This window comes from Bradysia coprophila (assembly GCF_014529535.1).
Source record: "Bradysia coprophila strain Holo2 chromosome X unlocalized genomic scaffold, BU_Bcop_v1 contig_35, whole genome shotgun sequence".
Classification (NCBI taxonomy): domain Eukaryota; kingdom Metazoa; phylum Arthropoda; class Insecta; order Diptera; family Sciaridae; genus Bradysia; species Bradysia coprophila.
In genome coordinates this window covers 2,383,187-2,500,639 of record NW_023503325.1, presented here as the reverse complement: position 1 = coordinate 2,500,639, position 117,453 = coordinate 2,383,187, and the positions used below count along the sequence as shown (strand labels likewise).

At 33.8% G+C, this 117,453-nt stretch overlaps 2 protein-coding genes across 3 annotated transcripts; one reads left to right on the top strand and one right to left on the bottom strand.

Annotated features, from left to right (window-relative positions):
- The first annotated feature begins 9,537 nt into the window (after positions 1–9,537).
- LOC119069470 (transmembrane protein fend-like) lies at positions 9,538–66,907 on the top strand. 2 transcript variants are annotated; one of them, XM_037173524.1, is made up of 5 exons: positions 9,538–10,288; positions 43,561–43,608; positions 62,374–62,640; positions 63,589–63,934; positions 63,995–66,907. In XM_037173524.1, the coding sequence occupies exons 1-5, from the start codon at positions 10,157–10,159 to the stop codon at positions 64,036–64,038; spliced, it is 837 nt and encodes a 278-aa protein (XP_037029419.1). In that variant the 5' UTR covers positions 9,538–10,156; the 3' UTR covers positions 64,039–66,907. The 2 variants fall into 2 exon arrangements, with proteins under 2 accessions (XP_037029419.1, XP_037029418.1); XM_037173523.1 differs by lacking the exon at positions 9,538–10,288 and adding an exon at positions 37,518–38,166.
- Positions 33,017–34,445, bottom strand: LOC119069469 (serine beta-lactamase-like protein LACTB, mitochondrial). The gene is made up of 2 exons (XM_037173522.1): positions 34,220–34,445; positions 33,017–34,150 (listed from the first exon to the last, which is right to left on the bottom strand). The coding sequence occupies exons 1-2, from the start codon at positions 34,383–34,385 to the stop codon at positions 33,120–33,122; spliced, it is 1,197 nt and encodes a 398-aa protein (XP_037029417.1). The 5' UTR covers positions 34,386–34,445; the 3' UTR covers positions 33,017–33,119.
- Positions 66,908–117,453: the final 50,546 nt, after the last annotated feature.

Genomic DNA, 117,453 nt, shown 5'->3' with positions numbered 1-117,453 from the left:
CATCAACGCACTTCAAGCATGAGTGGTACTATAAATAGAGTACTGAAACATGACAGTGCGTCACACGACTGTAAGACACTGTGAAAAACTATTTCATCAACGCAGTTCAAGCAAAAATCATCATAGTCGACAGCTGCCAAGTAGAATACTATTTTGTATGAAATGGTTTTTTACAGTGTTTTAGAGTTGTGTGACACATTGTCAAGTTTCAGTATCCTATTTAGAGTACCACCTATGCTTGAAGTGCGCTGATGGCGACTAAAATAATTGCATTATTTTGACGCCTGTTGAAAAATGTCATACAAAATGGTACTCTATTTGGCTGGGCTCTTGAACCGAACATTCCAATGTGCTGGTTCTATCCTAAAAAAAAGCCTTCTAATCTTATTGGGGGTCGATAAATGATCAAAAACAGCGGACGGGATTTATTTTGTGTGTATAACGACCCTAACGACCGAAAGAGCATCATTTTCTTGTACAATATGACATGTATGAGAGATTGAAAATATGTTTGACGATAACGTGCACACCGAATATACGACATAGATATGGCGATGTTGATAAAGATGATCCATAAATCAATAAACTGAATGTTTAGTTTTGCATCATGCTACATATTATTCGACCACTTTATTTCAAGTTTACATTGTCTTCCAATGCTCATTTGGCCATATTGACTCTCAAAGTGAAAACAAATTTAATTTAAAAAAAAACCAATTAATTAAAAAGTGTGTGATCGACTAATAGTAAATTTTTCTTCTTCATTATTTTGCTTGTCTCTTCAACCCGTTCAAATTACACAAACGAAATTTTCTTCTCAGCATTTCACATCTTTTGTGCACCATCATCGTTATCGTTCATATTATTACATGAGTTTCGTGCTTCTGCATAATAATATCAGCTTTGCAACGGTTATTTGTTATTTCGTATCTTATCGGAATGGTGAGTACATGAAATTTAATATGCACATCGGAATTGAAATATCTTCGATGTTTATTATTACATTATTACACTAACAAACTAGGCCACACCTTTTGGGCGGGTCAGGTCCCTTGTCTGCCAATTGTTTTCAATATATTTTTAATCAATTTCATTTTATTTTCCGTTGTTGTTTAACACCACACATCACAAATAACTGATATAACAACCTTCGCTTGAGTACAAATTCTTTGGAAAAGTACTTTTTCTGTTCTCTATTTTCTTGTAAATTTGCGGCCACATTTTTAATCAACAATAAATCATAAATAGACAAGGCCTCGTGTGAATTACAGCCCTCGCTACGCTCTGCCCGCAAACTTTCCACTCGTATAAGTTGTCTATTATTCAGATAGTCTTATTGTTAACGCTAATCAAAAGTAAAAGATGCGAATGTGGAACGATTAAAGGACTCTTTCACTTTGGTACAATATAAAATAGTACGATAGACGTTCTGCCCTTACACTTATGTATAAAAAAGAAGCCCCCCGGTACTTACTACATTCACAAAACCTTTAATCATGGATAAAACAGCACGACTCGTGCGAATTACGGCCCTCGCTTCGCTCCTGGCCGCAAACTTCACACTCGTGGGAGTTTTAAAGTTTTCTGTTTGATTGTTTTTTAGTGTCGTTCCATACATTTGAATAACAATTCAGAAATTGGTTTTTATAAAATTTTATAAATATTTTATGTCATGGCGTGAAATATGCTACTTTTGCCCATGATAGCCAACTATCACCGTGATAGCTGACTATCATGCGTGTGATACATGGATATAACTAACCGACAAAATCAAATTCCATCAAAGTAATCTTTTTCGGTTGATTGAAGAGTGGAAAATACTGTTTTTCTGGAATAACTTCCACATCCATAATCCCACATAGCCCATCTTCGAACTTAACCTCAGGAATTCAATTCTGCGTCGATTAATAATATAAAATTAGTAATTGGTTGGTAATTACTCAAGTTATAGTGTTTACAAGCAAAATATTGGGACAAACAATTCCATTTTTCATAACATGTCATACAACCTTTCATACAAAAATTTTAGTGTATTTTCCGGCATACGACCCTGACTTACAGTCAAGGGAACAAGCTAAATCAATGCCGTCGAATGTGCAATAAAATGGGCATCAATCGTCGAACTGTTCGCATTATTAGAAATCCTCCATAACATTGTAATTACCAACGTAATCATAATAAATTGTATTTTGCCGAATCTGTTATTTATCGACTTCCTATTGAAGATATCTATGCTGTACAGACCAGATGTACTCCGGGAAAAAATTGTGATACGGCGCCCCTTTTAGGGATGATCAGAATAATGATTTTTTGTATATTGTTTTGACAAGAATATAAGTAAATTATGCTTAACACACACGAGACATTGAAAATATGACGATAATGTCGTAACTTTCGAATGAAGATAGAAATTCTTTTATCCAAATGTTAGAAGTTTCAATTTATGGTGAATAATAACAGCAGTTTTATAAAAGTGAGACTTTATTCAACGAGAGATTTAAACCGAAAGAACACTAAATTTAGTTATTACCAAGTGCTTACGTGAGTGTACTAACTCGATTAGAACTTATGTGAATGCTACGATTACATGTTTCAACTTACAGACTTCTTCTCATTGACATAAATTCTACCACTCATAATTTAATTTAAAGAAACGCAGTACGCAAAAGTAATTCGTCTATCGTGATACGAGATATCAAATTATTTCACGTGTAAAGTATAACGTTATACTTTACGAGCGAGGGAAAAGGTTTTCACTAGTGAGGGAATAGCCACTTTACCTCACTAGTAAAGTAAAATCGATTAACCTTTAACAAGTATATATATGACCAGTATTATTATCGGGTCTATTACTTCCATCGATCAAAGTATTTTTAGTCGGTTGATTTTTTGAAGTCTTGTACTTCAATTTTTTAACATTTATTTTACCATATTTAAGGACCACATTACCCAGAGCTGGTCAATATTTTTGTCTTCACTATTGATAACAGATGAATAGCCGTAACTTATTCTTCTTCTTCTTTTTCAGCCATTGTATATCCACTGCTGGATGTAGGCCTCCACTTCCTCCTTCTATTTTGAACGGTCTGCTGCCACTTGCTGCCAATTTGCTCCTACTACTCTCTTGATGTTATTCGTCCAACGTTCTAGTGGTCTTCCCATAGGTCGGGTTGTTGGTGGTCTCCAGTTCATCATCGATTTTGTCCAACGTTCATCCGTCATTCTTGCAATATGACCTGCCCAGTTCCATTTTCCATGACATCGACGATTCTTGTCTGTTGTCGGATCCATTCGTTCAGTCATTTTGTCTCTGAGCGAAATTCCCGACATACTTCGGTCCATGGCTCTTTGCTTGTTTTCTGATGCTTTCGTTAATGTCAATGTTTCCGTTCCATATGTTAGGACTGGGAGAACCTACGAATCAAACACTTTCCGTTTCAAGCTATTATTCATCTTGCTCTTGAAGATAAGCCTGAGGTTACCCAACCTAGACAAATTGCTGCCCAACCTAGACAAATTCTTCGCTTCACTTCGGCAGTTTGATTGTCCAATCCCAATTTCAGCCTGTGACCAAGGTATACGTAACTATCGACTATTTCAATCACTGTGTCTCCAATTTTAATTTCTCTGTCGTCGTCGATGTTCGTCATGACCTTCGTTCACGTTAGGCTCATCTTTAAACCCACTTTGCTCGATTCTTCGTTCAACTGCAGTAGCATTGTTTGTGCTTGAGCCAGATCGACTGCTGTAAGGACAATGTCGTCTGCAAAACGGAGGTGACTCAAGTACTTGCCATTCACGTTCATTCCCATCTTACTTCAATCCGATCTCTCCTTTCTCCTTGTCTTACACCTCGACCGATTTTGAAATTCTCACCAAGTCTTACATACGACGTAGCATTTTCGTACACATATCGAATTGTATTAGAGTACCTCGAGTCCACTCGGCATTCGTTCAATGAGTTCAATAGCTGTATGTGACAGGTCAACTCAAGTTTTCTTGTTCTTCCTTCTCAAACTCTGTTTCAAATATTCTTCTAATTCGTCTTATTCTTCTTCTTCTGAATTCTACTTCTTCCTTTTGTCGACTGAAATTTGGTTGCCTTTTAGATTTAGGTCTTCTTCTGTCTATCATCTCCTTCTGCTTATCGTCATCGTCTTCTTCTTCAATTTCATTCTCTTTTATTTTCTGTCCTTCTCTCTTCCAGTCTTTTCTTTTCTTTCGCCATTAAACTTTGCCAGGGTCAATTATTTCGGAATATTTCTGTTAATTCAAATTTGCCTGGGTCATTACCATAATTTTTATCCGATTATTTATTTTCTTTTTTTCTCTTTTCTTCAATTGTAAAATCGCAATCCAATCTTTGGTTCATTTTTCATTCTTGTCGTCAACGTTCTTTCGTTCTTTTGCTTCACATTCCAAATTATAATCCATTTTCAGTCCGCTTTCGTTTTATTTGCCTGACACAGTTCCAACACACAAATAATAAATTCAATCAATCCTTAAATAATCGACTTGTATTCTCCACTGCCCTATTCCCGATCTGGGCCCATAACCTGTTAGAAGTTCCAATTTATGGTGAGGAATAACATTAGTTTTATAAAAGTGAGAATTTATTCAACGACAGATTCAAACCGAATGAACACTAAATTTAGTTATTCACAAGTGCTTACGTGATCGTACTAACTCGATTAGTAGAACTTATGTGAATTACATGTTTCAACACCAAAAACGCGATTTCTGCTACTGTCAATGAAAACTAGGGCCAAATTGTGTTTTCAATGTCTCGTGTGTATAAAGTATTATTATGAAATGTCAACTGTCGTGTACACAAAGGCAAAACGGATGACTGTCAATTCAGACTTAGGTTCACACTTTCAACAGTTTGAAGAGTTCACGCCGTAAATTATCCTAAGAATTTAAATGTGAATTCTGAATTGTGAACAAACTAGTATTTTATCGCATAAAGAACAGTCCTATAAGATTTGGGGCGAAAGCCGTTAAAGCGAGGGGGTCACATGCGGCTATTCATCTATTATCGATAATGACGACAAAAATTATGACAAGCTCTGGGTAATACAGTCCCTTATATTGCAAAATGTATGTTTAAAAAAATGTAGTACAAGATTTTAAATCAACAGATTAAAAATACTTGATAGATGGAAGTAATAGATCCGATAATAATACTGTTTAACAGGTTAAGTAGACCTTTAAAAAAACTTAATAAAAAAGACGAAGGTGAACCGAAGGAAAGATTTCGATTTTTTTAAATTCCTGCAAATTTGAAAATCCTATGATAGCCGGGCAATCAACGTTATACTTAAAAAAAAAGGAAAAGGCGAATGATTGTGCCATAGCGGATCATTTTAAAGTCTCAATTTTTAACATTTATTATATGACATCACCGTTATTTTGTCAAACTCTCAGTTGCAAATATTTAAATGTTTGGCGCAATTATGGCGTGAATTACCGTTTTAGCGACATTTTATATTAAAGGAAAGTCCAGGTCGTTAAATTAGATACATCTTGTAACAGGGAAAATCCGAAGAAATCGATTAATGAGCGCACGCTTCACATTTTGTAAAAGGATAAAATCCAGGACAAGTCGTATAAGCTTAAAATTTATATTTAATAGTTAAGCAAGAGATAAACCCTCGTTACAGCATCTTTTAGTAAACAATAGGAGCTTTGCTTAAGCAATTCGCGGCATCCATAAAAATATGCCCGCATTTCAGCGTTGTCAAACAAAGCTTTCTTTATGAATGTACTGAGTGGCTAAAGACTATAAACATTTAATTTTACATGCTTCAGTTGTGACCTTGTTCTGCAATGAATTATTATCTGCCGATCACCACAATCAGGAACTACAACCATCTTTTACACCTACCGCCGTCAACGAAACATGGTATATGACGCACAAGTCTCGGTGCAGTCTGTGCCGACATTTTTCAATCGTGCTCTGGTCTGATTATAAGCTTTTGAGAATAAGGGGCAAAAAATAACTTACAATTCTTCTTACAATGCTTCTTTCTTATATTCTATCGTAAAAATAATAGAGTTGGAAAACTGCATATTTTTCATACGAAAGCTATACAATAACATCAAATTGAAATCCTTAAATTGCTCAGAACAGATAGATCCCTGTGAGTTATTCTTTTCTATTTCTTTTTTTTCGTATTATATATAGCGTTCATAATAAATACTTCGTCAGATCTTTTGATAAAGAAAATAATATCCTTTTGTCTTTAGGATTCGTATTATTGTCATAGATTTGATTCTGAGTTCGTCTTCTTCTTCTTCTTCTTCCAGATACTTTATTTTTTATAAATATGCTACAACATAGATTGTTTTCTTTGTTGCTGTTTCGTCTTACAATTTTATATTTTCATAATTTTTTTTTTGTGCTCATCTCATCTTGAGGATAGTATTTCATTGTACTGATTTTGCATAAAGAGACGAAACGAATTTTCCACAGCGTACATAAGAATAAAATGTGGTATTTATGAAAATGTCATATTTTTTTGTTAGTCTAGTGCCGAGTTTTACATTTGTAACAAATGAGAAAACTTATTATTTTGTACAATCAAAGGCGAAGATATTAATGCAAATGTGCATTGCAATAAAAAAAAAGAAGAAAATCCTGTGTGATTGGAGGGAAATATTTTTTTCCATCCAGGAAGTACGATTTCAAAGCAGACTTCCTGTGAATTTCTACAGGAGGCACAGCATCTCATTTGGTGTAATTGGCGTATTTAAAATGAATGTGATGTTATCTGAAAATATAGGAGTTTCTGGAAGGTTTTTTTTGATCGATTTAAAATGTTCTTAGATTTACGCGAAGAAGAAAATTGAAAAAAAAAATCGGATGAACGTGGGTTGCCATTGGTATGAAACAGGTAGAGGTCATGTGTTGTTTTAATAGGTCTAGCAAATTTGAACGGAATTCGACATTTTTTGCTTAATTCAAGCCATTAGTGCGCCAAAAATTTAAATGTTCACCACTGATAGTTAGACGAAAAAACGCAGGCGTCATACAATAAATGTCAAAAACTAAGCGTTAAGGCAAGTACCTACCCAGTTCCTGAAAAATCGTTGAAAAAATCATTCGGTCCACTGACTAAAAAATGTTTGAAAAATGTGTGGAATTACGGAAAGTTACCACTTTATATTCTAATGGCTAGTGACTTTGGTGAAATATAATTACCAACAGCGCAGTATTGGTATATCATTAAAATATGAATTGGTAACTGTGGACTGCAAGGGCCCTCTCAATAGAACCAAGGCTGTAAACTTTGGAGAGGTCACGCAGATACAGATACTTGGGTTACACACCACACTTGATGATAACATGGCGGATTTCATACAAAAATTCACCTACTGTGAACACAATCATCGCCGTGATGATGTGTTGATTTTCTTATGTATGTAAACTCATCAGACGTATATTAGATATATCTAATTAAATGGCGGTCTGCGTGACCTCCCCAAAGTTTACAGTCTTGAATAGAACAAACTGACAAATTAAAATGAAAAATCATATATTTAAATGTGAGTGTGACAGCTCCGTGTACAGACAGTAAAAAGGGACTACTATTGTCAAAAGTAAAGGAACTCATAACGTCAAAAGTCAAAACAAAGCTGACGTTTTCGTGTCAGTGGTGTGTGTTTTCAAACATTTTTCAGCCAGTGGACCGTATGCTATTTTTCAGTCATTTTTCAACCATTTTTCAGGAACTGTTAACTCATCTTTAAAATGACCCGATATCCAGTATGTTACGGCGTGAATTGGATAGATATTGACAATACCAATCCGTAAAAACCAGGTAAAGGTGGTTTCTGCCCATATCTCGAGTAAACAGACTTATTTTTATAAAATTTGAAGTCCAAATTAGTTAAAAAAGCAAATGCCATTTACACACAGGAGCGAATAGCCCAAACAGCGGTAGCGGGTTCTATTCTCACCCGACATACGTTTAACTGTGTTGTATGCTACTTATCCTGTAATAACCCAGGTGCAAATAACATCTACTGTGTTGTTGGGCTATTTTGATAAGCACGTCACTTTCGGAAGCGATGACTAGCATTGACTGTGTTGTACAGCCATTTGCACCCGGTGCGAATAGCATCGATTAAGCAACACAATAGCTGTTCGCTCCCGGGTGTGATTAGCATCGGCTAAAAAGACAATGCACAAACAGGTGGTCAACGTGTTGCTACGGAGTACTTCATCGAAAACACATACATATTGCAAGCATTTCGGTAGAATCTTGAGATAATATTGCGATTTGAACGATATGCAAGCATTCCGGTACAATCTTGAGATTTTCTCTGCTAACACCGCAGATGAAAATAATATTCACAAATTCACCATATACTTAACATATCTTATCTCCTACTGAAGTAAATTCTTGAGATTTCAAGAAAATCTTGAGATAATCTGAATGTTATTTGCTTGATTTGTATACTATTCACAGTGTAGGGACATTATTTTTAACATGCAAGCAACGCATTTCAAGCATGAACGTTACTCTAAATAAGGTACTGAAACTTGACAGTGTGTCATATAACTGTAAAACACTGTAAAAAGCCATTTCATACAAAATAGTACTATACTTGGCACTTGAAGTGTGTTGATCTTTCTTTTTTTTATTTTCCAAAAAAACATGAAACTATAATGCGGATCCTGTTTACTCACTAAATAAATGCTCAACGTTCAAGTGAGTTTCGTTTTTTTATACTGTACAGAAGCTATTACCGCTACCAACATCACATGCGTGCGTAAACACCCTTCAAACGAAATTTCATCAAAATTATAAGTCAAAAAGGAAAAAAATCACGCATTATACATGTCCAAAATGATTTGCCTAAACGCATAAAAATTATGTATCAGTTAAGCAATCGCTCCCTTTTCCAATCATTCGTCTTCTTTTTTTTTATTTTCCTTACACACACACAAAAAAAAACCGTAAATGCGTCTAAAGTACCCGTCAATATTATTTTTTTTCCAGACTCGGATGTTTTTCAAACATGATTGAAGTGTTTTTTTTCTATATCAATCAACTTCATTTCATTATGATTTTCTGGAAATCTGTAAAGAAAACATCTAAACGTGTATATAGGAACATTTCTGAAACCCACATAATGCGTTACTTGCATGCTTTGATATATTTTGTTTTTTAAATGTTATTATTACGGTCGGTGATGCGATTTGCAATTTTAAATTTAAAAAAAAAAATCTGAAAAACGCATCATACCTTCACAAATATGAATTTATAAAGCAAAATATTAAAAAGCAAGTCTCGATTGTTGAGAATACAAAATATAAATAACATGAATGCGAGAATAGTCAGAAAAGTCGAGAGAGAATTGCTCAAATCTCTACACATCGGAAACCATTGAACCGTTTCTCTCAGCAACATTTTTTTTTCTCTCCTCCAACACAAATGCTCTGGTATGTGTGCTGAGCAATTTTAAAAGAGCAAAAAAAGCACTCCGGACCGGATTCATTTTCTTGACATTAGCATTAAGTAAAGTTATTTCAATTTTAGTGTCTAATTGAACGTCGGTCGTGGTGGTTGATACGAGTGAGTCGATATTAAATATCTTGATAAAACAGCATCCGAAGATACGAGTTATTAAAGTGAAATAAATAAATTTTGAAAGAAAAAAATCGGCAATTTTGTCGAACAATTTAGAAAGAAGAAAAGGAACTTTTGCTATGAATTGATTGATGATAAACGAATTTTTTTACGGAAAGCTGATTCTAAACCCAGAATCTTAATCTCTGTGCAACATAAATCGTCTAGTGTCACACTTATTATTATTCGTTTGTGATTTTAGAGATTTTTTTTGTGACAATTAACCGGCTGGTAGCAATTCCGTTAATTGAATTGATATTGTGTTCGGGATACACTTATTTCAATAATTAATTTATTATAAAAACAAAATATCAACACTGTTCACGAGGCATATATATATACCGATATATATATATATATATATAACTATTCAACACACTAATAAAAAAGTGTTAGATTCCATCATTCAAACTGTTTTGTTTGCTCGATTTGTTTACTAGCAGCAAACAAAGATAAAGTTTATTTATTATCCTTGTTGTTTATTGAATTTTGTGTGAAATAATATAAATTATACAAAAATGTGTTGGAAAGTAGCGGTCACAGTTCTGTCCCTGTTTGGATTAAGTGGAGCCAGAAGTAGTGGACTTTATTCAGAAGAATCGCCGTCGTCAATACGATTGGAACAGTGTCATGATGGATGCATAAAAAAGGTAAATACTAACTACTATATCTGTCGTCATTACGAATAGATTTAAAATTGTTTACAATTCGTTGGTTAATCGTATCAAGTTGCACTGATGCCAATAAATTGTGATTATTAGTTTGACCGAGGCGATATGACAATAGATTCTCTCCACTCGTAATTATTTGACTGAATCATAAGAGAATCAGCGAATTATTTTTGGTTCAGATTCAAAAGACACTTTAGTTTTTGATGTCCTGGTCAGATGTTTTTCTTCTCATTTAAAAATTTTTTACGAACAAGGACGGTCAAAAAATCTATTTTTTTTTTTTTGAAAGCGAAACCAATTCTGCCTTCAGGACGTCTTCACAAAATAAAATTTGTATTCAATTTACGAATCGGCATCGCCGTATTGTGAGAGTTATTTGAAACGATATCACAATGACAAAATCGCATTGTGGAAGTTTAACGTCTTTCAAAGTGTTTGTTTTTGAACTACATCCGTCCTTTGTGCGAATCTGACCGTTTGCGAATTAATTTTCAACAAAATCAAACAGATTCCTCAAACTGAACCAAGTGGGTTCGTAGATCGATCAAAGACAGCGATTTTCTGTTATTCGGAGTGATAATTCTAATGTCTAGCGCTGAACAGAATCATTATATTGTATCTAATTTAATTGTAACAATTAAATGGATCAGTTAATACGTTAATAGTAAAGTTGAATCAGAGTTCCAAATGCCATTCATTCGTTAAAACAATTTCTCTTGCTTTTTGATTGGTTTCGAATTGGCTCATTTTCCGAGACATCCGAAAGCTAAAATTGTTAAATTATCATTTTGCAAGTACTAACCGCTCTCCAATAACATTCTATTAAAATTCAAAATCTAAAAATTATTTTGAAAAATTTGGAAAAACTTGTCATTTTATTCTAGACTGCGAATACGTTTCGGAAACGGATAATCTATTCATTTAAAAGATGCATGGGCGTCAATTTACGCTTACCCACCGCGACATAAAATATCGATTCACCAGTTCTTGGAATACTGTCCATAATTTTAATGTTTAAAGTTTGATTGTCGTACTATAAAAACGCCGCACTTAACGACGATAATATACCGAGGTGCATATAGAACGGAATATTTTATTTCATTTGTTCAATGGGAGGCATATTATCTTGCAGATTGACAATATAGGAGTCATTTCAACCGTTTTCCATATCCGTGCACTGTGTGCACTATTTTATTTTTAATTTGCTGCTATTATAGGACAACTAACAACATAATTGGTTGTCCATTATAATTGTCAGTTGTCATTCCCCTTAAAAATGCACGAAACGAAACTTTTTAATTTTGTGTTTTATCGAAAGCATCGATCGAAATTCTGAATCGTAAATTATTTTCATGTCGAATACAAAAACCATGTTAATTGAAACAAAAACAGAAAACCAAATAAAAATTGTCTTTTATGAAATAAATAAAAAATAACAAAAAAACCCGAAACTTACCAAAGTTTTGTTTTTCAAAATTTTTTTATTGATCGTAAAAAACTCTAATTTACAAAAATTACGATTATTTTCTCGACCACATGTTGTTTATTTATTATCATTATTTATCATCGGATTTTTTGTGTGTGTGTTATATTTTCGTACTACACACACACTCGATGTATAATATCTCTAATAACGAGTCCAAAAACATTTTTTTTTACACGCTGACGATAAAGTGCTCTTTACATCACTATTTGTGACTGTGAAAAAGTCCTTACCAGACGCTAGCATGTAATAGTACATTGCTTACCAATGGGGCAAATGATGGAAATGGAACTTCTTGTCTTGAGGTAACATTTCCATCATTTATCCCATTGCCAAGTAAGGCATTTTATTCAAAAACTTGGGATAGATTTTTGGTTCTGTGAAGTTACCTTTACGTTTTCGAATAAAATATGATGCGTACCTGCGAGAAAATTTGCTTTTACTCTGGTGATTATATCTCTCGCCTTCGGCTTTGGATACAAATTTCCCACTCCTGAGTACGCAAATTTTCCCGCAGGTACGTAACATACTATTAAATATCTTGAATGCATGCATATTATACGATTAATTTCTTCTTCGGTCCAATAGCCACACAAATATGCCAGGTCTGTTCTTCGGTCCGGATCAGAGCTCTCCATCATTATAATCGAAATAATTTTGGTTCGACAAAATGCTCTATCTTAAATTTAAAAAAAAATTGTTCCACACACTCGCTACTTGAACACGTCGAAAATCGCACTCCCCACTTGAAAGAGTTGCTCAAAGCTCATGGAAATGTCAGAATATATGGAGAACGGTTGACGGTGTCTTATGTTATTTTTTGTGTGAGCATTCGGATTCAAAGATTCAGTCGAAGAGCTTTGGGATAGTTCGTCACACATATTGGAAAGTTGGTTTGGTGTTACGGAATTAACGCTACATTATCAATCGAATATCCCATAGCTTTTGTTTATTATTTTTTCCGTCAGTATTTTCGTTTAAATTTGAACTGCAATGTGTCCTGTACTTCACACAGAACTGATTCCACTAAACATGACGACTAAATCATGAATTTTTAATTTGTTTTTTTCATTTTTGTTTTAGTTAGTTAATTGGTTTTAGTGTTGCGCTTCAAATATTGATTGATTAAACTTTTCAAACAATTAAATCCAATGTGAAGTGAGAGAGAGAGAGAGATACCAGCCCGGCTGAAACTATCGTAAATAATTTATCTTTTTTTTTGTTTGTTTTATATTCGGGAATTAAAAATGGTTTCGGCAATGAATTGCTTGACATTCATTTTGTGCATAAAATGTGTTGTTGGAATAACAAGCGGCTATTCAGATATACAGGCAAAACATGCACAAGAACTTCGCCTTGAACGGTGTCGTGAAGGATGCTTACAAAAGGTATAATATTGTACAAACAGAAAATGTTTCCACATAAAAAAAACAAAGAAAAGTCTAAAAGCATACTTTATGCGCTGTTGAACTTCTGTTAAGGATTCATTAAACGTTTTGTTTGATATTTAATAAATTGTGAAATTGTTGCAATTTTCTTTTTTACCCATCGCTGGGAAAAAAAAGAAGAAATTTTTCATTTTCGTTATTTTCTTCGTCTTTTTTCCATTTACAATTTGTTGCCGAAAAAAGGAAATTAATTTTTGTTGTGGGATAAATTTGTTGTTAGAATTTTTCTTTTGAAATCGAAAATTGGTCGGTGACCCAGAAGACCTGCTGCGATGTTATATATACAACACACACAATTTTTTTCCCCTTATCCTCAATTTCTATAAGTTTTCAGACTTTGTAGTAAATTTGTACGTTTTGTTCCGTTTGGTATTTGGATAATTTCGTTTTTCCAGTATAAATAAACATTTTGTTGAAGAGATTGGGTATGCGAAGAAGAAGCGACCCGACGGCACATATTATATATTGCTGGGTGTGTGTTTTTCTTCATTTATTTTGGCATTTCTTCATTGTCATCAAGAATACACACAATTTATGTTTTGTGTAGTCGTTAATGTGTGGTCGTTAGGATTTTAGAAAACATTTTTTTTAAATTTCTACCAAATTCAATGTATCTCATTTTGCTGCAGTCTTTATGGGTTTTATTTTTGCAATTTTTTGATATATTTTACAGAAATGATTTGATGATGCGAAAGGACTGATTTTTGGAAGATTTTCAGATTTCCCACTCGTAATGAAAGAATACTGTTATGTTGTGCATGACGATGGTGTATACAAAGTCCTCGTTCATTTCCATTTTTTTTTTCCTTTTAAAGAAACTGAGAAACTTCTTCATGTCACACGATTCATTTTCAATTTGAATTTGATTCAATTCGACCGAAAATTTCAATTGAAGTTTTTGAACTTAACTGGAATTCTATTGTCGAAAGCAACGACTGCAATCACACCTGACAAAATCCAAAGTTCCAAACAATTGCGTAATTACGTACAGCTTTTTCACGATTTTCGAGACAGAACGCTGTTCTAAGCATAACGTTGTTCTACAAGTATGTCTCTAAAAGTCGCAGACATTTTTTTTTAAATTAATTTTGTCATGATAATAGCCCCCACATTACACCGCATTCCGTCAGCCTCCCAAAACGTGACTGAGGCCGTTTGTAACCAAAAATCCACCTATCAAATTCGGATCCTTTCGTCTGGGATGGATATACACATGGTTTGAAAGGTCTTTGCCAGTAGACCTCAAAAGAGGCCTCGGTTAGTCTGGAGTATACCTGGATTTGCTTACAATCATGCTTTGCATCGATTAAAAATAAATTTTTCGGGTGCTTTTGCCTAATTTATTTTACTCGCTAAACCCCCTGCTTTAATACTCATGTCAATGAAGTCATGACTCCTTTTCTAGGAGTGCAGTGAGTAAATGAACTTTACTTAAAAACGTGGGCAATGGGACAAATGATGGAAAGGGCACTTCCTGTCTGTTTATTGACCTTGATCGGTAGAGCTGACACAAGAATTGTCATTTACATCACTTCTATCCCGTTGCTAAGTAATGTCCTCTCAATAATCGACGTTACAATTTATTGTTGGTTCAATATTAAAATTCCTTGCAACATGAGTATTAAACTGAATTTTGAAGAGCCACCAGCTAGTTCTAAGAACTTCAGATGAAATGAAAAATATGGGATATCTGCTGCACTCTTATCAGATTCAATTTTGAGAAAGAAAATATTTTACAAAAAAGCATCATTTTAATGGCATGTCATGGTCTTGCTAATCTTTTTCTTTTATTTACTCTGATAAAATTGATGGCATACAATGTGGTAGTGTAATGATGCAAAAATCAATCGTGAGTGTGGTCCTTGCCTCATAAAAATTCGGGTCTTCTTTACAAACACCCCATGACATCAAAAATTTAATTTCGAGAATAAGTCTCGTCTCTCACAATGACGCACTGCATACGGTGAAAATGGTTAATGCATTTTGCATACATGCAAAAGGAGAATGAAGCTGAATCAATATTACGTTAGAATGAGTTTTTGTGTGCCGCCCATTCCCGGGCTGCGTAAACTATTTACCAAACAATTTAGCACGGAAAAGTTACCAGCATTCATTCCGCAACGATAAATTTAAATCAATTCGATAAAATGTAGATTTAAAACATATCATTGCAGTGAAATGTTGACACAAATGCATGCCATTAATGGCAATTTCTCACATAATAAGTGACAAATATCCGTCGTGTGAAAATGTAAATTGTTTGAAAACGTTTTATATTATCCAGCATATAAAATGCCAAGTGAAAATGAACGGATAATATCCTTGTAAAATGTGAACCGACAATTTAAACTATTTGAATAATCGACGATTTTAAAGGGTTATATTTCAACACTCCAATCGAATCAAATCACATTTAAATTTTGTTGAAAGATAAATAAATTGTAACCAAACCTGATCCTTATCTTTATTACATTCGTTTGGATCGTTGATTTTTTTTCTCTGTTTGTTTTTATTAAAATCAAAATAAAAAAAACTTTTCTATTTTTTTTTCAAATCTTATATTTCAAAATGGATAGTCGGATGGAATAACCAGCTTTCTCAGAAAAAATAACGATGAACCCTTTATGTGCGCGCATCAAAGAGTTACGTCAAGAAGTTAGAAATGTAAAGCACATTTCACGAACAGATCTTCTCAAAGAATACAAACATTTTATCTCAGTTTTAGAATTTTAATTAAATTAATCTTTTATAATGAGGTTAACAGACGAATATAATAAGCTTCACCACGTCATTTGCACTGTTAAACAAGCTGTTCTTAGTCGTGTACAGTGGACCAAATATTTATTATCATCATTCCAGTTATTTTTGTCATGTAAAAGTTGTATTTTACTATGAAGAGGTCATTCACAAATTACGCAAGACGGGCTATTTTACCCTTGACGTTGCATATCCAAATAACCGTAGAATGGAGAAAGTTTTATGAGTAATTAAATGCAGAAACGGGACGTGTTGAATTAGCGAATTATAAGCAAAATGAAATTTCATTGATTTAGCTCCATTTCGAATAGATCTACGATATTTTTGGTATTAAACTATCAGAAAAAAATAATTGAAATTTCATTTTTCTTATAATTCGCTTATGTGACACGTTCCGTTTCTTCAAGTAAAATTCATTGTTTACATTCTTCGTCGGGCTTGCGCTTCTTGATACTATGACCGGAACATTTAGATAATCGTATCGTTCAAATTTTGAGTTTCAAGGTCGCTGTAAGCAAATTAAAACTGAATTCAGTCCGTTGTAAAGACACGCATATCACGAATATAACTTTAGCTGTACGAACGCGAAAGAGACCTAATTCAAATGTTTCTTTTGTTGTTCTCCTGTCAACTTTGTAACAGTATAACAAAAGACAAACTTAAATTAGGTCTCTTTTGCATCGCTACGTGTAGCTATGTATAAGTAATACATCCGGTGAAATTTGAGCATTTACTGCATTTGCGGTCAGAACGACAAAAATGTAAAAAAGAAGAGGTTTTTCTGTATGCATTTCAACCACGTTACTTTGTTAAGTCCGGCAATCAATCGATACAATCGAAATATTGAATTGGTTATAGGTAGTCTTCATCCCTAATTTTCAAATATTTTTTTTTTTTTTTTGTTCAAAATCTTTGAAAACTTGTTTTTAGATATTGTTACGAGATGAAGGGAGAGAAAACCATTTTTTTTTTTGGTTGAAACACAAATGATCCATAATTTCTATAAACGTATCCTAATACAAAGAAAATAATTGTTTGACTAGACAAGAGGACAAAAAAACATAAAAATAAATAGTTTTGTGTGAACTGTTTTTATCGTTGTGTGAAAAGCCGAGTGAGGAAATATTTTCTTTTACAAAAAGAACATATCCCAAAACTCAACCGAAAATAAGATCTAAACAACCTCATATATTTCAATAACAACAACAGCAACAACAACGAAAAGATAGAAAAAGAAAAGATATTTCATGTTCGAAAAGTAGATAAAAATTTCTTTAAGAGTATTACCATAAATTTTGTTTCGAATAAAAAAAAAACGAACCAAACCAACACCTGAAGACATATAATTCTAGTGGTTGGTTGAATGAATTTGAAGAGTGTTTTGTCTGAGGAAATGTTTATTTGTTGAAACTTATTGACTGTAGTACAGACAAATATTGATACAAACATGAATATTTATGTATACAGTCGGACGAGAATTTCACGTTTACCACGTTATTAAATTAAACGACGGACACAACCACCCAATGTATTTACACGGGATGGACGTGTGTACAGTACTGGTATATGACTGTTATACAAATTACCATTAATGTTTGGGTATGAATACTAAACACTAATCCGCCCATTTTTACTCAACTTGTCCGGTAGGGTTGCTCAAATTTCATACAATATTTCACACAGTCGTACCGTCATAGTGAAAATTCATTTTGCCAGAGTTATGAATGAATGGAGTCTTTTAGAGTCTCAAAACTTTATTGACGTTTTTATCATTAGGCCGGCGAATTTTATACTTTTCTTTCTCGGTTCAAAAGGTAATGAGCTCCAGTACAACAAAGTTTTAGTTTCAACGTAAGTCAACTTTAAATTAATTAAGTGCAACATTTATGTAACAAACGAAGACTGGGTCAGTGACGTCTTATTTTCGTGCTCTTGATCAACATTTTATTGCCCACCCTATGCGAAAGTTGACCATTACACATCAGTTTGTCCCATTCGGAAATGAGGTTTTATATGAAGAATATTGTCGGTTCATTTTATGTCGCAAAATGTTTTCTTGGATTTTTCGAAAATTTGACAGATTACTGAAATATTAGAGATAGAGAACTTTTAAGAAACAAATAGGCCTCACTCCACGCTGCACCTTTCGAAAAGACACGAACGAGGTTACGAGGTTATCACAAAACTGGTGCTTTCTGTAATGAATTACTTTCGAAGCATCCAATGTAATCTACTATTACCGATAAGGTATTTTGCTAACGAAAACATTTGCGAAATGGCAAAATGAGAGAAACTTTCGGTTTGTTCAGATGTCAGCTTCACATTTTCCGATTTCCTTCAGGATGGATGATCAAACGTTTATTATTGTACATCGAAATTGGAAATTTCAAATTAATACCTGACAATACACACAAAGCCATTCTTAGATCTATACATTATTGCTCAGTTTGCCTCTCCGATACGACGACGGCACTGGACAAACACTGTCCAGTCTAAACACAGCTCGGGACATAGAAGTTTATCCTGAAAGTTATATGCAGAGAAATGTATAGGTATAGAAAGCAACACATTTTCTCCATACAAAATCTACTGATGTGAACATTCTCACATGCCTTTACATGCTCTTCATATTTCATCCTAGAGTTCACCCATTTCCTTTGTTCGATTTTACCTTAATTGATATTTAAATGAAGCTGTAACCTTTTACAATAAAACATAGAGCACACATGTTTGTTGTTTATATAAAACTCGTAATTTTATGCACGTTCAAAAAATAAAAGAAAGAAAAGTTCAAATAAAACAGCGATAAACAATACGTTCAAAGTACAACAACAACAAAAAATACAACAAAAAAAGCCTACTAATATGTTGAACGATCAGACTCCACATTAATAAATTCGATTAAACCGTTTCGATATGTAGAAATGCTTTATCGGCAATTCTTCATGGAAATTTTACAAAGCCATACACAGAGTGCATCCATTGTGAAGTCTTAATCTAAATATTATGGTTCGGTTTTTTACATCATATTGCACTGAGATTTTATATTATATAAAATTTCTCGTGTATCCAAAAATGGTTATATTATCGTGTATATGTTACAATATTACACATGTTCATATCAAAATGTGTGGATAAGGAAGGAAATTGTTTTAAGATTGCAGACGATAAACTCTAAACTAGAAGTTTAATTCGTTTTATATATATATATATATATCTGCCTATTTTAGGTATATAAATTATACATTTATTCGACGCGTGTTGCATCCGAACAAAACAATTTTCAATAGCTTGCAAATGGTATATTCTTCTTCTGTAAAAAATCTGTATTTATATGCGTTTCAAAGACACGTAAGTGCGATTAGGTTATACTTTGATTGAACAAGATTATGCACTTTGATGGAACAACAAAAAAAAACATGAAATTCTGCAGTGGTCTGGATGTGTCATCACGATTTTTTCGTCTCCCTTTCCCCTCTCATTCCGAAAAAGTATTGACTTGAATGGCCTGTTTCACCGGTAGTAGTCCGTAGTGATAGTGCATTACGTATTGGTTTTGAAGCCTTTCGCATTAAGTGTAACCTTCGACCAGCTCGAGCCGAAGGAGAGTGATGCAACCACACAATGACAAGTGTGTAGTCTATTTTATTACGTAAGCGAAAACGAGACAACAACATGGACGTTAAGTGTAATTTTTGAATTATTCTTCTAGCTTGGTTATTTGTGTACCTGTTTTGGACGATTGATTTTAGGCAATTTCGCGGATTGTAGGCCGAACGAAGTGAGGCTTACAAGCGAAAGTGCCTTAAATCAATCGTCCCAAACAGATGCACATGTAAGTTTTCATGCAGAGGGCCGGAAACCCGAGAAAATTCGAAAAATTGCCCTCATTTTCGGCCCCGAAGTATGAAATAGTACATTGAATGACAAGGGGCGAAAGTAAAAAAATTCAACCGTGTGCGAGAGTTGGAGCCCGCGCCGAAGGCAAGGGCTCTAATCGCACAGGTTGAATTTTTTTACTTTTGCCCCGAGTCGTTCATACTATTTTTTTTGATACCAACATTGAAAATTGATACGTATCGCAAACATCGCAACAAAATGTTGAAATAAAAAGGCATTTAGCCAGAAAATGCGGGGGTCCAGGGGGCGGCAGCCCCCTGGTATATGAAAAATTTAATAATTTAGCCATCACAACAATAACTCACACAAAAATTAAGATATAACTAACAAATCATTCAGTAACAAAAAGTATGAACTTTGTATGCTAATTTCAATAAGAACACTGGCGCACAGTGTTTTACAATTTTGATCAAAGTATTCTGCATAATATGAGCGGATTTTGTTGACAACTCGACTCATTTCTCTCATTTTCTGTGACGTCAGTTACTTTCGCTGTTCGTTCAGTTGCGTTCGCTCTTCGTTAAGTACTTTCTCCCCGTGGGATGCATTTTTTTACTTTCGCCCCTCATATGCGGGGCGAAAGTATCATTTTTCAATGTTGGTATCAAAAAAAAGTAATTTTAACATCTGAGCACCGCGCGTATGTGATGTTGTGTTACAAGTATTGTAATGTTGATTTACTATGCTGGTGCATGTAATAAGGCTATTACATGTATAGGCAATAGCCTTTACATCACTCGCATAGTAAAACGTCGTACTACACACGGAAAATAAAGTGATATCTCGTATCACGATGAGTAAATGTACCTCGGGCTAAAGCCCTCGGTTACTTTTACTCATCTGGATACGAGATATCACTTTACTTCCCTTGCATAGTAATGTACTATTGTTCAGCACTGGGTCGTGTGCTGAAAAAATCTCATTACAATACGTGTAACACATCATGTTTTGTGCCAACCGAGAATTGAAATAGACAAGAGCACAAAAAATCATAATTTTGATTGTAAACAATCACTCTTCAAATTTGATCGATCACATTGCTTTGCATTTTCTCAAACGAATGCTGTAACAACTCATACAAATAACATATCAATACTGCTTTGAGTGTTGTAATATCACATCAAACGGGTGCTGAAATAAGTCACTTTACAACACTAAAATGAGTGCTGAAAAGAGTCGTATTTCAATTCTCGGTGGCACAAAATATTTTGTGCCACCGAGAATTGAAATACGACTCTTTTCAGCACTCATTTTAGTGTTGTAAAGTGACTTATTTCAGCACCCGTTTGATGTGATATTACAACACTCAAAGCAGTGTTGATATGGAATTTGTATGAGTTGTTACAGCATTCGTTTGAGAAAATGCAAAGCAATGTGATCGATCAAATTTGAAGAGTGATTGTTTACAATGAAAATTATGATTTTTTGTGCTCTTGTCTATTTCAATTCTCGGTTGGCACAAAGCATGATGTGTTACACGTATTGTAATGAGATTTTTTCAGCACACGACCCAATTTTCCTTACTCGCTCCGCTCGTAAGGAAAACTTGGGTCTAGTGCTGAAAAAATCAACATTACAATACTTGTAACACAACATACTATTGCCTAACTAGTGTTCAAATATTGTGTTTCATTAACATATGCTAAAGGGGTTTTTAAGCAAATTCGATTCCAGCACTCGTCTTCGTCTCGAGCTGGAAACCTCAGATTCCCTAAAAAGCATTAGCGTTAGGAAAATATATCGAGCCGGAGGCGAGGCGAGGAAAACGTCATACTACACTCGGGAAATAATTTGATGTTTCGTATCACGATGGGTAAAAGTACCTCTGTGTACTAAAGCTGTCACTAATTCTGTCACCGTTGCGAATACCTTGATCGAATACCTGGTACTTCAATCGGTAGATCATTGGACTCGGGCATCGGGCTACGAAAATGAGGAATTTTAATGATAGTTCCAGAGTTTTCCAACCAAGACAAATACGCTAATGACAATTGTTTTGGCTAATCTTATAATAACAATGGATCTAGATATGTCTTAAAAGGAGATACTACTAACGTAACCGTCCGAACCGTGCAGCAAACAACTATATTCAAACTATTTGCGTTTTAGGAGCAAGAGTAAAATGAAATTTGTATCCGATTTATAGTTACTGCGGTGTTTATGTTTGTTTTCTGCTGTTTGCTTATATTAATTCCGCTGATTTGTGAATAAACATTTAATCGTGAACAGAAAGGCTTCTTCAAAATATATAAAATTTTTTAAATTAATAAACACAGCTGCTGGCGGGAGATTATCCGAACCACCAAAATCTATTCAAATCGAAATTGATAAAAAGAAATAAATAGAAAAAAAAGCAACGAAATCGAAAGCATTGTTTTGTTATGGTTGAATGATGATACGTGTTTGTTGTGCACATATAGATGGAACGGCTACATGCATATAAATTTACAATAACAAAATAAAAAATCATGCGAAAAGGATGATGCAGACTTTTATTATTAAATAAAACGGAAAAGAAAATCAATAAAATGATTTATAAAATGGATATCCAACTTTTTTCGCATTCAGATTCGTTATAAATTTCCGATATGACTTTTTATTATATCATTTGCATAGGGTATACAAGACAATATATGTTGTCGCTCTGGCTGGATATATACTGACATTCATTAGGATTTTCGGTATTATGGTTAGATGTTTCCTTAAATTTTTCCATTTTTACGATTGATTCGTTCATCAGTCATAGAGAGGAAGAGACATAAGACATACATTATCATATAGTTTTCAGTCTTTATTGATTTTTTATCGAGTTTATCCTCGAAATTTGAAGACACTGATATTTTCCTCTACGTTTTTACATCACTAGTACTACCAACAGCAATACCGTCTAAATTACCACAAAATTTCTTTATCAAATTGATGAAGATCTCTACCCAATTTTTCTCAATTTTTTTTTAAGGATTAAGAGCGATTGATTGTGAACACCATTCTCCAGATACTTTCAATATTTTCGGATATCAGCCACATCATTAATCGAGGATTAGAAAAGTTTAAAAGACCTTCGTGAATAAGTTTCATCCAAGCAAAGATTTGTGTATTCTGCTTCCAGTAAAGATAACAAAAACTACCGATCGAACCTAAAAAACAAACAACAACAACACAACTAGTATTTCATGGAAAACTAATTCCAGATAAGCGAACACGCACACACACCTTCATATATGACCTACCCTTTACTAATCTCCTATATAGAACACACACAAAAAAAAAAAACAGAGTCTAGAAAACAACAAATTCCTTAAAACGTAATCTTCTACTCACATTCATGCACGCATATATTTCTCCACAAAACCGACTCTCGTATTCAGAAAAATATTCTTCTACGTTCTTTTAACATTGAGTGTATAATATCGGTCCGACACGTTGTATTTTCTGTGCCCTTTTATTTTATTTATTTTCGAAAGTATTATCCCTTATTAATATTACTTACATATGATTCCGATCCATGCGTCCGTGTATGCTTTATCTCTTTTTCTTGGTTGGATTTCTTCCCTGAGAAGAAAAAGAGATTTATTTTCCATCTCTGTTATACACCGACCTAAATGCTCTACGGATATATTTCCAATGTCCATGTAAGAGATTTGAAATATTATTTTTTTTACTACTTCCAACACCGAGATGTATTGCAGCAGATTAGTTCTAGTTGTTTTCTTCTAAATTTTGTTTTTTGTTCGTTTATTTATAGCTCAACATGATTTTCTCTATAAAAAATCATTGTTTTTCGGGTTAATCTTAACCCGCATTCAATTTTAAACGAAATCTCTATTTGGAACATATGCAACAGAATGAGTGGATTTATTAGAAATGAGACTAATTCAACAATAACAAAAAGAAAAATTGACCCCTACAACTATTCGAAAATTTTAAAACACTCGGACACAATCGTATCCTATTCGTTTCAATACCCGCAACCCGCATACACTAAACACGTATCGCCAATTGATGAAAGTCAGCTGGTGCCAATACAGGCCACGTATTTCTCGTATTCGTTTGATGTACAGTTCAAGTCAGAGAATTGATAAACAAGTGGCGTTGATACTCCTGTTAATCTGCTAATCTGGTTAAAGTCAGCTGTTTTATCAGCTGGTCCACTAATACAAATACACCGCTTATATGTGGTTATCCGTTTTCATCACTACCACTCGTATGCGTGTGACTATTACACCCGTAGTTTAAGCACAGTTTCTGGATGAGTGGACCAGCTGCTACAACTACTGAGACAAATTTCATTGACTCTAACTGTATCGAAATCGAATAACTGAAGCACTTTTCTTAACCTGTTACAAACGGCAAGCATCGGGTCTATTACTTCCATAGATCAAAGTACTTTTGATCTGTTGATTTCGAATCTTGTACTTCAAAGTTTTTAACATACATATAAGGGATTATATTACCCAGAGCTTGTCATTATTTTTGTCGTCGTTATCGATAACAGATGAATAGCCGTATGTGACAGGCTGCAAAAGAGGCTGACAGGCTGTTATCGCTCCCTGATTCGAGTGACACAAGACACCACTATTGATTATGTTGTCTAGACTGAAACTTACAATTTTCATCGCTACTGTTTCTTTGGTCGACCAAACTCACTTATCATGTATTTCCGAAACATAAGTAAATACGAAGCATTGTGTCCTCTTTCCACTTGACTGTAACGCTCTTCTTTTGACGAAAATGATGTGGCATTGTTTTTATGTTATACACTGACAATCCCATACATTAATTTCAGATGAGTAAAAGACGAACGAATATTTGAAAAAATTAAAACAAAAAAAAGTCGAAATGAAAAATCCGAAGATTTGTTAGAGGCTTACGTCGTTGAAATTAATATTAATATACCTGAACTGAAACGATTACATTAAAAATGTTTGGAGAGAGAGAGAGAGAGAGGAAAAAAAACGAATTTATTTAATTTCTTACGTTGAGTTATTAATAAATTTTATTTTTTGGAGGATGGATGAACGAGTTATATACCGATTAGAATAAATTAATCGTTTTAATAGAGTTTCGTGATTAATAAACCGATTTGGGTTTTTGATTGTAAAATATGTGAATCGCATGGCGCATATATTTTTTGATGATTATTATTTATATGTAAAATTAGAAGAATACAACCGTGTAAGAGCAAGAAGAACAGGAAAATGACGACATGACTGCTTTTTTGCGCCATCGACATGAGCTTTTTTAGTTATAATATTTTACTCTATTCGTTACGACCGATGTTACCCATAAATAAATCAAGATTTATTTTGATAAGATGAAGAGTTGTTGCTTTTTTTCGGTAGAAAAGCAGTTAATCAGTTAAAGTGGATTAACCTCATTAATTTCGAAAAGAAGATAAAACTTTTCGCTTTCGAATTAGTCAGAAATGGATGATATAATTTGTATGGTCAAACCACCGCATGCAAACAACTTTCCGCCCTAATTTATTATCGGCAATTTATGAGTGGTTATATTTTATGAGACAGACTGAACACTGAACAGCTGTTGATGAATTTAAAAGTCTTTCCGGTTTTGTGGAGCATCCATGCCAGGGCCTATTTTGGGGGAATTGAGTGCGCGAAAATTCACTTTTTATCGGTTTCTCTCAAACAACAATATATAGACCTATTGCCTTCGTAGACGGTTTACGGTTTTCAATTCTGTTTTTAACCAAATTCTCCGGCTTTTCCTCAAAATTTTCCCTATTTTATCGAAAAATGTTTTTGGAAAAATATCCGAAAAGTGTGAAAAATTTGGAAAACATTTTTCCAAAAACAGTCCTTGATATGCAGCTTCTGTTTTCTTTGTTTACTATACAAGCAGTGTATGTTTGTCGACCAACTGTAGCACAACACCGCACATCAAAAATTATCTGCCACCCATTTCTTTCAAATAATTCAAGCGCAAGACTATTTCCAAATTACCCGACTTATTGAAATTTATGTGTCCAATTCTATCATCAGTCTAAATATTTAATGTATGGAGACGTTTGCCACTAATCTGAATGATTGTTCAAAATTCCTGAACCATTGAGATGTGGAAAGTAAAGAAGAAAACGAAACAATCTACACTTTGGGTCGGTTGAACTTTTTTTTGCTGAATAGTTCAATTGAACGAAAAAGTAATCCATCAGCATTAAGAGCGACACTATTAATTTGGGTGCCAGAATAGCTTCACAATATAATGCTGTAAAAAGTGTATTTAATTCAGTTAAAACAAACAGACTAAAGGAAAAACTTAATTGATATAAATTTGAATATTAATACAGAAGAGAGGTCGAAATATACGGGAGCGAGAGTCGTAATTCAATTCACGTTTGGAAAGTGTTCTGTTTTTAGCACATTTGACATTTTCGATCAGATATAAAGACCCGAATCAATGTTCTTATTATGATCGATAGTAATCGAAAAATAAGCTATAGATAATACACAAAGCACAAACAAACACACACTGTGTGTAAAATAATATTGAATTGGCGATTGATTCTGGGTGAATGTTATATGTGTATATAAACACCGACAACCGAAAAGTTGATTAATTTTGAAGAGGTTTCAAATACATATAATTCACTTCAAGTCTTTCATACACACAGAGTTAGATAAATACTAATTTTGACAAATGAAAGCAATTCAATTTTCAATAACGTTTTTGAGATGTAATTTTCCCATTCATGATAAAAGTTTTTTTTCGCAATTTTCATTTTTTTTTATTTATTTTCCTTCCAAAATACCTATGGTGGTTAAATCATCGCATATTATAGGTATATCGAGATATATTCTAGAATGGTGGTGTGTACACAGCGAAATAGAATGTATTTCGATTCACCACACCATTACAATCAAAATCAAAATTCAATTCTTATTCGAATATAAATACCAATCACCAATAAAATATTGTAAGCACACCCTTAGGGGTTGAAAATGAAAATATATTTAATATAAAAGGAAAATCTTCATGAAAAAACATTATAAATTGCGTCGTATGCAATATATTTATTTTTGTTTCGGTTGTATGTGTGTGAGTGTGGTACATTGAAATTAGGTTGTGATTGTATTCCGTCTATTTATTGGCACTATTCACTTGCAAAAAGAGTACAGAGAATGGCTGTTTATTTACAATGTAATCGTCGTCTATAAAATATATTTTCTGTTTTCTGTAAACAATTTTCTTTTCTTTTTTTTCTCTCTCTTCTTAATTGCACATAACATGGCCATCCAACCAGTGAAGATAAATTGTCGTTTTATTTTAGCGAATAAATTGTGAACATTATACGCCAATGTCATAAATGGCCGAAGGATGTCACATTGCCTTCTTTTTCGTTTTGATTTAGATAAAGCACAGCACGCGCACACATATTTTACAATTTATATCATTTGGTAATAATTGTGCATAACATATAAATATTGAAACAATAACGAAATGTGTATAAGCTGCAGCGTCATGCTATACCTACTCGAAAAATAAAACTGGCAAAGAAAAAATCATTTAGTTGTTAGCACTATAGACTTGCACTAGCGTTACGGAACGTTTTAAACCGATATAACATGAACATTTTGTGGCATGTATATCACATTGCTTGTTCCAGTTTGTAGCTGAAAAAAAAAAATAACAATAGAACGTGTTACATAGTAAGGGGTTAAAAGTATTGAAGAGCACAACAGGTTGACAGAATAAGATACATGATGCAAAAAAAAAAACATTTTTGTTTGTCGACAAAGACACAGTTTGCCCCTGATATGTATTGAAAGTTGTGATAAGGAGCTACAAATGAATAGTTAAATGGATGAACGGGACGTGACACAATAGCGAATTATAAGAATAATTAATTTAATTGATGATGTCAATAGAAATTTGTTGATACTGCAGAAGAAAGCCCGTAGCAGCTTATAGGAAATTAAGCTAAATCAGTGAGATTTCATTCTTCTTATAAATCGCTAATTGTTCCTGTCTCCGATCTGCATTTAGATGTTCATGGATGCGAGTGATATTACGATAAAATTCTCGTGAAATCATTAAGTTTTAAAAGAATTTTCATTCAAACAAAATGTTACAGATTACAGTCATGAAAATCTCAAAGTGTCGCCGTGTTATCAATCCCTCATTCCTATAAGTCCACTTTGTTCCACACATTCACATTTTGTATTAGTCACAACATAGCAGTACGGGGAACCAAGTGGACTATAAACGAATAAGAGATTGATAACACGACTGTACTCGTAGGTGTTCATGACTGTACTGATTACAGAATCGCAAATTTTATTAATGCTCTACTCTTAATCGGGCACGAATACAATTAACAAAAATCTTTATACAAAACTACTTTTCAAACTTGCACCCGCAGCACACCTCTCGTGCGCTCACTGTTTATACAAAACGTTCAATAACAACTCTTTATTCAGATGTACCGTTTGTGATATATATGAAAATTTCTTCGTATGTTTTGCTTTTAATGCTTCCTATCCCATATACCGACCGACCGACATCAGACGAAAAATATATTCAAATTAAACACAAAACCTGTTCCGACATCTGATAACACTGAAAGTGTTAATCGTTTATATTATACATTTTTAAACTGCATAAAAGTTTAAAATCATTTGTTCTTACGGATAATTGCTTTTAAATAATTAAGGCCGTTTAAGTGATAATTGTAACCCTTTTGATAAATTCTAATTAATCAAAGAGAAAAATAATTGTCATTTCGAATCCAGCATTCCGTTGGTCAGATTTGCATTAATAATTTATTCGATTATCCTCTTGAGTATACTGTTTCCTGTCGCTACAATGTTATCGCTTGCCTAACCTTAAACTGTACATAAAATCGGATATAAAGCAAGTCAAAATGTCGTACACAAGATGATGTCTTGAGGACATGTTTTAAATTTAATACACAAAGCTTTTATGTATCAGTAATCTCCACCCTATACGTAAGTCTCAGCTTAATTTTTTACCGGAAAATGTTTCTGTTGTTCTTAAAGCCACTCGGTCCGGATTCAAACAAAAATGCTTGTGGGCAGTAAATGTGGGTTTAAGAACGAAGCCTACGTGTGGTTGGTGGTAATGTTTTTGTTATGATGATTAGAGAAACTCTCTATTAGCAAATTTTGTTTACAGCGGAGACCTGGAAATTTTAAACGTAAATTCTAACAAAATTTAACCTGTAGGTGTCTAGGCAGGATATTTAACGAACGACCATTTCCTCAGCAGAGAATATGTTTAAAAAATTAGAAAAATCGGATCCTTACAAAATAGCGCCATCTTTAGCTGTTTGTCTGGGGCTGTTTGGCCCCCCAAGGAAATATTAAAATGGGCACCAAATGTGCATGTTGAACGTCGAATGAACATGTTCTAGGTGACTCAAAAAACTTTTCATGTAGTCTCAGGACGTTCGTCGCAATTGTTCTTTTTGTCCATATGAAAAAGAAGGCTCCGACTCTTCCGAAGTCTGTCAAATAAATCTTTGACATCTTATTGACTAAATTTCCGAAAATATTCCAAAGCTTAGTGTTCCTAGCCATATTTCGCTATTGATTGATATCTTAAATCTATTATATTTTCCGAAGATTAAATGAACGGTCATATAAAACGGTTTGATCCAATAAATTTAATACCCACAACGTACGGGCCATCGCCCTCACCATAATCACATTTATTTGTTTTAATACATGTGAATAGCTGCACAACACATAGACACACACTATGTCTAAAATTATACAGAGCATTTTTTTTGCCCAGCCATGAGCCAGGCTTCCTGTTTTTTAAACACCACCACTGGCTGCAATAAAAAAAACAAACGTATTGTTCAAGTTCAAACACAAAAAAAAATTGTTTTAATCTTTTCTACACATAAAAATGCATTCTACACTCAAATATCATAAACTCCACGGATTATATATCCAATGATCCGAAATGGTCATAAATAAAAATGTGTTTTTAAATAGAAATAATATACATTTCATTTTTCCACGTCATGTACCCTAATATAACATTATACATACCATACTCTCTTGACTCAGTGTTTATACATTACATATTTATATGGCCATAAAAATAATAAAAATAAAAAAATGGTAAATCAATATGAAACACGCGTGTTTGGTGGAAATATAAAATAATAAAAAATAGCTTTCTATATATTATTTCTACAATAAATTTGTGTAGCAGCAGCAAAAAAAGAACCATAATAATACGCACACACAGAAGAACAAAGGCCATTACAAAACAGATAGAACATTTTTCGCGTTCGGGCTCGGTATTAATTTACTTATTGATGATATATATTTTCCAAAGAACTGGCTTTTGTTCAGGTTGATTTATGTGGGATATATTACCGATTACATGTTTTCACTAGATAAGTAAAATCAAAGAAAGTTTTTATTTTTATTTTCTACGACTGTTCGCTATCATCTTCTACTCAACCTAATGAAAACGGCTAAGCCATCGCCTCAGGTTATTGCTGTCATATAATAGTAAAATGTTCATAAACAAATGAAGTACAATTTTTGGATGGGACTAGATACTTTAAACAACAGATGTAACAGACTTAATGACTAGACACAGCGATAAGCTAACCATTTCTCAAAGGTTAATCGATGATAGGTGGCGTATCACAAGGTCGGACTGGCAATGCTTCTTGCACTATTATTTCTAGAATTTACGAATATTTTTAAGAATTTTAAACCTTTGAATAGAGGCAATATCTAGCGCAAACCGTTACGTTTCATCCATAAATTACGTCCACTTGAAGGCAGTGAGTGTGTCTGGACAAGTGTTACTTTATCCCAAATTTGTATCTGTATATCAGGTACTCCCTTGAACGACAAGATTGTCTTTTGATCATTCGACTTCATTTTCATAGACCAGTCCCGCAGTGTACGTTTTCATTGATAATAGTTCTTCGCTATTTTCCCCTCTTTAATAGTATAGGAACCATAAACTAAATCCATATCGATTAAAACAATCACATCTACAACCCCCACAACCCGTTTGGTAAAACTCGATAGTTTCGAGCGCGTACATGTACGTTTTCGAGAAATTCCGGAAATTGCATAATTTTCTGAAATCGTAAATTTAACAACAAAACATCTCCGATCTGACAACTTGACTACGATTTTAATTAAGCAATAAATTTAGCAAGTCTAAAATGCTGAAGAAAAAACCTAATGTTGAAACATGCACACCATATAGATGTGTGTATGCTCCTCATGCTCCATTCATACATTCGTTAATATGCAAATGACATTTCATCACTGCATAAATGCAGTACAGCACACAGAGCACAGAGATAGACATATATGCATATAAAGCAAACCAGAAAATAAACCACACAAAGTGTCAACCACTATGCCATATAACTTCTTATTGCGTTATAGATTTTTGTTTTTCAGCAATTATTTCCAGGCGTGAGAATCGCTCTAGGAAACTATTACAACGAGAAAATGTATATTCATTTATTGGTGTCATTTAGATGTGGGGTAGATTTGATTGCTTTCGAATTACGTTCGACAATATGGAGACCATGACTTTTATGCACAGATTTCTTTTTTTTGTGTTTTTTTTTCATATCCACAAATTTATGGGAGAAATATGCGATCAATGGAATTACGTACGGTGCCATTTTTCAACCTGCATTTTCCTATAATGTGCATGAATTTATTTGTTACTTCTTTCTGAACTGCCCATTTGATGTGAACAAACCTTTCGTTCATAAATGTACAGTTGAACATTTTACATTTAAAATGAAGGTATAAATATGATTGATTGACTGTTGTAAATCAAACAGTGATTTTGCTTTCTTTTCAGTTTATACTTTTTAAAAGGTAGAATCAATAAAATGCTCGTTTAATACACAATCAATGTCTAACCATTCAAATGACTGCTTTCAATCATTATTTAAACATAAATAGTTAATGCAAATATGGTATTGTGGAATGTTATAGCTGTAACAATTTGAATAAATGGGAGAGAAATATATATAGCTACGGAATATAGAATGATTACCATTTAAAGGCGAGGAGCAAAAAAATAAGTGCAATTATTGAGAATTAAAGTTTTTTTTCCCGGTGTAAGTACATGGAAATTGCAAATCAATTTTTAATATGATAATTGACGACTTTATTTATGGCTATTGCACATTTGCCTATTCTCGGTTATTCGGGAAAGAGAAACAAAAAACATGATGAGATCGGAGTGGTTGTCAGTGCAATGGTCGTGATTGCGGTTTTTCGAAACGGATGTTATACCTTCGTATTTGGTATGTTGAACATGTATATTTGTGGTATGATCACAGACACATCTCCGTTGGGTCTCCATCACCCCTGGTTTCTGCGGGTTTTGTTAAAAAGACAAAAAACATAGTTGGACCGGGGATTTAAAACAAGGCATCTCCAATAATCTCTTCTACACTTTTGTCCACATTAAGGACAGAGCCCGGATTATACCTTCTTATTATCTTACAACCTCTTCACGTATTCTAAAAACAATAACGTTCGAAAGAATGTTCTCCAAATTCTTGTCGCAATACAGTTTGCAATAATAGGTCTGACCCTAGCGAGTATTATTGGGAATCAACCAAGGCCGGAACTAGAACATAATTTTAGGGTGGTCATAAAGAATGGGTCCTTACAGGGTAGTCGTGTGTTATTTTTGTTTCGATTGAATCTGCGGTAACAGTAAATTGATCAAATTCAACCAAAGTTTCTGCTTCACAGAAGAAAAAAAAAGCTTGTAAAGTGGCAAGTAACAACCTTCCCTTTGAACGTCAAGAAGAAATTTGGCTCTAACTATAATTTTATAAATTATTTTATAAATTTTATAAAAGAAAGAATCGCTCAGGACTACTCCAGGCTCTTTAAAAACCGATCTTACTGATACAAATAAGACTGACGACATTGTTGAAAGTGAAGAATTTTTCTATTTTCAATTTCCTTTGTCGTGGTTGTGTGAACTTCCACAATAATAATTTAGAAACGTCGTTGCCCAAAGCTTTAAGTTTCACTTTTTAGTCAGAAATTCAAAGCTTCGTCTTCCAGCTATCTCGAGGTGACGAGAAAACTTTGTCACAAAAAACAAAGTTTTAAAAATAAGAAATTTACTGCACTCATGTTGTAGCTGTTGCACATAAATAAAATTACGTAAAAGTTGTTGTCAATTGTCTGCTGTTCCTTTCCCTTTCGTTGATTTCCTATACTTGTTGCACTTGTGTCGCATTGGCGAATAAATCCGCAATACTACCTTCAATTATAAACTCATCAATGGGACTTTCAGCCAAATTCACTGATGCAGCGACAATTATTTCTGATTCTGGATATATTGCAAGCATCGATCGACATCCCAGTGTACCGCCGCTATGCCAAACTAATTGATTACCACTTGGTCTATTACCCGTCACGTTATAAATTATCCAAGCCAATCCGTAGGGTAGAATGTCTCTGCTCACATCAGTTGGAATCCATGCCTCTTTAACGGTCGATTGCTTGACGAAATGTTCACTTCGTCCGTAATAGGCATCCAGCCATATCTGACCGTAGGTTAACACATCTGAAATGGTTGACGTAACGCCTCCCGCTGCAGGAAAATCGTTTACGAAGATGTCGCCCCACATGCCACTGTTGTAGAGATGTTCCATGTCTGTCGTGTAAAAGGAAGCGAGATTGGGCGTGATCAACGTCGTGTTGATAATGGCGGTGTGGTTCAGTTTTAAAACATTTCTCACCATATCCATGTATGCGACACTGAACGTTCTATTTTCGAGGATCTTTTCGATGATTGCTCCAGCCAATTCGGTGCCGAAGTTGGCATATGTAAAATTGGTGCCAGGCTCAAAGTCAAGATCTTGAAATCTGTCTCGCAAAAAGACCATACGTCCTGTCGAATTCTCACATCGCAAGCAAAACCCTATGTCAGAGTCAGACGGTCCTTCGGGAAAGCCTGAGGTCATCTGAAAAATGTGTCTCAAAGTGATGTTCGCGACAGTTCCGTTCCACATTCTATCCGGAAATTCTTCGTGAGAAAGATATTCTCTGATCGATACGTCGAAGTTCAGTTTTCCTTCGTACATCAGTCGTGATGCTAAAGCAAATGTAAACGATTTACCAATCGAACCGATTTGCATCACTGCATCCTTCGTCATTGCCACATTGTTCTCAACATTTGCCAGTCCGAATCCTTCAACCCATTTTTGTTCACCTTTGACTGATACACCAATCACAAGACCTAAATTGTGATAGTGATAGCATGTAGATCAAAGATGAACCGGTTTTGTTTTCCTGATAAAGATATTACCTGGAGCGAATCCATTTGCTGTGTTATTGAGAAAATTATTAACCAACTCTCGGGCTGCTCGCAAAGTGTCATCATCCACCGCAGAAGCAGGACTTTGGTTAGCACAAAGAACGTAAGGAATGAGGACTATGATCAAAACAATGTAATTAGTCGCCGTGGGTCGCATTTTAGACGAAAATAAAACCACAACTAAAAACTTCCTCTAACTTCAACTGAATGCGAAGTCACTGAATTAGTGATATTTTTGTCTAACGTTTTTGTTTCGAAAGCCAGAGGCCATGAGATTAGACAAGATAAGATAGGTACGTATCACATAGTCAGGCTGGAATTGTAATTTTTTGATATTAATTCGTTCGAACTTTAGTTTTAGATTCAATTGAAAGGTCGGAGTACACATTACATTCCAACAAAAATATTCTCTTAACTAAATTGAACAACATCGCTCACTGAAAAACAGTGACTTTATGAAAAAGTGTATCTGTCGATTCGTATTATAAAAGTTAACGTTTAATAGGTCATTTTGTTGATTTTCAATTTAGCCCAGTTATCAATTGTTTTTAGCACAACAAGTGGCAAAAACATGGTCACATTTTTCTGACATCACGAAATAGACGAGACAGTAAACACCAAACGAAAACAATGAAACATTTTTTTTTGCACCGCCTTCGCACAGAATTTATTATCTATACATTCACACCGTCACTATTACGCCACTCACAATAATTATACCTCTATAACTGCATCCGTACGATAAATATTAAATTTTGAATTATTTGATATCTGAAAACGGTTATTTGTGAACCAAGGGGATATTCCAACAAGAGCGAAAATTTGCGGCCAGAGCGAAGAGAGGTGAACACGTAATTTTTTCTTATATGTGTGGTGACAGTTGTGAAAAGGAAAAACTCTCGTTCTCCCCATGGGAAAAGCGATAGTTGAGAAAACCAAAATTTTCTCACCTGAACTATCCTCAACAAAACGACATCTTCTCGCCACTATTGAGCGTAGAAAATAAGGTTATTCACGCCGCACGGATGCAACATATGTATTGCTCTGAATATAGTCTGATGAAACAAAAGCATATTGTTAAACAAACGGCTAAAACTATTATTATTTCAGAAATATTTACTTAGCGAATGTGGTGTAAAAGATACCAGTAAATTCTGTACGAACGCAACGATAACAGAACAAAAATATAATGTAGCTGAATGCATTCACATTAACCTCATATTATATACTTGAAAATTAAATGTTAACACAGGTGCAAGAAGTAATTAAAATTCACTTAACGTCTATGAACTATGAAAAGAGAAAAGTAACACAAGCAGCAGCATAGCACTAGTTTAGAGTTACACAATCAATTTACTTAAATTAACGTTTCAGAGAACGTAAAACTCTATGTGTAATATGCGGTGTATATGTGAAAACTTACCATGCCTACAAGTACGCCTTATATACACTTAGTTTGGTAACCGCTGAAGTTTAAAGAGGTGCTTGAACTTAATTTTGTAAAAAAAATTCTTTTCCTATGCATCTGCATATCAAATATCATCAACTGTTAAACGTAGAATTATTTTGATAAGAATTTTAATTACACGAGAGACTTGTCTTGTCGATTGTACCGCTTGGGAGATAGATTTTTTTTTCGTTGCAATTTTGTACATTATAAAAAACGTCGATGGGTTTTGCCAGACTTTAAAAAATTCGTTTTTTTTCGGAATGTCGGTACATTCCCTGGCGTCTCCCCTTTGATATATATTTTTTTTCTTCAAAGTCAAGTTTTAACGATCTAACGACAATATGATGTCTCAAAAAGGTAGAAATAATAATTTTAAAATTAGTTTCAAATTTAATTAGAGACTGCCTTTAGTCTCCATTTATCCTTAGTAGGATTTGTAATAATTGGTAAAAAATGCTCGCGGGTGACACGGAGAAAATTTGTATGGCAATGCCTAGGATATCTGGAGCTATGCACTAACCGTCACAAAAAGACATTTTTCAAATAAAATTTTTTCGGTTCATCCTCATCTTATACATCGGGGCGTATTTTTAGCAATTTAATTCCATAAAAATTCTTAAAAATTCTAAAATTTTCGATTACTTTAATTTTGTGATTTCTATAAATAATTTTTAGAAATTAACCTGTTACAGACGGCAAGCATATGACCACTATTATTATCGGGAAGTAATCCATCGATCAAAGTATTTTTAATCTGTTGATTTCAAATCTTCTACTTCAATTTTTTTAACATTCATTTTACTATATAAAGGAACATAGTACCCAGCCCAGAGCTTGTTATTATTTTTGTCGTCGTTATCGATAACAGATGAATAGATCAATAGATCATCATCGGGTATAGCATGCATTACCCTTTTCGTGTGAAACTAAATTGTTTACCTTCACTGTTACACCACAGCAAAATGGGAGCGTTTATGTAATTAAAATGTTTTTCAGTTAAGTCTCAGAATTAACTATCTTCAGAGTCCATTACGATTCTTTGTTTATACTCCAGAACCTTTTGCTAAACAAGAAACTTTTAAGAATTTCGTTCATCAAGCAAACCATTATAAGTTTTAATAAAAACTTTTTTTTTTCAACGGAGTTTTTTTTCCCTCAACAAGTTATTGGCTTTCTTACAACTTTTTAATACAGAAAAAACATTGAATTCCATAAATTTTGGATTCGATAATTCTTGGACTCGAGTCTGATTGAAGTTTCTTTTTTCTTCTTCTCTATATATTTTCCGATTCAATTAAATATGGTTTGTGAACATCCAACAATCATAATAAGTCAGAAATGCATTAAGAGAGATTTTTTTTTTCGTACATTTACCCGTCTTACATTTAAGTTGAAAATAAACATATTGTAATGCACCCGTCCTTCATTTTATATAATTTTTTTTCTTTCTTAAAATTAAATTTCATTCGACTCTCTTTTTTACGCTAAAGCCATAACATAACATCGAGACATGTATAGTATTTGTGTTTCACACACATTTAAAAACACAATGCTTTAATACACCAAAAATCTCAAGAGATATTACTATCATCCATGAACTATGGCCGCATAATGTATAACCATATTACTATAGGTATATGCACACTCGGTTCTTATATCAGAAAACGCTACAGCATAGAACCAAACATATATATAAAAAGTGGTGAGTTCCCCATGGTTCGCTCTTTTATATGTTTTTGTATAGAAAATACACAGCCGAAACTCCAACAGCTCCTTTTTACCGTCAGTTGTAATAATTCTCGTCTCTTTTATGCTCAGAGTGTTGTTCAGTTGAGTTTGAAACTTTGTGGCGTTAAGTTCATGTTATTGAATTGTTTGGTCGGATTTGCTGGAATTGAATTTTCCACTGTAAAATATCTGTATCTGTGTGTGTGTATCGGTGTATTTTTGTTTAATCCGTAAACGAAGGAAAATTTTTGGGTTTGGTTCAAGTGCAAGGTTGTTGTTTATGGTACGACACTTTTCATGGTACCACAATAATAGAACGCCAGGCAGTTGTAGCGCGTTGCAAAATTATTTCGTATTTTTACCTGCCCAATTCGCTGTTTTAATTGACGCAGGATTATTTATATCGAGACAGATATTCCGGAACGCATAATTCTATCAAATTGAATAATATTTTTGTGTGTAAAAAATGGACAATTTGTAGGCCGGTCGGTTTTTGTTATTTAAATTGCAGCCAAAGTTGCATTCAAAGTGTCATCCCGGTTGTTATACAATAAATTTTGGTTGATACAATTTCGAAAGTCCTGTAATTCGCGGCGCGTGTGAAATCGAAACAGATAGAATGATGGTCAAATATATGGTTTTCATCCTATTTTCTGCTACTGTAAATTTGGGATCCTTGTTGTGTGAGGATGTACAGCCAATCGAGAAGTCTGTGCAACTCCTCCAACTGCATCTGTGTCGTGACGAGTGCTATAAAAAGGTAAACGAAACAGCTCGCAAACTTTCCAATATCTGCATTTGATAATGAAAAACCAATTAAAGTAATGCCCTAAAGGGAACGAGCTGTGAGGTTTTATTGCTATACTTGTGTGCAGTCGATTGTAATTACTTGTACGTCGTAAATTATTATTATATTTTTTATATATAGGGAGACTCGGTTTTTATTGCTCAAAGTATGAGACTCGGTTTTGCGATCGATCGAAAGCAATGCGAATAGCTCAGTCGACTGAGGGAAAATCGTAACATCTGGTACACTATGCAACGTGTCATTGCAAGCGTATAATTTGAATAATTGACGAAGCTACCCACTGCATAATTAATGTGGAAATGTATATGCCTCCATCACGAGCCACACGAACAAGGCTCATCAATCTTTGATCAGACGAGAGCTAGAAAGGTGCTATTCAAAGGCATCTTAACTTAATAATTTAAATATTGTAAAATCACAAAGTCTTTCGCATTTCATTCTTTTCCAAACAAACAAACAAAAAAGCAACCGAAAAACCCAGTCCATAAATCCGTCTATAGCTTCAGTATTTATTATAAAACTTTTTTTTCCTTATCAAACTGAGTAACCGGGAGGGAATTTCTTTAAAAAAAAGAGAAATGTTTTTTCCTTCCAAATCCTGTTGAGAAGCAACCATTAATCATATGGACCCTTTGTGCCAGCGGTGGAACCACTTGCATATCGGATCTGGATGATGATGAGAATCAAGAATATTTTTTTTTATACATTTGAGAAATTGTGTGGTGCGGTATATGGCACCGGAATGTTTTCTTCTTTTTCGTTTTTTTTGTGTGTATGTGGAAGATTTGTTTTCCGTTGGACTAGTTATAACTACGAACATATATTTTCAAACATACTCCCAGATGGTTTCAATCTTCTTCTACTGCTACTGCTAACGAAAATGCTACGAATATCATATTGTATAATATATTATCGTTGGAATTGAATCGATAATTTACGGTGAATGGTTATATTGAGGATGTTTGAGGGTTAGTGGAATGTGAAATGTTGAATTGGGCTATTTGTTTCGATGCGATTGTGTGTTACATAATATAGGAAATTTAGATTTATGTTATTCGGTAAGGCGAGCTGGAAAATTCTATTACATCTATGGGTTTTCGTTTATCTAGACGAAGTTTAGAGCATTGAAATTTACCAGAGCAACAGTAATTCAAACTAGCCAATTCAGTTCACTTATAGAAAATAATTGGATCTGATAGGAACCTTTTGAAAATTCCTATAGGATTCCGGTCGACCATCAAAGAACTGCTTAGTATTTTACCACATCTATGGATTTCACTAACCATTCTATGCAGAATCTATAGTCTGAATCCTGTATATAGCTCCAGCTGTCTTGTGTTTTGTTTCATCAACTTTGGCGATTATTTCTTCATTTTGTTGTTGTAATTCAACCCTTTCAGCGTTCAAGGCCACATAAACACATTGACAACATTTCTCGTGTCAAAGTCCAATCAAATTAACAGAAAAAAGAAATTATTTAACAAAATGAGAAACAATAACGAGATATACGCTTCCGCCAGTGGTTTTCGAAACATTTCAATTTCGATCTACTCCAATCACTAGTGAACCAGACATGAACCTGTCGACGGGTTAGTCGTCATTCGGTCACAGCACGTCCGATAGCTGCACGACATATTACACAAAAAGTGGGTGACAGACGACGCATCGCGTATACTTTACTCTAACATACTTGTTTTGTGTGTGGATGTGTGTGGAACTAATAGAATTTAGCGTATAAATTGCCTATTCGTCATCAGCGTCGAATGACTGTTCCCACTTCCAAAATAAATTTATATATTTCGTTGGATGGATGGTTGAATACAATTCGAATGGTTCTTTTTGTTGGAACGTATAAAGCAGGGAATGGGTTTTTTGTGTGTGTTTGAAAAAAAAAACAATTAATGTTTACCGCCTAAGAAGCGAAACAGCAGCGGTAGACGAAGAAAAACTTCAATTTGTTTCGACTCTAACTTTATCATTAATATTTTCATAAAAGGAAATTATTGATTGGATTCTGTGGAACTACAAAGTCATCATCAGCCGAACGAAGAGAAGAGAACAAAAAAAATTGTATCAGAAAATTATTATTTTTTTCGGTATTTAATAAACATCTGACCCAATAACTGATCTCATCCATCAAATGAAACCAAAAACAAATCAAACCGTAAAAAATCAACAAAAGAAACCAATTAAGGCAAATAATCACAAAAAAAAACTATAATCTGAGTGAATATATATGTCAAAGAAATGGATGTAAAAAATATTTACGCTTAAAGGTAAAAATAAAAGAAGAATGAAAATGAAAAAAAAAGTTTTTTTTATTTTTATTCTGTTCTTCTACGTTACCTTTACGTAGGCACTGGCCGACGCGCACTTTTTGTGTATGTTAGCGTTTTCCTTTTAAACCAATTTTCGATGTATATAATCCAATAACAACCATGATGCGAATCGAAACGCATTTTCAGTTTCCTTTCAAGAAACCGACAAAACGTTGGTTTACTTACGATTCCGTTTTGGAATATGCCATCAAAATTGTTCGAAATTTTCACTTGAAATGGTTAAATTGAAATGCGTTCCTTCGAGAAACCGCACACAGAATAATATTTAGGTTTCTGTTTTTTTTTTCTTGTTGTTCGTTTCTTTTATTCTTTCATCTTTAAACGTACGTACGTATAAAATGTATTTGAATAATACCTTTCAAAACATAATTATTTGAATGGACCATTTTATGCTAATTAAAACTACTTCAAATTTCGGTTTTGCATTTCGTTTCTTTATTTATTTCGTTTCGGTTAAATGTGACGTTGAAAACAAACATATCATTGGTTTCATCCACGGTTTTAATACTAAGAATTAGGTTTTCTTTCTTTGTTATTACTTTATCTTGGAGATATAAAGTATAGGAGTATTAGGATCGGCGTCCGAATTTAAACGTTTCGTTGCTGTCGGCTTTTAATGACAAGACAATCTCTATTTGCACACTTTATGTGAATAGCATCTATCAAATACTTTGGTTATTTGCACAGTGTGTTCCACAGTGTGCAGAGCAGGGACTTTTTGAGATATTTTTTTAAGGAAATTGGGAAATTTTGTTGAGAAATTCGGGATTTTTTTAAAAAGAAATCTGGGAAATTAAAAAAAAAATTCTGTGAAACTCGACAAATATTTGCGAAACCGATTTCCCTGACGCAGGAAGATTATTTCTGATTGAAATTCCATTCAGACTGTAATGCAATATTACATTTTAGTTCTCACAAAGCGCACCGAATACACGGTCTGCTACCTGTACGAAGCGATATTTCATTGTCATGCGTTCGTATTCATATACATGCATGTTCCAATGCCGATATGGTGATAATACAATTTTCGGATCCCTATTGTGACTCGGCATAGAATCGACCTTGACCGTTGACCGATTTGATCGCATTCATTGATCTAGAAATATCGTCAAATTTTTCACTTCTTATATAAATTGAAGATCTCTCAGCTGTTAAATGAATAATAACATTTAACAGCTGACAGATCTTCAATTTATATTAATTTTCCATTCCATTTAAATTCAAATAGAAAAAATCCAGCGCTGTGCTTGGCATTCATTTCGTACATTGTGTTATTCAGCTCAGCTTGCAGTGAATGCACCACACACTGCTTGTGGCTAATAAAATATACAATAATTTAACAAAATTGACTTGCGCGCTATAATTTACACAATTGAACCATCTTCGACAGGTTCTGCACAATAGTTCGTCATTTTCATTATCAATATTTTTTGTATTATTTACACTATTCGTGCTGGTGTACGAAAGCGCTTCGAATCGAGATGAGATAGAGAAAAGAAAATAAACAAAAACTTGGAAATATATGGCGCAATATATCGCCATTTTTCTATCGATACAACGGTCATAACGCAACTGGAGGAAATATGAAAAACAGAAAATGGTATGCAACAAAGATGATGATCAAAGTACTATTGCATCCAGCAGGGAAATGTCTGTTCTTGATTTTAATGGTTAGTTACATAAAAGGGATGTGTCACATTAGGGAATTATAAGAAAAACGAAATTTCGTTGATTCAGTCTTGTTTCAAATAGACTTACCCTCCTTAACTCCTTTATCATGCACGCATTTAACAGACATTGACACTGTACATTTCACTGGAATATTACCTGATTTCCTCGAAGTCCATTGATGTCGTTACAGTGTAGCCTCCTGACGCCATCGTCGATATACTTGTCTATCGCATAAAATTTTATTCTTGTTGAAGCTAGTCGAACAACCATTGTTCAATCATATAAAATGCAACTGTAGCGTATACCCAATATACCAAAAATGTCGAAAAATGTTCGTACACCGTACACATTGTAATAACACAGAGAGATTCGATATTTGAATCCGAAAACTGCTACGACAATAATCATAATAACAACAATACCGATGCTGTAAAATGGCATTATTATAATACGAATACCATAATGTCGAAGATTATGATGTTATGCATAAACATCAGCACGACACAATCATAGCTAGATGTTGTTGTTGTTGCTGATGTTATTGGTGTGGGGAATGAAGGCAAGCGAATGTTTTTGCATTTGGAAACATTATATGTAGTTTCTTCCCCTTCTGCAATTTGCTTCCTTGAGTGTATTCCCATTCGTGATCTATATAAACTAAATATTGATGAAGTTGAATTGTGTGTATACTGTATACACTGTTGGAGATGGCACTGCCGTATACCCTCGTTTTACAATATATTCCATAAAATTATTAAGTATGTTTACTACATCTTGCATTTATACACAGAGCAGTACAACGGTTAGACAAAGCTTTTACCCTTACAAATATAACATTTTATAGCTGTGACTATAGGTATGAAACGAAGGATTTTGCTTAGATCAAATCTCTTTACGACTTATTTTATGTTTGAAAATATGTTAAAATAAATTAGGAGAAATGATTGCGGATATATTTTTGTACATCACTTTGTGCACGTACCCAAGATACACATTGTTTTACCATACTTATATGAAGTTGGCATATATACATCGTATGGTGCACCGTAAAAGTCGAATATATAACTTAAACATATGAATGTGTATACATACGATACATGCAATGTTCAGCTTAATACGCCATATTAGATGTGGCAGTTTATATTTTGAAAACTCTGTCAAACAATTTTCAATAAAATTTATGCACACACGTTCTACCTCCTAAACATTGTATGGGATTTTCAGTTTAAAATGAGATAAGGTTTTTCCTAAAAAAAACTTTTTTAATTAAATTCCTGTATTATTTATTGCACAAACATTTTTTTTAAAACATATCCTCATTTTCTCTCATTCACAGTTTGCCACAGATGATATTTCCTGTTTACAAGCAGCACAATGTTCAATGGTGAGTAACATTATTGGGTTTTACAATACGGTTTTTTTTTTCACAGAGCTTTTAGTTTGTTGGAATTCTATTTAATCGGTGATGAAAAAAATACGTTAATGGCAACCAAACTTGTGTGTTCATGTACTCGATCAGCTGGTCCACACTGGTTACTTATAAGTCTTTATACTGATTTTACAGACGCGAGTGGAAGTGGTGAAACCGTTTAAACAGGTACGTACAGTGTCTCGGACATTAAGATTGTTTGACCGGACAAGCTGGTTGCACCAGTTGAAGCAAACGTAGACACAAATTCGGTTGACATTAACTGTATATTGAAAACGATTAATTTATTGGAAGTGTGCCTTAGTTGATTACAAATATTTCGAAGCGAATATGTACTCATTCCTAAGACGCGAGGCTATTTAGAGGATATGTGAAAAATTCAGATTACACGGTGGAACAAATCTAAGAAGTTACATTTTCAAACATTACAATCCAGTCGACATCATTAATTCCACCATGCGATAATGGACACGTTATAATGCATACACACACGTAAATTTCGTAACGTTGGTAATGCATGTGGAATGAATACCGTCGTTTGGATTGTAATTGTTATTTCTTATAATTCCGAGACTGTATGATACAATTTGATATTTCGGGTTCGATGGGGAAGTGTGTGACGTTAGGTGGTTTTTGTATGGACATTAGTTGAAAATCGTCCAGACCTGAAGGTCTTTAATGACATTTTATTATATGCTAAGAAACTTCTAGACACTGAAAGACGATGGGGACACCATCTGGATCTGCAACTCATTTTTTTTTCGTAGGTACCTCCTTTCTCTTATTTCTGTTGGACAACGGCAGTCACAGAGAACGGACGTGTTTATGCGTTGCTCTCTAAAAGTGTTTCTTTTGTGTGGCTGTGTGTGAATTCATTTTCGATTTTGTCTAATTTCTGTGCCAACTTTTACGGCTTTGGTGTTTTTATTTTGCTGTAATGTTTAAATGGTGAAATTATTTTAAAGGTTTTATTAACGAAGTCAAAGTGTTGTTCTCGTAGGTCATTTTCTCTTTGATCAATAAAGTCGTTCTCGCCTCATTGTGCGATATCAACAATTGTGTTATTTCCTTTGTTATTTAACATGTGCTTCGTGGCGTCGGTTTACGGATTAACAATCGACTCTACCAGAAGCTAATGCTAAATTACGTGCTCGATTAATGTACGAAAATGACACATTGCCGTATGGCATCTGGCAGTCAATTTTAGTGCAGGTAAGGTACAAACGCTTCGGGTTCTCATTTGACACCCCAAAACCACATAGCAAATTTTTACAAATTTGCTGTGGTACAATCCCAAGATACAGAAACTATCTTGTACTCCAAAATGACCGCGAGGTTTAACAGATCTATTGATTGATACGTTGTATGGATGTCAAGGGATATGACGAAATACGAATCATTCAGACGCTACAACCTGCAACGCCAGAACGAGTTCAGTCACATGGTGGCATGGCGATTTATACGAAGAGGCAACTCATGGCCTATGGTGATTAGACACTTGCTATTACCTAAAACTAATAGCCGTAACCGTAACAAAGTCGGAAATATCAAAAAACCCAACATTCGCTTTCTCCATAAAAGAAACCATATCGACATAATGTCAATAGTAGAAAGAGCTACAACATGACAATGTTGATAGCGCCATCTTTGGGAAAATGTACAGGTCAATTAGTGATGGTTGTGGTATTCGCATACCACCCACGGCTTGGAGAATTCACAACGTATGGGACGTTAACACACGGTCGATTTGTGAACAATCTAAGTCGGGAGAGATATGATGTAAAATCACAGTCCATATGATCAAGAGACTTGTACAATAGCACAACAGGCCCATCTGAGGCTTAGGTGCTGGGCTTACACCCTCCCATCTAATCTAATCTAATCTTATTTCTGCAACTCATTTGCAGCTCCTTTCGATGGTTTTTCCCTCCGTAATTTCATTTCCATACACACCCATCACAATCAAAAAGTCGATAAATTGTGCTCGAGCTGTTACGTATTGCCCTGCATTAAAAGTTTTTTTAAGTCTTGATTTTTCTCGTTAATTTTGTGGGTGTTATTTGATACCAACATGTCTATCTCTTGACTTTTAGTTATGTTATTCTATGTTTTTTTTTTTATCAATTTCTGACATTAAATTACGAAATTTGAATAAAAAACTTCATAACAAAAACAAGCAAACGAAAAATGTTATAAAACGCTTAAAAAACGATGTAAACAGAAAAGAAAAAAAAAATGAAATTAAACATTATCCTCCCTCTCCAATATATATAAATCTTTGCCTCATCTCACAACAACGTCGCATATCGTCAAACTTCAAACAGTAGAAGAAAACTTTTTTAATTGAATATTCTCTGCACAATGTGCTTAAAAAGACTGTGTGTGTGTGTATCCCACCGAGAGTCTGAAAGTCTAGGAAAAGATTATTTTTCTTTTATTTTTATTTTACTGACAAAATATTTCGAGACAATTTTTGGAGAATTATGAAACTCTCAGTTGAATTTGAACTTTTTATGTTATGTACATTGTACGGTATGATTTCAGTAACGTTGGCGTATTCGATACACTCTCATTTCCAACAAAAAAAAATATTTATGTTTATTTCGTTGTTTATGTTCATAAAAACATTGCCTTTTCTGCATTGAAACAACAAACAAAAACAAAAAGATTTTCATTATTTAATTAAATTAATCCGTACAAATATTACGCCATGACAAAACATTTACGTTCCACACTGTAGTATAATACGCCATATACGCAAAATATCTTAATCATCTCGTTTTTAGTTAGTTGATACTAAAAACGGAGAAAGAGGAAGACAAGAGATAGGCAAAAAAAAGTTGATTCCATTTAAGATAAAACTTGAACATTTTGTACATGACGACACATCCCGTCGTGTTTTAAATGCCAATCCACTTTGTATTAATTTCACATGAATATTATAGAACGTAAAATATTGTAGTTGATATAACGAAAGGAAGATGATGTTATTTATACAAAGAAAACTTGTGCATTGTCTAACAAAATTTTATAAGGGCGAATTAGCATAAATTTGAAAATTTTCCTTTCACACACACACACACACAGTAACTAACAGACTAACTCACACACTCAGACAAAATTAAAATGAGTAGCTTTTGGTTGATATTCCCTTTGATCGCATCATGTTCAAACACATTCCACATATAAATGGCAATGAGGATGAGGTTTTAATTTTTTTTTCTCGTTTTTTTTTCGGGGAAATATAAACAAATAGTACTGTGTGTGTATATGATGAAACACTAAATACAAAACGCTTTTGAAGTAAATCTCCCTTCATCCTTCAACGTATTACCCACTCAAAGTACAGAGGATATGGATTAAGCTCTCTGGTGCGGTGGAAAAGCATATTAAATCCACATAGCATGGTGGAAATTATTTTATGTATTTAGTGAGATGAGTGACTACATGTGAGAGTGTGCATAGATGTGGTTTTGTTCCATGTTTTCGAGCTTCACCACATACCTTCAGGGAAAATTATTATGTACATACAAGACGAAGCACAGTGGTTTCCTATAACCAGATGATATTATTTCATGTGTAAGGTGTATTGTCTATAACTGTTATTGTATGGGGCAAAATAGCAAGGCGATGGGTGTAATGGAAGAGGGTTTGACTATATTACGACGCTTTCATTAATAACTGTGTTGGCGAATATAGTGTCGTATATGGAATCAGCATGGCACTTAGGTTATTGGTTTATTTATCTACCAGAACTAAACGACCACACGACCACAACTTCGCGTGAATTACAATTGATACATACTGTATTGATATCGGCAATGCCCGCAAATCACCACAGGTACGGTAGTTGGTTGACGTGTCATGTGAGCCCCGAAAGCCTGGAGAATGGTTTATTGAATTATGATGGAAAAAGATCGTTGAATTCAGTTCAGCAAAATGTTTTCGTTTTTATTTATTTCTTTGGAGAGAAATTCAATTGCAGGTCGATCCCTTAAACTGAGAATACGCATAGCTTAGTGGATATTGTCAGACGTAATACATTCGTTGAAAACACAATTTTTGTCAGTTGAAACCTGTTTTATTTAGTAACGAGTTTTGTGCATAATTTTGCAAGTCAGATAAATCTAAATGTTCCATTGCGGCGACTGCAAATCAATACATTTCACCAAGTCTCGGTAAAATCTACCAAATTGCACTAAGTTTCTTCCAGGTTCACAAATTTCGCTAAGTTTTGCTAATTTCACCTTTCTCCGAATTTCACTAACTTTCTCAAAATTCTACAAATTTAGCTAAATCTCAATAATTTCACTAAATTTCTCTAAAAAATGTCACTAAATTTCATTAAGTTTCACTAAATTCGCAAAAACATTTTCTAGGCCTTTTTCAAACCTGTGAGGTTAATGCTTGATTTCCACTTACCGAAAAAGTACTATGTGTGAGAGACGAAATTGATTTTTTTCAATTTTTGCTTTGATTATTTGACAGATCGCTTTCTCACGGAGTAGTTTTTGTTGAGTAGAAACCATACTTAAGTACATGTCTGAGGTAAACGTCAGATGTTAGGTCGTCTGTTAATGTTATAGTAATCAGTACACACATTCAGATTCATATCGAATCAGGTATCAGTTAAGTTTGTCTTGTTCTTAGATATCAGAAATCTCTGAATGTACTCAAAGTTTAGGAAGTCAGAAGGGTTTATGACTGTCGAGGAGTTCGACTATGCGCAAGGACCTACAGGACCTACAAGTCTCATTGATTTATTTTTCGAAAAGGTTATGTGCGCTCATTGAGAAATCAAACAAATGTCTTAATCAACGAGATATAACAGAAATTATGAACATGAACCGAGGCACAAACAAAATCATCCGAATTGTTGATTATAATGCGGAGCTCGAATAAAATATGTGACAGAGAATCAATGTTTATTCCAAAACGTGCTACTACCACGCCTGCCCGGATTCAACAATATCAGTTTCAGTATTAAAACAAATAAATCGAAAATTGCTAATTAATTTCTGTTCAACATTCCATTAAATATAAATTTTTATTGAAGTCTGTATGCCATGCCATAAACTAAAATATATAAAACAAAAATCATCTAAAATAACAAATTAAAAATGATCCCCGGCTATACACGTCGGATTGGATGTTATGCAGAGAGATGTATGCACGGTGTGTGTGTACCAATGCATTACATATTTAAAAGTCATATATTTTTTGATGTTACATTAAAAACGAAAAAAAAAACAAAAAAAACCTATACTCTTCATAAAAATGAGTGATGCATTTGGCAATAAAAGTGTGTGTATGTTTTTCAGCCTAAATAAACAGTTTAATTGCAGTTTTGCGTGCAAAATGCTTGTTTCACTGTTTGGATACACGTTGATTTATGTATACATATTTGTTGTGTAGTTTTATACATTTTTAGTACGCTTTTTTTGTGCTCATTAAATGAAAACAATATTTTAAACGCATCCCATTTAATTTTATGTTTGCAGTAGTTAGGATTAAATGTTTGCTTTGTATGTTGATTATTAAAAATAATGGCTATTTGATTTGATATTTATGTGAATAATACCTGGAATATTATACGAATTTGAGGGTAATTGAAAAGCTCTACTCACTCGAATCATTGCGAACGTTTTTGCATAGCTTAAATTCGGTAAACTTTTGTTGATTGATTGAAATCCGGTGTCGTACTTTTGAAATTATATTTTTGAGAAACGTATCTCTGCAACATTCTTGACATTTTAACAACACTTGAGTCATTCGTAATGCATGTCAGACCAAAATAGTATTAACAAACCTCTACCACCCCTTTCACCCTCAAAGACTAAAGTACAATGCAAATATTACCGACTATTCGCCACATCAAGTGGTAGAAATATCATTTACAAGGAGACAGTCATAGATGACGTGCACGTGCATGTTTAGTGAATCATAAGAAAAATGTAGCAAATAGCATTAAACGTTCATATAATATGTAACACCGAGGTTGATAATTATTTATATAGGGAGGAAAATATCTACCACACGTTTACTACTAAACATGCCGCGCTGATAATTTCCTTTACATCGATTTTATTCGGACATCACGTAGAAAAAATTTCGCTCAGTGCAGCTTTTGAAGTGTTTTCGTATCATTCGAATTTGAATTTGTTGTAAAACTAATTCCAAATTTTTGCGAATTTAACAGAGTCTATCCATAACTTTTATCATTTTCAAACTAAACCGTTTATTGATTGGACCCACCCGAAAAGTGTGATCCAACACTAGAAAAAGGAAAAAGTTTTTTTTTAGATGGTGCAACGCGAGTTCAATAGTTTTTTTTATAGATCAAATGCTATTTAACCATCAAAATAAAGTTTATAAAACGAACCGAACTAGCAAAACTTTTCGATAAAACTGTAATTTAACGAAAACTTTGCACAGAAATAATAATAATAAAAAAGTAGAAGAAATCGCTAACTCTTCAACCTTCTCCTTTACACTCAAGCACCAATAATACATTTTCTCAAACGCAAATTCAAAAGAATTTTTATTTAATTCTACTTTCATCATATTCAATTTATGCACAGAACATCCGGTTCTATATGAATGAATGATGACACCATACATTATCGTTTACGCTTTTCAGATAGGGAAAATCGGAAATACCATGGCTCCTTGCATTATATTCATCCCGAAAACTTTATAATAATTTTCGAATTGCACTCAAATTCTCATTAAGATTTCATTAATTAAATGTGACTTGCCATTACAACACATTTCAAGTTTGATTATGAAATTTTCATAGTTTATGGTGTGTAGGATATATATTCGTTATAATGCTGAGATGCTGACGCCTTACTTATGGCAAGCATTTCTCTTCGTTCTCTGTTATCGCTAGATATATAAAATTTACATTAATCCTCATCGTGTATGTACTAGCACTTTATAGAGTTTTGGTTTTGTTGAAAAGATATGTGTGGCTCAATCATTTTCTATGCCATGTATGTATGTATATGTACCATAGTCATCATCACCATCATATCTAGCTTTTAAACACAACCTCGTATGACAGAGATAAAAAGAGCAAATAAAATTTTCGAAATATAAGGGATGTAGATGAGATTTACCATTTTGTGTAAGATAAATTCATTTTAATCTTAACAGTGGCGGATTTTATTCATAACTTTAACTAAAATGTTATCTTTTTCTCGAACAAACAAACATTGTTTCTTTTGGTGGTAATTATTCACTTTAGACATATTGATAATAATGGTGTGTGGCAGCAGAAGCTACATTTATTAATTATATGATGTGCAAACAACATGCCAAAGTTCTGTTCAAAAATCATCGTTACTATTTCCCCTCATATCAGGGCTTATTACTCAGAATTTTTTGAAGAAATTTTAAAAAAATTCAGAATTTTTCAGAGGATTTTTTCAAAAATTAATTCCTAAAATTCCTGAAATTTCGAAAATTATTAAAAAATTAAAAATAAAAATAATTTTTTTAAGGAGATTTTGAGATATTTTCAAGAATTTAAAGTATAAAATTATTAACATTCCCAAAAATTTTCAAATTTAAGAATTTTTAGTAGTTTTTAAGAATAAATATTTTGAGTAGTAAGCTATTTCTTTTGAAAATAATTTCGTATTATTTCTGTCATGGTCTCTATACATAGTCTTACAACTTATAATTTCACTATACCAACGATTTTGATGTAAACGATTAGCAACGTTGACGATTTCCCTTTCACTCAGTGTGAAATCTTATCTCGCGCAAAATTTAATTTGTTTCAAGTCACCCTCATATTCAGGGTCTGTCATTGTTTCCCATTGTGCGAGAACCAGAAAAACCCCTTCATGCAGGACCTCACTGCTTATTTACACATTTATGGTGTACATATGTTCAAAGTTCAGAGCACTGTAATATACATAAAAGAAAACATTTAGCATAACACATAATGTGCTCGCTGCTCACATCGTCTGTAAAGGAAAAAGTTTTTCGGTGCTTTTATAACACACGAAAATTTCGTTATTCGAAGTTTTCTCTCTCATTCCCCTTTTTTTTCGGCGTACTAAATTTCATAAGCGTTTTGAAAGTTTCTTATAACATACAGAAGAAAGAAAAAAAACCGAGTGTAAGACATAAAATGGAGCTTAAGAAAAATGGTTGATAAGATAGATATTTTATAAGCACGTACATTACACATAATAAGTTCCAAAGTGAGCGTGTTCATAGTTTGAACTTTTGTAACGGAAAGTATGCTATGCATAGGATATACATAGTAGGATAGGGTTTACAATTTAGACAATCAATAAATAACCCAAGAATCATCTTCCACAAACATTTCACAAAAAACTGAACTATAACAAAACAAAAGGATAATGTTGCCAGAGACAGCAGAAGGCTGTGCGGTAAGCATCGAATTTTTGAATGCTTTTTGCAAACACCTCGTCGTATATTTTAATCACCAAGTGGGTCCATGTATATATTGTTCCATCGTTCCGCCAATGAAAAGTTAACTGTATTACGACAATACCTGTCCAGAATACAACATCATTGTTCGTTAAATGACCGGACAAAACAAAAAAAAACCCTTAAGTCGCACAACAGCCATTGTTTAGTAACTTCGAAAAACTTTAGGGCGTCCTAAACACAATAAACAAACAACATTGTACTTAACAGCATATTGTGTATTATGACATGACATTTTTTACATGTTCTCTTGTTCACAAACATTTTTTTTTTACCCCCGTCATATGCTTTCATATATTGCTCTTGTTACGTTTGATCTCCCCCTGCGTTTCATTCTTCAACTGAATAAAATTAATCAAATAAAGTCCAATCTAAACATGAAAAGCTTAAGTACGCAAGGGTCAGCACTAAATCGACCGTATTTGCATAAGAAAATGAAAGCAAAATAACCGGGAGAGCGACATTTTACAATAAAAAATCAAGTTCAATTGATGACGATGATTATTTTTTGTTGGAAAATACTTTTATCGTTGCGTATTACGGATATTATAATACAGACTCAATTTGTGTGTCATTCAAATAGAATAAAGAAACGAATTGATTTTGTGGAAGCGGAACAAAAGAAAACGTTGAGCTTTTACGAAAAAGATTAGCCGAAAATCAAAGGCAATTTGAGATATTTCTTGTACGAATCTTTATGCATCTGCATGTTTACACAGGCAGCCGGGAGTGGTTTTGTATGCATATATAATGTGGTGCAACAAGAAAGATACGGTCGTACGGAGAGAAATATGTAGAAGTAAAATGTTCAGCCAATTCTTTTCTTTTTTTTTGAATTGTAAATTCTATTCAACCAACCACATACAATTCCAGTCAATACGTAGACCAAAATATAAGACTTTCTTCTGCATATGACTTGCAGTGTGACTTGGGAGCTTGGGATGTAGAAGTACATAATAATCTACTCGTATTCTACATAGAAGTTAAAGCAAACAGTATACAGTTGACTGCGCCGACCGAATATAGAGTTGTACCACCAGGGCCTATTTTGTAGATTTTGTTTCTTTTTAGTAATTTTAGAATTTTGGAGAGTTGGAGAAAATCTGGAAGTAAATTTTAAAATTTGTAGAAAGTTTTGAAAAGGTTTTCGACAAAATGGGCCCTGTGTCACACACTCATTGCATTGAATTTTTCATAACACATCATCGACATTCGACCTACATTCCTCATTCAATTTAGTCGAAAATTTGCCGCACGTACATCATTCCGTACTCTGTGCCATTTTTTTTTTCGTTTTTCTTATTCGTAGCGTATTCCGCGACCATTAATTGAACCAGGTAAAGTTGGTTATGTTGGTTATGTGTGCTTTTATAGCACAAAATGGATGTCCTTTACAGAATTAAAATCGTGATCTCTTTACCGCCGTTTGCTGCAGCTCCTCCCTTGAAAACTGGTGATACAAAGTGTGAAAGCGTAGTATTTGAATGTTGTCTACGCTTTGTATATAATACCAAAAAGTCAAAGTCGAAATTATGCTCGTTCGAGAGATTTGCATTTCCATGGCGCCGAAAGTGTTGACGTTTATTTGGATTTAATTTGCATAACAAAAATGATGATGTTAGTACACCCGAAACGTTGTATATTTATACACACGACCGAAAGCAGAGATTAGGAATATTTTTCATTTCAAAATGAAAATCAAAATAAATTTTGTTTAGATGTTCAATTGAATTGAATGTATTCAACCATCCATTTTATGATAATCCCATTTTGTCACCACAGGAGCTATGGTTTTTGTTTAAGTATTTTACCTCCGCAAAAAACGCTTTAATAAATCAAAACAATCTAATTTCTATTTATCATTTCGTTTCGTTGCTATGTTATATGCGGTGGTACATTTGTGCTCATTCAGTGTATATGTATACATATAGACTCAGTCATCTACTTATAAAGGACAAGAGAAGTGATATAAATCCATTAACTGACATCTAGGGTAATCATTCATTTCTGGGAAATGTATTATGCCTCTAGTTTAGGCACACAATTTATAGAATTTATTTCAAACTCTTCCAAACAATGCACTTCTATAAGGCGAACAATAAAAAAGTTGCCTTTGATGCAATGAATTGTATTTTGTTAAACTCTGAAGCTTTATCGCCTATTGTCACCCAATATAAATTGCATTTCATTTTAAATGGGAATAAAACATTCGTAGGTGCAGAATGGATTTTTATGCTGAAACAGTCCTGTCTAATTGTTGGTCCAATACATCCGCTGTTGAAAGCAATTCGGGGGTATTGAAAAAAGAATTGGACGCTGAGGTGTTTCATGTGTTATGTGAATGATCAACTTTGTGGTGCTAATCCACTAACGTTTGTGACGTGAACTATCTCGAACTGATAGAAAATTGACATTGACAAAACAATAACCGAACGGTATGCGCATGAAATACAAATGTGGTAGAGATGAGCGGACTGCCAAATTTTTCGGGATTCAAAAATAAATTTAGGGTCGTACCGAGTTCGGGCATTCAAAACACGAATCAACCTGCATATTTGAAACGACTACAGAAATGTAATTAAGAAAGGATTATTCCACTATCGAATCTTATTGACCGTTCAGTTTCTTGTGATAATCTGCACCAACGTTTAAATGAATTGTTTCTCATTTTCGTTGATAAAATCGGAAATTGTGAAAATTAATTTGGTTTTTCTGTCGGTCCGGGTTTGACCGGGTTTAATTGGGTTAAAAATCTGTTGGGCTCGACCCGCTCATCTCTAAGTGCATGCACAATATGCATTGCACGTACTGGTACCACATTGTCAAATTATTAATTGAATTGCAAAAAGGTGCACGAGTTTGTTTATATGTATTTATATCGACAAAAATCAATAGTCCGCACCGAAAGCATGAAAAACATTTCCCAAATTCAATTTAGCGAACATTGTGTGCTCACACCTACCATCATAAAGTAATTTTGAACTGGAAGATCGATGTGAACTTTAAATACTCACTGACGACAAAGAATGAAACATATTTTGCAACCCAGGCTCACCTTCTTCTTCTCTTTCTTTATTCGATTCGCAGCAAAACTTACTGAACTCTATTACGAAAATCCCTTCATACAACGGAATTAATTTACACCGAAGTGACAAAAGGGTCTTTTGGCAATTGTGAATGTTCTTCGATGCAGAAAATTGGAATCACTTATGTGATGACGACCTAAAAATGGTGAAGCTCTTTCGTGTATAACACACAACTCTTATCTTGTGCGGCATTTCGTTTTTTTTTTCGCTGTAGTTATCAACTCCATTATAGAGTATTTGTGTAAGATGTCTGGTATTGGCAAGATGCCGAATACCATCTTTTTCTATTAGATTCTTTTGTATATCAATTTTTTTCGCTCTATACAAATATGAAAAAAAAAATTGTAAGAGAAGCGAAACGTTTGGTTGAACGATTGAATGAGATGAAGTTGTGACTGGATGAAGTGATATATAGAGGTTATATGTATGAAAGGGAAATGGAACAAAATTTTCTATTTGACTAATTTTCTATAAAGCTAGATTTGCATTGAAATGTTGGTACATCGTAAAATTCAAATTTCTACGTTTATGTAGCTGATGGAAATTCGTAATGTCATTCATGAGTATAATTTGAATTTTTGTGATGTTTGGAATGATTCACTGCTTTTTACAAGACATTTTTTTTTAAACACAAAACGCATTTGTGAACAGTAGACTATGAAGGGAAAAACATTGTGCTGAAGTAAAACCAGGTGAGCATTACTGTAGAGTAGATTTGCAGCGTTAATAAACATTTGCTCAATAAACGAAGTCACTATAGTTTGTTCAGTTTATACGTTCTGAATATATTCCGCCCTGTGTAGAGCTTGTATAGCTGCAAACCAAAATGTATCTCACAGTTCTCTAGAAGATTGTAATTCTATAGTAGAGATTTGTAGTACGGTGTGTCGTTGCTGTGACGATAAATAATTTACCGTAAAATCCTCTTTTTTTCCCATTAACCTACAAGCAATTCGACATTGTGCGGTGTGCTGATAAAGTGGTATGTTTGATTATGCACTCTTCATTCATTAAGAGACGCATGGTAACCGATTTTCCTAGCGTGTTAATAAATATAAAATGTACCAAATCCCCCTTTTCAATCAAACAATCCATTTAACATGTGCATGGCCTCCAGTTATTTTACTCGATTATATCCACCACGGCCCACAGATATGGACATTTTACTTAAATAATGAACGACGTTACGATATACATATATACTATACTATATCCATTGATATACACACGGTTGTCCTTTGTAACAATACTGTACGATTTATATGATGTGTAAGCAAATACAATACTTCGTTCCTCTTTCATGACTTATTTCATTATAAATTTTCCATTCCCCGAAAACACCGAAACCTTGTCCAACGTTTTAGTTATACTTTATTGTTTTGTGCGTGAATTTCTATATCCAAAATTTTGTCCAATAAATTTATTCAAAATGCGCAGATGTGTCATCCCGTTTCTCATGTTACAATTTTAGCCTTTTGCAAATTTAGCCGTTATTATATTGGGCTGTGTGTGTATGTGTGCTATTTAATCAAGGGAGATAATGCCCAGTTTCTGTAAATAAATTTTCTCTTTTTGTCATAGATAACAATTGATCAAAGTGCTCGGACAATTTATTGTCTCCGCCTCGCTATGCAATAAAATGTATTTCTGATTTTTACCAGTTCAATAAATCGAAACAATGGAAAATGGTTCTCGCTTATACATAAATATTATCACTAAGTGAACCGTAAATGCTGCGGGTATTGGCGTGTAATTAAATGAAAAATTTTCCATTTCAAATTAAATGCTGTAACAGCTCTCTGAAATGTCAGTACTGAGTCAAGTATTCACGAACGCAGATAAATTAAAAAAAACATAATTGACTTCAGTGTTTTCGTTCAAGGTTCAATTATTGCTGCTCAATAAGCTTATGTCGTGATTTTTAACAGAAAAACGTACAAAAGTTAATTTTTCTGCTCTTTGACACCTTTCAAAATCAAAAAAAAAATCATCTCTCACCAAACACCTGCCATGCCACAACAACGACCGACGGCTTGATGCCTGCATTAATTTTATTTACTAAAATTTATTTTTCATAACCACTCATTTCAAGCACCTTTATATTATTACAAAACAAAATACATTTTATTTATAGGTCGTGCCACATAATATAGTAATTTCAATTTTCCGCATTCATCCGTGCATGTAATTTATTTATATGTTGTAAGTAATGCAGAAACAATAAACATTTTCACGTTAAACGACGTATTACATATATAATACAAATATTTGTAGAAAACTCATTGCATCGAACGTAAACTCTCATTGTGCCGTCAATTTAATGCAAGCGTATCTCACCGGCCGGCCATGTAGGAGAGTAATGTGATACTGTTTTATGGTTCTTTATTTTTTTTTCATTCAGTTTGAGTATAATGTACAGCATAGTTAGACGGTGTAAATATATGGTTTGGCTTGATTTGTTTGTTTCGGAACGTATAGCCTCATATTATTATCGATTTGTTTACTGGTGTTCGCAATCACTATCGCCATCATTAGACTAGTTGTTAGACTGCGAGGGAAAGATATTTTTTAATAAAATTGTCCAGGTAATATCGATGACTGTCGATGAATATAGGCGATCGTTAGATGAGACACAATGATAAATTTTGGCTCTACTCTACAAGATTTGATTAAAACTGTTGTAAAAATGAACAAATATCTAATCTTAGCGAATTGTAAGAAAAATGAAATTTCATTGATTCATGCTCATTCCCAATCAGCTGACGATGTTTTTTTTTCTACTTCTAAAGTATCAAAAAAAAACTTCTATTGACATCGTCGGGACCATTCGAAACAAGGATAAATCAATAAATTTTCATTTTTCCTATAATTCGCTAATTGGTTGCATTCTCTTTCTGCATTTAGTAGATATTGAATGCAAAATTTACTAGTAAAATAGCAGCATGTCATTGTCAATTCTCGATTCATGACGAATGACAGGTACATCTTCTTCTTCTTGCGGGAAGTGTCAAATAAAAGAGAAATTATTTTGTGTAAACGTTTGACAGCTACCGCAAGTTCTTTGTTCAATCTCGATTTCTTCTTCAAAATATTTCCCCGTCAGTCTATTAACAACAATATTAATTAACAGTATATTGAAGAGAACTTATGAATAAATGTGAAACGATGGGGCAAAGCGAGGCATGTATGCATTATTCTGAAAGAGATTTTGTTAGGACAAACTTTTACAAACTATTTATCTGTTCAAAAATAAGTTGTACTTCGTTAGCAATAAATTTCCCTTGATGTAATTCTTTTTTCCGACTGTTAATTACTAACAAATAGCTGTTACACAGTAAATACTTCGTAAACAGTTTCACGTTGAATGTTACTCTTTTAAGTCGATGGCCGCTATTTCGATTTTGAATTTTTCTTAACTTCATTTCAGACATTTTATGAGTTACGACAAGTAATAAGCGCAGCATAATGTACTGGCTGCTGTTAATTATATGTTTTTCTTCATGCTTTATTGTATTTTCGTTTTACAATATTATGACGATAATAGTTTATATGACTGTTAGTACAGATTCCACCATCAAGCGTTTTCCCGTTAAAATATATTGCTCACTTTATTGTACAAACAAATTATAAACGAGAAAGAAAAACGAGAATGAAAAAAAAAACCTTTGAAAAATTGAGTTTATTCAACAAACATTTAATTTGAAACAAATTGATTTTTTTTCGTGTGTATGGTGCTGTATACTTACTTATATTTTAAAACCTGAATATTTTTTTTTTATTCCACTCTTCGAACGAGATTTGTTATTTTGTTTTTAATGGCGGTTGTTCTTCATACATACCGAGATATATGAGGGGCTTTTTTTCCTACGCTGGCTGGTTGTTTGTTTATTTATGAAATTGATATGGTTTTGTTGTTGATACTCATATGAAACGAATAAGTGATTTCTTTCGCTATTGGTTAATAATCATAAAAAAAAGAATGTTGCGCGCACAGTATTTGCAGTAAAGCAAACTGTCGAACCTTACAGTCTTATATAGATAATGACTTAGCAATTGGATAAATCATGGTACGTCTTGTGTGAAGTTTACCGATCCGATCCGAAACAGACTTCATTTGTCGAATTGACAAGTGAAGTATTTTACTCGAAAATTTTAGGGAACGTTTCGCCTGTCGTGAATAAAATTATACTGTCTCTCTCTCTCACGTTTTTGAGTAAACATTTATATAACCACTAACCGCTCATGTAAGTCCCTTCTCTTGAGTAACGTAATTAATGACCAGCTTCTTACTCCTTCAACTTAACTTTAATTTATAGAAGAGAATATTAGGCAGAGCGAATCGCTTATTTGTGTCATTGTTGTCGATTAGGCGTATCGTAAAACATTAAAACTAAAACGTCAATCAAGCCTGTTGCACCGATAGTTGGTAAGAACTTAAACCAGAACCTGTTATATAGAGAAAAGAATCGAAGAACTTGAAGCACAAAATCCACAGAAATTAGTGAAATATTTTTGACCGGGACATTCTTTAAATCATTTTTTTACCCTGAAGCTATGATGGTTCATCTTTAAGCAAATATTAATAAAATGTAGAAAATAACACGATCTCCATTTTTGTGGCCAGAAATATGTCACTACAAGTTTTTCAGAATTTCTGAACTCGAAGTGAAATCCGTCATTTGTTTTCTGTTTCGGGAGTGATTGTTGTAGCCAACGTAGCTAGCATACTACTATTACACTAACGTGCATTTGATAGTTGAATAATATTCTAGTCCCTATCGCTCCCCGTTTCTTTGGAAAAATTTTCATTTTTTACTTAAGCAGTATCTAGTCTAGTAAATAATGCATCAATGGATTACTGTAGTGGAATAATATCTTCCATCGTTGCATGCGAATTCAATCTAATTCATTCCACATGAGATATCCACATGAAAGTATGCGTAACGCCTGTCGATATCGCTTATGAAATCAATAGAACGAAATGAATTGATTCGAATTCTGATGATCATAATCTAATGTTTTGTTTGTTTGCTGCTTGAACAATAAAGAAAAAGAGCGAACTAATACGGTGGACATTACCTAATTGCCCAAAGGGCTGAAATGTTTAATCATCAGACGTGATCATAACATTTTATTATTATTATTTCTAATATCATTCAACATTTTCCTGGCTGTTTTTACATTCACCAGAACCGGCCTTTGCTGGAGCAGCATATTTTTTCGTGTATTTTATGCAACACGAAAAACCATACTCATGGGATTTGCCGCTCGTCTGATCATCTATATAAATATGAGTATTTCCGCAATAATTTGACTCAGACTCGGAATGGCAAACAAAATTTTTTTTTAACTTTTTCCTACTTCGATGCTACCGCTTCATATATGTATCCTATAGACATAATATATCGTATACACACGATTAGTGTGGATGGAATATGTATTAAATTTCATCACCAAACAAGCCATATTCTATATATCTCGAGAGATAACAATAAAAAAGCGTTTTAGCTTGGATCAAAACTGAACTAAGTTTGCTGAGGGAAAGGAGAAAAAAACGTATCATCCCATAAAATACTGAATTGCCTACAAAAAGATATTTCTTTCTGTTTTTTTTGGAAAATTATGTTTTTTTGATTAGCATTGTATAATTTTGCAATAAAAAGATATTCGGTCCCGTCGAGTAATGTGTGTTCAGAGTTCAGAGTTTTGTATAAATAATTTTTTTTTCCTCAGCAAAAACGTAACAAAAACTCTACTTTACCTTAACGTTTATGAACAGGATATAGCCTGCAGATATATAGGAATACCATTTCAACTGTGACTGTTGACCCATGGATATTATACTCTACTAAGCAGTGACCTTACATTGTATTGATATATGCAACTCGGGGTAACGACATCATCTCATTGTATCCGTCTGTTTATTATTTTCTTCTTGTTGTAATCTACTATTTTCCACTTAATCTTCAAAATGAAAACACATTTTATGAACTGATTCGAGAAAAAAATCTTCTTTTTTTCTTTCGAATTGTGTGCCAACTTTTTCCGGTTGATGAATTCCAATTGGCAGAGCATTTGTTTAAAATAGATTTTTATTCGAAATATATTTGGTGACAATCTGGTTGTGTGCTCTGTTTAGTTTATCACTTCTCTCGACTAACATTCATTGGTTCTTTGTAGTTAGTCACCTAATTCAATAAATTTTTGTTTTTACAATTTGATTTGCTGCGGCAGATTTAATGGGCTGGCACCGGTGTAGTTTAATGGTGGCACTTCGATGGATTTTTATCTCGACTATATTCTTTTCTCGGACGATGGTTAAGCACTTATTGTTTCGTAGGACTATGATGAAGCGACTTATGATAATATTTAAATCTAGGGCTTGATTTCCACAAAACAGAGACAAAATTCAATTTATTAAACTTTTGCATTGTTTACTTGACAGCTCGATCTCTCACTGCTCTCACACGTAGTAACTTTTGTTGAGTAGAAACCATACTTAAGCATTTATGTTACTGAACTATGTCCTTTGCAAAAACAGAAATTCCATTGCTTAAGGAAATTTTCGATCCTAGACCGGTCTTACTGCGGCCCTGGCACTTGATGTTCATTTCGTTCGTACATGATACGCATTGTGGAAAGTTTCCCAAGTATATTATGTATCTAGAAATGTATCAGCAACCAGAATTTAGAACCGTAAAAATCTACAATTGTTGTACATCTCTCTTCTACATGGATATCACGTACAATGACGAATATAATCCAACAATAATCATAATAATACAGTCAACACAAATATATCGAAACCCTAGAGACGTAAAGATGCCATAAAATGTGGAAGTAAAATCTTCGTATGAAACTTTTCTCAAGGGTTTCTTTTCATCCGTAGAAAACTCTAACCGAAAAATGCATTACGAACGGCAACTTTTCTCACAAAATCGACTATTCGATATTGAACTTTCTTCTTGTCTGGCATTAGTATTGTGCATCCAGATCTTCTATTCGATTACGTGAATTGACTATTGTATCCAGTTTATGGATATCTTTCGATATATCGCCCAGAGTCTGCCATATCATCCATCTACAATTAAATTACTACCAGCCATTCAACGTCAACATTTTTACATAAATGATTTCAATTTTTTTTCCCATTTTATCTTTTCAGTGCTGGGATGACTGTACGGTGTCAACAAGCATTAACAAATCGATATTGGCAACATGGTCTCTTGGTGTTACGTCAATGGTACGCGAAAATTCGTTAGTGTCAGCGAATATTGCATGGGAATCACAGAATTCGCCCAGTGATTGTCTGGTGACGTGGGAAGTGTCCGGCGGTGGATTGATCGGCAATCTGTTAACGCAGTCATCGAATGTGGAACTGTCATTGTGGCCAGATACAAAATATCGCGTCCAAGTCACTTGCAAGAATAAGGTAGGTCTTTTTGTTCAATTTAGATAGAATAGTTGGAATAAATTGAATATAAACGATTTTTCGAAATATACTTATTAAGGATCGGAACCTAAATTTTCGATTTTTGCGTCGATGAGAACTTGACCTTCAGTTGAGGTTCGGGTTGAACCCGAAGTTTTGGTTAGGATTCAGGTGAAGATCAGGTTCTGGTTGAGCATTATGTCCTATGCGAATTTGAAATGTTTAAATTCACCTCAATCCATAAATGTTATGTATGTTATAAGATGGGGACTGACTGGAGATGAATCTGAAATCCAAAAATTAGATTAATTTCGAATCGGGTAATATATTCATGCAGATAAGCATTACCTCACGACTGGATTCATACAAACAAGCATTACCGCGCGAGCAGCCATTATTTTAAAGACAATGTTGTGGGTATGCTGGTAGGCTATACAAATTTATCCAACCCAAGTTTAAGTTTTTTGTACATCAAAAACAAGGGATTGATTTCATTCCCCCACATGGGACAATATCTTTGACGATGACAGGACTCGACAAAAAAAAATCAATTTCAAAAAGGATTTAAAAAAAAAATCCAATTTTTTTTGTTCCGTTAATTCAACCAGCTCGTTCAATATGCATACATGCATTGAATATCAAATCTACAGTCACAGCTGTACGCGCATTGAAAATGCATAAATTCAATTTTTAGTATGTATCGTGGCTTTGAGAGAGTGGTTTTTATTTCGATTAAAATATATTTTCCCGTTCCAATAAAAATATATTTTATTATTTGAAAGTTTGAATCGAATAAGAGGAAATAAATCAATTTTATTTTGTAGATTGTACGTCTGGCATTATGTATATAGATATATGCGAAAAGTCGTTTATATAAATCAGAAAGTCTCGTTACGGAACACTCCAAATAATTATTTCTTTTTTTTCGTTTTTTGTGCACACTTTTAGCGAACTGAAGAGATAAGCCGTTCATTGCCGTTAACACTTGATACCGGTTTAGCATTGGTAATGGTACGTGTTCCTACCGCACAGCCAAACAAATCTAGAGAGATTACCGTCCTGGATGATGCCAAAATTTTCACCACATACCTCTTAGTCGACCAGCCGATCGAGTCACCATTCAGTTTCGAATCGTTGTACGATAGCAATAAAGAATTTGTCATTGGCAGTTTAATCGTTGCTTGCATTTGCATTGTGTTTCTACTAGCTTATATAATCAGTAAACGAAAATCGTCGGCGACAGATAAGCTACCGCTTATAGATACGGATGATGTCAGTATTAATTGTGACGAAGGTAGGACCATCATTCACGTTTAATTTTTTATTTAAATATTTTATTTTTAATTGAAATCAGTGATGAAGCAAAACAGACAAAACAAACAGAAAAATGGTTTTTAATTCCTCTTGTGTAAAGTGTAAATAATTATTAAATTAAATTAAATTCTATGGAAATTAATAAGTGGATAAGTGGAGTTTATTTAAACAAAGAAAAAAAAATTAAAAAATTAAAAAAAAAAAGAAACTTTTAGCTACAATCAAAACAGAGATATCGCTTTTGTGTACAGTTTTTCAATTTAATATTATAAATGGGATTATACAAAAAACAAAAAAACAAAACAACATAAAAATCTAATACTTTTAAGAATGTGCGATGTTCCGTAAAGATTTTCATATGCAACTTTAACATTTATGTCGATACGTTGTCGGGAAAGGCAGCTTCGTTTGCTCATGTTTGGTTTCCATTTTGATATTAAAGCGACTTTGTTGCGTCCGATTTTCCACTTTATTTTGATTATAAACTGAATATATTGTGTGGGCAAAAGAACGTTGCTTTGTGAAAGCTCAAAGCGCTTTTTCGTTTGTGCAGCACGGCTTTCTTTTGAAAACATTTTCAGGGGTCATTTAGTGGAAGAAAATGTGAAAAACGTCGGAGGTGAACATGATATTGATGCGATTCGTACATTAAACACACTGAGATTGGAGCAAGGATTTTTGTTGAGAATACATTTTCCCATGTTTTCTTGAATTTTGTCCTTGACTTTCCCATCTTTGCCATAATTTTCCAAAAAAAAAATATTTTTGGAGAATTCGGAAAAATTTACGAAAGTTCGGGGAAAATGAAGGAAAACGTTAAGAAAATATGGAAAACACCCTTCCCAAAAACAGTCACTGAATGAGACTAAATTTAACTGCAGATTGTTAGCCAAATTGTTGGTTAGACTAGAGGCACGTGATAATGATGGAAATTCCTTTTGCATCCAAAGAAAAGTCTTGAGAAAATTCTCAAATTCCTTGGAAATCCTCCTTTGAGAATTTTCTTGTAGAAATTCATCCTTTTGAACTCAAAATGCCCCTCATTTGCTTTAATACAATATACTCAAATTACAGTCCCACATGCGCTAGAATTCACGCTAATTGGTCGGTATAAAAATCTACCTTCATTTCGTTTATTATTCATCAGATGTGTGCATGAGAAAACAAGATATGACTAACCTGTTAGGGGTTGTGTTTATTATGCTCCATTTTCGTGGTGTTCCGATGTGTGTCAATTTTTTAAACTTTTAAAGTGTTGAAAAATGATCTCTTGTCTAATAGAAAAAAACGGCAGGAAACGAAATATATTTTGTGTCCATTAAATCGCTTATTGATGGTATTGGTGTTACCCGAATTTCAATTGTTTACAAAATTTAGATCATCAAAGCAAAAACCAAACATGAGTGAAAAAAGGTCATCTATCCCGTTCTGTCGAATAGATTGAATTCCATATGAATGTCAACAAATAATAAAGAAGAATTTCTAAATTGATTTGTGTAGTAGTCAACTTTAAGCGTTAACCGAAGGTTTGAAAAAAAAATAATAATTAAATGAAGAAATGAAAGTTACATGGACATGAAGAACAACCATGCGTAAAATTCACACTAAATGAGTGAGATTAAAATAACAAAAAAAAGAAAAAAACTTAAAATTAGATTAATTAATAATATTTAGAGGAAGAAAAAAAAATGGGAGAAAGCAGAAAAAAGAGTAAAATTTGCAACGCTAAATTATCAAATTACAAATGGCTGGTAATATGTCTGAAAAATGTGTGTATTTTTTCCTATTATTATTATTTTCAATTCCAGTTTTCTCCACATTTTTCGACGCTTTTCTTCCTTCTGCGTCTCGTTTCGGAAATGATAAATTATTCTGACAAAGTTTTAAGCAGCTTCATTCATTTGTTTGTTTAATGAGCAAAATGGCTTCGAGTTTTTTTTTGCCTTCGTCGTCTTCTTGTGCCAATCTCTTGAAATGAAAGCGCTGAGATTCAAAGAATGGAAAAAGAAAAATTGGAAAACCGGGTACATTCTCTCCGAACGTTCACAAAAAAAAAATGAAATGAGAAATTTTTCTTTAAAAAAAATTCTTCGTTTATCAGTGAAGCTTGAATAATTGCTGTTAATTAAAAAGTACTGGTAAAGATATTTTTCAATCAAATAAATGTTCAGCACTGCCTGAAACTTTGGTTTCACTTCATTGTGATTCAACAAATTCAGAGAACCTTTTCGCTCTGCATAATATTTTTGCGGTTAGAATACTACGGTCAGCAAAATTTCATGTTTTCAGTCCGAATTTTTGTTCAAATAATTTTTTTTGATCAACTTAGCAAATGTCAGTTTTACGGTATTGTCAGTGACGTGTGGCATGGATACATTCCAACCACTAGCTGCAAGTTGTTGCGTTACTACGCTACTAGTAAAACCGATTCCATTTTCGAGATCAGGAATTCTATTCAACGAATTACATACGCAGTCGAGAAAGTAGTGATTTTCTCACCCCAGCTTAATCTTCCGGAGCACTTGTTGTGAAAAACGCTATGTTGACTTTGGGAAAAAATGTAGTAACTTGAATTTTCTCTAGTGACTTATGACACTCGCTACGCTCTGGTCACAAACAATACACTCGAAATGAAATTTTCATCATTTTTTTTTTACTCGGTGAACAATCAGCTATTTAACTATTAAAGTGACTGAAAACATTTGCTGACTGCAAACGAATATATACATTCTTACCAAACGTAAGGATGCTTCAGCTGACCACATGCCATTTATTTTGGTTTTCTTTGCAATGTTGTGTAAAATTTCTTTCGGTGTAATTATTACATAATAAGGAGAAAAACGAACACAAAAAGAAACGAGGTTTCAGTTAATTTTTTGTTTTTATGTGTGGATAAAGTGGAATAATAATTGACCTCAGTCATGCAAGTATTTATTTAAAAAAAAAAGAAAAAAAAAATTCTCTCATAAACACAGCTCTTTTGTCATTTTCATAAATAATCATTGGAGTAAAAAAATAAAATTGTCACAAGTTTCATCTTAACGAATTAAAAACTTTTTTATACAATCTTATGAAATTAACCACAAAACGTTATATGAGTAAAAAATCATAAAAAACTTAAACGTTACACCCAAGCTTAACAAAAGAAAGCAAAATAGCTAAACAAAAAAAAACTTAAATTATATAAAATACGAAACAAAGAAAAATTTACATTAAATTTATAAGTGTAATTTCTTTTTTAATTTCTAGTCTAGTTAAGAATTAATTAATTAAAAAGAAAGAAAAAAAAGTGGAGAAAAGAACATAATGGAAAAATCGAAAAAATGTTTTTAAATAAATTAAATGTAAATATTAGCTGAAAAGACTGAATAATGATTTTAGTTTTACTGTGTCACCAATGTAAAAGCAGATGAGGACTTGTATCATTATGGAAGATTTGTGAAAAATAAAATTTTAATTTTAAAATCTAAATTCGAGTCTATTTTCTCAATCAACACATTTAATTACCAATTAAATTTCCTCGTCTCTGAGTAGGGGGGGACAGTGGTTCGTCTGTTGGTTGAATACATTGAAGGGATTCACCAATTTTCGTCTTCTCTAATAGATTTTCGTAGGACAATTTCCTGGGATTCAATACAGGACTTATTATTCTGAATTGTTTTAAAGACTTTTCTTAGGAATTTTGATGAATTTTAGGAATCTGAAATAGTTCCAAAAATTCTTGGATTTTTTACGAATTTTAGGAAACAAATTCTTAAAAATGCCTAACATTGCCAAATGTAGGTGTTTTTGAGAATTTTCAGATTTTTTTTAAAGAATTTCTAAGAATTAAAATTTTGAATAAGCCCTGATTTCACCTAAGAGTACGGCCGTGTTAATTACTCTCTTATTTTTTACACATGGGGTCTGAGTCACAAGATATGAATGTTTGGACAAATAAAGGTGGCACTTTTAGGTGTTCGTGATTATACGACCTGCAATATTATCGAATGAACTAAATCAGTGCCGACGGATCTCGAAAATCCCAACGCGCCCGACGGATCTTGCCATCCCGACGCCTCTAGAACAAAAGACTTTATGTTAAACTCCACAGCTCAAATCGCCTTTGGGTAGCTTCGGGCCTGAACTATATTTTGAAATATTACTGGAGTGCTATGACTTTGGAACATTGGGATGGATACTATAAAAACTAACGAAATATGAAAAGTCGTCTCCAATTACAATTTATTTACCGTAGCAAGAATTTGAGTTGTAAATCGTGAATGGAACAACATTGTTTTTTGGTACACATTTTGTTTATCGTGGTCCTCCCCTCGCATTCTTGTTAAACAATTTAAACTTGAATAGAAGTTAGATTTCGTTTTTTTTTTTTATTTTGCGAATAAAGGGTTCACTTTACTAGTCACTACAGCACTTTGGTTAAATAACGTTCAGACGCAAACAACACACACTCTACGGGGAATAACGTTAGAGAGTTGCATTACACATTCGTCTCACTCCGCAGCGCGATATTATGGTGGTCCTGCAGTGGCTGGTTATATTCTCGTCTCACCCAGCAAATCCAATCAGTATCATGACTTCATGAGTAAGTGGTTGGTGTATTATAGTATACAAATACCGTAGTGCATTACCTTGATCTATTATTTCCCATTCAGTGGATGTGTTATTTGCACATGGACCATGGATGTTATTGACTCAATGTCTAAATTTTGTACAGTTTGGAATTGTGTTTTTCGTTGGGTAAAAGAAGTAGTTCATTGATTTCCAATAAAATCGACGTTTTGCAACGAGAAAATCAGTTTATTTAGATATAGTATTGTTTTCCTTGGAGAGGCAATCGTACTCGTGCCGCCTCAATTTCCTTGATAAATTGAAGAGAAAATAACCCGGCAACCTCGCCACTGAATCAAACCCATAAAATATTTCTACTTCCAACGAAACAGTACAAAACCAGGCAATATTATTCAAATAGAAAATTTTGTTCCCGGTTTTTTTTTCTCTTCTTTTATTTTATTGTCGAAAAAAAAACCTTAAGCAGTCTAGTAAAAATGGTAAAATGTATCTCAATTCCACATATACCTAAAAATTTTAAGGGTTTTTTTTTAAGCCATTGAATTCTTATACATATTATCCTCTTGGAAATCGTATATATTCCACCTCATGCATATATGATAAAATGTAAGAAATTTAGAGCACAGAGCATAATGTATATACCAAAAAAAAAAAGATTCAAACTGAAATCCATTGTGTAAGAACCAGCTAAATATGCGAAGGTTCTTTTTTTTATAAATTTTTATGTTGAATTTATATGGTTATACGTTCGTTCGTTCGTATTTTTTTTGTTGAAGATTATACCATAGAGGGAATGGGTTTCTTTTTATGTTAAGGTTTTGTTATGGGTAAAAATATGGCCAGAAGTTTTATCATGGAAATTGAGAATGCATATACCATTTACATATGTATATGCATACAGCAAATACACACATATTCGAATAGAAACCGAACCAAAAAAAAAGTGTGTGTATACACACATCGGTCTTCCATTTCTCGAATGGGTTTAAATGTAGAGCAAAAAGGGACTAAGATACAAAGAATATTTCAATAAATAAATAATAAATTTAAGCGAAACACAATGGGAAAATGGGATGTAATTAACTTTGATGAAATTTATTTTTCGAGGAACTCACAATCGACGATATGGCTAGCCCTTAATTTAGGCCCAACTTTTAATGGGCTGATATGAACGTACAATGTTTACGGAACAAATTGAATGTTGACATGGAAAACAAATAAAGAGATAATAGTGGAATATACATTGTGCGTTTGGTATGGTGGTATGTGGTTATTGATCACTGTGGCTGAAACAACGAACGTATCCCCTATTCAAGTAAACATTTAGCTATAATTTATACCAATCTTAGGATTTCAACGAGGAACATCTACTCTCAATTCTGGATGACTATTCAAATTGTGGATTACAACAAATTCGACAAGTCATCACATTATGACCTTTACATATTGAAGCCCTAGAATTGGCCTTTTTGTGACAGTGACGCGTACATATTCACATAAATCTATGTAGTGGTACTAGACGAGTACTTACTTGGCACTTCGATTAAAGAACAAATTCTCGTTAGGTCCTCAGGTCCATGAGAATCATGTGTTAAAAAAATATCAATTTGTCCATCATCGAATAACAGTCGATTAGTTTCAACAGTAAATTACGTATTGGAGGTTTTTATTTATTTTTAAAACGAGTTTCTGGGAAGTGCAGCGACAAACAAATTTAATTTGTTCATTTAATTTATTTTTCATAAAAATAAAACACAACAAGTGACCTGCGTAGCTCCAGTTTGTAACAATTCTAAGGAGCTACTTTAAGCAAAAAATATTTTTGTTGAAAGAAAATTAAATCCTAGTCTGTTTCACTTCACATAACTTCCTAAAATTCTTTTCTTTATCCCAGGTCTTGTGAATGGAAAAAACATATTGTGCATAGATTGGTGTGCTCCTCCATCCATCACTTTGGTTGGCTTGTACAACATGGTCTATAGAGCTTAGCGGTGAGCTTCGCTATTATATCTGATTACGGTGAAGTTTGAATGAAGAACAATCTGAGATGCCAGGTCACATACCTTGTAGAATTAAATGCATAAATGAAATTGAAATTGAAAATAACAGAACTTTGAACTACGTCTAGATGTTGCAGTTGAACTTCACACAAAATCCATTAGTATTTTCCGAATTTAAAAGGCTACTCTTGCTATTCATACTCTTGTATGAATCTTCTGCAGATAATTTGTTTCAGCCGGGAATCGAATCTAGCTGGCACAGCTGTAGTGCCTCATACAAAAAATACAGCTGTGGCAGATAATGTACATTACCTGGAGACAAAGTTACCTTATGCAGGTCAGATTTTCAACTCTTTCTTGTCAGTGTGGGAATGGTCATTTGCAAACACCAGTAAACGTAACTACTTATGAAATTGGCATTACGTGCCATGAAATATCAGATTATATTCCCGTCTTACACAAATTATGTTTGTAACTCTTTTCACAGTTGCCGTCTACATGCTACTCGTTCTATTAGTATTGCATTGAAGGCCAATCTTTCAGTGTATTTTATTGCGTGCTGTATTTTCAGTTACTATGTTCATTTAGAAGCATCGTACATTGTACATTCTTCAGTAGTTGCTTATTTCACCGATTCATGGAAGCATAACGTAGCTTTTTATGTTACAATTAGTCGTTATAGTAGCTTTTCTCATTTATTATTTTCATTTCAGAAACCAGATGCGAAATAAAGCCATCCGTTTACGGATAAATTCTACATCAATTAAAACTTTGTACAAAAAATAATAATTTTTTTTAAATGCTGTCAATAACAATATGAGTCTCAAAACATACATAGAAGAAAAAAGCAAAATCGTGTCTAAGCTTTCCAGAGCTAGGCAATGTTCAAATTTAAAGTAAGTTTTGTGGATTTCTGGATTCAGTTATACAATCGCTAAACCGAACTGGTGTGCATACGTTATTTTGCACCAGCTGGTCCCATTTGGAATTGTATGTGACCAGCTGGTGCAAAATAACGTATGCACACCAGTTCGGTTTAGCGATTGTAAGAGTAGAGTAGTAAATAGAGTCGAAGACGAGGGATTTAGCCACACAAATCTCCATCCCATTACGTAATCTACTATTAATTGCAACAAGCCCGAAAATTCGTTTTTCGTAAATAAAGACGTATCAACAGCAAATTCATGCGGAAATTTCACTGCCTATTTTTGAAATTTAATTCTGAAAAATTCCATTAAAATTCTTAAAAAATTCTTTAACCTGTCACAGACGCAAGCATGTTAACAGTTTTACTATCTGATCTATTAGTTGATTTGATCGAAGATTTTCAGAAATCTCTTACTTCATTTGTTTTTAACATGCTTTTTGCAATATAAGACCCATTAGCCAGAGCTTGTCGTTTATTATTGCTGTCGTTGTCGATAACAGATGACAGCCGTCTGTAACAGGTTAAATTCCTGAAATATTTTTTGAAATTTCGGCAAATAGTATTTGACAGCTGCCACTACGATCACTATTGCCTGCACTGCTTACTTTCAATGTTTTTCATTCAATCATGAATTTTTGACACTTGGCCTACGGATCAGTTACATTTAATTGGTCCTCGCCTTAGAGTAATAATGAATCACATTTGCACTATATTTAATTAATAATAATTATTATTGCGAATGATTTTAAACAAAATTCCAAAATAGTGGTACGCGATTGAGAAAATACAAAACTGACAACTATCAAAATTTTCAACGCCTACATGTATTAGTGAAAAGCTCTACGTAAAATTGTACGAAATGTGAATCTTATACAAACTGATGTCGGGACCACATTTTATCGTACGAAATACCTCTCTAGGTATAATTACTCTAAGGTCCTCGCTCTCCGTGAATTTTTTAATGAAAATCAATCGAAATTTAAAGTTTTAATTTTAGAAGTATGGATTCTGTAGGTGTATCTAATGTTGACACTGTTCTCGAGGCCAGCTAGGTTCAACTGAGCCGAAGTCTATCTCCGTTAACACTGTATTTCCACATGTGATATGCCCATTGCAACACAATGCACCTGCAAGTGTGTGTGTGACGTGTATGTATGTAGAACGTTGAAACTTTTATAATTCTCTATTTTCTCACACTTTACATTTTATGAAAATGAATTATAAAAAGTGTAAATTGAACGCGCTTTCCCGTCTCAGAATATCATCTAAACCTTAATTTGAAAACCACCAAATAAACTAAACAAACTGGTCACAACTTCTTTTTTCTCTTTGTCCGAAAAAAAAGTCACGGAAATAATTGCCTCGTCATCTTGCGTTTCATTCGCTTGTTCAGCTTCTGTTTCTTTCTTTATCTAATATTGAAAAAATATTTTTTAAAAAAATTGTAAGAAGTGTTCGCCATTCAGTTAAAATTCATTTTTTTTTGTTTATTTATTAAAATTACTTTTTGTTACAAAATACAGAGCGGAGATGATGATTTTTTTTCGTACATTTTCGAATAAATATGTTTGTTGAAAGTTGTTATAGAGACTCGGTTTTGTTTATTTTTTTTTTAATTTTACCAAAAAAATTTAATTTCGTTTATTATTTTTTCTCCTTGTAATTATTATTATTTCATGGTGCTACATTTTACTGTTTTCCAAACAAAAATTTTTAATTGTTTTCAGGCAGAAAGAAAATCTGTTAGGCAATTATAAAACATAGGAGAACAACCAACGCGGAATGGAAAAAACGCACAGTTTTCATTTTTAATTAAAAAATTATATGGGTTATTTTTTTGGGTGTGAATGCCAAATGGCGATCATGATTATAATTATGTATACACATTGGCTGTTTGGTGGAACGTAATAAAATGTTAGACGAGAGTTTGTAAATGAATTGAATTGATTGTTTGCCGAATAGACTGCTTCATTACAGCGATGATGATAATTAATCACAGAAGTGTGAACATAAACAATTTGAAATTGACTATGAAATTTTCGAAAGAAAATTTCTATTTTCAGGATAGCATCCGAATGAAATTTATGTTTACATAAGTTAAAGCAAGAAAACATTACAATGAATGTTGATTCTTTTGGATTTTGTCAACATAGTGCTGTATTAATTAGTTAGTTAGGAGTGCATGTGAAAGATATATTCTTTTTACAACGAATATGAATTTTTCAGCATTATTTGGATTAGTTAGCAATACCATTGGCGCAATGGCATAACTTATAGTGCAAGTGAATAAATAAATGCGGAAATGTCCAATTAACGAATTAAAAGAAACATAAAATTTCATTCATTTACATAACTCCAATAGACTGACGAAATTTCATTTTTCTTATAATCCGCTAGTACAACATGTCACCTTTCAGTATTTAGATGTTCAAATATTCACACTTACGATGTGAAATAGACAAGAAGCTGCAAAAATTTACATAACAAGATTTTCAGACCCGTAAGAAGTACGTTTGTAACACGTCGAGCTTGAAAAACTGAGTAAAGGAAAATCTTTTTTGGTTGTTCAGAGATGCCAAATCAGTGAAAAAGAAAATGTCTGTCTTTTTAACCTTGAGTCACACGCAACCGTTTTTTATAATTCGATTTTTTCACTGTAATTTCTAAAGGAGGACTACAATTTAAAAACAGATAATAAAATCTAATGACCACAACACGGAAAATATTTTTCAAAATTGGAGCACGGGAATGAAAGTTATGGTTCACGAACTGAGCACCAGGCGGCTGTACAGTGAATACATTTTTGTTACCTCGAGTGAATTTTAACAGATTTTCGTGACTTTTTTTGTTTGATAAGTTATGAAGGTAACAAAATACCTTAACAAAATGGCCGATAGCCACCATATTGACATTTGGTAAAAATGTAATAACTCAATGAGGTCAATTTAGGTTGTGTGTGTTTCAGGCATGAGTATCTTCTTGTATAAGGTAGGATATAGCTATAAGATAGTATTAAAGAGTACTGTAGTATCGAAAAGTAGTAGTAATAGTAGAGTGGTATACCATGGAAGTAATTTGATTTATCTATCTAGAACGATAATCTCGAGCTTATCTCCCTAGGGAGTTTTTACTTATCTCGATATATCTTTTCTCGACAGATAAAATATGGTATGCACCTATTGCCAGACTGTTATTTTGACGTGTAGGCATTATTGCCCCTTCGGCTCTGGCAATAATGTCCTACACGTCAAAATAACAATCTTGGCAACAGGTACATAATATATAATATTGTATCTAGATGAGTAAAAGTATCCGATCGATGGCTTCAGCCCGAGGTACTTTTACTCATCGTGATACGAGATATCAAATTATTTCCCGTGTGCAGTATGCTATTTTATCTGCCTAGAACGATAATCTCGCACTTATCCCTCTAGGGCAAATTTTTTTATCTCGATATATTTGTTCTCGGCAGATAAAATAGCGTATGGACCTCCGAAGATTGACGATTTAGATTATGTACCACGCCTTCGGCTCGGTACATGACCTCAAAATCGTCAAAATAAACATTTTGGACAGAGGTGTGCCTAATCTACAAATACTTTACGAGCGAGGTAAAGGGTTTTGCCTAGGGAGGGAATGACCCTATTACCATCCTAGTAAAGTAAAAGAGATCTTCTTCATTATATAGTTCATGTGACCGTTGTGCATTAATTTTCTTACACTATAGAGTCATTGAGAGGGGCGAGCCAAACTGTTTCTTGCATAAATTTGTGAACACGTATTACATAACATTACGTAACATTTGCTAATAGTTCCTTCAAAACTGCATAAATATTTACAGGCCAAATATCCCCGGACAAATTTCATATTTGATTTATATTTGAAATAATTTTTTTCTTCCTCTCTCTAATGCTATGTTTTGTCACAATAAATATTTAGTTATGTCGCCCTTCTCAAATTATATTTCCATCCTCTATAAATATTTGCCAAACAACCTATTTCCATTGACGGTATATTATAATCCACGGACATATGAATAGAGATTTTTTTCATTGGAAAACATTTAATAAAATTTTGACACCTCTAAATACTAAACTTCTTTTGTGTGCCTAGTGCGACGTTATACACATTATCACGTTTACGTTTTTCTTCTTTCTTTTTTTAAATATAATCTCCCCTATTATGCAGAGGAATGAAAACGGTTTGTGTCAATACAATGTGACAATAAGGGAAAAAAAATCATAGAAATTCGGTCTGAGGGGATTCGAATGACAGAGAGTGCTAACAATGGGCATCACACATTGATGTTTGCCAGCATCGGATATTATTTGTATGAACTTTCGGCATAAGATATGTCGATTACATGATAAACACCTGAAGTTTTCCATTAAATTGTTTCGTTTAAAAAAAAGATTTACTGAAATTGGAGACAGTTTGTGTTTATCGATGCTCCGAGCACAAATCTCGACTTAAAATATCAAGGAAACAGAATTGATTTAGTTGACAATCTACAATAGCCTACACATAGAATCCATGTAAGAAACTCAAATCTCGAACAAAAGTAAGAAACTATTCTTAAAACGTTGGAATAACTGATCGCATTTTAAATCATTAGCCCCGTAGAAAGAACTGGGAGCTGTCATGTTTAATGTTCTATTTGTAACACTTCGAATTCGAAGAGGGGAGTAAGGGTTTGAACGAATGTTCCTAAAGAGTCAAACTTATGGACAGAATTTACTACATTATAGGTTGATAAGGGCTACGCAGCGATGTGTTACGTTCCTATCTGGTTAGGACACATTTTCTGTTCTGTGGTTTACTAGCTTTTTGTGAAGAAAAACTCAAATGAAAACCAGAAAATATGTCGGTTTGTACAATTCCGCGCGTGTATAGCGATTTTTTTCTAGTGCACAGTTTTTTACTAATACAAAGGAAAGGAGTGGGCGAGTCTATTTCCATTCGATAGAATAAATCGTAAATAGATCAACTATTTTCAGAGGCACAGAATGTTTTGCGATATAAAACTCTGAAATTTTTCACAGATCCATTTTGAGTAAGAATCCACTGATTGAGTCACGAGTCACATTCTTCAGAATATATCATCCCAACAAAAATCTCTTCGAGAAAAGTGTGACGCAGTCTTTGAAATACAATTTCTAAAATGAATGATATCGCTAGAGTTGACGCTTTCAGCCCAATTTTAGTTCAAAGAAGCTGGCTTAGTTTTTCTCATCATCTGCCAAATAATTTTTACCAAAAAAAATTTGACTGGAAACAACCAAAATTTTACCAAAAAAATCTGCGTCGCAAAGTGGCAAATGTTCAGGAACAGATCAGCAAGAAAATTTATCTGCCGCATGCGACGCAGATTTTTTTGGTAAAATTTTGGTTGTTTCCAGTCAAATTTTTTTTTGGTAAAAATTATTTGGCAGATGATGAGAAAAACTAAGCCAGCTTCTTTGAACTAAAATTGGGCTGAAAGCGTCAACTCTAGCGATATCATTCATTTTAGAAATTGTATTTCAAAGACTGCGTCACACTTTTCTCGAAGAGATTTTTGTTGGGATATCAGTCGTTTTAGAAGTGTAGTCAACACTGCTTTTTATAACAGTTTACAGTTTTAATTCAAAAATTTTACGAAAATCGAAAATTTGACGAAATTCGAAAATTTGACGAAATTCGAAAATTTGACGAAATTCGAAAATTTGACGAAATTGGACGAAATTCGAAAATTTGACGAAATTCTAAAATTTTACGAAAATCGAAAATTTGACGAAATTCGAAAATTTGACGAAATTTGACGAAATTCGAAAATTTAACGAAATTCGAAAATTTGACGAAATTCGAAAATTTGACGAAATTTGAAAATTTGACGAAATTCTCTATCTGCCACCATTCAAGAAATATCTCCAAAACCCCAATTGACCCACCCATTTCCAACTTTCGACATTTTTCACATATGCCCCTCTGTTCTACTCGTAAAACTCTGAGACTTTACCGAAGAAAGTAATTCTCTATCTCTCATAACCAAAAAAAATATTAGTCCTTTCATCCTACGCTCGAGTAGCTCAAAATTTGGTCACTCTAATCACTCTGTCTAGCTCAAACGAATCTGCTCCGATTTTTTTAAATTATTTTTTTGTTCGAATCGTGTTACGAATACCTTTCATTTGATGGGTCGCACGCCTCTGTAGGTTTCAATACAGCTAAGCTACACCCGAAAACGCGTTCCCGACCCTCGAAAACCACACTCAGAAACCACTTCGAGGTCAATAAAACAAAATTCTGGTTTTTCCTGGGGTAATGGCGTATCACATTTTCATTTTTATGCCCACCCTGAGGTTCCTGCAAAATTTCATGGAGATTGGCTGACTAGTTTCCGAGATCGACCGTCGATAGATAGACAGATAGATAGACAGATAGATAGACAGATAGATTGACAGATAGATAGAAACATAAAGAGTAAGTTGAAAGATTTTGATTGTTTGGAAAACGTTAATTTGGTGCATTTTCTATCAAAATGACCAACTTCAAAACGATGTATCTCCGGCAATTTTAAAGTTACATAGTCGAGTGATAGCTCGTTTTGCTCGTATTTGAAGCGCAAATAAGATAGAATAGGATTTGTGGTGATACAGGCCAAAGGAAAGAAACTTAAATTCTCGCCTATATATACTTGCCGCGTCTCAAAAAAATTTCTTCGTTCTTTTTTTTGGAAATTAGACTGTGTCAAGTCCTCCGCTATCGCTCCGGACATGATTAAAATATTAGAAATGTCTAATAAGTTAATGTTAGTTGGTACGGTACGCGAGCAGCGAGTGCGAAGCTTTTTCTTATTATATGCAGCTGAACTACAGATGTCATTAAGACCAATGGCTGCGTGTCTGGCACTAAGACCTATCCAACGCACTACATCAACATTTTTCCACACTCCAAAAGTTTCAAATGATTGTCTAGTGAGGTGACGGAGACAATGGCAACGATCATATTGATAATTAATTATCCCAGTCATTTAGTTCGATTGATAATATCGCTGCTATTCTTATTAAAGATTTCCGTGTGACTGCTTGCATTGTTTCAGTGGTCCTATTATACGATTTAAAAAAAATCCTTCATTCCGATCGATGAATGAGGACAATCGTAATAACTTTATTACGACACACGATCGACTTACATTGTTCTTGATTCGTAATACGTTTATTGTAAAAGATAACAAACGTAAGAACCATTAGAATTATTATTTTTTGCAATATTTCCCCATTGTATACAATAACTCTTGCACAGCCTTGAATACTTATATAGCTAACATGTTTTACAAAATTCTATATACCACTATCGTACATTCGAATGAACATCTCTAGCAGTGCTATGATCATTCCGATACAATGGTGCATTTATTTTATTATATTGTTACTAATGCCAGTTATTTATTTATATCTTGATTTTTATCAGCGTGGCTCTTTTCACGTGATTAATATTAGAATTCCAGTGTTCGTTGTTTTGCACCCAGTTAACTGTAATTGTTTTAGGACGAAAAACCTCTATATAGAAAATTTAGGTTACAAATTAAACAAAAGCCACATCTTAAGGACAATGACAAAGATACAACAAACCTGGGTCATAGTTGTCATAACTTTTTGCATGTAGACGTCTAGCGAAGAATAAAATTCAAATCACTTCAACACCGGACATACTCACGAATACGGGTTTTGTGGTCTTACCTTTATCTGGAACAAGAAGTTAACATGATTAGTTAGATTTTCGAGAGAATCCTCTTCTATACAACTCTTATGTTACTGCGAGGGGTCAAGTACTTTAATTCATCACGGCAGAGTAAAATAAACCAGGCAGAAGCGGTTCATTCCCAAAAAGACAAATAATGTACCTAATAAACTCAAATGAACACTGTCAATAGTTGAATAATTTTCTCGGAAAAAGTAAGGCTACCATTTTCGGATGAATTTTTGTATGTCCAGCAGTATGTATGTACTAGATTTCTTGCAGTTCATTGGTGGAAACCCTGTAGATAATTTAAGTCCCTAGTCGTATTACGCGTTCCTGCCTGGCTTACTTTACGCTGCTGTGATTTCATCTATTTAGTAAAAAAAAAGCCTTTTTGTGTCTTAGGATCATAATTCGACGTTTTTCGAAAAGTTCGATAAAAGTAATGGAATTTTATATATATTTTTAGACCCGTACGAAGTACTGAGGTCTTATAGGTTTACGCATACGTTTGTAACACGTCGAATTGGACTCCCTGAGTAAGGGGAAACCTATTGTGGTTGTCTAGAGATGCCAAATCCGCGAGAAAAAAAATGTCCGTCTGTCCGTCTGTCCGTCTGTCTGTCTGTCTGCACGATAACTTGAGTAAAACGCATCCGATTTTGAAAATTCTTTTTTTTCCCGTTTGGTAATGTCAAAAGACAGGCTAAGTTCGAAGATGAGTGATTTTGGATCGACCCCTCCCGAGCTGTGGCCCAATAAGTGCTTTACGGTTTTTCGAAGATATCTCCGGACATTTAAACGTTAAACTTGTAAGTGATACGTCAAATAAAAGGTATTTACAATACCGATCGACAAAAAAAAGTTTATGGAAATCGGATGACCGACTCGTGAGTTAGACCCCTTGGTGTGGAACAGGCACAGGGCGGCAAGCAGTTTTTGCTTGTAGGTCGGCCAAATTTGAACATATTTCGTCTGTTTTAGCTTTATTAGATAGGTATTGACCGTACCAATCAGGGAAATTTTTTTTTATGAAATTATGTTCTCCGGAGCGTGAGCTAGGTCTCTTGGAGTGAGCTCTTATCTGGCTACTCGGAAGTACAGTGAACGTGGTGTATTTTGACAATATCTCGAGTAAATTTTGACCGAATTTCATGAATTTTTTTTTGTTTGAAAGGTATTAACGAATGTAAAGCGTCGGTACTATTTCCGGTCTCCTAACAAAATGGCTGCCGGCGGCCATATTGGATTTTAGTAAAATAGAAATATCTTGGGAAAAATGATACTTAGAGAGTTTCTGTTAACATGGAAATAATTTGTTATGTGTGTGGGGTTTCAGGGATTCCATATACGGACATCTATATATACCTATATACAGCTATATTGAGCTATATACAGGCATATAGAGCTATATAATAGCATATATTTATCTGTGAAATGTTTATTTATAGTGAAATATAGTTAAATATAGCGGTATATAGCTGTTTAAATAGGAATTTATGAAATTTGTCTTCGTACGGGGCTGTCTATATTGCCTCCGGCAATTTAGTTGTATATGATAACAAGGCAAAGAGTGGATAATGTAAGTGATTTTAAAGGGAGAATAGTTTTTCAGCAGAGAAGAAAATGAAGTAAGAGAAATGAAGAGTTTCACATTAAAGGCTTTTGATACGAATAGGTGTTTCGTACGGGTCGGCGTTAGCTATGTTTTCGGCCGCAATCAAGTGTGCCAAGTAAAAATGAAATCGTTGTAGAGTAATTTGTTTATGTCTTCCGTTTCATAATGATCCTTACGGCACAAAAAACGTAGTTCGTAGCTCGTGACGAAAGCGGAATTTTTCAGGACATGTCGTAAGCTTGTCCTACTCGGTTTCGCCTCGTTAGGACAAACTTACGGCTAGTCCTGAAAAATTCCAATTTTCGTCCTCGAAACGAAAAATACTATTAATCCATTTACTCTATTTTACACCAAAAAATCGTAAAAGTGGGAGTTACCGCTGTTTGACAAATTTATTGTGAGTTTTGTGGTTCCATCAAAATCAGGTCTTTAATTAGTCATCATTCATTAGTTCAAAGTAGGAAAATCCTAGTCGTTAAGTAACTTTTCATATTTAACAAAATCCATAAATTCAGTCACTCCTTCATTGGGCCTTTGCGTCGCTATCTGTAGCTAGAGTAACACATTCTCCTGCTGAAACGAATCTTAACACTCTTGTCGATCTTGAGAAAAATATTCAAAATATTTCATAATGGGACAAATTGATGTAATGTATACTATTTGTTTAGAGACCCCACTAACAGCCTTTCCAGGTTTCGTCTAGACCACCGGCCTAGCGTGACTGCGGAACGACAACGAAGGTATGTAATTACTATCTACGTGTCAGATATTCAATTGATATCTCGCCAGGGTACATAATATGTTCAGGGCGTTTTGACGGAAATGATGATTCGCTCGACTTCAATTTCATTCGTAGTCAATAAAATATATGGTAGTGGTAGGTGTTGTAGCGTAGCCTCACTGATACTTTTATCAATATTGTATATCGTCTGGCTGTTGAGTCCAGCTGAACTTCTGGACTTGCGGCAGAGCTGATACGAGTTAGTTATAAATATTCCCAACCAACGAAAAAAGTCGTTACGATTTTTCCCTGTTATTATTATGTCCATTAAAATTTCGCAAATAGTCCCAAAACATATTACGTGTACTGCATCTACTATGTAATTACCAATTTCTTGTGAAACCATTGGACCATTAAATAATGCACAAAATTTTGCCGGAAATTATGTTGTCTCATCGCAAAATGTGTATTTTAGTTTCAGTATATTACAATGTAACCAAAACTCCGGTTATGTTATGTGCTTTCCAATCATTACTTAAAACGATAAAAATCATAAATTGAAACCGAAATTACTATTCGAATATATACCAAAGCACATAAATTAGTTATTAAATGCAACCGATCAACCTCGTTCATTATTAAGTTGCCATGGTATGCAGGCAAAAGCTATAATATAAAATAATAACTTGTTGAATAAAGGATCAATTTATAATGTATGGATGGATGGACTATTTAAGAACACAAAAAAAGGCGAAGAGACAGACCAATAACGTTTTTAATTCTTTTTTCCGACCACAAAATAATAACTGGTTTTGTTCAGTACCATGTGGAACGTTAGAATGTGCACTTTGTTATGATTTGAGTAAACAGTGGAATTAATCGTCAGGCTTGTAGCCAGCCTTAGCATTATTTATTATTTCTATTTCCACATTGAGACCGTGCCGTGCCTTTGTATGTTTATTTAATGTGAGTACATATATCAAAATCGACTATCTCTCCGTCGTATACATGTATGCTGCGAAAAGGAAACGTACTATTTTGCGTTGGTTTATTTTTCTTTACAAGAAGACTTTGTAATGGTCAGTGTAGATCGACAAATTGTAGTTGATCTTCTTGGAGATCAAATCTTGAGTACTTCTGTTCTTACTGTGGGGACCAAGGTCTCTAAAAGGATTTTCAACTTATTTTGCATAGTCCGAATTGAATATGAAATATATTTAATGATTGAAATGAAATGAGCCAGAAATATGAATCGCGAGCGGAGCGAGGTATTTTTTGTGTCACTTATTTAATGAGTGTCAATATGTATGTGTACTGCCAATTTATCATATTATTTGCATCGATCGTTTTATCACTTCCGGCCCTTGGTTTTACATTTTTCAACTTTCGTCCCCAGTAGGCACCATATAAAACTTAATGCGTAACTCTTTCGGCCTACTCAACTGTTACGTAATATATATTACACACTTGTCACGAAGAAGTCGAGGCTTGCCGAGACTGATAGTCACAAGTGTGTACTCTATTTTATCACATAAGCGAAAACGAGACAACAACATAGAACTGAAGTGTAATTTTTGAAATAAACTTCTAGGTACGTAATTTTGACATCCGAACACCGCGCGTATGTGATAAATTACATGCGTACTACTTTCGACACCCTCAGCATGTAATAATTATTTATAGTTCAGGCTCTTAAGTAGTTCTGCGCGCCTTAAGTTCTTTAAGATTTTTGTTTGTTCCATGTTGTTTGCCACGAAGAGTTGTGGAACAAAATGCAGACGAATTAAAAAAAAATGTTTAGCCCCACCTGTTGTACTGAAATTCCAATTTTTATCGATCAATTTAATTTAACTTCTTTTGTCTATTAGTGACAAAAAGTAAAGCTTCCGGTAAACAGCGAAAAAAAACCCTTCATTCGTCACCCAAATTATGCATGAAAAAGTTCAATTTTCGTTTCTCAGTTGCGGAAAATCATTACATAACTCGGAATTTGTTTACGTGTGTTTATTGACCTCGCCTACGCCTCCACCTAGTTATTGGACAGGCTATAACATAGCGTCTGCTGTACTAACATAGCTGTAGATAAAAATGAAAAGTCAGGTTTTTAAGCTTTTCCTCGGATCGATGAAATTCACTCGAAAACGGATGTCCCTCACCAATAATCCTTAAGGCAATTGACATGCATACACGCGCTCCATTCCCGATATATTTAATTTAAATAAATATTTTTCGTGCGATGATTGTTCAATCGCAACCAAAAATGTCGAATATTTTTCTCCATTTCGTATCCCAAAATGTAAACAACAGATAAATTGAAAATAATTGCTAAATTATTATCTGCATGAAAATGTTTATAAATAATAGGAAGATGACAAAAATATTGCTCTTGGCTAAGTGTACTTTTGTGTGCCTGCATATGCATTCAATGTTGCATATCGTAACGAACATCCATACATACGTATGAGCATTCATTTAATAAAATGGAGGACATATTGTTACAGATATGCAACTTTCTATACACTATGTACAATTGAACATCCATAACTTCTAGTTGCTCTAGAGCAGCAATGTTTGTATTGGCAACCTGCCAGTTACTATTGAAATACTGAAAGTTGTTTTAGATGCTATCCATCCATACATTTATAACCGAATATTATACATACATAAGTGAAACGAGAGGGTAATATAGGTTTTTAGGTTATATTCGTTATGGAGCTTATTTACAGAAAATGGGTATAGTATATTGAACACAACGGAGAACTTGTGCTTTTGTATGCTTAAATAAAAGTTACTTTAATGTTTTGCACGATAATGTATACGACGATGGTAGTTGCCCACTATAGTAATTACCATCAACAACAAAACTACTTTTGGCGATAGTTTTCGGGGCAATAAACAATTGTTGAATTGAATTCATTTGTACGAGACTATGGGGCGGATGTTTTAAAGTTTTGTTTGTGGAAATTAATTTTGCTAATTTATCGAAAGGGAATAATTGAATCTGATGCTCTCTTTTTTGTGGAGTCTTAATACACATTTCAAATGCTTGTTGTTGAAAGTTTACTACAAACTGTAGAGCATAATTAGAATTTACAGAGTGAAAACAAATTTTGCAGAAAAGCATGAGTATTGTTTTTGACGATTTTTTTTATTTTGATGAGTTTTCTTCATTGACCGAATGATGTTTGCCTTTTGTAGTTCTGGAAGCTCATACACTTGGTATGCCGTAACGGATGGATGCATCTTACGTTTCCTACAATGTTACGAATATTAACAACGAAAATGGCTACGTCGATCATTACAAGCAAATGCTCGTGGACGCAATGAACGACGATGCTGATGAATCCGATATTGGCGACGACTCAATGAATCGTAACGGCAACGATGATGAATCTGACATTAGCGACGAAATGGATGGCAACGAAAAAGAATCGTCACGTGTAAACGGCGACGGCTTGAAAGAAGTTAAACCTAAAGGCTCTAACGGTAAATGACATCTTCAATTGCCACCCGGACAGCAAATACAATGGGGAACACCATCTAAGCTCGGCAAACACTACAAACGGATAAGTTCGTTTTGTGGACAGGAATTCTTGACACACGAACAAAAATTGCACGAATAATTTCATGAGGGTGGGGCAAAATGCACAAACTGTCCATACTTTTTTCTCTCAATCGTCTCGACAAGACATGTCTGCTAAGCTGAACAAAAAATATACAAAGTAACGAATGCAACCGTCATGATACCGAACGGACATCCGCAATATAAAGTTTTCGCCTTGCCCTTAAGTTCGAACGAAACTGGCGAAGATGTATGGTGGATTTCTGCATTTCTCAATTTCCTTTTTCTCTTCGTTTTGTGTTGTGATTCGTATTTTTTGCACTTGTATGTGTGCTATACTTCCGAAATTTCGTTCTTCGTGTCTCATTATCTACTAGTTATTTATCTACCAAGGTAGGTATGAAGGTATTTTTTCGCACTAGATGTCGATTGTCGATCCGAGGCGAAGCCGAGTAAAGCGATGCCGTACGTCCCTATTGTAGCACTTCGCGGAACTGTGAACTTCTAGGACTTCTAGTGTTTGATTTAATTTACAAGAATCTTAAGGAAATTTTTCGCTTTACGAATTTTTCAATTACTTCAGAAAAGAAGAAGTTGACTTTTGAAGTAGTTGCGGAAGTAGTTGCGAAAATTCCTAGGGAAAATTTTTTATCTACGGATTTTAGGAACTACTTCAAGCAGGTCGGTTTAACATTGGGTCTTAAAACTTTCAACTGGTTCTGAAGTCAATGGCTTATTTTTAAAAAAATGATTTTCTAACTGGACTGACATAACCTGACCTAGTGCTTCATAACATTGCATTGTAAAGCAGGACGTAATCTAAATCTACCATTACTGAAAATCGTGATGTAAAACTTTGCTGCTGTCAATAAACTTTTGTCTTTACCTCACATTGTTAAAATTGAAAAAAACATTGAAAAAAAGCCGAGTGGAATAGATCACAATGAAACCTAAATAAATTGCGACTTACAAACTTACGAACAATGTTTTCAATTTCAATGTTCATTCAACAGTCGAGATCTTGTGTATTTTATCATGTAACACAATATCTCTTCGAACTTGTTGATTATGTGTGGGGATATATCAACGTGTGCAGGCCACAGTTTAATCCTACTCAATGTGATAATTAACCGAACATTGATTGCTTTTAACGTCATTTCGAAGCAGCAAAAAAAAGTAATTGTAAAACACTTAATTGAAAGAGGTCAAAACATTGAACTCTTCGCACCACACTATTACTTCATTTTTATACACACAACATAATTTCAATGTTTCAATTTGACAAGACAAAATTTTTTCATTTTTTTTTTATTTTCGTGAAATAACACTTTATAATTTTGAAGTGAATAATTCATAGAAATATTTTTAAATGAAAAAATATTCAATTCGTAAAAATGAATATCTGTGCCTTTGCTTAAATAATATTAAACTAATTAGAAATTCAAACATTTTTGCCGCCACAGAAATGAAAAATTCTTTCCAATTGAATAAATCCAAACAACGAAAATATCTTTATACTCGAGAGAAATTGCTGAAAAAAAAATCGAGAAGAAAAAAAATTGACGCAGTAAACAGAAAACAACAAACCTTATGAATAAACAAATTCAAAACATTTAAAATTTATTTAAAAAAAGATTATGTTAGAGAGAAGATCCGCCCATTCACTCTTCAAACAACAAAAACGTAAATCATCCTCGCTATTTTTACGGAGTGGTAGAGTGTAATCTCATATATAAAAAAATAACAGCAGAACGACATATGAACATTTCTTCTTCTTCTTCTTCTTTTTTTCTGAATAATTAAACAGTCAGTGAACATAAACAATTAAAAAAACCACCATTTTGAATTTTTATATTGAAATTTTTATTCAAAATTATGGCGGAACGTGTCAAAAAGGCAGAAGTAAGAAAAATATGTAAACATGTGCGGAAGCACTTTCTTTTCATTACATTTTTATTTAACAGTACAGCAAAGGCTTTAAACAAAACAGAGAGGAGAAAAAAAAACAACAACAACAACAAAAAATGCGAATGCACATCATACATGCATTTTACAAAAAGGTGGAGTGCACAATGAAAAGAAGAGTGCACTGCATATTTAGTATGCCATGTATTGTTATGCATTTTAAGATGCACATTGACGAAAGCCCGACCTCTTTTCGAGTGTAATGTGATATAATTGCAGGGGAGGTCTTTTATATTGTGACAATCGGTCGATATGCAACAGATTAAGGTGAATGGGTTCATATGGATATGTGCACATCATTACACGTCCACACACACGCAGATCGGACAAAATGAAACTAACGATCTTTTATGTACCGCAGTGCGATCAAAGTAGAAACTGACGTTTGTAAAAAATGAGGATCCCACTGCTGTACATAAAATCTTGTTGTTAACAATATAGCAATTTCATTCATAAGTTGGTTCGATTTTGTAATTTTTTCTTTGAAAAATTGGAAATTTTCAAAGTTACTAGGGCTGTTTGTAACAGAAGTATTTTATGGACACCCCCTAAAATAAAGATTTTAAAACAATAGTTTGGTCGTTGGAGCATTTTTGTACTTAGTGGTATCATCCAATAATATATGGCTAACCGAACCAACGACATGTCGTAGAAACATTACGATGTCTATAATAGGGTAGAATCAAACACCTTAAGCGTACAAATACTGGTATTAAGAAATCTACTCACTATATATTGAAAACACTTTGCTTGGTGTTGCCAACTTTCTTTATCATATCGTCGATTGTGTGTCTCCCGACTCCATACTGCTCCGACCGTTTCAACTTTCCATTTTCTTTATGCAGCTACTTTTCAAGCATTTTCCACGAGTGAACGAATTAAATTTCCACCTCCGGCATTAAATACGTATATCTTGTTGCACCGAAATATTTCAAATTTCACTGTTCCATATCTTGTTCCAATAATGGATCTAGCATCCATTCAACAATGTCGTTCCAATTCGTCTCGGAATTCTAGCATATCATTGCATTTGCATTGTACTTGTTCACCACTTGAATTTGCATGCTGTTCTGTTGGGTCAAAACATTTCTGATTCTGATAAGGATCCGATCATAAATTACAGAATGTAGGAGGGATACGGTTGTTATCGTCTCTTCGAGACAGATGACAGTCAGTTCTTGTCCTAATTGATGGATTTGATGGACTTTCCCAGACACCAGCTGATACAAACCCTGCTGTTGCTAGATCGGCACACCGGAATTATTTATTGTCTTTAGAAACACTCCAATCAACATCGATTAGTTCAATGATTGGTATCGAATAAACATTGAAAAATGATCTCAGCCTCTCATTTCTCTCAACTTTGGTTATAGGTGACGTTCATAAAGTACGTACGGTTCAGGGTCTGCTATTGAGAACTATTTTGACGATCAAAGTCAAATTTTAGAGTACATACTTTGTGAATGGACTTAGATCTTTTCGCAGAAATCAATTATCTTTCAGCTACTGCAATTCGTACGATTTCTTTTCTCCAAATTTGTGCGACAAAAGGAACGAAAACCAATTCGAGCATTCGCGTGTGACCGATTCTGTCAATTGGTTTTGAACAGTGGTTGTGGAAGCTACATAACTTCGGGTGCGGATTAAATAAATCGTAATTTATGGCGATTGATATCAACTTTAACAATTATTTCAAATCCATAAATTAAAATTCAAATCAAATTTATTGAATTTTCCTGCCTTCACATATACATATAAATACTCCATGGGAGATAGGAAAATATGAATAAATTGATTCAATTTATAATTTCCTCCCACAAAATAACGCCGTACCAAAATTTTAATCATTATAAACAAGCGAACATCCACAGCCATTAAAATTAAATCAATTGCATTATAATAAAGCCTTGAATTCAGTGGCAATGTTAAATACAGTCTCTACTGGCATTCAAGTGTATGTTTTCCAAATTACACGTTACAATTTTCATTTTTCGAAACACCCACTCCAACTGCGTTTTATGTTTATTATATCAATGTAATTTCGGAATTTAAATTAAAAATTTCGCATCAATAGAGTGAAACCACGGTATAGAAATGTAATCTACACGAAACAACTTCCAAACACCGAATATTTGTCATTGAATAAATTGTTCAAAAATCCCCAAAATCTATGTCGAACAGGCAAAACTACACCGACACTAAACTCTATTTTATACAGGAGGCAACAATGCGCCACCTTCGGTACACTCTGCATATATACACGGGATAATAACAAACACCCAACATTTTGCAATTGCTTGTTACACAATTGAACTACAATTGTGATGTAGTGTTTCGAAGCAATTAGATACTCCAATGGTGGTGGTGGTGATGGTGGTGGTATTATAAATTTGAGTGTGGGTACGGCAAGTTCGCATTTCGGATAACACAAAAGTGAGTATCTATTTTCGTGATTATTTGCGATTCAATTTGCGATTTTGCAGCATCAATTGACAATATACAATACAATCAGTATAAATACGCCATAATCCTTAACTCGTTCTCTCTCTGGCAGTCGTTTCATTTAACGATTTACATCTCTACTTGCTGTTAAGGTTGAAGTCAATATTGTATTTATAACTCGATGTAGTTGCTGTAGACATTGTGCATTTTTGTACGGTCGTGAATTCATTTACGTCTACAGTCGAACGCATTTGAGTGGAAACCACCATAATGAAGGTAGAAAACAGCTGAGAGCCGAGAAAAGAGTTGAACGAGTAGAAAATGATTAGCCTAGCCAAGATTCCGTATGTCTAGATCGTATCTACTGCCATGAAATCGTACAAAGCCGTATGGCTTAGCCTGAAGTTACAGTGTATTGCTCCAGAGCCTAAAAAATACTTTATTTCATTTTCTTTTGGATTTAAACGTCGAACTGAGGTGGTCAGTCAGGTGTCAGGGTCGAGCTGGCTACCCAAAGACCTTTCGGGCTGAAGTTTCATTGAAAGCTCTATGTTCATACAAAAATCAAAAAGCCCTTGGGCTACACACACGGAATTTTGATGACCGACACAATTTATGGTTCAGTGTTTTACTTGAGTTTTTGATTTCCCCATATCAAAATGCATGGAAAATTCACAAAAAATCAATAAACCACAGAAGACAGAAAGTGTCGGTTTTCAAAATTCCCTGTGTGTACATCGCGTGAATGACCTATATAGTCCTGGCACAAGGTCAGTTTCCAATTAAACCGAATTTAAACAAAGTCTCAAAGTTTTTCATGGTCAATTATGAGATGAGATAAAGAATAAAATGAAAAAAAGCTAAAACTTCAGCTCTGTGTCAGAAGCGACGTAAAAGGTATATCATTAGAAATGTCAAGAATTGAGGCGAACAGATTTTAATTTTGGCAAACCTATCGGAAAAATCAAATGGATTTTATACACAAAAAAGTCCATCAGAAAATAGTCATGGACAAATACCGTAAATAAAACAGCAATAGCATTTTCGCCCACTTTAAAAAGATATTTCAAGCTCACTCGTGGCTAACAGTCAATATGACGTCATCAGTTCAATGAAAATTGACAATGGCTAAAGGCCAATTCAGAGTCGTCCGTTTAGTTCATCCGTGTACTTGACAGATGTGTTCAAACGATAGAATGTAGGCGGAGTTTACTTAAACGGATGAATTTTTTCTTAGACTGAAAGCACCTTAACAAGCACTGCTCTGAATTATTTCAGTTCACGATATTCTCATATTAAAGTGCGTTGAAATATTATTTTTCAATTCATTCGTTCATCCACTAATTCATCCAAAACTGAAATCTAGCACTTACAGCGTGAATTCTAATATTTATTTGAACGAAATATCGAATGAACCCATCGAATCAAATCTATCAAACTGAGTTATTGACCATACTCATAAAGTATTAACTCAAATTACCCATTGAGTGATTCGATAAATTTTTGTTATTCGAAATTAAAAACGGAATTGTGTTCTTCTATACGGCTAGTCTATGTCATGTAAAAAGGCGTACATATTTAAATACGACACCCAATATCAATGCAACATAATCCTTTTTATTATTCGACATTATACACATTTGAATGTTTGATGGTATACATATGTGTACGAACCGAAAGGCATATATATGTCTCCAATCAAAATGTGTCATCATCAATAAAACATTTTCTAGAGTGGCAATTATTTTATGACATTCATCGTATAAAGGTCTGTAATTGCCATTACTTCTCATATATATCTACATTTATGTACGACATGGTGTATATTATATTCAAACATATACCTATAACAATGCTTCTTAGTCTAAAGTCTAAATTTTCCCTGACAGCTGATCACGAAAAACGGTCTCATCAACCTACTTATTGACATTTGATACGTATAATAAAATATACATTAAATAATGTGGTTTTAATAATCCATTACGGACTTGATGGATATGATAAAGAAAAAAAAAAAATAAAATAAAATAATGAAATGAAATAAAATAATAGAATGAGAAAAACCATTATAATAGCTTCCATTTCACATGGTCACAAATTGAAATTTATTGAGACCGGAGCTTCCGTGTCTTTATTTCTTCGATCTTTTTTTTCAAACACAAGACAATTATAATTTCTCCTCGATGTTTTATTTGAATTGAAATGTTTTTTTTGTCTTTCGTTTTTTTTAATTTTAACTTCTTTCGGATGCTAAATCATATATAAAGCATGAAATGTTCGGATAAAATTGTTTGTTATGGTTTTTAAGACATTGGGTGAAAGCAATTAAAATGCGACTTTTTATCTATAAATTCAGTGTGTTGTTGCTGCTTTTTTCTGTATTAATGTTATGAGTTGGAATGGAAAAATTTTTACCGTTATAATTCGTGAATCACTGCACCTTTACCATTGCCTCGTTACAACCGATATTCCATTAAATTTTATATTTAACAATTTCTAAGGTGGAGAACATCGAACAAAAAAAAACAACATTTTTAGAAAAACATAACACAAAACATAGAACACAACAAAAATATTGTTAGAAAACATGTAAAAGGTTTGGTCTTGCATTCGGTGAAACACCATCGGAAAGAGAGGTCCGTTTGATGAATCTAACACTAAAAATCGAACTGAACCTCTACCTGTTCGTGTGTGTTAACAAAACAACAACAACCCAACACAAAAAAAAATTATATTACGAAGGAGATAACAGTCATGAAATTGATATAGTTTATGGTCTTTTTGATTTTTTTTTATTTATTATATTATATTCTACCGTTCAGTTTTTTACTTTTAATTAGTTTTAATATTTCCTATACAATAAAACATTTCTAATTTGATATTTTGACTTCGAAATTACGTTTCGTGCAGCTTGTCCATTCCAATTAATTTATGTTCTTCACTGACGAAAACGACGGAAAAAATAAGCCGTACGGTAGTGTTCTATACGTCTATTTTACGAGATCTGTATATAAAAATGCCAGTTGTGCGTATGCTAGTTCGTTCAGTTTTTAGGGTGAAAATCAATTTGTTTTATTTTATAATCAAAATGTTTTGAAAAGGGTTTTTGAAAATTGTTTTTATTACATATAGCACATAATCCATCAAAAAAAAAAAATGTTTCGCATCGAAGCGTATTTAGTATTAAGCGGCCCTGTTGGGAGTTACTTACAAATTACAAAATAATCAAATTTAGTTTTTGAATCAATTTAATTTTATATCTCGTAATAGTTATTTATCACCGAATTGCACACAACATTTTTCGCAATAAAAGCCAACGAAAGTTCTACATTTCGTCACTGATGAGTTTGTTTTTTAACCGAACCATTTCTAAAATGGTATTGTCATAGATAGGAGGGTAGGTTCGGAGAAATAGAGGATTTGAAAACACAATTTTTGATTTATCAGAGTTTGAAAAGTTATCGACATTCCCAGTCAATTAAGTGCTATCTAGTTTCTGATATATTGGCGTGAAATTTGAATTTGCAGGGATGTGAAACTCCTCCTGCGTTTCGATATATATTTTACCAATCTTACATCTACTGGATGCTATAACAGAATGAATATTAAAACTAAGAGAACCTCCGTTCTAACATATATACATAATACTCATACACAATAATCATTCTCGTTTATATGTTCAAAGTTCAACTATCGCTTTACAAACTCATTGCCAGATGGTTCTTCTATCAGTTAGTTTACTAGTACAACACTTATATTCAAACATTCCCAAACGGTTTCGGAACCATTGTGCCAATATAACATAGACTGGCTAGCGCTTAAGAGTCACTTTGCGAAAATGTCGACCAATTGAAATGCAAGAGGTCTCCAAATACAGTTTTTTTGGAATTGGACTATGCTGAGTCATTTGTAGAAGATTGTTTTTTCAAACACTTTAACATTAGGTGTGGACCTTTGGGAAAATTGAACTACACCGGATGGAGCAAAAGTGTATTTAGGCAATATTCTCCTTACAACTTATCGGATAAATATGAATTTATGGTCAAATGCTAGCCTCAACAAGGTACAAATTTAGCCATATCGATATGGGACATGTAGGTTGGCCTGTAGAGGCCCCACATTTTTTTTCATAGTACTTCATTCTCTGCGGCTTATTTTCATGTGAACCAACTTCACATTTGTCATTACAGAACAAATGTCCCCATATGAAGTTGGTTCACATGAAAATAAGCGCAGTGACAGCAGTAATTTTATGACACAATGTACTAAAATATGGAAAAACTCTATTACATTTCTTGTTAGTTTCTAAACATCATTCTCCTATGCTCGAAAAAGTTCTGCTGTTTGGCTCCAGCACCACTTTTACCTCAAAAAGAGCTAGAGTGACTCAAGTTTCACGGGGGTGTCATTTTGTGCTTTTTTTCGAAAAATTGATACTGTTGCCTTTGCAACCACTTAACCCGAGCAATTTATGTAGGGTTCTATAGGTGCTTAGTGATGACATCCATACCATTAGTTTGCAGGTATCCGGATCGCGGATTGCGGAAAATTGTCAATTTTTTGATGGAAACGTGGTGCTCGAGCCACACAGCAGAACTTTTTCGAACATATCGATACTGCTTTTGTACCTTGTTGAGGCTAGCATTTGACCATAATTTCACATTTACACTTTTGCCCTATCCGGTGTAGTGCATTTTTCCCAAAGGCCCACACCTAAGGTTAAAGTGTTTGAAGAAAATAATTCTTCTACAAATTACTAAGTCTGGAGAAGGTTTTCTATTCGAAATAGATATAACTAAAGATCGGAGACCCCTTGCTTTCAAATTTCATAAAAGTTGGTCGGAAGTTTTCGCAAAGAGACTCTTAATTGACTGTGAACGTCGATCACTTTTAAAACTCTAAAAAATCTCAAATACGTTCCGAACTAAATAAAAACCCACTGCATGTTTGTCTCTTAAATATCGCTTCCAATGATAGTTAGAATGCTTCAAACATCACTTTTCTCATTAAATGTCATTACAAGAACCCACAAAGTTAAATTTGTCATCGAGATCGTGCGATCCAAACACTTCAAATTTATCATCACAAGGGCACAGAGAACATCACAAAGTTGAAATCCGTTATCGTGATCCTACGATCCAAGCACTTCAAATTAATCATAACGGGCATAATGGACAGTACAGCACAAAGTTACAATTTCTCATCGTGATCCTACGATCCAAACACTTCAAATTTATCATCACAAGGGCACAATGAACTTCACAAAGTTAAAATTTGTCATTGTGTCGTGATCCTACGATCCAAACACTTCAATATAATAACGAGGGCATAATGAACAGCCAAAGTTAAAATTTGTCATCGTGATCACTTGAAATTCACAGGTAATCTTCTCATGATGGTAATTTTTTCTAAAGTAACTCTTCACAGGACAGCGATGAAATTTTAGAAAGTTGCTAAGAACTTTATGAAACAACATTACCCATTGCAGCTTGTCCCAACTGTATTTTTTTTTTTTTGCAGAACAGGAGCCTTTTTTAAATGGAAATGAGTGCCGGTACCGCAAGATCAATTTACAGTAAAATAACTGAGCTGAGAATATCAAAACATTTTTCTTTTGTTTAAATTAATATGCAAACTGAAACTCATTCAAATAACTTCTGATCGAAAGAAATTAATAAATATAAAATGAAGATAAAAGCACGTATCTCTCTTTACTCGGTAAAAGTTTCAAGAATGGAATTCCAATGAACCTTCAAATTTCAAACTTTAACACTACCGATCAGAAAAATGACTAAATAAAAATTTCAAACATGATTCTGCATTTTATGGATTATCCAATATAATAATATTATTGAAAAAAAAACTATTTTTTTTTTATAATCACGCAAAGTTTCAACACCTTAATTGATTTTTTACCTCTAATGCTAGATTAAAAAAATCACCTGCGTTTAATATCAAAATAATCGAGAGTACAGCATACGTCTAGAATCAAACATGAGTCAAATAGTATGCTATCGGAACGGTTAGATCACTCAGCATGAGTTTTATTAGTTTAATAATAAAATGAAAGAAAAAAATTGGTTTTTATCTTTAGATTTAAGCCTTTTCAATTTTGTTTTTAGTTGCTACAGAGCTAATTTATCATAGTCATTGTTTTTATTGGTACGCACGATTTTCGGAAACACCAGAGGAAAAAAAACTCTCAACTGTAAGTGTTGATACAATTTGACTTAAAAAATTTAAGAACATGATAGAATGCGGTTCTGTTGTGCGCAAAGGACAAATAATATTTTGATTTTATAGGAGTTTTTGTTTTAGTTACATCGGCCGTGAACGTACAGCGACCTCCTGTCAGGAAATATTTTATAAGTGCTGTTTGAAATCGGTTGCAGCATAGCCTGATCAAATTCAAGATCATTTTAAATTTCATGTGACTCTGTGCTCGAGGATAAAATCAGTAAAGGCAAGGCACTAAGTCTCATTTATGACTTGAACTTTGGTAGTAAGACTTGACTTGACTTTCTTAAAAACAAGCTTGCCCCTGTGGGTTATCCCATGAGATTATTGGACGGGAGGACTTTGACTTGAATGATCACGAATGAAAATTAAGTCCTAATCCTCCCTTTTCTCTCTCCTAGACTTGGTTCATTATACACCAGAGCACAAGTGTGTACTCTTCTCGACACATTGTGTACGATGACCTTTGTCAGTGGTGGGGCCACTACTTGCATTACTTTGACTTATATACCAAGGATGAACCAATGTAACTAACTCAACCACTGTCGTTCGATCTATGTGGTCGGACTAACTACACGGCAGTGGGGAGATGAACCAACCACCTGAGCTCGGAAATATTTTTGTATAGAATTGGTATCGTGAAGAAAATTACCTGTAGCAGAAGACTTACCAAACCACAAGTCATACAAACCATTCATTCCGATTCATCGATATTTCATCGTAAGACCATTTTCAAGCGTTGGTGCGTTGGACTTGAACTTTGGTAGTAAGCTTAATAAAATGTAAAAACATTTTTTGGTTCGTGATCACATTTGAAAATGAATATGAAGAGACTTTTCAAACTAAGTTTTTACTTTTTCATTCATTTTGTTCTGAAACGTCTGTTTTTACACTTGTTCCACTCCATACGTGTACGATCGAGTGTCACGACTCACGACTCTCTTTACGTTTAGTTCGGCAAACACGTGTGGCACGATGTGTAACACACAAAACTGAAGACATTAAAAGGAATCGTTCCGTGGGCTACCGTTTTAAGTCAAAACCCCATATAACATTTGTGTCTTTTCTTTTACAGAGCTTAAGCTTCTTTCGTATTCCAACGACATATTCAATGTTTTGGCTTACAAACACAGTTAGGCGGTCGGTTCATGTCTCCAATGCCAACTGTTGCCCTATTCCCAGCTGATTTTCGGTTCTACGAGTATAATTTTATTTCCTGCATGCTAATCAATTTTGAATGCAAGGTCAATAAGCTGTTAAAAGATCGGTTTACTAAGTGTATTTTACATTAGCCACTTTAGAATGTCCTTGTTTGTTGCTGGAGTTCTATTTAAACCAAGTGTTTAAACCAAGCGTCCCGACTGCATTTACACCTCATACTGTAACAATAATTTTTTACAATTGAATCTCCCATGCACCAGACTCGACAAACATAAATAAACAATTTGCTGACCGGTTCGGCCAGCCAATGTGGCTTTTTTGTCGCAATGCTGCCTCCCGTAAAATAGCAAGACCGTGAGTACAATCCAATATATAACCTCACTAAACCTGAAACGAGATGAGTTCGACAAAAAAAAGTGAGGGAAAACACGTTCCCAAGTTTCGACCGTTGAAATTTCGATACATTACCCACGGAAAGTACATTGTATTCACCCGAAAAAAGGAAATATTAGACGCAGAAGCGAAATGCAGAGCAAAAAATTAATTGTTCATAAATTATTTAAACTTTTTCCGGGAAGAAATGTTTTCGGAATGGGAGTGTTCGTATATACAATTCAGATGTAACTGAATAAAAACGAAGATGTAAAAGGCAAATGAAATGTGTATGTTATTCATGGGTTATTCCGGGATGGTTTATGCATATGATGGATATAAAATACTTCTTACTTTGTTTCGGGGGCCCGAGAAATGTTTTTAAAATTCTTAGTGTGCCATTACTTCCAGAGATTATGCAAGGGATTTAGCCTAAGGCTATTAAACAAAGCTCTTTTCGGATATATTTGCATTTTTATACGTTTTTAGTTGGGTCTGGGGGGTTGCTTTATCTTTATGTTTCACTAAAATAACTAATACAAAAAATAATTTGAATGCGCAAGGGTTAGTTTTTCTTTCGTTTCTTTTTCGTTTGTAATTATAATTACTTCAACTTCTTCTTCTTTTTTATCTGCAGCTTGTGAGCGCCGAGCTTGATGTAATAACTTTTTTCGTTTATATACTGGTAAATTATACCACAGCAGAACATTTGCAGAGTTCATATTATGCTGTACCACTATTCGAGGTCTATTCGTGGATACTTGAATCATCATTTATTTAAACAAAATTGTAATGAGTTGCTGAAACTTTTTCATTTTCATCTAATAGGTTTTGCTCTTGAGGTTGAGACGAAAGCTTTAAAGCGAATATAATATTCAAATTTGAAAGCTCACACAAAAATATTTCGGATTTTTTTTCCACTTTAAGCGAACGACATGAGCTGTATAATAGGTTTGAATAGTCAACATAGTAACCCATACTGAAACGATTCATATTATGTATTCGACCATTTTGTGTTCTTCAGTTAAGTATATGAAATTTAAGGTTCAAGCTTTTCAATACGCTTATATATTATGTTGTAGTCCGATGGGGTTCTGATTTTTCGATTGAATTGTCGAATACATATGAGTTTCACGGTATCGTTGAACAGTATTGATGATTGTCCAACTCGTTTCTTATCGTTTTCACATTTGATACAAATACTTATCAGATTTATATGAAGAATTGTCTGAAACAGGTCCCGATGTCTTTACTTACAAAATATCTGATATTACTAAAGGGTGTGACGCGAGGTGTGACGCAATGACGCATTCATATTTTACAAAAAGAAAATTTCATCGAATGTGGCCAAGGAGTGAGTCAAAAAGCTGGTGTTAATTAGTTCCTAAATCGTCCTTTTTTCATTTTTTTGTAGTTGTGGACTTGTGACACGCTCGTGCGAGGATGATGGTGCTAATTAATTACGAGACGGTTCACCATCACCAAAGCCAGAAAGTCAAAATTAACGAAGGGAAGAAAATGTTGGAAATCTCATTTTGAGGGTGTTCTTTGTTGGCAGGGCGAAGCGAGGTCAACACAACGTTTTTCACAACAAAGGCATCCGAACAGCTTAGGTGAGAAAGCAACTATTTTGTCGCCAGCGTTGTGAAAAAATATTACCTCTCGAAATGTTTGAAATTTTGGAGTAGAGCGGTAACGAAGCAGGATGTATTCATAAGATCATATAGTGGCAAATCGTTTTCTGCACTCGTTAAATTATGTGATACTAACAATACTATAGTACATTGTCTTGCTTTTAAAGACTTTCTTATTCTAATACTTTGAAACTCTAGATTTAAAGTGATAACAAGTCTATCGAAGAGTATATCACATAAATCTAGTACTTCTATACCAATTAATTTTGAGTGGATTCTATCCGATAAGATAGAATCGATACAGAAATAATAGGTTATGTACGTATGTATACCTTGTGTAGATCAGTTCTGAGCGACATGAATTTTTTTTTTATACCAACATTGAAAAATGATACTTTCGCCCCGCATATGAGGGGCGAAAGTAAAAAAATGCATCCCACGGGGAGAAAGTACTTAACGAAGAGCGAACGCAACTGAACGAACAGCTAAAGTGACTGACGTCACAGAAAATGAGAGAAATGAGTCGAGTTGTCAACAAAATCCGCTCATATTATGCAGAATACTTTGATCAAAATTGTAAAACACTGTGCGCCAGTGTTCTTATTGAAATTAGCATACAAAGTTGATACTTTTTGTTACTGAATGATTTGTTAGTTATATCTTAATTTTTGTGTGTGTTATTGTTGTGATGGCTAAATTATTAAATTTTTCATATACCAGGAGGCTGCCGCCCCCTGGACCCCCGCATTTTCTGGCTAAATGCCTTTTTATTTCAACATTTTGTTGCGATGTTTGCGATACGTATCAATTTTCAATGTTGGTATAAAAAAAAATAGTATGAACGACTCGGGGCAAAAGTAAAAAAATTCAACCTGTGCGATTAGAGCCCTTGCCTTCGGCGCGGGCTCCAACTCTCGCACACGGTACTATCAATGTACTATCGGCTTCCTCCTTACGGAGATTCTATGTAAGCTGGTGCAGTTAGCAAAATCTATATGGAAAGAGCTTGCAAAAATTAGAACAAAAGCAAAGTAAGCTGGGATCGGTAGGTCTTTGGGATTAGAATCACGTCACAAAAGTCTTCATCGATCCCCTGTGGGCATTTCGAGAAAATTGAAGAAAAGTAAAAATATTGAGGTTATGTGCCAAGACTTTTTAGTTCTTCAGAAAAACACCGAGATTTCCAATTTTTTTGTTGAAATTTAATATTCTCTCAATCTGTACACCCCAAAGTGTCTAGAATATTTTGAGATTTCATTAAATTTCATGAAAAAATGTGCCACCGTGAAACCAAATTTTGATTTTAACCTGTTATAGACGGCTGATCGACAACGACAGCAATAATAAACGACAAGCTCTGACTGATGAGGTCTTATATAGCAAAAAGCATGTTCAAACCAAATGAAGTAAAAGATTTCTGAAATCAATCTATGCAAATCTTCGATCAAATGAAGTAATAGATCAGATAGTAAAGCTGTTAATATGCCTGCCGTCTCTGGACCATCTTGATCAACCAATGTGTTTTGTTTGTATTCAACATGTCTGGTCACTGCGCATTAATTACTTTGCTAGTGCAACAAACACAGACCCACAGATGTGGGAAATATCGACTCGAGTCGTTTTCGGTACCACATAATCTCGACTATGGGCGATGATTGTGACAAAAAATAAATATTTCCAATTTTGTAAAACGGGTGGTTATTAGTGGATCTAAAAAGATGTGCAACGTCGTGTATCAATTATATATTGAAAATGTGTGCTAATTTAATGGTAAATAAAGTGTGACTAAAGTTGAATTCTTAACATTTTCATTCTCATACCATACAACGTAAAATGTGGGTATAATATTTCATTTATTTAAATGGACACACATGTTCGTAAGCACGACATTTTAAATTATTGATACGCCACAAAAGACTATGCACAAAAGCCGCATTATTCACCCAGTTTGTAACATTCAATAGAAAAATAGTGTTACTGATCAATAGATAAATTATTATTATTTAGCTCCTTTTGTGTATTGTGTTCGATATAGTGTATCGACTCCTAATCGAACTGTGAAATGAATAGCATTTTGCAGTTATGGTGCCTGCATTTTTAGCACTAAATCGAATAACACAAAACGACATTATACTCATTAAATTTGTCTATTGTCATGTCACAATTATTATAATGAAACTCTTAGTGCGTTTTTGCTGTTCATTTCTACCGTTTTTTGTTGTTGTTGTTGTTCCTTCTTTCTCTATTCTTCCCAGATGTCGATATTATACCATTAAAATATGGTGACCATATCAAATTGACATAAATCGAATAAAAATGATTATTTTTTTCGTGCTTCCTATTTTAGGAGGATTAAATTGAAAATAACGAAATTTATGTTTCGATTCATCATTGTACACTATTTATGTCGCACACATCCTTTGATTATATTTTTTTTTTTGCTATTGTGTTCCGTTCGGGTGGCTCATAATTTTCTTTCTAGGGAAACTCCAAAATTTGGAGGCTTACCTTGTGTGCTGTGTATATCTTTCAATTACACGTCGGAAAACAGAACGTTCAGTTGAGCAAATTTCGGTATAAATCAGTAATGGACTGACGGATTTGAATTCATGTAAGGTGATTTTGTAAGAATTTTTTTTCGATTTTACTGTGGAAAAGTTTAAAATTTGACTCAGGTCGAGTCAGGTTAAAGATAAATCAGGTCAGGTCAGGTTTTTTTAATAACTGACATGAACCTGATCCGACCTGATTTACCTTTGACCAGACTCCACCTGAGTTAAATCTAAAACTTTTTCCAGTATAAGTTGAAAAAATGTTCCTAAAAAATCAGCTAACCTGATTCAGCAAATTTAGGATCAGGTTAACTCAGGATTGACATGTCCCGGGGCTTACAGTCAAATCAATTTGTTTTCTATTGTTTTTTACCCGACCTTATGATGAGTCCGTTGGGATCAAAAGTCGGTCTAATTCAAAGTGACGTTTAAAACGTCAAACCAAAATTTTTCTGCCAAATAGTTAAGAAGTCGCCTATTTTTCCTCAATTCTATCAGTGGTTTTTTTAACCGACCTTAAAATTTTTTGACAGATGGAACAGACCGACTTTTGATCCCAACACATGTCACATGTCCATAATATTATTTCGATTCAAACAGATCAAAAAAAAAAAAAAATAGCTGATCGAACCACCCTAATATAGCATGCTATTTCAGTGACACATACCAACGTTACCCATTAATTGTGATATGTTCCAATGGAGAAGAGGACGGTGAATAAAAGCAATTTTTACGGTGTTACAAATAGACATACGGTAGGTATGAAAGGAATTTTTATGATTATCTTCGATAAAAATATGTTGTGTGTTGATTAGAATATGCATGCATCCTCTGCGATATGTGACGATGGTTGTCTTTTTCTACATTTTATCAAAATAGGATAATAAGTAGCAACATTATACTGCGACGTTCCTCGATTATATTCAGTCTGTACGGACATGATTCATTAATATTAAGAATAAGAAAGCATTTGGAAGCGACAGCCAATATATATGAACTACGGAACGTACACATTATTAGTTTATCGCATCAGAAGTCGATAATTCGTTTTTTACTGTGAGTAGTAGGAAGGTTGTAAATCGAGTTTACTTTCTTGTGCGATCTTTATTGTACTAGCGACGAGAGTAATTTTTTTAACTACACTCACCTCAACATAACTCTTTATTTTTCTTAGTTCTGCACGTTCCACACTTTCCATATGACAAGATTCTCTTTGTAATCGAATTTACTTACACGCGTAGAGTGAGACAATTAATGTAGTGTCTGCAGATGCAGAGTGTATGTTCGTACCATCTTGTGAGAAGTAGAACTGGTCGAACTTAAGAAAAGCATTTAAAAAAAAAATGATTTTCTTGCTAACTATTTTAAGGTGAGTGTAGTAAGTACACAACATTACCGATGTTACGATATTCCGCCTATACCTTTAGCAATTTGAAACCTCACTAACTGTACGCTAAATATGAACCCCAATGTTTACACTAGTCTGTAATGGTTGTCTTACCTTACGGCAATGTCGTAACAATGATGATGATGCGTTGAGTGTAGTGATATTGCGTTAATTGTTTATTCAAAAGAATACCGCATCTAATCGAAAGTTTATTTTTTGAATTAACTTTTTTTTGAACAGAAGATATTACGTGTGTGTGTTGTCCGGAAATTTGAAGGAACAACAAATAGGAAGAAATGAGAATCGTTTCGTTGTATAATATACCTTTTTTTGATCAAAATGTTACAGTTGAATTAGGGGTAGTTATGATTTTTTGTTTTCTCTTTTGATTTTAATTGGTGCAGCTCATCAGTCTGAGCAAAAAAATAAATTGAACGTCACGCCTCGAAAGTTTACCGTTATTTTGAGAAATTCAATCAATTTTGAAGTTTCCATTCATTTTCATAAAAAAATAATTAGTTTTTCGGGTAGTATTGTGGCACTTTTTGTAAATGTTTTAGACTTAAACTGAATTAATCGACAAAATTGGAACGGCAGTAATTTCACGAAATTTCCAAAAGTGTATTTGGTGGAGGCATCACTCAACATGAAGAGCAAAAGATGTATTAGATAAAAATAAGTATTGTAAAGAGACTATTTGCACACTAAGAGTAAGTTGTACTTTCTCTCATAACATTTTCTAGTGGCAATCATCATGGCTCTTCGGACAGAAAACATTCGTCCCCACACCGATTTTTTCAACTTCAACGTATTGGTGAGAGCTGGAAACACCATTAGCAAAGATCAAAAATATTGGCACTTTAGGTGGAAGCTGGCAGCACTATAAGAAAAATCACGATACGTCAAAAACATACGGAAAAATTATAGAGATAAATGAGATGACAACTCGTCATCTTTACTTTTGCATAGAAAAGTGACGCCATCTACAGTGCAGCTCAAGTGCCAATATGTCATTAGAACAATGGCAAAATGTAAACATACACAACAAATATGTAAGTGTGTAAATATATCGATGTGTAGTACACATTGTATACAGCATTTTCAAAATGTCAACGTGAATTTTACTTTCCATTTTCGTATAGACTGTTATGAGCAGAGCGACGAAAACGAAGACTAGTTATCATAACTTGCCTAGGGGTACTTGTCAAAGTATTTACTTTTCTTTCAACGTGGTACGTTGAGAGCGAGAGGACCGAAGACCAGTTTATTATAACTTGCCTTGGGTTACTTGTCAAATTATTTCTTTCTCTTTCATCATAACACTCTATGTTAAGCGTATATGAGATAACAATTGAATGCACCAGCTTCAGAAGGGACGAATATTGCACACAATAGCTAAACTTTTCTTTGGATTTTCTCCCATTAAAGTTGCATTCAGACAATTAACTGACAAAAAAATCAAAATGTAACATTGAATTCAACGAAGCTTTCTTCTTTAAATTTGGTTCACAAATCAATTACAAGCCAAAATGATTGTCATGTTCATTCCACTTGAAGCTACCTGCTATTTTAATTCATTGTCATCATTATTTTCATTAAAAATTATCTTTACCATCAAACATCCAAAAAAAAAAGCGTAGAAAAAATGCATCAAAAATGCATAGGGGCCGTTCATAAATTACGTAACGCTAGAGGGGGGAGGGGGGGGGTATGAGGCAAGCGTTACGGTTCTAACAAAATTGGGTCAAACTTGACCCTTTTAGCGTTACAGACCCGGGGGGGGGGGTCTGAAAAATGTTGATTTTTGCGTTACGTAATTTATGAACGGCCCCATAAAGGTGACCTGAAAAAATTATGTTTTTTTTATAAATTCCCTTTAAAAAGGCCACTCAGAACCACTTAAAGCTATTTCAAAATTCAAGTCAATTAGGTTGTTGATATAATTACACATCTTTCTTTATAGCTGAAAAAAAGGTCCGCATAAAAATTTCTAAACCCACAAAGGCCATATGTGTAGTGTATGTATATACCATGCATTCGTGTTGTTGAATTTATTATTTAATAAAGCCGATTATCCAAAAATTGACTTTCGTAGCCTTTTAATACTTTTTTTTGAGTTTTAATAGTTGGTGTTTGGCTTAATTCTATTAAGATTTGGTTTTATAAATAGGAAATTCTTTAACATATTTTTCTAAACTGTTTCGGACAAAATTATACGTTTTTTATGTTACAAAAATTAGAAGTAATTATATGGTCCCCCCGATAAAAAGTTTAGTATAATTGCTATGTTTCGTCGCTGTGGATATATTCGTGGCTTATGATCATTTTGTTGAATATTTATTGTCGGTATTGGCTGTTAGTCGTATATAATTTTTCCAATTATCTAATTAATCAGACTGATTTGGATTTCGGGATACATAATTGCTCGATTATCTGAAATGTATTTCGACATTTCTCTCACATTTCAGTAACTCTTGGAGCTCTAAGAACACTTTACATTGGCGTTGCTGTTTTTGTTGGTTGAATTGGTTTTTTTTTAACACGGTCAGAAACTCCTACTCTAAATTTAGAAATGACGAAGAATAGGAATTCATCAGGTAACTGCAAAGTCATGGCAATGGTAGAGAAACTGAAACGGTAAGAAATGTTTGTTGATGTATTGATTATTGTAAAAGCGGAGAATGGTAGTCTATGAGAGGAGATCTTTTGAAAAACAGCCTACCAAAATAAGACGTATTTTCCAACGAACTTAGAAAATAGCTTTTCTCCAGGTTCACAAAACGTAAGAAGTCGACTGTGATGTGTTTAAACTTCATCTTTACAGACGGAGCAGTTGCAAAAATAGTTAAAAAATTTCGAATATGAATACCGGGTGCCAATAGTCCCTTTATTAGACTTTGGCTAATGGCACCCGTTGACATTAGTCACAGTATTATAAATAGACTATTCCCACCTTGTGCCATTAGCCACAGCATTATTAAAGGACTGTTGGCACCGGAAAAAATAAAATTTGAAGAAAATTCAACTTGCTTTGTACACAATCCTAGGAAATTCATCTTTTTACGAAATGTAACGCAAAGACGGATTGTTCGATCCAAAGGAATTCATCCTTTTACGAAATGTAACGTAGATGTAGTTTGCTCGATCTTAGGGAATTCGTTCTTTTACGAAATGTAACGTAAAGGCGGATTGTTCGATCTTAATGAAATCATCCTTTTACGAAATGTAACGTAAAGGTATCGAACACTGCGCCTTTACGAAAAAACGCCTTAACTTTACATTTCGTAAAAGGATGAATGGACTCTGAAATTGTTGGAAACCTCAGCGCAGGGCCTATTTATTTGAAATTGATTTTCCACAATTTTCTAAAAATCAATTTCCCAAAAATTGGCTCTGCCTCAGCGTGTCTTTCAAATTTACGAAATTTTTCCGAGGCGTCAAAATTTAATTTTCGTAGTTTTAAATCTCCGAAATTCGAAAACGACGTTTTGAGGTAAAATTTCGGAGATTTTGAAAAAGTTTAGGTGATTTACCCTGTCCCAATAGTCTCTTCCAAAAATTTTACTATTTTGGTAAACTTCTAGCGGTTCCTTTGCATCCGAAACGCAACGAAAGCACAAAAATCAGTTTTCCTAGATTGGTACTGGACTTAGCTTTGCAATGACGTCAAACATGCGATTTTTTTGTTAACCCCCTAAATCTAGTCCGAATGCGTACATTTTCAGAGATGGAACTTTGTATTAGCTTTATTTGCCTACCTAAATCCATTATAAATTTCAAAAGATTTCATATAGATTTAGATAATTTTGACATAAATATGGAAGATAAACCACACCACTTTAATTAGACACTTCATGCTAACGTGTCCATAAATACAACGAAAGTCAGAGTTTCGTGTGTTTTCATCATAAATCAATAGCCGCGTATTCGTAGGGTGACAAGTTGTTTATGAACAATAACCAACAACGATCAAGATAATTTAGGAAGCGCAAGATAAATTCAGATTTTAATTTTCCAACCAAAGTAAAATTTTCAATCAATATTGGAATACAGAAATTTCTTCACAAAAATAAAGAAAAAGAAAAATTGGAAATGAAAACCAAGAGAGAAAAGAAAAAAGAAAAGAAAGTTTACTAGAATTCGGAATGCAATCGCTAAAAAGTCATTGAATTTACCCTCAAGAAATATTTCCACTTCTAATTAATTAAACTTTCGTCGGGTGTATAAGTAAAGCATTTCCTTTTAAAATCGAAAATAAAGAACTTCCCGGCGTACATTTTATACATTTCAAAAAACCCCCCCAAAATCGAAACATTTGCAGACGAAGACGAAGAAAAATTAAAATATAAAATATCTTAATATTCCTATCCATCCAATAAATTCAATTTCATTCTTGGAAACTTTTGGCCGGAAAAGCAGAAAGTACTTTTCTTTCTTTGTTTTAATTGTACGAGTAGAAAATGAAACAAAACAACAAAAATTCATATAATAAAAAACCAATTCGAATCCCTTTTATTGTTTTTTCTATCGTTTCCTTTTTAATATTCCCTTGTTTCAAAGCATATTTTCTTAACGGTTAAAATCTTCTTCTCCCCGTCTTCGACAGAAAAAGAAACTACGTAAAAATAGCTTTATTCAAAAATAAAAAATAAAACGAAAAAGAAACTAAAAAGAGAACGAACGCAAAAACAAATTCTCAATAAAAAAAAGAAGAAAAAAAATATTCGTTTCGGTTAGCTGCACTTTCCAATTGAGTGATCTAAAAAAAATATTTACCCTCTCTTGCGGATCCTTTCGAATTTAGTAGAAAAACCCGCTGTATGGATGACTGAATTCGTACGCCCATCTCATTTTATTTATATATATATTCCCATATGACGCGCTCAAAACAACAATGTAACAACAATATTAGATAATAAAATTTGATACTCTTTCTAGGACAATTTTCTATTTGTTCGTAAAAATTGAAGCTACCTTCAATTGCCAGATATGCGTACGATTTCCAGGCTCCAATATTCACCATGTGTATCATGGCGTAGAGGCAAATTGAAATAGACAAATGCTCGCAATAATTTTTTATTCAATAACAGTTCTTGAAGAAATCTTCATGGTGGCCTGTGTCAACAGAATGTACAATATCTGGTGTTTGAGAACAGGGAGCGTCAGTGAAATTTGGACATAAATTTCCTTTAGCTGCAATAGTTACACGCACGCGCAAGGTAGTGGTAAAACTATACAATGACGTATGATAAGTTTTGTTTGTATAAGCATAGCACTAAACCAAACCGATTATTTTAATGGATATTTGCCTCTCTTATTTATGATGTGCCACAAAATAAACAAAATTTTTTGAATCGCCACAAGTATAAATTTAATGATAGCCTCTAAAGTGGCAAAAATTGTAAATTTTTAGTTTACTTTAAAATGTAGACAAATAGGTCATTTCAGACAGATTTATAGAAATTCGCACAAATAATTGTCAAATTTGTCAGTTAACAATTAGATCAAACATTTAATTTTCAAAACCAAAATACTGTCAACAACTGGATCATGTGTGTCCAAAATATGGCACACCGGCAACTCTCATCTTTTATAATGACAACATAGGGTTGTATACGCAGACCCCTCTTGGAAAATCGGTTCTACTGCTTGGTTGTAGATGCTATGGTATGAGTCCACCATCTAAAAAATAGCTAAAATGCAATTGTATGTACCTTTGAGCATTGTGGCTGGGCCTATTAAAATAACAATAGTTTCTAATCGCGTGGACAAGAATTTCACAAGACCTCATCCAATGCTGGCTATTTTGAAAGGATTAATGAAATTAATCAGGTAGCTCAATAGATTCACAGGGAACACCAGCGACTATCAAGGAAGTATGCATAGAAAACTCCATCGACCATCAGTCACGCAATCCTGGAGCCAAGAACTCTTGAAGATTGCTAGATTGCAGCTAAGGCGAGTAGTTGAGACTATAGCGAATCACTCCAAGCGTAACGATCATATCCACTGGTCAATAAATCCTATATCTACTTATGGTTTAGCATCTGAGACCAATGAAGGATCGCCCTCATTATAGCGGATTAAGGCTTCATACCTTTGGGTATTATTAACTCTGTGATGAGGACCTGCAATCTTTAGATTGAAAGTTCCACAATGACTTACTGTTGAAAACGGGGAGGTTCCAGTGTTAGAAGAAGGCATCGGGCTTCTTATCGTCTTAAGTCGCTACTCACTTGATGAGCGACGGTTGCTTAAGCTTTAAAAAAGTTTTCAATTTTCACACAAAAGTGACTCACTCTAATGCCTATGCAGAATGAAATCAGTATTACTTCGATGTCCGAGATGACCAAAAGTGATGACGACGTCTGAAGATCTTTTTAAATTTTGTCTAACTTAAAGTTCGATAAAATTCTGCACACACCGCACCGCAAGAATTATGTCACAATTGTTCTGTATTGGCTAACTATAGTTGTATACACACAACTGACCGGACGCGCAAACCAAACTATTGCAATCGAGATTGAAAATATGAAGAAGTAATTCCAGCACTGACTGTTATTTACCTTTTAATTTAATTTTACTTTATTTCTCCTTAGTTCGTTTCTTCTTCTTTTTTCTCCCCTACATCATATCATTATTAACACTAATTGCAACATTTTACAAAATGCTCCTTATGGACTACGGTTTTTGTAATTATCCATCTGGATTTTATAACACGCTGACATCTGAATTTCATATTTTATCTAAATCTATCGCATCAGACATCTCGTTAAAAACAGATTTTTTTTTTATCTCTGACTTTCTTTACCTTTTGTTACCGAGAACCCATTGTGTGCATGTACAAACCACGAGTGAGATGAGTTGACTTGAGTGTTATATTCACCCATAGTATACCATTTCGCTTTGCAAGTAAATGATCAGAAAAATATTATAGAAAATGACAGCTCACCGGGAAACCAAACTAAATTGTCATAACATATTTAATTATTTATTTTAAAGAAATAGGTAGCAACGACATGGTGTAGCTGATAGGTTATGGTTAGAAGGTATCTTGACGGAAAATATGTTGTTAAGGTGAAGTGGTTTTTTCTTTGTATTTAATCACGAACTAATTCTTAAATCGATCTGTTGGTTATAAGCGTCACGATTTTTTGTGTTTTGTTTGAGGATAAGCCAGTGTTTTATTGTTTTAATGGAAGCTTAAGAATTCGCTGTGGTTGGATGGAGTTTAATTGACTTTGACATAAATGTCAGCTGCTTGGTTGGATGAGAGTCCGATATAATAAAAACATCTGAAAGATGATTGTTTTCTCGCAACTTGAAAAGTTATTGAAGTTTGATTTAAGCCACGATAATCGTTCACCACGAAGAGGATTAATCAGAACGACAATTTGAAAATTGACGAAATCTTGAATCTTGTCAATCTTCCTGAGACGACGATAAATTCTACTACAACGGATAGTCCAGAAAAACACTGAAATAGATGAAATTTGGCAGGTGAAACATTCGTAATGCTTAAGCGATGTATTGATACATGTTCAGAGCGTAATTCGGTCTGGGAGAATAGTACATTACGACCTTGACAAGGATTTTTATTTTGTCAAGAGGCAGATTTTAGCCGAAGGAAAGGCTTCAATCATTCGTGTCAAAATAACAATCTCCAAGTATTTACGTAAGGCATTTTACTTGCGAAGCACTGTGAAAATGAAAATTATCGCAAGTGTCAAGCGAAAATTTCATTGACATTTTGGATTAATGTGCAGTTTAAAAATACTATTTCTCATCAAGCCAGGGCGACAGTGGTAACTGATGCTCTAAGAACACTATACCATTTTGCATACGAACAATTCTAGCGAATCATTATTCAAATGAAATTTCAATTCATCATTAATGCCAACTGGAGTGGTTTAGTGTGTGGTGAGCACAAACGCTAGACACTGTACTTAGAATCTACAGAAAGAATCAAAACGCTCGCTACAAATGATTTGTGACTCATATAGGTCATACATCGGTATCAGATAATTTTCTTTGCATCAAGCGACATTAAAATGCGTTTTGTTGTCTGTCGCTGCTAAGGATTTCATTGCTCATTGTTCATCTTTTATTCAATGGACAATTTGTACGGCCAATCTAACAACACTAACAACTTATGAAACGATGAAAGACCAAAACTTCTTACTTTCAATATCCTCTACTTATGCACACGGAATGAATCAAATTTCTCTGGTGCACATGCCTAGCATAAGGTAATTTTGGCAGTCTCTCTAGGACGCCGATAACATCCACATCTAAAGAAAAGAGGCATTGTGCCAGAAACATATTGCGGTACAGCTTACGATCAATGTGTTTGTGTGAAATATTACACAAAATTGAATGAATTGTCATAAAGTGACTTCAATTTTCCGCTTTACTGCGAACTGATTATTTCATTTTATCGGTGATAGCCAGACACATAAGAATGGTTTAAGATTCCAGCAAAGTTTTAACAAAGTTCAAAGAGTTACGGCAATGGGTTTGACATTATTGGGGAATGTACTTTATGAAAGTGTTTCAGTTGAGAATTTTACTGTCTGTGTGTTCTGTAACACTAACGAAAACTAAAAAAAAATATTTAAAGGAGAATGTTTCATTTGTTGGGATAGTGTAATTAGTCGAAGCTGGCGGACATTATCGTCCTCTCATATTAAGTTTAAATGAAAAGAAATAGTTGTAGTGGTTGCAATAAAAATCGGAAAAGCAGTCAGTCTCTTTCAAAGCTTCCAAATTTCGAAAATCATTCATCGATTCTGGTTTCTTTTCTCTGCCAATCTTAACTGAATTATTTGTATAGAAATTAGGATGTTGTCAGCATAAAGAATTTATTACAATTGGAACAACATATTGGGTAATTGTATTCCGAATTGTATACATAGTCGGATTGTTCACTTCACTATTTTCTGTACAAAGAAAATTACATTTTCCTCAAAACAAAATCCCAAAGCCAGATCTGTTATGAACGAAAATGAAAAAAAATGCACACGAAAATACAATACGCTCTTTGATGACTGGGAAAAACCCATAAAGTGTTATTGCATCATAGTAATTTTTAGTCATATTATGCCATTCATTGTGTTGAAAAAACACTTTTTCGATGAAAAAAAAAATGTAGCTGGAATGGCAAAGTTTAATGGAATTTTTTTTTGCACAGAAAATATTATACCGCGTATCTCCTACGTGTGCTATACATAATATAACGAACATGAGCGTTGTTTGTTTCGTTTTTTTTTTAAACCACATATGTTCCCTTTATCCTACATAACAATAACGAGTGTGAGGATTTAACTCGTGCAAAAAGTTTTTTAATATCAAAGCTTTGGTGCGCTTTTTCAAGCTTTTTGTTGAGATAATAAAAACTACACAAAATGTACGTACATACGGATATATTTAAGTCGTTTTTACCTATAGCTCTCTCTCTATCCCTCTCGCTCGCTCTCAATCTATACACCTATATATGGTTTGTATGTTATTGAGCAAATCCTATAAGTACGGTATTGCATGTGAAATTGATAAAAGTTTGAATGAAAATTAAATGTGAAATCCTGATCCGTTGAATCGTGTAGGGTGATACACACAGGCTCGTATATATATAATACAATATTATACGACGATAAGAATAGAAATGGACTTTTAATGCGGTTTTCGCATTTCTCCATTGATTTGTTGTTGTTGTTGTATTAATCTGGCGGTGTTGCTCAGCCAAACACATTTGATGTTTACCCCTTTTTTCGTAAATGTTTTTTATTATTTTAAACGAATTATCAGAAAAATAACGTGAAATCTGAAGTACACGAAGTGTAGGTCTATGTCGACTGATGTTTTCTTTTATCGAAAGGACGAGTCCTGAGGGAATGCGCGCTAAATATTCAATTCGGTCTGTCGATCCCACATAAATAATTTCACTTTAGATTTTCCAGTCATTATTTGAGTAAATTCTTAAGGTGAGTATAAAGTTTAATGTTTGTTGGTTTGTCTGGGTTTATATAGAAAAAAAAAAACAGACAAAAAGCCCTTGAGACTTGATACTACTACTGAGGACCAGCACGCTAAACAAGTTTCAATTTCATGCTTTATTTAATTTTCTTTGGTTTGTTTACGTCGCCGAGAGGAATTCCTTTGAAAAACAACCTACCGATATCGGACGCATTTTCTAGTGGAATTTTATATTTGTTTCTAAAAAGGACTTCGACACTAGAGACCACAACCACTTTCAAAAAAATTCTTAGAAGCTTGTGTGGCTAGTGAGAGTTCATCAAAAAACGAAAACTTTCACTTTTCTTACAAACATTTCTCCAGTTACACGAGCCGTACAGGTTCGTGTGGGGTGTCATTAATAAGGTAGTCACGGCTGCTAGGAATTCCGCGCCGTGTCATTCACAATAATTGATAAAATGACACATTTTGTATAAGGAAAATGTCACTTTGTGTTTGTGGGTTTGTGAATGACGCGGCGCGAAATTCCTCAACACCGTTCTCACAGAAATTTTCAGAGGTAGACAAAACGAACTTGGTCGTGTGGAGTATCATTTGAAAAATAATTTTATGTGCTTTTGGGGAAGACAGGGTATTATGTGGTTTGGATGCATCTACGATGAAATAGAAGTTGAAATGTTTAAGTGCCCATATTTGATCGGATATGCATTCGAAACCCATAAGACCCGAAAGTACATAGAATTACCTTTCCAAAGACATCCCACACGACCATGTACGTTTCGCGTACCTTGAGAAGCTTCTGTAAGAACAGTGTAAGTTATCAGTTTTTTCGGTTGAAAACTTCAACTGCACATATTTCAGTGTGGATGAAGTTTAAACCCAATAAGTCAATATTTGGCTCAATAGTACTTCTGATTACCTTTCTAAAGACACCCCACACGACACTGTACGGCTCGTGTAAATGGTCTTTTCGGTCTTTGATCACCAGCCACACAAGCTTCGAAGAATTTTTTTGAAAGTGATTTTGGCTTTTAGGGTCGAATACAATTCCAGGCACATATAAAAAAGTCCACTGGAAAATTCGCGATATTTCAACACTAGTAAGGAAAATGATTTTTGACACGTGAAAATATGTAAATTTCTTGTTTTTATAGTAGTCCCGCGCACAGCCGCAGGTACTCCATTAGTTATAAATATTTTAATAGCGAGAAAAATAAGTCGCGTTGTCTGAAATGCCACCTGGTTTCTATGAAAATTCCGTATTAGCACTTTCTACGTTAACTGCAATTTAGCACTTTCGTTAATAAATTGTTTTATATTGATAAGTATCTCACATTTCTGTTTGGTGATTTATTGAATACTACCTCGAATGTTCACCTGTAATAAATAAACAAAACAATAAAGTGAACATGACATCCATACTTACAATTCGTATTTATTTCATCCATGAGGTTTATTAATAAAGGTATCTATGTATAGCATTGTATCGTTTCCATGAACATGAAGTAGCCAATTTAGATTCAACGGATAATGAAGCACTTTTTCTAAAATGTAATTCTTCTGTAGTAGAATATTTTTGGACATACAGTGTGATTATCGGCAGCGAACGAAAAAAAAACGAATCAACAAAAATCAATATTGCCTGTGAAAAGAAATTAGACAGAATAAATTTTAGGATTTAAAAAGCGACGAGTTTTGTAACTGGTTTTTTTCCATTTGAATTATTATTTTGTTAAATTGTTGATACTCATCAAACATTCACAAAATGTTTTTTTTTCGTGTTTGTGTGAGATTTTCATTAATTATTATTTGTGTAGTGAAATTGATTTTTGATGGACTTTATTGCTGCACACAGAGGTTCCACTCAAAATTTCGTGTCCAAAAGCTCTGCTATGCTCTGTATAACGAACCAGAAGTGTTACCTTTAATTTTCTTAGAAAAATTTCTTCACACTGTTAAGAATCTTAAAAATCAACGTCTTATACTCACTACTCAGGCGACTCAGGCACTAGTTACTCTTGCTAAATATGCGATGATATAGCCGAAAACGATTATTTATTTATTTCATAATACAAGTTCCGTTAGAAACTTCAAATTTTTGAGTTTTGCTTAGTGAATAAGACCGGTAAACAGAACGGGTAAAAAAACTGGTAAAAAACTGGTAAAATTTTGACTACCGGTTTTAGCGTAGGACATTTGCTCTTTATCGAAATTTAACGAATTTTACGTGTTACGGCATGTTTCATTTTCATTTACATTGCCTAATCACGTAAATCATTGTACTTACGAGGTTCCAAGTTGTTATTTGACAAGTGGGGAACACCCCACTTATCAAATACACAACTTGGAACCTCGGAAGTAATATACTATAACTTATAAAGAGTATACCTCTATGGATAAATCTATATTGTCAAATTTAAGTTTTACTGAAAAATATTGAAAACTTACAAAGTCAACGAAAAGGGTTCATGCCTGCCCAGGTTCCCCAATGAGATGCCCGAGGAGGCAAATTGGAACATAGAGTTATAACTGAGTGTTCACAGTGATAAACATCGATTTGTGATTTATCATTTGTATTTTGTATGACATTTTAAATTTACTCACAAATTTTTGGTAATATCGTTAACCGTTTAAAAAAAAAGGAAGTTAGTTGCATTCACTTGCTATATCATCGCATCATGCAGATGCGTACCTAGATTACAGATACTACACTCGGACAGTGTGTAATGCATTGACTTACACTGATAAAAACAAAAATTGAAATCTTCATACATTATCTGTCACTTCCAGATACTTGTCATGTCACTTTTTTTTTGATGTTTGTGCATGGTGCGTCGGCTATATGGTTGTGGAATTAATTTTTAAAACTAGGATGAATTTGTTTAACAAAATCACCCCACGCAGGACAGTAGGACAAGCAGGACGAATTTCCAAGAAGTAGGACAAAGTGTGAAAGTAGTACACTGTGGGAGTGCTGTACATGCATTAATACATAATTTTATGCAAGGCATTACTTTTTTTTTGTTCAATTAGGGTAGTTAAACAAAAACTGTGTGGTAAACACAAAGTGGTGACTCATCATGTTATCCCTGTTCAATTCTTTACTCTAGTTAAAGTTATCATGTAAAAAATATTTGTTTTTAGTTGTCAGTTGAAGGATTCTGCTCGTTATGCTGTTTAGCTCTCCGTTTACGTTACAGTTTGTTCAATCAATAGACAAGAGGCGGAGTTTTCATTATTTTATACAAACTGACAAGCAAACGGAGAGTTAAACGACGTAAAGGTGCGCGGAGGCATATAAGAAAATCTAAATCAACCGAAATGTTAATCAAAGTACCACAAGAACACCTACTATCATTAAGAGTAGAAGTTCATTCGCTTCGAACGGCTTAACATGTAATCAAGTTTCAAGTCAACGGCGATCCAAATGAGTCGCAAAAATCTTTTTGTAATAAGCGTCCAACCAATTAGCTCCTACTTACCTTAGTCGTATCACTCGCAGATTACAATTTATGATAATAATCAATGAAATATATTTACTAAGCAAAGGAAGTCTTAATAACGGTTTATGTTCTAGCTTGTAGCGCTTCGTTTATGAGTTCAGCTCAAGTCAATTCTGTATTTCAGGAATATAACGGACTAGCAACTTAAAAATGCATAGAAAAAACCAAAAAAAAAACTTTTTCCTCACATGCGTTCAAGTGAAAATGGAAAATTACTAAATAATTTAGAAGTGTTCTCTTTTCCGGAAAGGAAGTGTACATTATTGAAAGCAACACCACATAAGAGAATTTCCTATTTTGCGGAAAATTTTAAGTAAAAAGTTTTTGTACAAAGTCGAAACACAATTGCGGTAGTGTATTATGTGTACACAGTACACAGTACATGTACATTGTATAAAAAATGTACGAAAATCTCAGCGAAAACTCTAATCATACCAGCATGAGTATTTCTAACAAATTTTGTAGCAAATTTATCACTTTGTTCTCCTTTTCTTCTTCTTCTTCTTTGCTCCGTTGTTGCCGATGTTAAAAAAACACATGAGCGCATAAAATAAGTTTTTAGAACATTTTACACACCCACCATTTACACACACTAAAACCTTATTGTAAAAGTTTCTTTCAGTCTATCAACGTCGAAACCATACTCAAAAATGTCTTAGTTACTTATCTGAGATTATTACATTTTGTTAGTATCGATACGGAAAGTTTCCGTGGTACGGTCAGCGTAGCCTATAAGTAGATACAATATGAATTGAAATGGCGTCGCTTTAGGCCACTAGTGTGAGATTAGTTATCCGAGCAAGGCATCAGGCAAGGCCATCAGTGTATCAGTATTCAGTATCTGCATCGAAATACCTATATTTTTATAACATTTGCCTAAATGAAACTATTGGCAAAACTCCACTTTAGGCAGGGCCGGACTGGCTACCACAAGGTGCATCGGGCGAATTGTATGAAAGTAGTTCATAGGCGCCTAAATAAACGTTTTTGGTCTGAGGAGCCCCAAAAAGCAAAAGGCGCATCGGGCATCGACCGATCGCCCAGTACAACCAGTCCGAGCCTGATTAGATTAGATTAGATTAGATGGGAGGGTGTAAGCCCAGCACCTAAGCCTCAGATGGGCCTGTTGTGCTATTGTACAAGTCTCTTGA

Coding starts and splice junctions, on each gene's coding strand:
- LOC119069469 (XM_037173522.1), bottom strand. CDS start 34,385: ATGCGACCCACGGCGACTAATTACATTGTTTTGATCATAGTCCTCATT. Junction 34,151..34,219: donor AGCAAATGGATTCGCTCCAG/GTAATATCTTTA, acceptor ATCACAATTTAG/GTCTTGTGATTGGTGTATCA.
- LOC119069470 (XM_037173523.1), top strand. CDS start 38,026: ATGATGGTCAAATATATGGTTTTCATCCTATTTTCTGCTACTGTAAAT. Junction 43,609..62,373: donor AAGCAGCACAATGTTCAATG/GTGAGTAACATT, acceptor TTATCTTTTCAG/TGCTGGGATGACTGTACGGT. Junction 62,641..63,588: donor AAGTCACTTGCAAGAATAAG/GTAGGTCTTTTT, acceptor GCACACTTTTAG/CGAACTGAAGAGATAAGCCG.